Consider the following 144179-nt stretch of genomic DNA (forward strand, 5'->3'; position numbering starts at 1 on the left):
AAATTTCATGTTCCCTTTTCCCTTTGTGTTCTAAGAGGTATTGTAGGTTATTTTCTAAAATGTGTCTTTCTCTTATGTCAAGTTCCTTTCACCACTTAAAAGCAGACTTATTTTACTCAGGCCTGCTTAGCTTTGCCTGTCCTTTGACAGAGTGTTAGCTCTTATTGAGTACCACAAAAGGCTCACAGGTGAAGTATTTTTGTTAGGTGACTTCCTCCCCTATCCTCCACCTGCATTCTTCTGCCCTGAGTGTGGCCTTGCCTCCCTAGACCATCAGTACTCACTCTTGACTGAAATAGAATTAATACCATTCACTGTTTGCCTGTTTGTCTCACACAGTTTCAAGATGTGTCCCTTTGTCCCTTTGTCAGCATGCTGGCTTATACAACAGCAGCTGCTTTCAGCCATCCCTACTGAGAGAAAACAACAGTGTTTCCTGTTGAGATGGCTCTTTTGCTTGGAATCAAAAGAGATATGTTAAGGCCATGGAGTCCTTTTTAATGCTGTCTCTGGGGACTATGGACTTTTTTGATCATACACTTGCTAGGATTAAATCCAGCATGAATCTTAAGGGTGCATTCTGGGAGGGGTTACCAAGTACAAATGACACAGAAAATAGAAATAAGGACTCAGAAAAAGAAGTTGGGTTTCCTTCTGCTTCTGTGGTAATTCCCTTCCCCAGAAGGGAATCCAACCCATGGATCACAGAATAGCTAGCAGTTGAAACTTCTGTGCCTTTCTTTACTTGCAAAAGATCAGGGAATATTCCAGAGAGTCATGCCACTCCCCTTTCTAGCTATTACTCTTCTGTTTGACAGAAGCCCCCTTCATCTCTGCACCTAAACTGTCAGTTCTGTACTGGTTTCCTGTATGTATCTCTGTACTTATAGTTCAGAGATAATGTTATGGGCCCCTTGGACTCAAGTGACTGACCCATAATAAACCCCTCCATATTCCCACATACAATGTTGATTCAGTTATACAAAGCTGATGGTTTTTTTCAGGTTCTGTGCCAGACACTGTGTTAAGTGCTCTGCTTATATAATTCAGTCCTCACAAAGATACCTCAAAGTTGATACCATTTCCCCTCATTTTGTAAATGAGGAAAGTGAAGCCCCTTGTTCAAGGTCGTATAGTTAGGATACCCAGAGCTCAGAGTTGAAGCCAACACTGTATGACTTGGAGTCTTTGATTCAAAATTCTGTGCTGCTGCCTGTCAAACTAATGTAGGTACAAGGAAGCTAGGAGAATTTCTAGAATGTAGTCCACAGACTAGTAACAGCTTCACCTGGGAGCTGATATTCAAAATACAGAATCTCAGAAATTCAAGTATACATTTTAGCAAGATCAATATGATTCATAGGCTTATTAAAGTTTTAGAACCGCTGCTCTAGAATGCCTTCTCATTTTAAAGAAAAATAAATGTATCAAGTAATGAGCCTCCATTGATTGGTACAGACACAAGACAAATCTAGGTTGCCACAGAGATGGGCAGAGGATGCCTTCCATGGAGAAAGAGAGAGACAGAGTACAAGAGAAAGGCAGTGGTGTCTTCAGCTGGGTACATGGGAAAGACCCTCTGGGATAGAGATTAGATTTGAGTACGAGAGGTTTGTTTGGGCTTGAACTCAGATAAAACTAAAGGAGGGGAAAGCAGGATTGAGCAGAAGGAGAATTTTAACTTACAGAGCTGCTATTTATTATTTGGGATACAACATGGGGAGCTAGATGACCCTTTGATGTTGTTCCAAATTGAGGCAAGGGTGCAGACCCTCAGACATTCCACCATTGACTAGTTCATAGATGTCAGTGGCCCATGGCTGAGGGAGACTTCTGGGGAGAGTCAACTGTAAGCCTTCTGCAGCTAACAGGAGGTCAAGTGCCTGGGTCCTGAAGAAAGCAGGTCTGTGTACTGCACCTGGGTGTTGACTACAGGGGAATAGAGGCTGAAAAACTGTTTTGGCCTTTACGTCAAGGACAGCAGAAAGTTGTTCAGAATGACATCATCAAGTTTGTATTTGAGAATTTCTTTGGCCATTGTGTGGCAATGAATCGGAAGATACAAGAGTCAAAGATAGGAAATTCATTAAAGAAGAGTGATTGTTTAGACAAAAATGGGAAAATTCAAGAGATACTTTGGGCTTACAATATATAAGACCTGACCCGGTCGAGTGCTCCTGTGCAACTTAAGCGCCATGCTCTGGCCCAGCACCCATGGTCTCCAGTGCTTTCCCAAGACCAGTGCTCATGATCTATCACCCATGCCCTATAGCACCCACACTGTGACTGACCATCAATCAACACATGGGGTCACCTCTGCCCTTTATCATGGATTATTCCTGACCTGGAGGCCACCATCCCTAGTGGGGCAGCTCCCTTCTTGGGACACTGCATTATCAAGTACCTCTCAGGCATCAGGCTACTGAAGACTAGGAGGCTTGAAGAGTATAGTTTTATTGTAGAATTTTTTATTAGTTGTATTATTACAATTATTCCTATCATACTTACTCTTATTCCCACTTTTCTTTTTTTTCCCCTCTTTACTATTTTTCTCTATTTTCCTCTTTTCTATCTGTTTCCTTGGAGACTCTTCCTCCCTTTTCTCATGCTAACAACCAATTTCTTTTAATTATGCTTTTACTAGTCCTATGACATAGAACCTCTATAGACACACTTCTTATCTCATTAACATTACATCCTATACCGCTTCTCATCCTCTTTGTCCTCCATTAGAAATTGTGGTCATTATTGCAAACCTATTGTTTATGCTGTAGATAATAATTGAACTCATCATCTCTGTTTATTAGATAAAATACTGTTAATATCTTAATAGGGACAATTGGGTTAAGGATGCATATTGTTTCTATTGTGTGCTGCCAATATTTATCTTCCACTTTAAGGTTAGGTTTTGGAAACCTGCAGGTTCACTATAAGTCTATAGGGGGGAAACTGCAATCCCTCAGATTTGCACTGCTAAAGGGAAGGTAACATGAAAAACATGAAAAAACAAGGGAAGAAATTATCCCAAACAATCCTAGATGCTATATCAATAGAATCCAATGAGAGCATGGCAGAAGAAATGTCAGAAAGGGTGTTCAGAATGTACATAATTAAAATGATCTAAGAAGCAAAGGATGAGGTAAGAGAGCAAATGCACGCAATGAATGATCACACCAATCAAGAGGTAAAACAGCAAATGCAGGAAGCAAAATATCATTTCAATAAAGAGACAGAGATTCTGAAACAAAAACTAAACAGAAATCCTTGAAATGAAGGACACAATAAACCAAATTAAAAACTCAATACAAAGCATCACCAACAGAATAGATCACTTGGAAGACAGAACCTCAGACAATGAACACAAAACAAAGTTGACCAAACAGAGAAGCTGGGAAGAAATCACTAACAGAAATTCCAAGAATTATGGGATATCATGAAAAGACCAAATTAAAAAATTATTTGGATTGAGGAAGGTACATAAATACAAACCAGGATAATGAATAGTCTATTCAATGAAATAATATCAGAAAATTTCCCAAATCTGAAGAATGAAATGAAAAATCAAATAAGAGGCTTACAGGACACCAAACGTACAAAATTACAACAGATTCACACCAAGGCACATTATAATGAAAATACCTAACATACAAAATAAAGATAGAATTTTAAAGGCTGCTATAGAAAAGCATCAGATTACATATAGGGGGAAACCAATATGGATATCAGCAGATTTCTTACCCGAGACCCTAAAAGCTAGAAAGGCCTGGAACAACATATTTCAATGTCTGAAAGGAAATGGATGCCAACCAAGAATTTTATACCCAGTGAAACTTACCTTCAGATTTGATGAAGAAATAAAATCCTTCCATGATAAACAAAAGCTGAAAGAATTTACAAATAGACAACCTGCACTACAGAACATTCTCAGCAAAATATTCCACGAGGAAGTCATGAAAAACAACAATGTAAGTCAGCAAAGGGAGGAACTACCCTAAAGGAAAAGCAAATTAAAGGAGAAACCTAGTCAAGTAAAAAAAAAACAAAAATCAGCCAAAATGACCAGGAATACATGTCCTATCCTGATAATAACCTTCAATGTTAATGGCACAAGCACATCAATCAAAAGACATAGACTGGCAGACTAGATTAAAAAGGAATACCCAACAATATGCTGTCTGCAAGACCTCATCTCATAGAAAGAGATACGCACAGACTAAAGGTGAAAGGATGGGAAAACCATATCACACACACAGACTCAGTAAAAAAGCAGGGGTTTCCATCCTTATGTCAGATAAAGTGGACTTTGAGCCAAAGTTAGTCATGAGGGATAAAGAAGGACATGTCATACTGCTCAAGGGAAGCATAAATCAGCAAGACATAAGAATCATAAGGATTTATGCCCCAAACAGTGGCTCATCCATGTATGTCAAACAAATTCTTCTCAATTCCAGGAACCAAATAGAACAGAACACAATAACACTAGGTGACCTTAACACACCTCTCTCACCAATGTACATGTCTTCCAAACAAAAATTGAACAAAGAAAACATAGAAATTGGAGTTTCAAGATGGCGGCCTAGAGGGCGACTGCATTTCACGTTGCTCCAGGACGCAGGATTCAAAAGAGGAGATAGTGAGAGACTTGGGACCAACTCAAAGCTGCCGGGTGAGTCTCTCCCGTTGGGGAGGTGTCCCGGATGGGGCGGTAGCCCTGGAACACAGGGAATTTGTGAAGTGGAGTTGCCCGGCGAGACACCCCTCCCCCCGCTGGAGCGGTAAACACGGACAACTGGGATCATCATAGAGGAGGCGGCTCAGACAGCGCTTGGACTCGGAGCAACCACTGGGGCTCCGGGTGGCTGCCTGAGGAGGAGCTGCATAGCGAGCTGTGTGGACTCAGAGTAATCGCTTCTGAACACTGGGGGGTTGCCCGGAGGAAGAGGAGAAGCGTGGCGGGTCGCTTGGTCTAGGAGTGACTGCATCAGAGCCACAGGCGGTTGCCAGAGGAGGAGGCGAGTGGTGAGTTGATTGCACTCAAAGCAACCGCTCCTGAACACCGGTGGCCTGCCTGGAGGAGGAGCACGGTGGGTCACTTGGTCTTGGAGCCACCGCCCCTGAACACACGGGGGGCTACCCCGAGGAGGAGGAGGAGGAACAGGGCAGGTCACTTGGACTTGGAGTGACTGCCTAGGGCTACAGGAGGTTGGCGGGAGGAGGAGACGCGAAGTGAGTTGCTTGGGCTCCTAGTGACTGTGTAAGAAACCCGGCTGCTGTCCGGAGGAGGAGGTGTGTGGTGGGTCTATGGGTATCGGAGCTATTGTACGGGGCTCCAGGTGGCGGCTCAGAGGAGGGGCCGCATAGCCAGGCGATTAGGTGCAGAGTAGGGTCCCAGGAGCTAGGTGGCTTCTTGCTGGAAGACCACACAGAGACACGCCTAGGGGCGGAGCGAAGTTTCCAGGACTGCAGGCAGATTATCTGGGAGAGGCAACCTAAGGAGACTCGCCTGCGGAGGGTGAGGCTCCCAGGCCCAGGAGGTAGATCCGGGCCCCTGGGAACATTGCAGAGGAAGACAGCCCAGCCCAGGCAGTAGCTGTAGATTGAGGGGAACCTCTAGGAGGGGAATTGACCAGCGAGACGTCCCCACCGAGTGAGTCTTCCTTACCGGGAGAGGTTTTCCCACAGTGACGGTAAAACCAGAGACACAGGCACAAACAGGACTTGCCTCAGCCCGCAGCCTAGTTCCCCATTGGATGACCATTGGTCAACAAGTGGAGACACCTCTGACCAATACAAGGAAATATACGCCACCTGAGGGTCACCACCCTAGAGAGGCAGCTTCTTCGTGGAGCTCTGCATTATCAACTTCCTCCAAGACTTCAGGCTACTGAATGATAAGAGGGGATACACTAGCAATCTTCAGGGACATTATAAGTCGATAGACGAAATCTGCAATATCTTAATGACCCACTGATTCCTGAACAATATGAGAAAACAAGGGAAGAAAATGCCCCAAACAAATCTAGATGTTACATCAATAGAATCCAACGACAGCATGGCAGAAGAAATGACAGAAAGGGAGTTCAGAATGTACATAATTAAAATGATCAGAGAAGCAAACGATGAGATGAAAGAGCAAATGCAGGCATTGAATGATGAGATGAAAGAGCAAATGCAGGCATTGAATGATGAGATGAAAGAGCAAATGCAGGCATTGAATGATTGCACCAATCGACAGTTAACAGAGCAAATTCAGGAAGCAAAAGATCATTTCAATAAAGAGTTAGAGATATTGAAAAAAAACAAACAGAAATCCTTGAAATGAAGGAAACAATAAACCAAATTAAGAACTCCATAGAAAGCATAACAAATAGGATAGAACACCTGGAAGACAGAAATTCAGATATTGAAGACAAAATATTTAACCTCGAAAACAAAGTTGAACAAACAGAGAAGATGGTAAGAAATCATGAACAGAATCTCCAAGAACTGTGGGATATCATGAAAAGGACAAATTTGAGAATTATTGGGATTGAGGAAGACTTAGAGAAACAAACCAAAGGAATGAACAATCTATTCAATGAGATAATATCAGAAAATTTCCCAAATCTGAAGAATGAAATGGAAAATCAAGTTCAAGAGGCTTATAGGACTCCAAATACACAAAATTACAACAGACCCACACCAGGGACATTATAATGAAAATACCTAACATACAAAATAAAGACAGAATTTTAAAGGCTGTGAGAGAAAAGAACCAAATTACATTCAGGGGGAAACCAATACAGATATCAGCAGATTTTTCAATCCAGACCCTAAAAGCTAGAAGGGCCTGGAACAACATTTTTCAAGCTCTGAAAGAGAATGGATGCCAACCAAGAATCTTATACCCAGCAAAACTTACCTTCAAATTTGACGATGAAATAAAATCATTCCATGATAAACAAAAGCTAAAAGAATTTACAAAAAGAAAGCCAGCATTACAGAACATTCTCAGCAAAATATTTCATGAGGAAGAGATAAAAAACAAAGAAGCAAATCAGCAAAGGGAGGAATTATCCTAAAGGAACTGTCAAATAAAGGAGGTACCAAGATGTGTCAAAAATAGATAAATAAATAAATAAATTTTAAATATGAACCAAATGACCGGGAATACAAATCATATCTCAATAATAACCCTGAATGTTAATGGCCTGAATTCATCAATCAAAAGACATAGACTGGCAGGTTGCATTAAAAAGAAAGATCCAACAATATGTTGCTTGCAAGAGACTCACCTCATAGAAAGAGATACCTATAGACTAAAGGTGAAAGGATGGGGAAAAACATACCATGCACATGGACACAGCAAAAAAGCTGGGGTATCCATCCTCATTTCAGATAATGTAGACTTCAAGCCAATGTTAGTCAGAAGGGATAAAGAAGGACATTTCATACTGCTTAAGGGAAGCATAAATCAGCAAGATATAACAATCATAAACATCTATGCCCCAAACAGTGGCTCATCCATGTATGTTAAACAAATCCTTCTCAATTTCAGAAGCCAAATAGACAATAATACTAGGTGATTTTAACACGCCTCTCTCACCACTGGACAGATCTTCCAAACAAAAATTGAAAAAAGAAACCATAGATCTCAATAACACAATCAATAATTTAGACTTAACAGACATTTATAGAATATACCATCCAACCAAGAGTGAATACACTTTCTTCTCAGCAGCACATGGATCCTTCTCTAAAATAGACCATATATTATGCCACAAAGCTAATGTCAGCAAATACAAGAAGATAGAGACACTACCTTGTATTCTATCAGATTATAATGGATTGAAGTTAGAAATAAATGAAAGAGTAAAAACCAGAAACTACTCCAACACCTGGAGATTAAACAATATGCTATTATATGACGAATGGATAACAGAAGATATTAAGAAGGAAATTAAAAAATTCTTAGAGTTAAGCGAGAACAAAGAAACATCATATCAAAATCTCTGGGACACTATGAAAGCAGTACTTAGTGGAAAATTTATTTCATGGAGCGCATTTAATAAAAGAAGTAAAACTCAAAAAATAAATGACCTAACACTACAGCTCAAAGCCCTAGAAAAAGAAGAACAGACCAACACCAAAAGTAGTAGAAGACAGGAAATAGTCAAACTCAGAGCTGAAATCAACGAAATTGAAACAAAAGGAACAATACAAAAAATTGACAAAATAAATAGTTGGTTCTTTGAAAAAATAAACAAAATTGATAAACCTTTAGCCACACTAACAAAGAGAAGACGAGAGAAAACCCAAATCACTAAAATTCGGAATGAACAAGGAAATATCACAACAGACACGACTGAAATACAAAACATAATTAGAAGCTATTTTGAAAATCTATACTCCAACAAAATAGAAAATTTTGAAGACATCAACAGGTTTGTAGAGTCATATGAATTGCCTAAACTGAACGAGGAGGACATACACAATTTAAATAGACCAATTTCAAGTAAAGAAATAGAAGAAGTCATCAAAAGCCTTCCAACAAAGAAAAGTCCAGGAGCAGATGGGTTCTCAGCCGAGTTCAACAAAACATTTAAAGAAGAGCTCATCCCAATACTTCTCAAAGTATTCCATAAAATAGAAGAGGAGGGAACCCTCCCAAACTCATTCTATGAAACCAATATTACCCTGATATCTAAACGAGACAGAGACACATCGAGGAAAGAAAATTTCACACCAATATCCTTAATGAACATCGAGGCAAAAATTCTCAACAAAATTTTAGCAAATCGCATACAAAAACATATTAAAAAGATAGTGCACCATGATCAAGTGGGTTTCATCCCAGGGATGCATGGTTGGTTCAACATCAGGAAATCAATAAATGTAATTCACCATATCAACAGGCTTAAAGTCAAGAATCACATGATTATTTTGATAGATGCAGAAAAAGCATTTGATAAAATACAGCATCCCTTCATGCTCAAAACACTAGAAAAAATAGGGATAGTGGGAACATTCCTTAACATTGTAAAGGCCATCTATGCTAAGCCCATGGCTAATATCATTCTAAATGGTGAAAAACTGAAAGCATTCCCTCTAAAAACTGGAACAAGGCAGGGATGCCCTCTTTCACCACTTCTATTCAATATCGTCCTTGAAACTCTAGCCAGAGCAATTAGACAGACCAAAGAAATTAAAGGGATACGAATAGGAAAAGAAGAACTCAAACTATCCCTATTTGCTGATGATATGATTGTATACTTAGAGGAACCAGGAAATTCCACCAGAAAACTGTTATATCTCATAAGTGAATTCAGTAAAGTAGCGGGATATAAGATCAATGCACATAAATCTAAGGCATTTTTATACATAAGCGATGAATCTTCAGAAAGAGAAATTAGGAAAACTACCCCATTCACAATAGCTTCGAAAAAAATAAAATACTTGGGAATCAATCTCACAAAAGAGGTGAAAGACCTCTACAATGAGAACTACAGAACACTAAAGAAAGAAATTAAAGAAAACCTCAGAAGATGGAAAGATCTCCCATGTTCTTGGATAGGAAGAATTAATATTGTCAAAATGGCCATACTACCAAAAGTGCTATACAGATTCAATGCAATTCCAATTAAAATCCCAATGATGTACCTTACAGAAATAGAGCAAGCAATTATGAAATTCATCTTGAAGAATAAAAAACCGAGAATAGCTAAAGCAATCCTTGGCAGAAAGAGTGAAGCAGGGGGTATCGCAATACCAGATCTTCAACTCTACTACAAAGCAATAATAACAAAAACGGCATGGTATTGGTACCAAAATAGAAAGGTGGATCAATGGTACAGAATAGAGGACACGGACACAAACCCAAATAAATACAATTTTCTCATACTAGACAAAGGGGCCAAAAATATGCAATGGAGAAAAGATAGCCTCTTCAACAAATGGTGCTGGGAGAATTGGAAATCCATATGCAACAGAATGAAACTAAACCCATATCTCTCACCATGCACGAAACTAAACTCAAAATGGATTAAGGATCTCGGAATCAGACCAGAGACCTTGCATCTTATAGAAGAAAAAGTAGGTCCAGAGCTTCAACATGTCGGCTTAGGACCAGACTTCCTCAACAGGACTCCCAAGAAATCAGAGATCAGAAATAAGAGACTGTCCACATCAGCTGATCTACTTGCCCTACCTACTCCAGAATGTTCTACTTTGGGACTCCCTGACAGCCTCCCTTTGCAAATCCACTTATCCCTGTTTTTAAAAAGTGGTGCTTAGATACTGATAGGCTTCATCTGGGGAGGTGAATGGGAGTGATGGAAAACATAGAAATCACATAATTTTACCTCTGTACAAAGGGCAGGAGAAAGTATCAATGTGGGGAATCCCATCACAGCTGGATGAAATGGAGTAGAGAAATAGCATAGAGCAAAGTGCTTTTTCTTTTTAGTTTTGCCATTATTTTTAATTGTGTGCTTAGCATTTGAACTAGTGATTGCAAATAATAATAAAAATCAATTACATTTACAAAAATACAAGATGTTCTCCCTAGTGACAATTTAATCACAGAATTAGGAGTTACACAGCTTTGGTTAATGCAGAAACAGCTTTGGGCATTAAAATTAAGAATATACGGGGAGAAGGGTAGGGGATTAGGCTAAAGATATAGGTTGGATCCTATTTGTAAAGTATCAAGAATTAATTACAAAGCCATAAATGGTAGGTTCTTATGCAGAAACTATGACATGAAATTTTGGATTGGTTGCATTTGAAATACCAACAGATAAATACCAGTTTTACCAGTGAGAAAAAAAGTAGGCATAAATAAATTCACAGTAGTCTTTGTGAGTATGAATTATTGGATTTTGAGGAGGGTTTGGGAGAGGCAGAGGCATCCAGGGTTTTTTTTTTTTCACCTTTTATTAAATGGCTGTTGGCAGTTTGAGTTCCCCTGTTTTATTGTTTGTAGTTTTCCTGTCTCCTTCCACCTATTAATATGCCACTGTTTTCTCTGTGTTGACTACTTGTAATAAGGTGTCCTTTTCTGCTTCTAATTTTTCTCTTTTGCTTTTTTGTAAGGGAAACAAGTTACAATGTTACTATTGCCCTGCTTCTGTATACTATGTAAATAATGTGGGAAAGCTGAAAGACTTATACTTGCACTGGGGTAAGTTGGAGAGCTAAGAAAGATTTAAATATCTCCAATTCGGTCTTTGACATGTTTCTAACTTTTTGTTAAGTTCCATTAAATTCATTTTTTTCCTTTTTGGGTTCAGCTTAGTCTGGATGTTATCTAATGTTATAGCTTTTTTACATACCAAGCAATTTCCACTTCTCTCTTAGTTGCATAAAATTCATAAACCTCTCTGCCAACATTGGCAGTTTCATTTCCATTCATTTTGATAAAATCATACAAACAAAATGCATTAAACCATATGTGATCCAAGCTGCTATGAGTTTTCATGGTTCTTCCTCCTTGTGGTCCATGTTGTCTCTACCCTGAGATTGTTCTGTGTTTCTACCAATGACAGTTTGAAAATCATGCAGTAAAATTGTCAGAAGTGCCCACATGGTGCCAAACAGACCTGAAAGATTCCTGAGCTCTCCAAACTTTTTTTTTCTATTCAAAGATCTGGATATTGGGTCCATTGGGAAGTGCCTAGAAGCATGAATCTGGCATCGAAGGTCAATTTAGGGGTGTCAGAGTAGTTCAAACAAAAGGACCAATCGTCTGAAATTGGAGGCATGCATGTATTTAGGGCCACTGTAGCTGTGACTTCTCAGCAAGGAATAGAGCAAATGTGCTTTAGTCTGTTTCAAAAGCCTTCTTCCCTTCTGAAATCACTCCTGGGTTCTGGTTGAGTGAGGAGGCTAAACAGCTAACTTTCATTTATGTGGAGAGTGTGCATAAATGTAATAAATGTGCCTAGTGGGCACAGTAACATGAAAACAGAAGTGGCTCCCACACAGTGGAGACAGTAGGGGTTTGGGAGTCAGATAAAATGTTACTGATAATTTGTAGAGAATTGAGCTGGACTTTGCAGGACAAGTGGGAATTAGGCATGACAGGGGTATAGAAAGCTTATCCACAGGTCCAGGCAAGGCTGAAGATAAGATGCTCAGACTGGAATGAGTATGATGTTTTGTGGGGCAGAACAACAGACCTATCTACCTATAACAGGTTGTGTGGGTGTTTGGAGTTGGGGGAATGATAGGGAGATGAAGTAGAATGAGCTGGAAACTTTGTATAGACTTGGGGAAGACTTTTCATACCAGCCCAGGGAACTTGCCCTGGCAAACTGAATAGTATGCATTTTTGCACAGAGCTGCTTGGTTTGAGGAAAAGTCCTTGGGCATCAGTGTCTCCATGCAAGTGAGGGAATGATAATTGGCAAGGATCATGACGTTATCTAGGATGAGGCCTACCGCTTTGCTCAGAGTGCTGGTTATCCCCAGCCAAGCCTGAGATCTCTTGTGGGTGGTTCCTAGTCTTACCCTGACATTGCAGGACCACACTTTTTAGCCAACAATGACCCAAAACACCCCTTGCTGAAAAGCTAATGCCAAAAGAACTCCAGTGTTCCAAAACCCAGGCAGTGCCCTTCTGACAATATTATTCAACTCTTCTCATTGTAGAGATGTGATCAATAGATTCTGAAACTGAATAATTTATCAGAAGAGATTTACTCATTGCTGATGTAATGTTACCTGCTGAGACCTTTCTTGAGAGAAAAATCTCATTTTTATACTAATATAGTTTAGAGTATCCATGATAGTATGTGTTGTGCAAGAGAAAACCACAAAGTCCCTGTCTCATGAACATTTTGGGTGATAATTAGGGAAGTAAATCTAAACATTTTTTTCCATATGCTTTTATTTGTGTGTTATAATTGTGCATAATAATAGGATCTGTTTATATATTCATACAAACACACAAAAATCAAAGCATTTTTGATGCTGCTATTGAAAATCATACCAGGATTTGTTTATATTCAATGAAGCCACAACTATCTGGACATCTTGAGGATGTGACATTCTGATAGATAAGTCAGAAGAGTAGTGTAGATTTATTTTAATGTTCTCGAATAGGACTAAATGTGCTCTGTGCATTTCAGTGCTGCTGCTAGATGACAGCCTGTACCCTCACCATTAATGTCATTTCCAATGTCTGATGAACTGTGAAGGGCTTAGGCACTAGTTCTCTTGCTGCATGATAGATCACCTGAAATTTAGTGGCTTCAAATCACAGTAAGCATTGTCTCACATGATTTCTATGGTGTGGGGATTTGGAAGGGTTCATGTGGGCAGTTCTCACTTGGGGTCTCATATGTTGTGGTAAAGATGGTGGCTGGGGCTTCTATGTAAAGCCACAATTAAATTCACCAAAATGACAGAAGTATTACTTGCATTGTAAAGTAAATGGATTAGGCTTGGCAGTGCCCTAAGGATGGGGTTCCCACTTATATTTGTTGATTAAATGAGATCATATAAATATGCTTAGAATGTACCTGGTTTGTCATTTTTCTCTAGGCCTATTCTTGAATATTATTATGCTGGAATGGCAGTGATATGTTAAGGACTTAATTTGAGTTGAGGTAGATTATTTTTTGCTGTGATTTGGTACAGTTTAGGACTTCATTCATGTACAACACCCTACTGCTACTTACTTGACTTGGAATCACACCACCATCTCACCATTCCAATTGGTAAAGAAATCCTGCTATGGATGTCAGTGCTGAGAGATAAGATGGAGTATACAATAGCTCATCTTGTTATGTGGTTGTTTTTGAGTGTGCAATATTTGGGAGGATGTGTATACCCTATTTTCCCTTCTGGATACTTTTGTTTTTATATTAACTTTAACTTCTTAAAACCATATATTTAAAACTAAGATTAAATGAAGATTAAAATCAGAGTTGTTCTGATAATGTTTATCAATTTCTCAATGCTACTGGGAGAGATAGCCTTGCTGTCCAACCAGTTTAGGGAATCATATGTTCAAAATTCAATTTATGGGGCCTGGCTGTGGGTGTGATGTCTCACTTTCCTGGGGCCAGGGACTTGAACAGAAGAAGTGGGAGGATTGAGCTTGTGAAATTTAGGTTATCGGATTCCCATGCATACCAGTCAGTGTGCATTTATAGAGACAACCAAAGAGATAGCTGCCCAGACTCAGACAATTATAGGTGTGTCCCATTTTATACAACAGCTGCTGCCCTAAAACCATCTTGTCAATCAACATGATCAAGGCGGTGGGGGAGGGGGAAACTCTGCCCAAAGAAATCCATGAAAAACAATTTCCTCTATCTCTTGTTAAGCTCAGGTTTCGTTAATCAAATTTCCCCCAAGGAGAGAAGTTTGTAGACAATGTGCTTTTGCTGTTTTTTTTTTTTTCTAGAAAAACAAAAAAGGATCCTTTGAAATTTCTGATTCTTGTTATATAAACAGTGCAGGAAGTGCTCAGAAGGCATCTCATTGGATTGTTACCTTGCTTGACTTTCTGTGCTTGCTTGATGGTTGACATTTGATTCTTTAACTTATGACCATGAGTAGGTGAAAATGCTGCAAGTGCATTTTGCATAGGTTTAAGCTGGTGTTCTTGTGTGTTGGATGGAAACTGAAAGTTGTAAGGGAGAGCATTTCTCACAGAGAGCAGAGCATGGGTGCTCTCCAATTCTGGAAGAGTCACATTCCATTGTCATCGCCTCATTAATAGACTGTGTGGAAGAAGATGCTTGTTTTACCTGTTTTGTTGGTAACTGTCAATATCTGTTTTTGCTGGTATTTAAAGTGCACATTGAGATAGTAATGCTTTTAATTATAAGTGTACTAACATTGTTATTTAGGCAAAGCTGGTGAATTTGTTTTCCAACCGAATAGTTGTGGCAAAAGCAGTCAGTTAGATAAGATAATGTATAATTTTGTTCTAAAACTAATTCTAGATCAGCACAGCTATACAAAACTAACCTGACTTTCAAATTTGTTTTCGTAATTTTATTTTGCAGGATAACAAAGCCATTGACCTTTGCCGATTGTGTTGGGGACGAACTTCCTTTAGGATGGGAAACTGTATATGATAAACAAATTGGAATTTATTATATGGACCACATAAATAGTAAGTAGAGTGCCACATTTGCCATAATTACATGTGAATGAGTGTTCAGGTTGAATCTCAAAAAAAAAAATGCTGAAACAGAGGCTGGAGTTATGGCTCAGTGGTAGAGCATTTGCCTGGCATGTGTGAGGGCCTGGGTTCAATACTCAGAACCACATATAAATAAATAAAATAAAGGATTCATTGACAACTAAAAATATTTTTAAAAAATATTAAAGCATTTTATAAAGCAAAACAATCATTACTGTCTGATGCAACATGGAATGGATTTTATACATGTAATGTAAAGTTTTCATTACCTGAGTGCTCAGTGCATGAAGCAGTTAGCTATGTTACTTATGTCTTGCTAAGGACTGAATGTAATATGTTTAATGCAGGGTTTTAATATTTAGTATAAGCAATAAATTTCCCAAGCAGTCTGGAAACAAAAATACCTCTCATAATGGAAAGGTTTATTGTAAAGTAGAACTTAACAAGTTCCTGGAACAGCAAGTGCCCAAGTGTTTGCCTTAGCACACCAAACCTTTTGATCTTCATGTGTGAAGGGAGAAAATGGTGTAAAGGTGACAGGTCTTTGATCTTGCCAGTGTCTTTTGTAGAACTATTTGGAGCAGTGGCTCTCAAACTGATGATCTTTGTCCCCCAGGGACACTTGGCAATACCTGTAGGCATTCACAATAGCTGTGCCTAAAAGAGGTGCTGCTGACATTCAATGGGTGGAGACCAGGGGTGCTGCAAAACATCCTACAGTGCACAGGACGGTCTCCTAACAAAGAATGGCCTGACCCAAAATGGGAAGATAGGGAAACCTTGATACAGAGGCTCCATGTCATTCCAGATCCATTTTCCACCTCTAGCTCTTGGCTTTCTGTTTCTTCATCAGCCTTTCTGGAATCAATCCCAGCTAGGGTTCCTCACTCCCATTTTCCTTCTAGCTTCCTTTGCTGTTTCTGTCTTTGTCATTTTACTACTAGGGACATGAAATATGGCTTTCCCTTGCCTTGTTTTCTCTTTCAACTTATTAAGTGTGGTTCTGAAGATGCATGATGCCTCCACCTGAGGGATTTTGAAATTATTTCTCTCTCCAGTCCTGTGGTGCTTCATGTTCCCTTAGTATAATTGGCCCCAGGTTGGTGTCTTCAGGGCTGATTCCCGAGTTTTGGGTTGCCCACAATGTTTCAACATTGTGAGTCTTCCTGCCTCAGATATTGAATGGCATTGTCAGGTAGTAGGGTTTCCAATGCTTGTCACTAACCCTTGTACAATTGCAGCCATTATCCAAAGACTAGCCAGTGATAATTGAAAACAGGAGATAAATACTTTCCTGGCCCCACTGGCCTTTCATGCTGCTATCCAAGTGGCAAGAGGGCTTCTAGGTGGATCTGCCACGCACTGGATGCGGAGAGGTACCTGGCAGAAGAGTTGAGAGGCCCCAGCTGAAGACTGCCCTTCTAGTGGCCCTCAGTTGGCTTGCCACCTCATGGCTGTGTGTTTGGGTGAATGTGACTGTCTGGGGTGGCCCTCTCAGTTGATGGAGTAAAAGGTAGTTCCTGATACCCAAGACCCTCTCATTCTATGAAACAGCTATGCAATGGGACTGAGCAGTGTGGCTACACCACCAGGCTTTAGTCTTCCTGGGTTCCTGTGGTATAGGTGCTCACCAAATGGTATAGACATTCGCCTTACACAACCTTTCCAGAAAGCCTACCTGCTGCTCTTGTGGCCTAGGACCTGTTCTGACCCGTCTTTCTTGTAAACTCAGCACTCATCCCTCAGCGCCCCTTGTTTACCATGACATTCCTTGCCGGCTCACTCACTGAATCACAGCAAGTGTTTATAGAGCACCTTTGAACTGCCCACTCTGTTCAAGCCCTAGGCACCCAGGAAAGTAAGACCCATTCTCCACCATCAAAGGTTTGACACTCTAAAAGTCACCATGAAGAAGACTAAAAGAAAATAGTCACCAAGGACTTTCTTCCAGCCACCAGGAACACAAAGGATGACTTAGCATGTGTGTGTGGGGGGCGGGGTGGTGAGCAATTAGGAGAGCAGCTCTGGGGTCACATCACCTCCTTCATCTAAGACCTTCAAGGAACCCAACTCTTGATGGCACAGCTTTGAAACTCTTTAAAGCAAAGATCTGAGGAACCAAATGTTAATATTTGATCTGCGCAGGTGGGGTGAGGTACCAGAGGGGCTCTGGGTTGATAGCCTCAAGATTCCTAAGACCCTCCAGGACCCTAGAACAGTGTTAACAATGCTGTTGGCTGGCTTTAGGGTGTCATGCAGCTGAATAAACATCAGGAACATCCGGGCAATTACGAAAGTACTGATTCTGCCCCACCCCAGTCCCACTGAATCTGAATTCTGGGGCTAGAGCCAGACTCTGATTTTTGTTTTTATTTTTTTGTTTTGTTTTATCTTTACCCATATAAGCTTTCAAGGCCTAGAGAGGCTTTCTAAGAGCCTGGGTTGGCAGTGTAAAGGGCTGATTAGGGGTATAGGCAGGAAAGTGGATGGGAATGGTGTTTCCAAGAGAACCTACTTTGGAACATTTAGCAAGCACACTTGTGTGTGGGGCAGGGAAACAAGCATAGCATAAAATTTACCTTACTAACCACTTTGAGGTGAAATTCACAGTTCACAAAATGAACATTTTAAAGTGAACAGTTCAGTAGCATTTAGTACATTCATAATATTATACAACTATCACTTCTGCTGGTTCCAAAACACTTTCATCAGCCCAAAGGGAAAGCTATCCTCATTAAGCAGTCGTTCCATGTTGTCCTCTCCCTCAGTCTCTGCTAGCTGCTTTTGCTTTCTGTCCCTGTGCATTTGCACATTCTAGACATTTCATATCTGTGGAATCATATACTGTGTGACCTTTTGTGTCTGGTTTCTCTCATTTACCGTGATGCTTTCAAAGTTTCTCCATTTTGTAGCCATGTCAGTGCTTCATTCCTTTTTATGACCTGGTATCCTTTCACTCTATAAATTGAGGGAAGATCCTGAGAATATAAAGTATAAGGCAGCACCTTTGCTGTTCAGGGTTCATAATTCACTTGGGAAACAAAAAATACAGAAATAAGTATGTGCCAACTGGTACAGGTGGTGACCCAGCTATCCCATTCCTCAGTTTATACCCAAAGGACTTAAAATCAGCATACTACAATGATGCAGTCATATCAATGTTCATAGCAGCCCAATTCACAATAGCTAGATTGTGGAACCAACCTAGATTCCCTTCAATTGATGAATGGATAAAGAAACTGTGGTATGTATACACAATGGAACATTACTCAGCCATAAAGAAGAATAAAATTATGGCATTTTCTGGTAAATGGATGAAATTAGAAAATATCATGCTAAGTAAAATAGGCCAAGCCCAAAAAATCAAAGGCCAAATGCTTTCTCTGATAAGTGCATGACAATATATAATGAGGGGGGGATGATGGGGAGAAAAGAAGAACAAAGGAACTTTGGATGGTGTAGAGGAAAACTGAGTGGGAGGGGGTGGTGATGGAAAAACGGTAGAATGAAACAGACAATATTACCATATATATATATATGTATGATTACATGAATGGTGTGAATCTACATTGTGTACAACCATAGAAATGAAAAGTTGTACCCCATTTGTGTACAATGAATCAAAATGTGTCTGTAAAAATAAAAATATTTTAATTAAAAAAATAAAAAATAAAAATAAAAAATTTTTAAAAATTAAAAAAATTAAAAAAGAATGGTGTTGTCAGCAGTGCAGAGGTCAGACAAGGACCAGGAGGGCCAGAGTAGGTTTCAAAACAGAGGGTCTTTGTAATGAAATGTTGGAAGGTGATAGACTGTCCTGGTGGTCAGAGAGGACAGAAGCAGCATAAATAAAGGCACCAATGAGCTAGTCAGGCACATCTGGTGACTTCAGAAAAGTTGTCTATGCAGAGGATGTTTGTGAGGAAAAGGACACAAAATAGAGATGAAATTGGAAATTAGTTTTGGGACTCAAGTTGTGGAGACTGGACTTTGTGCTTTAGAAGAGGTACTTGTGGAAGAGAGTTGCAGCAGAATTAGGAAGATAATGTGGGTAAGCGCCCTGAGGGTGGGTTTGGTGGCATGAGACAAGAAGCTGCATGACTGTGGGGGATGATCATGAGGCCCTGATTGAAGGAAGGAGAGACAGGGAAAAGGGCATGTAGTCAGTTATTATTGTATCCAGCAGCAGGAATCACCACTTCTTGATGACCCTCAGAGTATTCTTGGAGGGAGACGAGCAGGAGGAGTTGAGGATGAGACTCAGATGGGATTCCCAGGCTGACTAAGCAGATGGATCCAGATACTGCCCACTGAGAGAGGGAAGCAGTGTGGTGTTGTGTGTTGTTTAGTTTGGTTTCGCTTCTGATAGTGAAAGGGCAGTTTGTGAGAACAAGTTGTGCTTCAGATGACTGGCTCAGGATTGCTGTGGGTCTGTCCAGACGGAGATGTGTCTAGGAGGCAGTTGGGAATAAAAGATTGGAGCTCAGGACAGGGGTTAGAGCCAGAGGTAGGTGTGGGCCTTCCAAGAGCCTGCATAGTAAAAGTCAGGAACGGGAAATGTGGGGAATTGTGGGTGGGAGGAGAATGAGAAGAGAAAAGGCAAAGAGGAGCAAGCCAGCAGGGACAATAGTATTTTTATCATCCTGTGGTGAAGAAGTCAGTGAGAAGAACATTGTAAATATCCATTACACAAATATTCATTAACAGTTCTAAACTCATTAGGGTTCATCTCCTTTGGCACTTATTTAAAGTATGGTATTTATTGATGAAAGAATTGTATTGTCTTCCCTCCTCCACTGGACTATTTCATACCTGTAGCATTTTCTTTTTGTCTGAACTGTGAATGCATAAGTAGAAGGTGCTTCACACTTCAGAAAGGTTCATGCGCTTCAGAAAAGTTCATGATGTAAAATCTTCTACAATGTGCATCCTGGTAGTCAATTTTCATATTGACTAGTAACATAACTGCATGACTGTTGGTCAACCTACAGATGTTACCCTCAAGACACTCATTTTTCTTATCATCTTCATTTTAGAGCTTACTCAGATTGAGGATCCAAGAGAACAGTGGAGGCGAGAGCAGGAACGGATGTTGAAGGAGTATTTAATTGTAGCCCAGGAGGCTCTCAATGCCAAGAAAGAAATATACCAGATCAAGCAGCAGCGGTTCGAGCTGGCCCAGGAGGAATACCAGCAACTGCACAAACTGTGTGAGGACGACAGCCGCTCGTATGCCAGCTGTGAGTTGACTTGTCCCCGTCACTGAACTCCTGTGACTTTAAAAGCCATTTCCCTGCTAAGTTATCCTGCAAATGCCCAACTTTACTTGGGCAAAATGGGCTTTGTAAAGGTTCCAATTGCATACTATTAGCTAATGGATATTTATCAAGTGCTCACTTTGTGTGCAAATGTTGAAATATGGTGGTGATTAAGAAAGGAAAGGTTAGGGCTGGAGTTGTGGCTTAGTGGTAGAGTGTTTGCCTGGCAAGTGCAAGGCCCTGGGTTTGATACTCAACACCATATATAAATAAAATAAAAAAGCTCCATTGACAGCTAAAAAATATTTTTAAAAAAGAAAGGAAAGGTCCCTCCCCTCATGAAGATACATTCAGGTGGGGAAAAGTGAAAAACAAATGAGCTAACAAAATTCTAGGTCGTGATGTGAGACAACCCCCTGTCTCGTGATTGTCAGTTTTGAAGAAGCCTCACTCAGAGACCACTGCACTTAATACTGTTTGTCTGGAGTGACCTCTTGGGGAATGATTCCCTTATTCCTGGGTGGGAAGATTTTGGAGTCTGCAGACATGCTCAGCTCCTGTCTCTCTGTAGAGGTCTTTCCTGGACTTTAGTCTATTGGACAGTACGTTGAAGAAGGAACCCAGTCTAACCCAAAGAATCAGAGGAATCTGACCCCCAAGTAAATGGCTGTACCCTACTGTTCTTCAAAGGAACCCTTCCTTAGTTTCAGAAGCTACCAGAGATGGGCCCCCATTTTATTAGCACTTAGTGAGTACTCAGGGTTGGAAGGACCCAGGTCTAGTCTCAGAAGTCAAGTCCTTTTTTTTTAAACTGACACAGTTAGTCACTGTTAGAGTCAGTTCCTTCCCAACAGAATTGTCACACCCAATAGTCCACTGTAGGCATGCATGACTACCATGTTTTGGGGGCCAGTGATCTTGGAGAGAATATATGGTGTCAGTACCAGTAGGTTTTATTTTATCAAAACCTAAGTTGCACAGGGGAATCTATGTCTATGACGACATAATTGTCTTGTCATCAGGTATTTGGCTCTGATGACAAGCTTTGAACATAAAAGACGTGATCATAGCTTTATTCTGTGTTGCAAGTCAGAATGGAATTAAGGGCAAGGGGCCATGTGTCTTGTGCTCTTTTCATTGCACTACTGTCAAAGGTGAAAGAAGCATAGAAACTGGACAGTGGTGAGGTTTTGCCTCTGTAATAGGAATGTAAGATATCTTTCTTATCATGTACCTTGAGGGAATGGAGGCAACTCAGGTACAATGATGTTTTGCTTCTAAGTCATCTATCTCCTGGTCTTCAGATTTTGATTCATGCAAGTTTTTTTTTACTGGTTCTTTTTAGTTGCACATGACAGTAGAATCCATTTTGATGCAATTATACAAGCATGGAATATACCTCATTCTAATTAGAACCCCAGTTCATACTAGTTTTTTTTAAAACTTTCCATTGAAAGGTGATAGGTCAGCTCAGTGCTGAATTTTATAGACAGGTTTCTTCTCTCTATAGTTTCCTCGTAATTTTTTCTCTGATTATGATATTGGGGGTAATGCTGGCCTCAGAATAAATCAAGAAATTTTCTCTTCATTTTACTGTAAGAATTTATAAGGGATTAATATTAATGCTTTCTTAACTGTTTGAGAGAATGTATCCTAAAATCCACAAAGACCTGGAGTTTTCTGTGGGAATGTTCTTAACTATAGAGTCCAATACCTTTGATAGATATGGGGCTGTTTTTTTAAAAATTTTCCTCCTTAATCAGGTTTGGTATTTGTATGTTCCAAAGAATTTGTCCTTTTATCTAATCTTAAAGTCAGCAAAGTTTTCTATAGCCAGGAGTAAATATTTTATACTTTGTGGGCTACCAAATCTTAGTTCCAACTACTCAACGCTGTTGTTTTTGTGCAAAAGCAGTCAGAGACAACATGTAAATGAGTGTCTGGCTGTGTTTTTAAAGTGTAAATACAGGTAATAAGCCAGATTTGGCCCACAGGGAGTTTGCCAAACTATGATGTGAGCTGTCAAGTCTGTAATGTTCATAGACTCTCCCTGTTATCCTTTGACTCTCTGTAGGCTATGAGGTATGTCCCCTCTTTCATGCCTGATATTAATTTCTGTCTTCTTTTCCTTTGTTACAAGTGTAGCTATACTTTTGTCAATTTTATTTCTCTTTACAATGAACTGGCTTTTGGTTTTCATTCCTCCTCTACCTACTTCTTGTCTTTTTTCTATTGTATTGATTTTTATTCTTTAGTATTTCCTTCCTTCTACTTAATTTATCTTTAATTGTTCTTCCCTTTCTGACTTCCTAAAGTAGAAACTTAGATCACTGGTTTTAGTCCTTTTTTTCTCATTTAACTTAATGATGCAAATTCTCTAAGCTCTCTTTAATTGCATCCCATATATTACTATATTTTTATTTTCATTCTTTTCAAAATATTTTCTCATTTTCTGTGTGATTCAGTTTTCGACCCATGGGTTCTTTAAAAGTAAGTTGTTGGGAATTTTAAAAGATGACATGTTATTGATTTCTAATCTAATTCCATTGTGGTCAGAGACTAACCTAGGTAAGATTTCAATATTTTGAAATCTATTGAGACGACTTTTATGGCCCACCTTATAGTATCTCTTGGTGATCTTAGGATCAGATGCCAATAGACTTGGTGCCTCAAGGTCACGCCTAGCTGAAACATTGACTTAAAATTGGTTCTGAGATCATGTAGTTCATACACCTTTCAGAAAGCTACTTGGCAAAAGCAAGGTTAAACCAAACAAAATTGCCATTTTTGTAGCCATAGAAGGGCTGAATATTGGCAGTTTCTTATGATTCAACCTACTAGTGTGTTTCTTTCCCATAACCCTTAGGTACTTTATCTGTTATGTGGCTGGGTTTGGTTAGGTCCCAAAAGAGGCCCTCAAATCAATCTTTCAAAGAGTGGAACAGAAGAAGTACATATCAGAAAAACTTGGTAGGAAGTTCCTTGCCTGTGATTGAAAAGAATTGAGTTAAGAGAAGGTGGTGTGTATTATGTATCAGCTACACCCAGTGCAGCCAGAATCTCAGCTGCAAGGAGTGTGGACACTCTGGACTGCACACCCTTGAAGAGGCAGATATAGGGGAACCTTAGAGCAGCTACTCTGAAGGGCACGGTAGGGAAACCCCAATGCAGTGTTGAGTCTGTGGAGAAAGGTTATTCAGTGCTTAGAGTCTTATGGATCTGGGACATTCAGCAAGATTGGTTTCTGTATTTCCATGGACTTTTTATGCCCTTGATGTTTGGGTAAATAAGGAATTATACTTAATTACATTCCTTTCTGTACCACACAGAATTTTATTAATGCTCAGTAAAAATCCTCAAGACTCTGTCTTTAAAGTGGCGTCTGCTTCTTCAGTAGAGGAAGCTGACAATTCTGCAGTGTTGAGGATTGAATATATTGCCCTTCAGTTTCCTTTGCCTGACCTGTGAAGTCTTGGTGTAGACAGAATCCCTTCTTCATGTGAATAGGTTGCCTTGGAGTCCAGAAATTGGGCCTGCCTGTTTTCATGAAAGGGGTAGAGATGCCAGTGGAGCTTCCTGGGGCCTGTTAGCTCACCAGGGAAAAAGTCAACTATGAATGGAATCTAGGAGTTAATCCAAGTGGTTTATCAAATTGCTCTGTCCCTAGGGCTCCTACTAGGCTCTTTTAGTCTGCTGTTTAACCTGAACTACTGATTACAATGAGGAAAACCCTGATAGTCATGACTCAAATGAATTCTTTCTGGCCACAGGATAAAGTTCAGTACAGTGATCCTGTTGGTTTGAATTGCTGATTTAACAGATGGCTTGCGCAGCCATGTCAGAATGTTGGGCCCACATTGGTAGCTGCTTGTGGCTATATCACAGCACATCTGGCTCCAGAATTGAACCTCACAGCACTTAAATCTCTTTCAGTGCCAGCTGATCACCTAAAGCAGGGAGGTGACTCCTTGCTTTGGTGCTGGGAACTATATATCACCTGGATTTACTTCTTGTTACTTCTTTATTAGTAATAACTTGAAGTAGAAGAAAACAGTATTTAATAAGCTAATGTTTCATATGCATTGTTATAATTTCCACATTGTAAGCCTCTGCTATCATCTTGGTAAACTGAATCAATCAACTAAATTACTTCTTCAAGGTTATATATCCAGTAAATGATAGAACTTGGATTTGAACCCAGATCTGTTTGTTCATGGCCTCCAGTTCTCTGTACTATTTCCCAAACACAAGGCCATTCAGAAGCTGATTGTGTTTTTGGAATGCTTAACTTCTCTTTCAAGTTATCTGAAAATAAAGACTGATTATAAATGGACAGGTTGTCTGGCAATTATACAACAATAAAGGGGCAAAAGGAAAACAGAGCACTTTCTACTTCTTGACTTTCTCATGGTCCATGAAGATCACTCAGCAATTCCTTTACTTTTGTACAGGTATTTATTAAGTATCCACTGTTGGTATATACTAAATGCTAAGGACACACTTTCTCCCTAATGACTGATTGTAGGGGAGAATGAGGCAATAATGATGAACAGCCATTTCTAATGTTGGAGCAAAAGGTTGTAGGGAGGACTGGAGGAGAGGAAGTACATCTCACTTATACCCTTCACAGATTTTCCCTGAGGTATGGAAATCACCAGGATAAAACTCCATTCATTGGAGAGGAAAGATTTTGTGTCAATGTTGAGCCATCTGGTATCTAAGAATATCCAAGCCTTGACCTTTTTTGCTCCTGACCAAAACAAATTCAGATGCCTTGCTGGATTAGCTGGAGAACAATCTCCAGGAACCAAGATCCCAACTCCATTTCTTTGGGCCTCTGAGCTCACTGCCTGGTGCTCAGTCCTGTTTTCTGCTTTGTAGAACACTGGGATGAGACTGTTCTACAATGGACTCATTCTCTCAGTGGCACACCTGATAAATTTTTCTACAGCTTTATTTTGTAGATTTCTCTCCTCCGGGTTTCTTTGCAAAATGTTCATCTCTCTGTCTTCCTTTTTAATGTTGAATGCATTCATTATCTCAGAAACCTTTTCTAGTGTTACTTCTTCATTCTTGAGAAACTCTGGCATCTACTGTGCGATGATTTTCAGGGTCTTCTGGAAGAAATTCTTGCATGAGGTAGAATTATAATCTGAGCCACAGGTCTGCAGACTATGTTAGTTCTGCTGGCCGAATCCTGTCCAATGCAGGTGTTGCTAATAAAGTTTTCTTGGAACACTGCCATGCCCATTCACTGACTTGTTGTTTATGGCAGCAACAAAAGCTGAATTGAATATTCAAGACAGACTGTATGGCCCACAGCAAAATGTACTGTCCCTTTGCAGAACCCATGTTCCATACCAGTAGTTCTCAACCTTGCTGCAAGTTCAAATATCTTGGAGGGCTTTAAAAACTACTACTGCCTGGGCCCTATGCTGCCCAGAGATTTATTTAATTGGCCTTGGATGTGGGGAGACAATTTCTTTGCATTTTTCTTTAAAGATCCCCAGGTGGTTCCTGAGTTGAGATCTACTGGTTTAGATTGACCGTGAATGTCTCTTCTAGCAGCAGGAATGTGACTTTGTTATCCTGACCGCTAGGAGCAATACACTGAAAGTATCTTTAGGTGCCTGGGAAAGAGTCAGTCTTATCTCTAGTGAGAAGGTGCTGACTCACCCTGGATTCTTGGGTCAGGTGGTGGTGAGGCTTGACCTTATCAGCCATCAGTCCTGCCAACATTCTTTCCGAGGCTCCAAGCCCATCCCACAAAAACTATCTTCCCTCGCTCCTAGCTAAAGGGTTTCTCATCTGCTGTCTGAGGATAAAGGCTACAGTCTATCTGTTCAGATTTTTGTTTTTCTTCACATGAGCATGTTGGAGCAGGCAGGAGAAAAATGGATCATGCAGCATTTTCCCCACGTATTAGTCTGCAAGCCTCAATCTTGAAGGCAGTGATAGAGTGTGTGTGTTTACTGAGAGATAATCCCCCAGGAGTTCCAGACACAAATTCCTTTATGAATGATGGCATGGTATAGATCAAGTCATTACAAATTCAGTCTTTTAACTTACAAAATAGGGAAACATAATCATCATCTTCCTTTCATGAAGATTTTATGAAAATGGGTGAAATAAATGTGAAAGGGCCTCTAAAATGGCAAGGGATAATAATTTACATTGTTGTGGTCCAGCTAAGCTATAACCTTATTATTATATCATCTGAAGCAATATTATGTGCCTGAGTTGACTCCTTAAGCTATTTAATAGCTCTGCACACTCAACTCTCTAGAGAGAAGAAAGTTCCAAGGTGGAAGTCTGGTCTTTATCATAAACCTTGAGATTGGAGACATGTTTACCAGAGGAGGATCTTTTTATAAATGTTGTAGAGTGCATGCTGTTAAAAAGGAGGTCTGAAGTCCTGAGACTCTAAAAATGGTTCTGTTAGACTTATGGAAACATCTAAGAAACTGAGGCTTTTATTTATAAATTGAACTATACTTTTCAAAGTTATGCCAGTGTTCACGGCTATTCTTAGCATTTGGAGATAAAAGGTATTCATGGTCTTAGGTACTTGAATTGCCTTTTCCCTTGTCCCAGACCTGGAATTTCATAATTTTAGAGACCATAGGTAAAGTTATGTGAATGGTATCAGTATAAGTAAAATCTGTCATTTCGGATGATTTCAGCTCTAAGTAATGGAAGATTAACTTTCATGGGCCTTAACAATAAGGAAATCCATCGCCACATAATAGTCCTTTGGGGACTGGGTGAGGTTTTTCCATTGTTGGATTTAATGGCTCCATGGTGTTCTTGGTCCATCAGACTTGATGTCTAGGATGGAGTATGCACCATGGCCTACCTAGGAGGTGGCTACCTGTCAACATTGGGGTTCTATCAATTAGGAAGGAGAAGTGGGGGAAAGGCTGCTATGTAGATGTCCAGCAGTACTAATGACATTCTCCTGTGTGTATTTCAAGTCTCTGCTAATTTTCCTGTGAAATTGCAGACAGAAAAAGTTTGGTGGTGATGATTTCCAGTCATTGTTACTGATGTTAAACATTGAAGTTAACTTTGTTGAACTCCCATAGTGGGGTTACTTTCTACTCTTAAGGTGAAAAATCCTAGGCAATAACCATTGGCATTGTCTTCCTGACTATTAAGTTGACCAGTTGTACACATGTGTAAACGAGGAGTCAGCCATATGTAGCCTCATTTGTATATTGCTTCCCTCGGGGGTAGAAGGCCTTTAAGTTCAGGTCTGGGAGATTTAAGTCCCAGGAATTTACTGTGAAGGTTTTCTATAAACAATTTTTGCCTCTTGAGGGCACATTGTTTGAAGTATTGCTTTCATTACTGATCTTAAATGAAATCCATAAGTCAGGCAAGTTTTAAGTCATAGAATTTAGAAATAGGCATTCTCATCTAAGAAATAATTATCTTTTTTTTTTTCAGTGCTGGGGTTTGAAGCGAGGGCTTCACACATGCTAGGCAAGTGAGACTACATCCTTGACCCATGAATTTTGTTTTAAAAATATTTATTTCATGTCTTTGAGAGGTCACAATTTTAAGTATAAGAACATTTGAGATAAAAGTGGCAAACATTTCACTCCTCCAGGTATTTATTTCCAGTAGATCCAGATTGAAGTTCTGACCAAATGGGGCTTAAATAGTCAATTTTCCATAAGAACTGTTTTAAAAATGGGAGATCTGAACTGCTCAAATTAACTTTGGATGTAGTTCTAATTGAGGTTTTAAATAATCTTGCTGTGTAAGCTACTTGATGGTTTTGAGCTATCCTTTCCAACATAAAGTCAGGAAAGGATTTTTTTCTCTTGCCACATTTTTAAAATTGGTGCATTATAGTTTTATGTAATCATGGAATTTTTTGTTACATAGTCACACATGTATACATCATGACAATATAATTTGGCCAGTATCGTTCCCCAGCACGTTCCCTCTCTCTCCCCACCTCCTAGTCCCCTTCCTCTACTGATCTCCCTTTGATTTTCATGAGATCCCCCCTTCCACCTTCCCTTTATCTTTTCTTCTCTAGTTTCCACATATGAGAGAAAACATACAACCCCTGACCTTCTGAATTTGGCTTATTTCCCTTAACATAATGGTCTCAAGTTCCATCCATTTTCCTGCAAATGACCTAATTTCATTTTCCTTTATATCTGAATAAAACTCCATTGTGTATATCTACCACATTTTCTTTATCCATTCATTCACTGATGGAACCTAGGCTGGTTCCATGGTTTGACTATTGTGAATTTTGCTGCCGTTAACATGAATATGCTTGTATCACTATAGTATGATCTTTAATTCTTTATGCTAAAATACTGTGGAGTGATAGAGCTGGGTCATATGATGGTTCCATACCTAGTCTTTTGAGGACCCTCCATACTGATTTCTGTAGTGATTGTACTAATTTACAATCCCATTAACAGTGTAAAAGTGTTCCTTTCCCCCCCACAACCTCTCCAGTGTTTATTAGTATTTGTATTCTTGATAACTGCTACTCCCACTGGTGTAAGATGAAATCTCAATGTAGTTTTGATTTGCATTTCCCAATTGCTAATAACATTGAATATTTTTTTCATATATTTCTTGGCCATTTTTATTTCTTCTTTTAAGAAGTATCTGTTTATTTCATTTGCCAATTTATTAATTGAGTGATTTTTTTGGTGTTAAATTTTTTGTTTTTTATATGTTCTAGATATTAATCCTCTGTCAGAAGAGTAGCTAGTGAAGATTTTCTTCCATTCTGTAGGTTCTCTCTTCACATTCCTAATTGTTTTCTTTGCTGTGCAGAAGCTTTTAAATTTGATGCCATCCCATTTATTAACTATTGTCATTAAGGAAAGGATTTTGAATTAAGTTCTGAAATTCTAGGCACCTAGTTTAACTGTGTGCCAACCTTTGATACTCAAATCAAAAGAGTAAAATGAAGGGTTCTGGCCCTGCAGATGGGTTTTCTGAGCAGGTGATATTAAGGACAGTAACCAGGAGGCTGATGATACCAGTGTGGGGGTGACTCACAGATGAAGACAGATGAGCTGGGGAAGAAAATAGAAATCGAGTTGCCATAGTGCAAAAGCCCATAGTTTCAGACACCAAAAGAAAGGAGTCAGAAACATCAAGAAAAAGCTATGCAGAGAGGTGGAAGGGGTGATAGAAATGAGAAACAGCCACTGGCTGCTCTGGCCATTGGAGCACCAGAAAAGAAGTGCAGTTCTCTGTACAGACAGAAATTGGCAAAGAGTACATAGCCTGTAAACAGCTCTGTGGTGCTTATTCACCCTGAGTATTGGCTATTCATACTAATGACACTGTGTCTGTAAAAAGCATTTAAATCATGTGCACCACACTGTTTAAGAAAGCATTGAGTGATGTGATGTATTTAAGCTAAACATCCATCAATGACAAGCAGCTAGAATAAAAAGCATGAGTGCCTCATTTCAGTTTCTGGGAACAAACAACTTGAGGGTGCAACTTTCCTCAGCTTTGCCAGACTAGTGTAGTACTAGTAGTGGCATAGCTAGAAAGCTGCCTTTTTAATTTTACACTCTTAATGTGTCAAAAATTTTTCATCTGGATGTGGAGAGAATAAATACAGAATCAAAATTGAACCACAGAAAATAATCATGGTTAACCTTCTGTTTCTATACTTCACCGACTTCCATATATGTATATCGGAAAAGACAGGAAAAATGGGTTCGTACTGCTTGTAACTGCATATAGGACAACTTTCCATACCATAATCACATCTTGTTTTCTCTTGTGTATGTATGTTTTTTAATCGTAGTAGATTTATAGTAGAAATAAACAGGGTTTTGATTTCCTGCAGCCATATATTTTCTTATATGGGATCATGTAGAAAACCTTGATTAAAAAATAGAGTTAGGGTTAGGGAGGGGGGCAAGAATGGAGGAAGGAAGGACTCTATAGAGGGAAAAGATGGGTGGGAGGGGTTGGGGGAAGGGAAAAATAACAGAATGAATCAAACAACGTTACCCTATGTAGATTTATGATTACACAAATGGTATGCCTTTATGCCATGTACAAACAGAGAAACAACATGTATCCCATTTGTTTACAATAAAAAAAATCAAACTTCAAGATTTGAGGTTGTGCAATGTTAATTATTTAGGAAACAGTGGCCCCTTAAATCAGAGTTTTAGAATTAATTATTTAATATGGTAAACCAGAAGTTCTTTATGTGAATTTATTTATTTTAAGAGATCCATTGTAAAATAAAATATTTTCCTTCTATTTAGCCTTCTCTGGATATTCAACAAATACAAAGTATGACCCACACCAAATTAAAGCAGAAATAGCAAGTCGTCGGGATAGGGTGAGTAAAACCAGTATTTTTACAACTAGGTTCACCACATACATTCTTTTTTAAACTTTTGGTGCATTGCAGTTGTATCTAATAGTGGGATTTATTTGGACATATTCATAAATGCATATACCATAGTTTTCTCCATTTAATCCCTAGTACTATCCCTTTCCCTTCCATCCTCCTTCCATTCATCCCCTTCCTCTACTTTATTGGTCTTCCTTTTATTTATTTAGTTTAATTGGTCCATTATCATATAAAAATTGGAATTTATTGTGATATATTTATGCATGCACATAGCATAATTTGGTCAACTATATATATTCTCCACTTCTTCCCCTTCACCTCCCCTCCTCCCTCACCCCTGATCCCCTGCTTCTCTACTGTTTTCCCTTCTATTTTTATGAGATCCCCTTGTTTTTGCTCCTTTTAAAATCTTATTTCACTTAGCATGATGTTCTCCAGTTCTATCCATTTTCATTCTTCTTCATGGCTGAGTAGAACTCCATTGCGTACATATAACCACGTTTTCTTTATCCATTTATCTGTTGATGAGGCTTTTCCACCATAAGCACTTTTATATAAAATTACTTATCATGGTTCATTTTGTGGTTATAAGTGAGTCTAACATATTTTATTAAGGTTTTAATTTCTTGGATTATGATTGGTTTTTGTTTTACTTTCCACTTTTTCCAATAAGAGGGAAAAAGTTTCATTTTGAAGCCTTAGCTCACCTGACAGAAAGTAGCCTGTATCCCTGTGTATTTCATGGGGCTGCACTCACCAACCTTTGGGAAGATGTAACATCAGGGCCCAGTCCCACAAAGCTACTTCCCTGGACTAGAATGATGCCAACCTTGTCTCTCAGCAGCCTCAGCAGCTATTGTTCTCCCCTGGGTGACTAGTCCTAGAGGAATGGCTTCTGCCACAGTGTTTGACCAGAAGGGTTCAGATGGTCCTTCCCTGGTGATGCCTGGATACTTCAAGTGTCACCTCATTTCATCCCATCAGACCTTTGTCTTGGTTGTCTGGGGAGGAGGACACTTTTGTTGCATTTGTGACAAAGCATAGGCAATATCCTGGCACTGAGGCCTCCCCTTCTCCTGGTCTGTCGTGCTCTGAACCAGGGTGTATCTTTTAGGTAGTGGATGTCAAATTGTAGCATAGCTAAGAAAAATACCTGAGAGCTTTGTGAAAGTGCAAAATTTCAGGCTAACTCCTGGGATTTACTCCTGGGTCCTAGAGCTGGTCCGTAATCTGTTTAGAGAAGCCTAGCAGGCAGTTGAGTTTCAGGTAGTGGAGACCAAGCATTTAGAAACAAAGTTTCCTGGGTCAGACTGTGAATAGTAAGTAGAAGGAAGGATAATGAAGTATTACAAGTTGACTAATTGTAACACATAAATTGTTACCTCAAAAAAGAAAATAGTTACAAGTTCCCCACTTGGATAGGGACCTGTCAGCAACTGGGAATTTTGGAGTCTAAGCAAGGCGTTTCTTCTAGAGTGGTGGTTTTATACATGTGGGAATGGAAGTTCATGGAGGGAATAGATGATCCATGAAATTGCAAGCTAATTAGAAACTTAAATGACAGTGCATATAACAACTATAGAAATAATTTTCACAGTTTGTTTTTGGAAAAAAAATGGATTTTGTCTTTAGCTTTCCAGATTAAAACGAGAGCTGACCCAGATGAAGCAGGAACTACAGTACAAAGAAAAGGGCGTGGAGACCCTGCAAGAGTGAGTTGCCTGCGTATATAGATGAGAGCATTTGCCTGTGATTTTCCGTTGTCATGACCAATTTGGCACCTGGACACGTGTACCAAAAGCTTCATGACCTTTGCGTTTATGCTTTTATTTATGCTTGTTGTTTCCTAATTCTACACATTAGAGTTCCTCTGTCCCTTGAAGATTCTTTATTCCTTTAAATGGAAACCCTTAGAAAAGACCTTTATTTGTATGTATTATTTGTATGTTTATAGCTGTCCTGTCCAAGGCACACATAACCATTTGCATTTAAATTGGGATTTTTGTTAATTTTATTCTCTTAAAATTTTTATTCTAAAATTTAAATTTAAATTTAAATTAATTAAAGTAAAAAATTTAGAATTTAGTTCCTTATTCTCAATAGCCATGTCTGCAGTGCTCAGTAGTCATGTGTGGTTAGTGCACATTTTCTCTACCATCACACTAATGTGACATTTCAGACACGAATGATAACACTTTGTGAGGGTCATTCTATTACTGTAGGATGTTGAGCAGCATCCCTGGCCTATACCTGATGACTGCCAGTAACACCCAACCCCTCATTGTGACAACTGAAAAGGTCTACAAACATTCCCAAGTGCCCCCAGTTGAGAACCTTTGGGTAATTTGCTACTCGTTGGACAGCACAGCAATAGATTTCTATCATCACAGAAAGAACCTTGGGACAGTGGTCTACAGGTCTTTTCCTGTTCGCATCTTTAAAATTATAACTTTATCCCTACCAAGAGTTTGGGGATGAATTCTTTACCATCAGCGAGTTATATTAAACCAGCAAATTTAATGAACAAGAGTTGTTATTTTACAAATGACTATGATGATGGTCTGAAAGAATTAATTTTGTTAAAAGAATATTGTAGGCTTGTTGACTGGGAGTCCTCCCTTGACTCAGAGTCTGGCTTCACTGGCTTAAATTGGACATGTGCTTCACACTTTCTGAGCTCACTTTTCTTATTCATAAATGATGATTAACTTAGTCCATTTAAGCTGCTATATTAAAATACTATTGACTGGGTGACTAGAACAATGGACATTTTTTTCACAGTTCTGGATACTGAAAGTCCAAGACTCCATTCCTAGTATGGGCCTGATTGCTGACTTTCAGGTGGTCACTTTTTGACAGTGTCTTCACTGGCTCAGAGAAAGAGCTCTGGGCCTCTCTTCCTTTTCCTGCAAGGACGCTAGTCTCATCATTGGGATCCTACCCTCATAACCTCATCTAAGCCTAATTACCTCCCAAAGACCCCATTTCCAAATACTGTCACATTGGGGGTAGGGCTTCAAAATAAATCTAGTGTGGAGGATCATAAACACAGAATCCATAATAGTGATCATTGTGCTAAATTGTTCAGAGGGTGTCATCAGGGTCTGGTACCTACTCAGCCTTCATAAAGGCAGGAATCCACATGGTTACTCTTAAGTGATGAAGGGGAGCAATGTGCCATGCTTTGTATTATAGAGACAGGCTCAATAACAGTGTACCAAATATGACTGCAGAATTGTCTTTATAGGGAGGTAATAAATGAGTGTGCATGACATATGTAATTATCTCTACCTTATTTAAAGGGTAAGATTGGACGTATCAAACCCTGTTGTTTAACACTAGGTCAAGATCAACTTTCTTAATTAGTCAGGATTGGGTTGGTTCAGGATTCATTTGTGTGTCTGTTTTCTATTAAGGCCATCTAGGCACCTGGGGAGATACAAAGAAAGGGGAGCTACCTAGAGGGGCTTGGCTTTCTTGTCCCTGACCCCCAGGGTTGTTAAGAGATGATGGTTTGTTCAGAAACACTGCGGTAACCCCTGCAGGTGGGTTTTGATAAGTCTATTAACATGAGTGTGATCTGAATTCTTTTAAAGTCATTGTTCACTTTTTGCTTTCTCTGTTGCTACACGGATGTGGTGTTACTCTTGTGTTTGTTTACTCTCTCCTGTGTTTTACATCTACTATCTGAGGTTCCTCTGATTAGCCCTAGTTAATAGTATACCCCCCCACCCCCAAATGTTTAGTTTTAAGCAAATCAAGGTGCTTTCCAGTACTGGTACAGTCCACTGGTTTTGTTGGCCATTTTGCCCACTTGCTACAGTGTTTCCCAATGCTCTGTGATTTTACCCCTGATGGTCCAGTCAACCTCCCAAAACTCCAGCACCTCCCAGGATGCTTTTCTGTGTTGTGTCTGTATCATCCTATGTTGCTTGTGCTAAAGGGATAAAGAATAAGCACAAGCAAGTAATTTGACTTGATAGGTCATCAAATTTGCCCACACTGTCTAATTGAATTGGAGGGTCATTTCTTTCTTTCACTGTAGGTTTCTCTCATTACCCTACAATGTCTATGGATAACATGTCATTTTAACACTAGTCATTGTGCATGCTGGAGGTTGTCATTTTCATTCTTACTTGCAGAAGCTCTGAGGGAGGTGACTGGGATTCAGGCACAGTCTGAGGCTACACAGCACCCATGAACCTCACAGGAGAGCCAAGTTTTGTGCTTTTCTCTGGTGGTTGTGTCTTCTGTGTGGGACCATCTGGGCTCAGTGCCTGCTCCTTTGCCTAGGCTCCATCACTCTGGACAGGTCCATTTTCTTATTGAAGACAAAGTTTATATGGCAATGTCAGTTTAAAACTGGATACTCTAGAAAATGGAATGTGCCAAAGGGAAGGCAGTTCCCCTTTCTGGGAAGTAAATCCATCTTTTGTAGTTGTAGTCTTCAAGGATAGGAAAAGGCAACTTCTTTTTCTCCAGATGTATGGGTAGGGAAGCAGGATTGGGCACAGGGAGAGATTTAACTTTACATCCACAGCCAACATGGAGTATGAGTTGTGCTCCTGGAACAGAGAAGAGTGATGTTTGTATTTTCTTCCTGCTTTCATTAGCAAGATCCCACACTTGGGAACAGCAATTATAAACTTACCCCTTGCCAAGGGGAGGCTGCTCGTGCCTGTCAGAGCTCATGGGAACGCTCGCCCTCCCCTGGGGAGGCTGAGGAGTGGCAGTAAAGGGTATGGACCTGGCCTTGGTCCTGAGGGGCCCACCCCCAGCCACGCGTTCTGCCAACAGGCCAGGCAGCTTTCCCCAGAGGAGCTGCAGAGCAAGGCCTTGTTTAATCAGCGTGTTACCTCTGCTCATTTGGAGATGCTTTGTCACTGCATATTTACTTTATTCTGTGACACAGCCTCTCAGGAAGAAGAGAAAACATGGACATTTATGCTACTCTTAAAACTTTTGTAAGTGAAAAATAATCTGGTAGCCTTCCTCTGAATTCTGCAGGCTTTGAAGATGAAAATAGCCTCATCATTTTTTCTGATATTGAAGATTTGGCATTTATGTTTGGGTTCAATCATTCAATTTATGTTATTCATTGAGAAAATTTTAAAACTCTTTTTAAGCATTGAAGATATGGTTACCACACCTCAACTGTGAAATCCTGACTACAAGTACAAATAGCACATGAGCTGTTGTACATAAATGTAGAACTTCTCTGATTTTATTACCAGCATTAATTTAAAGCAGTGGCCCTAGATTTTCCTCCAGAAAACTTTCTGCTGTTCTTGCTTCCCAGAATCACCAGTGTATTCTTTTCCAGAGCACCTCACCAGGAGTCTGGCTGCTTATAACGTTTTAAACTTAACTTGTTTATCTTGGTGAATTTCCTGGCTAGCAAGGAAATCCATCATTATGTTTGAGTCCAAGTGAGGAAAAAAGAACCTTTTGTATTTTAAAAAATATCTGTATATGTTGTTAATATGTGTAGCAGGGAGCTGGCCATGGATATGGTCTCTGGATTAAAGATAGAATATATACATGTATGTATGTATTGTTTTTAAAAATATTTTAATGATGGAAAATGTCAAACATAAGCAAAAGTAGAAAGAACAGTATAATTAAACCCTCCTATAACCATAACCCCAGTCTTGGCTCATCTTTTGACACTATCCCATCCCCTAAATCCTTGGTCCCTTATTGAAGAAAACTCTAGAATCACGTTTAGTTGATACTTACCTCTCCTAAAGCTGTGGTCTCCTTTTAAAAACATAACTAATACTCATACCCTACTTGTTAGGCATCCCTTCTCTAGCCACACTGTCCTATTTCTCCACCGTTTGAGTCCAGATTCATCTGAGGCTCATACAGTGTCTTTCCAACTTTCCTCCTCCATTTTGTTTTCCTGACAAGTTATTTGTTGATGAAAGTAATTTGTTTTTCCTGTAAAATTTTCCTGATTTTGGATTTGCAGCTTGAATTCCTGGGGCATTGCTGAACACATTCCTCTGTCCCCTGTTATTTATGTACATGGGTATAATTAGTTTGAGGATCAGGTTCTAATTAAGTGTAGACTTCCTTCCTTTCCTCCCCTCCCCCCTTTCCCTCTCTCCCCCCTTAGTTTCAGTAAGAATGTTCTGTAGGTGGTGGTACTTCCATCAGAAGGCACATACTCTCTGGTTATCTCTTTTTCTGCTGTGAAGATTATCACAGCTTTCTTGGTCTGCTGCATCCATGTGTAATAATTGCCATCTAGTTCTTCACCTGATGATGTGCATGTGTATCTTTCAGGATAAGTCCCTGTTTTCCATAGCTTTGCCAACAGAATGTATCAACACGTTTTTTCATTTTTGCCAGTCTCAGTGATGAAAGTATCTCAGTGTAGTATTAATTTGCATTTCTCTTGAGGTCCTCTGTGAAAGTCTTCAGAAATAGCATCATTTATCATAGATAATGAAGGTCTTCAGAATTATTTAGCGTTTCCAGCAAAAGATGTTCTGTACTCTGTTGCCCTCATTTTCTGAAGCTTAATTTGAAAAATGACCTTAATATGACTTACCACTAGTGTCCAGAGGCAAATGGAAGGATGCAGAACTAAGACGTAGGCAACGATTCCCACATGGGTGATCCATAAGAATGGGCTGAGCATTTCAATAGGTGTGGGGAGATTTTCTATCGGAGGTCTAGAATGCACCTTGAGTTAGATTCTGAGTTGTCTTGATGCCTGGAAGCTCATTTAACATGGCTTCATCCTGAGTTTCCCACACTTACATGTCATTAAAGCCTTTTTCTGCCGTGACATATAATGTCCCTGAGCACTGGTGCAATGGCCAGAATATTGCCCTGACTACCTTATTACCACATCCATTATTCATGCTGTGATATTACCATACCTAGCACCCAATCCTTCACACAACTTCCACTGTGACTGCTTTGAGCTGAGCTGCTATTATGACTCACCATTATCATGTGATAACCACAGGGATTTTTTACATGTCTCCTCTGTTTGTGACCCTCCTGTGGCTTTTTGTCTCCCCTAGGAAACAACCAGACCCTAGAAGAGTTGGTTCCTGACCCAAGTTCATTTCCTGCTAATTTCATCCTCACTTATTTGTGCCACCTACTCTGGCTACCCTTCCAGCTGTCCAGTGTTCCAGGCACAACCTGCTCTTAGCATGGGTACTTATAGCTCCTGTGCCTACAATGTTCTTTCCCCCAAACTCCTCTCTCCCTTCTGTGGTCCTCTAGTCAGTAACATCTTGCCAAGATCTGTGCTTAACTATCCTCTCTGAAAAGATAATCTCTCCTTTACACACTATCCCAAGCTTGACTTCATTTTGTTTGAAACCCTGACTTGATTTGTTTATTATTTTTGTCATATATTTTAATGCTCACCTCCTTGATTGGAATGGCATTACATGAGGACAAGACTTTTGCCTCATTTTCTTCCCCATCCTGAGGACTTAGACAGTTCCTGGCACAGGGGAGGCTCAGAGGAACAAATGGATGGTAGCCCAGGTGCTGTGCAGAGTGGCTGATGTCATTGCTCTTGCCACTGGTAACTATCACATAGTTCACTTCATTCTTGGATGCTGTAGCATTCTGAGCAAGGGCAGATCTATCCTTAGCCAAAAGTTTTGCCTACTGCGAGGATCTTAGGGATCTCTATAAATTGACTGGTCACCTTCTTATTAACTGCCCCTAGCATTTCCTTCTTGTCTACAATTGTATTATACTGTGTTTTGGCCCTGTGGTTAAGAAGTCCTATTACTTATTACTGCTATTGAAATCACAGAAGCAGTGTTTTACAAAGTGTTCTGATAACTAATTTCCATGAGGTACACTCTTAGCTACTAGGTAAGCCTCTCAGCTTCAGGCCTTGTTATTACCTGAGGAGCTTCCCTGATAGGGTGGAATGAATGGAGTTATAACCATTTTTCTCCTTGAATAAGAATGACTACATACTTCTGAGTATTATATGCCACAATGAGGTCTTACTAGATATTAGCTTTTTCTATCTGAAGGGATTTAGTACTTTCAGAAGAAAATGGGATTGTTTAGTTACAACAGGCTTACATTAACAATATCCCACTCACATAGCACATAAGGTACAACCCATGCGAAAACCCTGGCAGTACTCAGATAACAAGAAAACATACAGAAATGGGGATAGAAACAAAAAGAGCATTGTTCCTGGCTGTGGGACAGTCCGGCATTCCACACAGGACCTGCTGTTGATAGAAAACTGCCGGAAGCTTTCTGAGGTTCACTTGAGGCCCTTGCCAGAGCTGCTGATGTAAAAGGTAAAAGTTGTAACAGAACTTTCCATTCTTTTAGGTTGTAATCTATGGTATTAATGTGGAATATCTTTAGAAGCCTGACACCCTTTTCTCCAAGATGTAAGAAGTTGTCTGGTTTTGCTTTTGTTTTTATTTATACAATTCTCTTGTCATCTTCAATTGAACAATAAATATGAAAACCTTAGGGTGATGGGAGGTTGAGGTTGATTGAAAACATCTCAAATGCATTTTTGACTACACCAAGTTCTGCATCTGAAGCTTTATCTGTCTCTTCTTCCTTTCTTTTCCAACCTTCTTTTTCACAAGCAAACCATTAAAGAGCCCCAGTTTACTTTGGGATGACATTTGACTGGCTGTGTGTGTAGCCTTCAGGTATGACACAGTGAGCATTTGAAGGCCTTGACTTTGAGTGTATTGTTATCTGGGTGTTGAAGAGGGTGAGTGCTGGCATGAGGGGCCTCAACTTGGAACCTCACTGTATCTCTCACTGGCTCTGTGACCTTGAGCTAGTCATTTAACACCTAACCTCCCTGAAGCTACATACAAAATGTAGAGAGTGGGAAAGTAAAGACTATGAGTCTGAACTCAGTTTTTTCAAACTGCATGATAACATGTTCTTGTTAATGCTTCCTTTTATTTTTCCTGAGTAGTCATAATTTTCTATCATTTTATCTGCAATGTGCAGCATAAACACTGACTTGAATTCTTAATTAAAATTAAATATAGAATAAGCTGGGTGTGGTGGCACATACCTGTAATCCAAATGACTTGAGAGGCTGAGGCAGGAGGATTGCAAATTTGAGGCCAGCCTGGGCAACTTGGCAAGACCTTATCTCAGAATAAAATAATAAGGTCTGGAAGTTTGCTTAGCATGTGTGAGGCCCTGGGTTCAATCTACAGTACTGCAAAAAACAGAAACAAAAAACAAACCAGAACAAGATAGGGTTATATATATATATTTGTAGATGGATGCAATACCTTTATTTTTTATTTTATTTATTTATTTTTATGTGGTGCTGAGGATCAAACCTAGTGCCTCGCACATGCTAGGCAAGTGCTATACCACTGAGCTACAACCCTAGCCCCAGATAAGGTTTATTTTGACAATTACAGATATGATTTTTTTTCATGAAATGGAAGACATCAATATTTTGGAAAATACCAAATCATTGAGTATGTCAACTGGATTTGAACAGAATTTTATACGGAATTTTTAAAGAGAGAGGGACCTCTGAAATGAGTGAACTTTGTACAAGTGAAAAGAGGGGTTTCCTGCTCTTTGAAGTTTTTGTTGGACAATAATTGATCAAAATTGAAAAACTGAAGCAGTTTGTGTTCTATGAAATATAACTTGCCCCTGTTTATAAGCATCTGAACCCAAATTGGCCACTCTGAATGGGGTGATGGATGTTACACTCAGTATCACTGTACACTTTGATCCTGTGTGAGATTCAGAGTCAGGGTGTGCAGGTTTGAATCCCCACTCTGTCACATAGTAATTTGTAACCTGGACCCCTTAGTTAATTACTCTGATTCTCAATTTCTTCATTACAAAATCCAAGATTATGCTTAACTCATAGGGCAGTTAAGGGGTTAAATGAGATGCTATGCCTAAAGCATGAAGCTAGACCCTGTCACAAATAGGTGATATAGTGAATTATTCTTAAATAATATTATATTATCAAATAATATATTTTAATTTAGTAATACTTCCTATCTATGATAATATTTATTTAGAAGTAATAGTATTTCAGAGATTCCTAGCTTTGAGATCAAGTTAACTACTCACTTTCACTTTTAAGAATAGAATAATTCCCTTTCCTTCCCTGCATACAGCACCTTGTAGGGAACTAGAAAATCTTTAACAGAGCTTCTGTGGATGTTGGGGTGTGTGCTTCTAGCTCAACCTGTACTCCCTGATTCACTGCTGGGCCTTACCACTTCAGGGTGCCTTGGGAACAGGGTCAGAACAGCTGCCCTGGTAAAATATTTATTCTTTTCCAAGATCTCACAGCCACTTGGGTTGAACTAAGATCAGAGTCTAGGCCCTGGTCTCTAGGTTGTGCTTTGGTCATTCTGCAGTATCCACTGCTGGTCTGAATTACAGGTGCTACTAGTCCTCTCTCTTGCGGTATTGGGACCTGTTTCCTTGATGTGACAGCCATTCCCATTATAGAACCTGATGCCTCAAGAGGCTACTGGCTTGATTCTTGGGTTTACTGATGTCCCCACTTAGGTGTTGTGGCTGCTAAAAACCATAAGGCAGCCACAATACTCAAGTATAAAACAGGAACAGAAGTGGTTAGTCTCTCAAATTGCAGCTTCACCAATGATACATGTCTATATACCTATGGAAATTTGATTAGCATCCACTTCTAGGCACCTGAAAATATTGCATTCAGTATAGTAGTTTCACTTCTCTATTTGGTGGTCAGTGTCAGCTGGTGATAACGTGCTGTATTCTTCATTCTGGAAGATCTGGTAGACCTGGTGAGTAGAGGAACCAGTCATTGACTGTTAAAAAGCAATCTGACTTTTCTGGCTTCAAGTTTTTGTCTGGAATTGAGGTAATACTACTCTTCTTCAGACTTCATCAGTCTAGGTGGGTTGTGGTTTATGACATTAAAAAAGATGTATTGAAAACCTTTTATTGGAAGATGAACACAAGACATTGTTATGTAAATAAACCTAGATTTTCTCTGCAAGAACAATTTGGTAACTTCTTTGGCAGGGTTAGTGCTTTTAGATATATGGTCTTTTATTTCTGCTTTGTGTTTCTTGGTTCTACCTAGAGCATCTAAAATGGAAACACACATGGTCTTTTCCCCCAGTTTTATGTTTTCCTATATCATGTGTCTTGGTGTGTCTGCAATCCCTGTAAGATGAACAGCTCTCAAAAGACACTTATTTTTGGTGCTGGGGATTGAACCCAAGGCCTCACACATGCTAAGTATGCTTTCTACCACTGAATTATATCCCCAGCCCAAGATGAACTGACTTTCTACAGGAGACCTCATCCCCAGCCTGAGTTCCTGTACTAGACAAGGAACCAAAGAATTTCATCTCTGTTTTCTGGTATTGCTTTTGCCCTTGAATAATTTTATGTTGGAAATGGATCTCTATCACAGAATTCCTTCTACTGTCAAGTCACTATTTATAAGTGCAGAGACCATAGAGTTCAATTTAATGATAACTGTTATATAATGTGTGTCAGCAAATAATAACTATTCTAAGAGGAGTTTCCTTCAAGATCATGGTTCTGGGAGCTGGCAAGTGGGTCAACAAACTTTCAGTTCTGCCTGTAGAGGTTCATTTACAACAGGGACCCAGGAGTCTGTATTTGTTCCAGTAAGTCCCTGTTCTGTTCCCAGGCTTCTTATTCCATTCTCTTTCCTCATCCCATTTAAAAAGACAGTGCACCCTATGCAAAATTTCAGTGAATGACATTGATTTTTGTTGTGAAGATGTGGCAGGTAAGAAAGTATAAGATGGACTTTTAGTGAATGTCACACATGATTAATAGGGCTGGGTCAGGTATTGGCTGTGTGTAAGAAAGCCAGCCCCATTTTGGTGGTAGTGGGGGTGGTTTTAAGAGACAAACAATAGAGGTTTAAAAATGTACAAAGGACTTATATGCCTACTGCTGCCTTTTTTTTTTTAATACCGACTCCTGCTTTTTAGTGATCATAAAATGGCTAGCTGATACTATGCTGGGAACTTTTTATACTTTATCACTAAATCTCATGAAGACTCTCAAGGTGTGGAGTTAAAACTAACTACTTCATTCATTTGAATGAACTATTGTGAAGGAACTGGAGTAGGGATTTATTGAGAGCAGAGAGCAGATATAAGAGAAAATCCATGATCATAGCCCAAGCTTTAGATCAGTCTCACTTATTTTAACTTTCAGCATGGAACACCATAGTTAAAAATACATGTGCCTTCTTATAAAAATGTAAATAAATAATTTTTGCCTTGTTTTCCATTCACACAAACCTCTGGCATGTATTCTAGCCCTGCCACTCACTAACTGTAGGACCCTGGACAAGTCACCTTTTTCAATGTGTTTCTTGTGTCACAAGTGGAGATAGTAAAAAAATACCTCTCCCATGGGATGGGTGTGAGATTTAAGGAGAAAATGCAATGTAAGGGCTTACTTGGCAGGAAGCCTAGCATATAATGTCTTCCATGATTATTATTATCATCAGGATAATGTGGACTCTACTTACTCATGAGGGAAAAAGATTTGTGTGAGTGGAAAACAAGGCAATTTGGGCAGCCAGTTAATGATCCAGATTTTCAGGATAACATGTGGGAAAAATTTTAGAACCTGAACCTGTGTGATGGTGGGCCTAGAACCTGAAAAGCAACCTACCTGCTTTCCAGGGAAGGAATTCATTCCATTTTGGAGCCAGTTTCCCAAGTTCCTTAGCCCTGAGGGCTTTTAAGGCTCAAGACTTAGGTATGGGAGACGTGACAAAAGACAAGTTCCCCAGACTGCCTGCTCTTTGAAGGCAGAGCCAAGTCTTGTCCTGTTTTTTTGCTCTGCTTCCACCACCCAGGGCCAGGCCTGGTATATGCCGGGGTTAGCTTGAATTTTGGAAGGAAGAAAGGAGGGAGGGAAGAAGGGAAGAAGGAACAAAAAGGTAGTTTGGGTAGGTAGATGTTTGGATTAAAGGAAAGAATTGAGGAGGTGGGCGGGGGAGAAAGAGTAATAACTGAGAACTAGAACAAAATAAAAGAGAGGAGACATAAAAGTTTACAACTTTTGCACAAGGCACCGTTATTGAAAGCTCACTACTTATTGCTGTGACTATATACTCTCCCTGCACACAGATCTCATTCATAAATTTATACAAAAAATATTTTGACCACTAACCTGGATGATGCTGAGGATAAACAAAGAAGGCTTGGTCCTCCTCCTTGAGAGGGGAGTGTACAGTTTCATATATTACTCAAGCCAGTGATCTCAGTGCCAGCTCCTTAGAAGAGGACATGGGCATCCTCACTTGAAAGGCTGCTCCTAGAGTGAAGGCATACATCCACAGCCAAGTCTCAGGTCTTTGTATTTACCACAGGAAGGAAGGTTTCATGAAATCTTTACTTTTCTGTGCCAAAACATTGCTTTTAACTATTTGCTACCGTTCTGTGAAGTTTTGGGAATTTTGTTGTTTAAAGGAATGTCACGATCTCATGTGGAATGACTCTAATTTTTCTCTTTTAACCAGGATTGATCGGAAGATGTCAAATGCTCACACCAACTACAAACTAGATGAGGCGCAAGCTATAATGAGTGAGCTGCGCACCATCAAGAAAGCCATTTGTATGGGTGAGAAGGAGCGGCGGGACCTGATGCAGGTAAGGCCTGGGCCACCCCCTACAGAGCCCATTCACTTGCATGCCTGCCTACCTGTATTTTATTTATTACATGTTATACATTTATTGCATATGTGTTCACATATAATATTATATATGCATATTTTAGGCACACATACACACTGTGTTTAAGTAAGTATATTAATTTCCTGGGGCTATTATAACAAACTACCACAAACCCAGTGGTTTAGAACAACAGAAATTTGCCTTTCTAGTTCTGGAGACCAGAAGTCAAAATCAAGGTGTCAGTTAGGCTGTGCTCCCTCTGAAGATTTGGGATGGGTTCTTCCTTGCCTCTTCTTAGCTTTTGAGGCTCTAGGTATTCTTGGCCCTCCTTGGCTTGTAGACACATCACTCCAATCTGTGCTTCCATTGTTACATAGCCTCCTTCCTGAGTCTCTGTATTCAAATTTCCTCTTCCTGTCAGGACACTAGTCATTGGATTAGGGACCACCTATCTAGTATGACATCATCTTAATGAAATTATATCTCTGAAGACCCTGTTTCCAAATAGGGTCATATTCACCAGTTTCAGGGGTCAGGACTTGAACATCTTTCAGGGGGACACAATTCAACCTACAACAGTGGGTGATATATTCATGTTGTTAATAATCAAAATAATTTAAAAGATGAATGATAAAGAATTCTTGCTATTGCCTCATCTTCACATCTCCCATAACAACTTTCATTCTCATATAACCTTCCTGTATTCATGCAGATGCAAAAATGTGAATACTTGTTCAAAGGTCCTCACACAATGTTGGAACTATTACACTCTTCTGCTGTAGCTTCCTCATGTGATGATAACAATCCTGTACCTTTTCCCTTATCTGTTCCCAACCAGCTTCTTCATTCAATATTGTTTACACGGTATTTTGCCATGTGGATATATTTGAATTCTGTAGCTTGAGTCATTGAAGCTGTATTTGCTTTATGTTTTTTTTTTTTTTTTTTTGCCCCTTGAACTGTAGTTTCCATTAGTTTTATAAAAAGTTGAACTTTTGCAAATGGGTGTATGCTTGTCTTGCTTGATGCTGGAATGCATTCAGTGCTTTTAGTTCCAGTCTTTATTTTTCATTTAATACCTAAAGGACTACCTACTGCCTGGTAGGCATTTGTCTAGATTCTGTAGTATGTAAGACTCAGGGGATATATAAGGCACAGTTCAGACTTTAGGTAAAAATGAGACAGATACACAAATAGCTTCCTTGCTTGGCAATGCTTCCTAAGTGTTCCACAAGACACTTCAAGGACCTGAGTGACTTGTGGAGAGTTCCCATGGTCCTCATTAAAATGCAGTTTACCAGACCCTGCCCCAGACTTCCAGAACTTTTGGAGAAAGTTCTGTATGTTCAGATGACCTCTCCAAGCCATGATAGATAAATAGTCCATTGTTAGATTTTTTTTTTTTTTTGGCATACTGGCAGTACTGAGGACAGCATTCATTTACTGAAGTCTCTGTGCATAGCATTAGACAAGGTACCCTATGTCCACTAACCGTATCATCCTAACCAACACACAAGGGTGAACCAGGTGGTATTTCATGACAGAAACACAGAGGATTTGCCCTATGAGGTCAAGTGGGCTACCTACCCTGGCCTCTCTGGAGCCACAGTGCACAGTGCTGGGAAAAGCCACCCAGTTGCTTCACTTGGGTTCCCTACCATGGCTGCCTTCTTCAGGCAGGAAACAATTTCTGGAAGAACCAGTTCCTTCTTTAAGGTCTTCACAGCTTTTCCAACTCTGAGATGCTCCAGGGAGAGGCATGGGCAAAGTTTTCTTTCATCAAAACCAATTAGGTTGTTTTGTCTTTCTTATATGAACTCAATGTGACTGACTCCTTCCCAAAAAGCCTTTGTCTTTTTTTTTTTTTTTTTTTTTTTTGAGCCAGTTGCATGTGTTCCAGTGCACTTGTGCATTCTGGTTCAAGTCCACAGTGACACCAAAGATAAATAGGTTCAAAAGTCTAAAAGAATGCTAACACATCAGATTTCTCGTAACTTCCACACAAAGGAGTTCCATGTGCCAGAGTAAATACTTGTTCTAATTTTTGGCAAGCATCCATATGAGATTACTTTTGACCATGTATAATTATAATTGAAAATCAAGTTGTAAAAACACATAGACATCGTCTTGGAGCTGTTATTATCTTCTATGGTTTATCTATGAGAGTCTTGAGGTGGCATGAACATTTTGGATAGGAATGCTTGTTTTTGTCCTCTAGGAAACATGAAGGCTTAACAAACAGTAAAAGCAGTACCATAGATTTTCTCTATCTATATTCATGTGCCTCCTGGAAGACTCAATCACTATTTGATTTCAATAACTTAGACTTTTATTAAAGGTGCATGCAGTGAAGAACATTTATTTTAACTCTAATGAGAATAAAGAGTAGGGTGGAATAACTCTCCAGTCAGAAGGCTGAAACCCTTGAACAAGAATAAAAGAATTCCTCCTACAAAGAAGGGAATCATCACTGTCTCTACTCAAAGAGTTTGTCTTGTTCTCTTCCAGAGCCTGGCCAAGCTTACCGATAGCTTCAAGAACAGCTGCTCTATTACTGACTCTGTCCAAGATTTCCCTCACAGTGCAGGCGCACTTGGTGATTCTGGTGTTCCTCAACAGTTCTGTGATGCTGGCTCACAGACTGATACCATGGGGGAGGTATGCTTGCTTGTGTTGTCCTCAGTCATTTGGTTTAATTTTCCGTTTTTCATGTCAGAAATATTTTAGATTTTGTGCCATTAGATTTGAAGAAAAAAAATAGTGCTTCTCACATCCAGCTGCAATGGTTCAGTGAGGTAGGATGCAATTGAATTGCTTGTTGCCTTGTGATTAGAATTCTTAAAGTAGTAGTCTCTAGCTGGGTGCAGTGGCACATGCCTGTAATTCCAGCACCTTGGGAGGCAGAGGCAGGAGAACTCAAGTTAGAGACCAGTCTCAGCAACTTATTGAGACCATGTCTTAAAATAAATTGTTTTTATAAAAGGCTGGTAATGTAGCTCAGTGGTAGAGTGCTCCTGGGTTCAATCACCAGTACCACAAAAACAAAAGAAAACAAAAATATAAATGTCAGACTCCTTGTGAGAATTGAATTTAAATGTTGTGTGTGTGTGTGTGTGTGTGTGTGTGTGTGTGTGTGTGTGTATCCTCTAGACCATGGATCAAACTTTTTCTGTAAGGGACCAGATAATAAATATTTTAGGCTTTGCAGGTCAGGCAGTCTCTGACATGATCACTCAGCTCTGTCATTAGTGAAAAAGCGTCCTTAGATGATATGTGAGATAACTGGGCCTGAACGTGAGACAGTAAAGCTTTATTTACAAAAGGAGGCCGTTAACTGGACTTGGCCAAAGGGCCATAAGTTTGCTGATCCTTAGTTTAGGACCAGCAATTTCCAAAGGCTTTGTGGTTGTGCCACCTTTGGTTACACTTTGTTGCCATTTCTTATTCTTCTAAAAGAATGTCAGGAAATTGAATTAAAAGAAAATTTGTTTGAGACTTGGAAGAATTTCATCAAGTTCCCTTTGATAATTAGGGAAGCCTTAAGTTAGCCACAAAAACAAAGTTGGGAGAATCAGCATTTGAAGCTGGGGAGTGAATATTCCAAAACACCCTATTGTAAATGTCATTGACTGAAGTTTAAAAATGATTTGTCACCAAATAGAAAGCAGTTTGTAGGTCTTCTTTTCATTAGGGCTTATTAAATAAAGATATCAATAGAATATATAGTACCCCCAAGTTAAATAAAAGTAAAGCAAAAAGGGGGACAATTGATGGGAAAACTCTAGTTTTTAAATAATTAGCTAATATTTTGAAAATTTGGCAAATATTGCCTTTCTAAGGTGATCATAATGTAAATTATGACTTTTTCTCTCTGGATGTTCTGGAAATGTCCTATATTCAATGTCAGCCTTATTATTTCAAAAAGTATACATGGACATTTTGAACCAGGCATCTTCTTTAGTTTAAAGAACATGTTCACCATCTGTAACACACAGAGAAGGATCTGAATAAAAAATGTTTGACATTTTTGCCTCAAGATTTAGGAGTAAAGGAAGGAAGCAAGTGCAAGACTCATTGAATTCTGGGAATGATTTCTTGCTGCTTGTCATAAGGTTAGATTTAGAATGTAGAGCTTTTAACTAGTTTGAGAGGAACAACTAAGAATCAAGCTTCTCTAATGATTTTGTCAAGCCATTCTAAACAGGTGAGAAGTGGTGCCTGGTTCTGCTATTTTAGCTGTAAATTGTCATGTTTATGAGCTCCTGCAGTTTACTGAGGCTGGCAGCTTCACAGCTGTTGTCTTGGTTTAACTAGTTTTTTTGTTGATATTTTTTATATAGGATTTTGTTACTTTCACGTATAATTGATATGAAAATGTTTAGGCACAACTACTGATCATACTCTGGGTATTTAAATTGTAACTCTATAGAGTTAGGCTAAGGAGAGCAGTAAGAATGAAGGAAAGAAGGACTGTGTAGAGGGAAAAGAGGGGTGGGAAGGGTGGGAGGGGTGGGGGGGAGGGGAAAAATATAATAAACATCATTACCCTATGTAAACGTAAAAAAAATAAATAAATAAATAAATAAATAAATAAAAAAATAAATTGTAACTCTAAAGTTACACCCCAATCCCAGGCTTTTCAAGACCTTACTTTCTTTCCTTTGGTTCTTTTTCATGCCTTGTGACCTTGAAAAGCATTCTCTAGTCCCTACCTAAGTCAGTTATTCCATCTTCTTCAGATCTTAGAACTTTGTAGTAGAACATCTTTAGAGTTGTCCCTCTGTATTCACCAGGGATTGGTTCCAGGACCCCCTCAATTACCAAAATCTGTGGATGCTTAAATCCCTTATATAAAATGGCATACTCTTTGCATATAATCTATACACTTCCTCCTGTATATTTCAAATGATCTCTAGGTGACTTATCATACCCAATGCAATGTAAATGCTATGCAAATAATTGTTATACTTTATTGTTTAGGAAACAATGACAGGAAAAACACCTATCCATGTTCAGTATAGATGTGACCATCATGGGCCTAACTATATTTTCAATCCTTGATGGTTGAATCTATGGATGTAGAACTCATAGATATGGAGGGCTGAATGTATTTTGTATTTAATGAGGAACTAGACAGTATAATTCCCAAAGTGGGATGAATGTTTTTGCCTTTTTATCACCTTATGCTAAATAATTTCTTATTCTTTTAAAAGTAAATTTGTTGTTTTTTGGGATTATACAATAGATGAATATACTTACCCTATTTAAAAAAAAAGCAAACAAAACCTCAAAACACTAGTTTTGGGCAAGCAAAAGTCTTCCCAGCCTGGTTCCTAACCCTTACCAGCCAGAGGTGGCAGCAGAATATTATTTGAAGTGTTTCATTCTAGTCTTTGAAAAATTGGAATTAAAAGACAAATTAAAAAATTTTTCTTCATTGTTGCTGAAAGGTTAAGTGAATTTTCTGGTTTGAAAATATGTTTTTATTATGTGTTTCTTTTCTTTTTTTTTTCCTTTTTCTCTTGTGTTCCGGAAAGTTTGTCTTTGATGATAAAACAAGACTTGTAGACCGAGTCAGACTTAATTGGCAGTATGAGGAAGCCCGAAAGAGGTAAGAAGCACATTTTTTCAATCTTGTCTTCTGTTCACTTATTTCTCACAGAAAAAGGCTTAGCACAGTTCCACATTTTATCTGATGGAATACAAAAATAAAGAATCTTCATTTTTATGTAGCTTCTTAATACATGTGGCAAACTTTCAAGTACACTTAAAATGTGAAATTCTCAGTACTACAAACAGTTATGAAAATGTGATTCAATAAGAATAGAGTCCTTCCAGTTTTCTGTTTCTCACATCCAGATGTGGTGGTTCAGTGGTGCAGGATGCGATTGAATTGCTTATTGATTTGTGATTAGGATTCTTAAAATGGCAGACTCCTTCTGAAAATTGAGGGGTTTTTTTGTTTGTTTGTTTTATTTTCCGGACACATATATGACTTTCTAGGGCAAGGGTCTAGGTAACATACCAGGTAGTTCAGAACTCCTTTCCTCCCTCCCACAGCATCAGTTCCTCAAACCAGCATAAGCAAAACCAACCTTTGTTTCATTAGGTGCCTTCTGATGCCAAATATTGATGTAAAAAGCCACTTATCACAGTTTAAAAGATGTTTGAGTAAGCACTGGGTCAGCAAATGTTAGCAGTACCTACTTGCTCTCATTTTGGTTGGAGAGAAGTAACATTTATATTGACCTGCATTGTAACTCATTTGCCTTCTGGAAATTGAGATTCATCCAGGTCTATGCATTAAGTTTCTCTTTCCTTGCCTCCCTTCCTCCCAGTCTTTAGCATAGGACGTGGTCAAAGCTGCATGGGCAAATTCAAAATCTTCACCCAGTACAACATTTTTGGTGCAGTATTTTTAGGATAGCATGTTTCTCCTCAGGTGATCGGCATCCCCATTTTCAATATTCTGATCCTGCTCTGGCTTTTGTGTCCTCTTTTTAGAGAATTTCTCTCTGTTGTGCCTTCTGGAAAGAGTCTTAAAGCCAAATTATTTTAAAATATGTGCTTCAGTGAAGGATACATTTTAAAAAGATTTCTTAGTCATAAATGAAATATCATGGTGGGGGAGGAGCAAAATGCCAGGTGGGGTGAGTGAGTCCTTTCTGGAAGCTAAAAAGTTGGGCCTGTTCAATATACTGTATAGTTCATGGAAGTCCAGAAATCCACTTTGTCGGCTTTAAGAAAATGCAAAAATAGCAAAAAAGTAAACCATCTGACTTCATGCCACAGAGCCTGCAACTACCATGAATTCTTCTTGCTAGGAGGTGTTCCACCCAATTCTTCCTGGCTTTTTAAGGAGTATTTGTGGTGGGTTTCAAATGTCCCCAAAGAGTACTGCCAAGTTCATTTGCCAGTATTGGTTACCTCCATGGTCACGTTCTTCATCCCTCTTCTGTAGCTTGTGGGTGCTTATGAGGGGTGATTGTCTCTTCTGACTGTTCCTCTGCTCCTTCCTGCCTGTTTCTCAGTGGAACTGCAAAGTGTGGGTGCTGGAATTTGCTGTGCTATATTAAATACAGAAACTAGATCATTGCTACACTTAGGACCAAATTGTTATGTGTTTTGCTGTGACATTTACCAAATATAGCAAGTGATTTCTTTGTTTTCTAGAACTGGTGTCAAGACATTATAAGTAACCTTTTAAATGTCATGATACATTTGGTGAAAAATTGGGAAGATACTGTACTTCATCATTACTTTAATACAAATAATACAAAAATATTATTTAAAGATTTCCAGAACCGTGTTAGGAAATATATTGCAGTTACAAGGGCGGGTCCTGGCACCAGTGTTTTAACCTTAGTGACCCAGTGGGGATTTTGAGAATTCCTTTTCTGACCTGCATTAGACGATTTAAAAGTCAGCGATGTGGTTTAAACTCAACCTGAATTGACTTGCCCAGGTGCTAACTGTCCTTTTCTCACTAGTGCATTGGTCCTCAACATAAGGAGTGGACTCTTTAGCTCTCAGGAGACTTCTGGCAATGTCTGGAGCCATATTTAGTTGTCTCCTACTGGCATCAGGTTGTCAGAGCCCAGAGATGCTGCTCAACATCCTTCAGTGCACAGGCTAGGTACAACAGCAAGGACTCATCTGGCTCATTGTATCAGAAAGTGAGAAAGTCTAATAAAAGGCCCTATGAGGATGATGTTGGTGAGAGGGGATACAGTAAAAAGTCCAAGAAAGGATGGCTGGAGGCAAGAGGAAAACAGCAGAGGAAGTAAACCTTGGAAAACACTTACCTCCAAGGGTTCAAGAGCAAAGGAAGAGCACCTAGCAAAGGATGCCAGGAAGAGAGTAGTGGAGAAGACAAACCAGTTGGCCAGCAGACCTCTGCCATCCCAAGGTGTCCTGATCCACAACATCCAGGGGAAAAGGAGAGCAGTGACAGATTTTCATAAAACGTTGGCATTCCTAAGCCCCTCCCACCTCCTTTCTTAAATTGTCCCAGCCTTCGGGAGTTGTAACAGAGATGGTGCTCTCTGCTGGAATTAAAGGAGGAGAAAGAGAGAAACTTCTGAAAAGTTTCCAGAGGCCAGCATTATGGATGAAGATCAATTAGATGGCAGATCTTGATGGTTGACAATGATTTGGTACCGCTAGTGGGTTTTAAGCTGCTTGGAACCATACTCAAAATGTTTCTGTCAGTTGAACTTGCCTTAGTCAGTGGATTGCAGTTCATTGATTGCAGCCCCTCCAGGTTCTGCTCACCTTTCCAGTCCCCATCACAGTCTGCATCCAGTCATTCCAAACTGATTCTTGTAGTTAAAGCTTGACTGGTAACTGCCGTGTGCCTAGGTTGTACACTACTCTGCTGTAGATCATGTGATCCTCAGTGGCACTGGCAAGGCACTGAGCTCCATACACCTTGTAGCATTGTCAAGACAGCCTTATATTCTCCCTGCAGTAAACATGTTGATGTCATTGGGACAGTTAATGTCATCAGGTCTCGTGTTACCCTAGATCAGTAATTACTTTAAGCATTTATTTATTTGTTTATTTAGGATCCAAAACCTGATGATTTTGAAGTCTTGTCTATGGACTCTTCACACAGTACCCTTGATCAGATTCTAACACATCCCTGATATCCCCATGAGCTTTATTGGAGAAGGGAGTCCATGTACAGGAAAGCACTATGTACCCCTGCTCACCCACCAAAGCATGATAATGAATGCATTGTTTTTAGTGGCTGTGTTAGCAATGAAAAAATATGTCCTTTCCTGATTATTTCTCCTGAGGCTAGTGAGCATTATGGGCCCTTTTATTTCGCCCATGTGGACTTCCATTATCTTGGTGCCACAATTCAGTGTTAGGTTGTTTTCCTTATGTCACCTCACCCTTGAATATAAGTTTCCAAGCTTTCATTCCTGAAATTATTCAATCCTACAAAATTTAGCTTCCCTACTGATTAGCCAGAGAAACAGAACCAATAGGACAAGAGGGTTGATTATAGGAATTGACTCATGTGATTAGAGACTCTGAGAAGTTCCACCATATGCCAACTGCAAAGTGGAGAACCAGGAAAGCTAGTGGCATAATTCAGTCCAAGTCTGAAGATTGAGAACCTGATTTTGGTAGTGATGGTGTTAGAGGTAGTGCTGGCATAAGTCTTAGAGTCCAAACCAAGGGCCCCGATGTCTGAAGGCAGGAGAAAGTGGATGCCCCAGCTCAAGAAAAGAAAGCAAGTTTGCCTGTATTCTCTCTGCCTAATATTCTATCTGGACCCTCAGTAAATTAGATGATGCCCACCCACATTGGTGAGGGTGGATCTTCTATACTCAGTGTACTGACTCAAATGCTTATATCTTCTAGAAACATCCTCACAGACACACCCACAAAAACTATTTTACCAGTTACTTGGGCATCTCCTAGATCAGTCAAGTTAACACATACAGTTAATAATTACACCTTCCTCTGTAGAACCACCTATGCTTTGCCAATTCTAGAAGGTGGAAACATTTCTGCCTTTATGCATTCTGGAGAAGTCTTTCCTTGTATATCTAGTTTTGAGATTGTTTTTAAGAAGTACAAAATTGTCAGAATGCAGACTTCTGAACAATGTATTCAGATTTAAAGGAAGTTTGTGGAAGTGTAATTTATAATTCCAAGTGATAGTATGATTTCTAGAGAATTCCTTGACCAAACTACTACTGCCATGGTGACCACTTTTGTATTTTCAACTCTGGGCTTGTGAAATGTACCAAAAGAACTGTTTCTTCCATCTCTTCAGGAACATCTCTTTGGATACCCAAGGTAGACCTTATGCTAGGAATATTTTCACATTACTAGTTTAAAAATTTTAGAGTTTTTAAAGTGAAGTTGGAAGAATAAGTCTTCTTGAAGCAATTCTGATGATGCAGATGGCTTCTTATTTTTAAACTAAGAGAACTTGTTCTAGAACTGTGCACAAACTATAGCTGTTTCCATAGAAACACTCAGTTCAGATAGGAACAAAACATTTGGTCCATCCAGTTTCTCTGTGTCTTAATTTTTGTTGCCAGGATCATTTCTGCTGTATGTTGGTTGTCAGGAATCAGTGGCATTAAGATTTCAGTTAAATTTGATCAGTCACTTGTGTTTTCCCTTTCTTTCTCAAGTGATTTTGTATCTGGGTTTTGGGGAATGAGGTGCAGCTTTGAGGAATGAAGAAGAGCATCTCTGCCATTGCAGTCTATCTTTCCCATTTGGGTCAAGATAAAGAAACCGGAAGACTTCCTGGTTTTTTTATTTTAGGAAGTTGCTTTCAGAAGAGCTGTGCTTTCCAAGAGGAGAAGCTGTTAGAGCAGGGAAGATGAGGACAGGGCTAGATTTTGGTGCATTGGTAAAACATTCTTGCACCGTATGTTCTAGATGCAGAATTGTCAAATTTTCCACATAAAGAGTTAAGTGGAAATGGGCACAGTAGCACACGTCTGTAATCCCAGCAGCATGGGAAGCTGAGGCAGGAGGATCGGGAGTTCAAAGCCAGCCTCAGCAAAAGCGAGGCACTAAGCAACTCAGTGAGACCTTGTCTCTAAATAAAATAAAAATAGGACTGGGGATGTAGCTCAGTGGTCAAGTGCTCCTGAGTTCAATCCTTGGTACCCCACTCAAAAAAAAAAAAAAAAAGAGTTAAGTAGAAGGTGGGTACAGTAGTGCATGCCCGTAATCCCAGCAGCTCAGGAGACTGAGGCAGGAGAATTTTGAGTTCAAAGCCAGCCTCAGCAACTTAGTGAGACCCTGTTTCTAAATAAAATATAAAAAGGGCTGAGGATGTGGATCAGTGAGTGAGTAAAGTGCCCTGGGTTCAACCCCCAGTACCAAAAAAAAAAAAAAAAAAGGTAAGTGGAATGGACACTGATTTATTAATACTTAGTTCAGTCAACTAAAGTGATTTCATCTTTCATCTAACTTAGATCTCAGCTAAGATTTTCTTTAACCTTTGCTTTCATTTAATACATATTTACAAAAAGAAAGCTAAGAGGAAGCATAAGAAGTCTCAAATCTGTAGTTGTAATTAAATCTGAAGGCATGATGCTCTAAGTTGACACCATGTCATGGAATGTGGGATTAGAATCCATCATGGCTCATCACCATCAAATGGAACTGTGGGTTGCCTGGCGTTCTGTTTGCTATTCCAGAAAGCAGCAGGATTTTAGGAAGATGAGAAATCATTCAGTAGACTGCAGGTTTTAGGTATTAATTCACATAATTGGGAATTGATTACTCTTGATATACCTCAAAACTTTTTAATATTAAAAAGTGTATTTGTCCTAGAAAACACAAGTCTTAAGATTTTCATGCAAATTGTGAGGGTCTGAGTCATTTCTGCAGCATAAATGCAGGTTTCTATTCATGGTTTATTGTGCTAGGGTTGAAATAGGTAAGGCATTTGGGCAGAAATTGTAAGGGATAAATGATTTGTATTTTACCTCTGTCTATGTTAGAAATGTTTAGGGAATAGAAATTGGAAAACACATAATAAATATGAAACCTGAATGCTTAATTGAAGATTTTACTTTTATTTCTTCACTACCAGGGCATGGAAACATATATTTTAAAGCTTTTAAAAGCATTTGTGAAAGATTATATATGGGCCATAAATTGTATTACCCATCAAAAAATAAGAATCAAAGCAGGTAGTTGACTTCTAGGAAAAAAAGAAAAAAGAAAAATATCCTTGCCAAGGATTTTAAGTGGCTCTCCGTTCTTTTTAAAAATGAACTTGGAAAAGTTTTTTTTCTGAAAACCTTAATCAGGACCTTGCTTTTCTTCCATGTATTTAATTTCACTAAAATGATATTTCAAAGAAAAGCCTTTCTGGAAATCGCTTTTCCTTTAATACCCAGAATAGGAATGATGGCCCTCACAGGAATAGGGTTCCAACCAGTGGCTCAGCTGTTTGGCATGGATAAAGAGAAGGTGCATCGAACCTCAGTACATCTGTGTTTAGCCTTAGGCAGGAAGTCTGTTTCTTCAAGTAAACCTAACATGCTAAAGATACTCCCTGTGGATGACTGGCTGGATTCCAGGCCAGCAGCATGGTAGACGAGGCACACTCTTTTAAAGGCACAGCCATTTTTTTCTACCCCATGGAGAATATGTGAGTGATCAGTTGTTGAAGGAATACTGCTAGTGCTTTTGACTTTCAGAACTCTCTTGACCTGGCTGAAGTGGACCCCAAATGTCCACACCCCGAGTTTGGATGCAAGGAAGGAAATTGTAGTTTTCAACATATACCAATATACTCCTAGATTCATAGCTCAAAAATAATCTTGTAATCATTTGCTTTGTTGTGAAATTTTATTTTAAAAAAGCACAGTTCTCAGGCAAGGAAATGTTTGCCTATGTTCAGCATAGCCCAAATAACTTTTCCAGATGGATTGCAAGAAATCAGCCTCATCCGGATTTTGTTTCTGCTGAAGAGGTTGTCCCTCCCCATATGTCCTTGCATATATTTCCTACAAGCTGTGGAAAGTTACAGTTTGGCTGCTGTACTATTTCTTTATGCCCACAGTGGGCAAGAGGCTTGGAAGTTGCCCTTTGCTTCTCCTCTCTCTTATAATTCATTTTCCTCCTCAGTTTTTTCAGATAGTGCATATTACTTGAGATTTTCCTGGAAAGGTTGTGATTATCTGGGATTTAATCTTCTGCCACCCCAGAAACTTAAATTCTTTTAGATAGCAGTTAACCTGGAGCTGGTAGGCTCAAATGGCATCTTGAGCTCCTTACAAACCTTAGGAAACTTGAACTGGGGGGGGGGTTCAGCTCAGTGGTAGAGCACTTGCTTTCCTAGCATGCATGAGGCCCTGGGTTCCATCCCCAGCACTGCAAAAACAAAACAAAACAAAACAAAAACCATCACAACAAAACACCTCATAAAACTCAAAAGGAGTACTTTTGAAAATGCCTGTGTGTATTATATGTATGATAATTAGATCTGCCAAGCTTTAGCTAGGCTCAAATAGGTTTTCCTATGGATCAGATTAATTGAAATAAAAAAAAATCTATGGGGACACAGTAGATTTTCTCATTGTTCTCCAAATCAGTTATATTTACTTTTTTATCTTTGACTTGTATATCGTTCGAATGTTCCAGAAATTTCATTTGGTATGTCTCATTTAGCACTAACATATTTATGAGTCTGCTTGGAGTGTATTTTCCTTGGGCTTCATTTATATGACCACCATAAATATTAATTACACTAATTAGACATAGGTGGATGCTTCAGCCCAGTTGGATTCCTAACCCTGTTGTGCTGCCTCTGTCATTATTTTTTCAATGATGTGATTTAGTATCATTTTTCAACACATTTTCAGGAATTTAGTTTTAAGTTAGAAAAATTATCTAATGAAGATACTGACACTCAACTAATTTCTTTACCTTCTTGGAGAAATGGGCTTGAATAAAATGTATACATTTGAGTCATAACCTGTATACCCTTTCCTTTCCATGACTATGGGTATTTTGGATTGATTTGGTACCCAGAGAAAGAACATCATGAATGATCCTCCAGCCAGGCAGATGAATCCTTGTGCTCATGTCTAGATCATGCAAATCCTGACCTGGCATAGGACTTGGCAATGAGTTTTAGTGTGTGTGCCAACTTTAGTCAGTTGGTTGTATCTGTGTGGAATGTGGTGTTGAGAAGGACTCTGAGGGCTAGACCCAGCAGGCAAGAAGCCAGATTTGGTTAGTGCTGTGCACCCTGGGCACAGGAGGTGGGCTGTCTTGGCAGTGCTCCTGCCCCATGTCTGCCATTCCCATTTTAGTGAGAATCATCCCATCAGTGCCTAATGCAAAGGCTTAAAACAGAGGCCAGTTGGCAACCTCCAGAATAGGCAGGGCTACAGAGGAGGCAGCTCTTCAGGGAGCAGTGGGTGTCCAACTTGAGCAAGCATCAGAAACACCTGGAGGACTTGACAGATCCCAGATTGGCAGGACCCATCCCCACAGTGTCAGATTCAGCATGTGGGGCTGGGGTCTGAGATTTGCACTGGTAACAAGTTCCCAGGTGATTCTGAAGCTGCTGGCCCTGAGACTCCACTTTGAGAATTGCTGCCTTAGGGCTGTGTGTACCTGCCACTTATCTGTTCTCACTGCACTTTCTCATCACAGAAGTTTTTGGATGTTTTTAGGCATGTGTGCCAAACTTGGTCCACCACATCACTCAGTTCAGGTTGGGTCTGGCAAAACTAGTTTCTGCCTGGAAACAGGTAGCCTTCACCTTTAGGCTTCCTTGAGGAGCTTAAAACATACTACTCCTATTTAATATTTTAAAATATTAAAAGGTGCTTTAAAAATATGAGCCATGTCTGTTTCACTTAATCAGCATTTGACACCACGGCAGGACACAAAGTATGATGCAGTCTGTTTGTCGGGCAAGCACTGAAGGTTCAGGGGCATGGAAAGTGACAAGATTCTCTGTTTTTATACCCTAAGGACTGTTGCTCTGAAACCTTTGGTCAGATTGACTGGTTTGCATCTAGCCAGATGATCACATGCCAACTTCTGCACTTATGGGGCTGCCTCTCATTCTGTCGTGTATTTGTTGGCAGGTCTGCCCACTGTTTAATACTTGAGCTTTTGTTGAGCACCTGCCCTCAGCAGAGTGTTGTGTATTCACATCTGGTTGAGGTCTCAGGTACAGGAAGGAGCACACAGAATCAGCATATGTGGGCATGGGTTTTGGCTCTCTTCTGTTTGCTTTTTGTTTGCTTGCTTTGTTTTGTTTTTTTATCTTTTGACCCAATGACTATTAGTGCTTAGGCGTGGTTGATGAGGAAGAAAGCCCAAAGCATCTCTCAGTATCCAGCGTAGTGTTCAGCTACTGATGATAGTGGGGTGGGGAGAAGTGAGCAGCTTTGTCCCACTCTGGGACATCATCTTGCAGGAAACCAGGACTCAAAAAACAAACAAACAAAAAAACCCAAAAAATCATAGTGTGGTCATGTTGAGGAATGGTGAACTTTTTGTCAATTGTTTGAGGCAAGTATGAATCTTGGACAGGGGAGATTATACCAAGGACTTTTGCACTATTTTTATGACCCATCATTCCCAAACCCTCTTAAGTTTAAGGTAGGTGGCATTATTTCACTATTTATTTAACAAAATGAGTTTATACAATCAGTGATGGTGCAGAGAATGTATAAAGATGATGTTTTGAGTTCATTGACATCTCCCTGTGCCCCAACTCTCTCTCAGGGTCACAAACATTCAGCAGCAGCTGGCCCAACTTGCTAATGAGTCGTGGCCAGGCATGGCTGAGGCTGACAGGGACCGACTGCAGATCATCAAAGAGAAGGAGGCCCTGCTTCAAGAGCTACAGCTCATCATTCAGCAGTGGAGGTCAGCTGAAGATGTGGCCAGGCTGGAGGAGGAGAAGAGGCGCTTGGAGGAAGAGATCCAGCGTGCGCGGGCCACATCTGCACAAGGAGCCACAGAAAGGTGGGCTGGTCTCCAGAAGTTCAGGGGCAGGTGGGGCCAGCTTCCAATGAAGTACCAACTGGAAAGTCTTAATTAGATGGCATATATATATATATATATATATATATATATATATATAAATGACTTCATCATGTTCTTGATTAGTACAGGTTGAATATCCCTTATCCAAAATGCTTGATCACAAAAATGTTTCCCATTTTGGAGTTTTTCAGATTTTAGAATATTTATATAGACTGTACTGGTTAATCATCCCTAATTCAAAAATATAAAATCTGAAATGATCCAATATCTGAAACTGTTTGAGCATCAGGTGGGTGACAAGAGTTTGGGATTTTGGAGAATTTTTGTATTTTCAGATTAGGGATGCTCAACCTATACTGAGAGCAGCTACTGAGGCATTTCCTTGCTAAGTCAAGGGGAGATGGGAGCATGTGCTTGCCATGTCATGAGAGGTACCAGCTGCTTCCAAGGCTGCCTGTGCCCTCAGAAATGAGAGATGATGGAGAAAAGGGAAGGAGTAAGGAATGACAGGTGATGTAGCACCTATGTGCACCCTTCCTGGAGTAGGTTCCCGGTGCTTTTGCCTGTTTGTGGGACAGTGCCCTGTGCTGGAGCACCAGCAGGAAGATGGGGAGGCAGATGGTGGTACAACTTTCGAATGGGTGGCTCTCTTGCCCCAGAGAATGGCCCCTGTAGCACTGTGGAAGTCTACCTACTGCTTTTATCTCTGACTTTGATTTCTGGCCAAGGAAGCCTGTCTTTTTTAGTAGGAAGTCAGTGGCCTATCATGGGTCCGTTTCTAACCATACCTTTCCTAGGTTGGTCTTGAGACTCTTTCAAGTATAGGACACGTGAAGCCAGTGTCTTTTGTATTCTTCAGTGCCAAGTTGTTTGTCCTTTCATCATATGCCACATCTTCTGGTTTCCATTTGCTGCCTGCGATCACAGATTGTGTTGAAGGCTTGATCTGCTTTCCACATTTAACAGCTGTCAGCAGTTTATCTGTGGATATCTGTTGAGTTTTGGAAAGCCCATCCCCCACTTGTTAATATATTAACTCCCTAAAACTCAGTGTATTAACATGACCATAAGCTGTACCTCTTATAAGCATTCTCTACCTAGAGTTTAAGTCACCTAAATTATTTGATCTGTACAGATACACTCACAACTAATATTTTATCCCATCTTATGATTGTCCTTTGTATTCGTTGGGTAATCTTTATGCTTGATTCTCATTATTAATCTTTAGGGCAGATGAGTCTGCATCATGGCATTCAGGGCCCATGGCAGCACGGAAGAGGAGGAATGATGTTTGTAAAGTTCAGCTCCTGGTAGCAGGCAGAGTGACTTTTGATTTGCCTGAGATGATGTCACCCTGTATCATCCCACTCAAACTGAGTTGAGTCTGAATCTTAAAAGGAGCAAGGCAACTGTAGTATTCTTCTGTGTTCTGCACATTTTTAGTTAAACACTGCCTTCCATTTTACCCTTGGTATTCACCTGTGTGTGTTCTGGATAGGAGAGCAGGAGATCTTGTTCACTCTTGACTAAGGAGGGTGGATTTGGTCCCACAAATGCTTCCTTCTTCACAGGAACCCTGCCCATTTACCCTTGACTATGGAAGTTTAGCATGTGTGAGTGCTTTGGTCCCAGGGTACAAATTCCTGGAATTCCATGGAGTCAGTGTTACCCTTATGCTTCAAGGACTGTGACACCCACACTGGGTCAACTTTCACCCAGATGGCAATATCTTGTGGAACCAGACTAAGTGTTAAGTTCTGAGACTCAGAACCCTCAACTAGAACTGAATTGACCCAAAGGCATGACCTGAATTTGCCATGAAATGACCTTGGCCAAGGAGTAGCATAAGCATACACATATGCTGAGCTCTTTCCTCCCATGCATTGTCTGCTCCATCCACTGCATTGTCAGATGAGACCAATGCCCCAAGAGAGCTCTTGTTGCTCTTGACATTTTGTGCCAAGTAGATGCTGGGAGACTTACTCCAGCATAGACTGAGGGCCAGTAGAAGGAGACCCACTATGGATCTGGGCACAAGGGACCAGGGTTTGTGTCTTAGGACTGAGTTGTGGTAGCTGTATGACTGGGTTCTAGTCTTTGTCTTATCTCAGCTACAGTGTCATTGGTATAGTAAGTGAGTTCCAAGTTAAAGCTTGAAAGCCCAGTGAGGGGCATCATTTAAACTTCCCCTTTTTCACTCTTCACTATCTATGTCTTCTGAAAAAAAGAAAATAAACATGTGTTTTTGAGGCTATTTCCTTTGCTAAGCCTTGGGTAGGAATATAAGTATAACATAAAATCTGGAAAATCTTTCATGAGTAAAGGAATCCCCTCTTTCTTGCCATACATATTAATAATAGAATAGAATGATAGGAAGTAGGGGCAGTGCAGAGTCTTAGTAAAGTGCCTTGGCTTGGGTTTGAGCTGATTTGACCAAGCCTTGAACTTGGATAGCACAGGCAAATTATTTTCACTCCTTGAGTATCAGTTTCCTCATCTGTAAAATGGGAATAGGATTAAGTGAGCAGTCAGTGAGATATGACATATAAAATGACCAGCATTATTTTAAGTGCTCAAGGACATTGTGCTTTCTTATGTGCTCATACAACTGGAAGAGTTTATTATGGCTGTTTTCAAACTTTTGGGTTCCAGGACCTCCTTCTAGTGTTAAAATTACTAAGAATCTCAACAAAATTTTGTTATATGAATTTTTCTAAATCAGACAATATTTAATGCTTTAGAATTTAGAGCTGTGAAAAATTTTAAAGATAACAACCATATATAAATAAATTGCATTTTTGATTGATGACTTTTTTGAGACAGATTAAGAAGTATCATATTTATTCTACATCTCTAAAAACCTCTTTAGCATCTGACTTTCTAGAAGGCAGCTGCTCAGGCATTTGATCTGTTATCATATACCACTTGTGGTGAGCATATGAAGATCTGGCTGCTCATGGATATATAGTTAGGAAAGAGGGGACCTCTTAGAATCCCTGGTGGATTCTTGGGGGATATCCTGGGGTCTGTGAACCATACTTCAAAACCATTGGTTTTAATATGTGCTATTTGGTTTTAAAATTGGATTATAGGGGCTCTAGTTATGAAGGTATTTGATTGAATAGGTAACATTGTAGCCCACATCAAGCAGTGGAGCGTGACATTGTTTTTGCTGAGAAGGGGGCCTAGGACGAGGAAATCGAATGTGTTCTAAGGGATTTTGGTAGATTAACCCATGATCTGCATTTGGACCAGTTCTGGTCTAGTCTCCCTTCCTTCCATCTGTTCTTCTACCCACCCGTTCTCCCATCCATCCACTCACCCCATCCACTCATTCATATGACTATCCATGCTCTGACCTGTCTGTCCACCTGTCCACCCACCCACTCGTCTTCTTACCTATCTATGCTCTCCACTCATTCTCCCGTTCATCCACTGCCCTGTCCACATACAGACCAAGTGTCTGCAGTGTACCAGGCACTGCTCAGAGTGTCAGGGATGTATTTTTCCAACAAACCCCAAACATTCTTTGTCGTCTTGGCACTTAAAACTTAGATGCTTTTAGAACTGATTGTCATTCCAATGTAGCTCATTTGTGGAGAATTAACTGAACTTCTTGTTATAAAAATATACTTCCTATTTTTTTCAAATCCTCCAATAGACTGTTTTCTTACCTGCAGAATTCTACTTCAAGAAAAAAGAAATTGTCTACTTATGCAGCTGGAAGAAGCTACCCGCTTAACATCTTATCTCCAGTCCCAGTTAAAAAGGTAGGTTCCTTTAGAAAAGAAAACTATACTTAATTATTGTGTTATAGTGATATGTACATGAACTTCATTAATTCCCTTTAGCTTGTATCTTCTCCTACTGGAGCTTGGAACCTGAAGTGGTGTAAAACAACAGAAATGTGGATAGACATGTTATATTTTTAAGAAAATCTGCTAACATATGACTTAAGGGAAATGAGTAAAAATTTGGCTTCAGAATAAATAACAAGTCTGAAGTCAAGTTTATTGAAGTCTTTTGTAATCAGCTTTAGAAGTGTTCATATATGCACATACACATTTTTATTTTTGGAGTTTAAAAACAAGATATTATTATTATTATTATTATTATTATTATTATTATTATTATTATTATTATTATTATGGATTGAACCCAGGGGCACTTCACTACTGAGCTACATCCCTAGCACTTTTTATTTTGAAACAGGGTCTCTCTGAGTTGTTTAGGGCCTTGCTATGTTCTCATACTGGCCTCAAAATTGCATCCTCCTGCCTCAACCTCTGGAGTTGCTGGGATTACAGGCATGCCCTACTGCACCTGGTGGATATGAATGTTTTTAAGTAAAATTTGGATGCTCAAAATAACTCACCTTTTCAAGCACATACTGTATTGTGAGGCATAATGTTAAGGAATTTATTTGAATTGCTTTCTCAGTTATTCCTCCTAACAGTGTCATGAGATAGGACGTGTGATTACCCCAACCCCAGCCAGCAGTGGGAGGCTCAAAGAGCTTCAGTAACTTAGCATGCAGCCAGCTAGTGGACTGGGAGCCGGGACTCCAACTCAGGCACGAGTCTTTGCTGTTGCCCACTGCCCTCTAGTGTCATTCAGAAGAACAAAGGAGATGTCAATGAAGGTCTGCTCAAATGCTCCCAGGGGTTAGGACTAGGCTGGGCTTTGCTGTTCCCAGATGCAGCAACCTAGCGGTGCTGCTTGGCAGTGGGAGCAGCTACGTGTGTTTCTAAGATAGTCTCTCTCTCCTTTCAGCCTGTCTGCCAGCACCCTGACAGTGTCCTCTGGGAGCAGCCGCGGGTCCCTGGCCTCCAGCCGGGGCTCACTGGCCTCCAGCCGTGGTTCGCTGAGCTCAGTCAGCTTCACCGACATCTACGGCCTCCCTCAGTACGAGAAGGCCGATGCCGAGTGCGGCCAGCTTCTACGCTTCGATCTGATTCCTTTTGACTCCCTGGGACGTGATGTCCCCTTCTCAGACCCTCCCGGCCACCCGGGCTTCCACAAGCAGAGGCGGTCCCTGGACACGCCCCAGTCGCTGGCATCACTGTCCTCCCGCTCCTCCCTGTCCTCTCTGTCGCCCCCCAGCTCACCCTTGGACACGCCTTTCCTCCCGGCCTCGCGGGACTCTCCTCTGGCGCAATTGGCGGATGGTTTTGAAGTGCCGGGCCTGGGTGCCCTAGACAGACTGCGAGCCCAGGCCTCTGCTTTAGGGGACGAAGATTTGCAGGGCACCGCATTGCTTCAACCACATGGATTCTCTGGGGATGGGGAAGGACCTCGTGAGCGTGGACCCCAACTGGCTGGGGCACCCACCAGTGCAAGTAAGTGGTGATGAGACCTCCTGGGAAGTAAGGTCAGAAACTCAAGGGTGATATTATATGCAGTGGCATTGAATCTGGTGGCTTTTCAAGTCCTAGTGAGCTATAAGTTTACAAACATTGATAGGGTTTGGAAGAGAATTAACCTGCTCTAGGGAAAGATAATTAACATTGACAAAGTAGTCTTTGCCAGGTATTCGGCTTGTTTTAAGAATATGCTTAATTGTTGAAAATAAGGGTCAAAACCACACAGTATCACACATTTGGAAGCAAATAGAGAGTACCAAGGCCTCAATGACTTCTGCAGCATGTGTTCCAAGGCAGTGTTTGCCCACCTCAATCAGTGTGAACTGGTGTCTTGTAGCCTAGTGGGAAGCCTACTTCTTTTTTCACTTTGACTTCATCTCTGTATTCTTTGTGCTTATAGTTTTCAAGGGTGTAGTTCTTTCAAACGTGGAAATGAAAATAATTGCATAATTTCAAAGTATCAGTCATTTCTACCAATTCCATTTTCTGGTGGTCTAGCTAGGTAAAGTTTCACCTGCCCAGTTGTGTTAGTTTGACTCCTCCTTGGTGCCAGGGTGCTGGTTGAAGACAATATTTATCCCACATGCTTTTTCAAGTCAACCCCCAGCATCTTTAACTTCCTAAGGTTTAAAATAGGATCAAGAACAAGGTCTCCCATTCCTGAAGTTCAGTGCATTTAATTAACTTTTACTTACACAGCAAAAATGTTTTAGACATCCCATTTAGGCAAACACTAGACAATTTGTATAGCATAGTGGATCTCAACCAGGGGTATTTTTGCCCCCTGCCCTGGGGGATGTTTGGTAGTGTCCCAGTGGGAGAAATTTTTTGGTTGTCACAACTGAAGGGGAGGATCCTACTGCCATCTAGTGGATAGAGGCCAGGGATGCTACTAAAAATCCTACTGTACATAGTGCTGCCCCAACAAAGAATGATCCAGCCCAAAATGTCAGTAGTGCAGAGGCTGAGAAACCCTAGAAATACTATTGAGTATTTATGCAACAGAGGGTAGAAATAAAACTTTAATACAGAATTAATGAGGTGTAGTGGAAACAGCTTCAGACTCGCAACCTAGAGACCAAGATTCTGTCATTTTGTTCCCTGACCTGTTGACTGCTAGCTATGTGACCTTGAGCTGTCTCACCTTCCTTGCCCGGGAAGGAGGTGATCTTTATGCTCTCTTCCATTTGCTACCATTTTGTTACTTATGAGATCGGCTGATTAATAGATGGAAAGGTTGATTGATCTTTAGATCTAGCTATAAAACAGTAGTCTGCTAGCATTTACATAACCAGAATTCAAGCTGCCCCATGGCTTTTTGGCATTTCGGTTATTTTGGTGTCTTCCCCTCTGGGTTTGCAAATGTACTTTTTTATCCCCAAATATATTGTTTTTGTAATTCACATATACAGGTAACCTTCATCCCTTTGTTCTTTACAATCCTACCAATTTCTCTTTAAAGGTTGAGATTCAAGACTATCAGTCTGGTTATACAAAAAAGCCACACAGGTCTAAGGCCCCCTTTGGGTCATGGAAAAGACAGGGTGGGAGGAAGAAGAGTAGACTTAATTTCTGATCCTGATCTCTTTAGCTTTCCTTCCCACTCTGTGGCAGACATTGTAATGGTGTCATCTTAGACTGAGAATGCTTTTCTACATTTACATACTGCCACCTGGTGATGGATTCGTGCATGACACCGTCAGTTGACTAGTGTCCTTAGAAAACTGAAATAATTGTGTGCTCTCAGATGTCTGGGTTGAGTAATTAGTTTCAGGTATGCACCCCCTGGCGGGGGGGAGGTGGGCTCCTTGCCCCTTGATGCTTTGGGAACTCCTGAGTGCATGGTTGTCATAGCTTCATAATCTTGGAGCTTGGTGTTTTATCAGTTCCCGTGTTTATCAATTCCAACAGTCACGCAATTCTCTCCACCCTTTTAGTCTTGATAGAAACAGTAGAATCTATATTTGGCCCCAAGAAAGGTTTTAGTAAGATAAAATTTTTAGTAAGATAAAAATCAAAATCCACCCAGCAATGATTTCTTCTTGCGTTTTAAATCAAGCAGGGAACAGAAGGCAAGACAGAGGAGTGGGGCAATAGACTGTAATCTTGAACATTTTTTGCATTTTTCCTACAGTCCTGTCTTCCCTGGATTTTGAAAGCCAAATGTGTCATACTTTTGAAATACTTTGCTTTTTTCATCCACCCATTAGTATTTGCTAATCAAAAGGCATAAAAATCTTGACTTTGCTCATCTATTTATTGATGTTTTTATTATATTCATACTCTGTTTAGAATTATTAGTTTAAATTTCACTTTTTCACTGTGTGCTCTTTCTATCTCTTTTCTCATGCGGCTCCACAGAAACGTTCACTGTAAGTGATCTTGGATTCTCCTCCTTCCCCTGTGTTGCTCAGGCTGTGGGCACATCTTTGTGCACTGAATCCATGTTTAGGATGACTGAGGTGTATTTTATCAACTGTCATTATTGTTATTTTAATATTAATTTTCATGATGGCTACTAAAGTCATGTAAGAACTTTTCTAAAACTTTCACTGTATATTCCACATGTGTGTTTTTTCTCCAGAATATAACAGCATTCTTTATTTCAATATGTCAGCTGGCAGCTTCGTCCACAATGTATTTCCTGCCTTTTTATCAAGCAGTGTTCGTTTCCTTGGGTTTTAGTGTTTGTCTGGCTGTATGACTGTCTGTCTTTAATGATGAAAAGGACAGAGTTTTTTTTTTAACAAATGTGTAAAAGACTTTTTATTCCTTGTTTCACTGGCATTGCTGCCCATGATCAACCTCATTGCCTTGAAACCCAAGAGTGGAAGTCTCAGGTGTGTAGTGTGGGGTGCTTCTGTGTTTTTTCTCATGCAGGGCAATTCCTGCTTCTAGTTGCTGTGTGAATTCATTGCCTCAGCCTGAGCTCTGTGAGAATTAGTTCCTTAACATCCCTTCTCTTTTCCTGTACTCCTGTAGTAATGATAAGACAGAATCATTGTTAGGGTCTCACTCATCGGATAGTATCTGGAAGTTCATAGGATTATTACTGGGGCTATTTTCTTAACGGAATTTGAAGTTACATCTAGGAACTATTCCCAGTGTCAGGGCTGGGAATGGAAACACTGATCAGTTAATTTGTTGGAGATTGATACAATACATTGGAAGGTTCCATTTGCAGTTCAGGGCTGGGGGGTTGGTGTCCTTTCACATGGTAGAGATGAAGAAAAGAGCTGGACTTAAGAATCCTGGCATACAATTTGAGAGTCGGTACCTCTGGCCACCCCAGAATGGAGCCAGCTTGTGTTCCTGGCTGACTGGGGCAGGAACTGATAACTCACCCCCACCCCACCACTTGACATTGCAGATCTTTGGAAGGCTAGCTTTTGTGTCCAGTTGACATCAAGAGAACAAAGGCAACAACCTTATATGTTCTTTTTTATTAATTTTTTATTTGCTCTAATTAGTTGTTTATGATAGTAGAATGCGTTTATACTTTTTGATAGATCATACATAAATGTTGTGTGCTGTTTAATGTGTTTGTATTTAATTGATGTGAATAATAATTTAGTTGAAAAGAGAGATGATCATCTTTGGACTCACTATGTCCCTCAATTTAGGAATTTGAAGATGTCAAGATTTTTCATTTGTAGAGCTTAGAGAGCCAAAGAAAAGTATATACTAAGAGAGCAGAGGGACCTGCTTTATTAACAAGAAGCATTATGATTCTGGAGGTACATATTTTGGGTGGGGGCAGGTGTTGGGAATTGAATTAAGGGGCACTTGGCCACTGAGCCACATCCCCATCCCTATTTTGTATTTTATTTAGAGACAGGGTCTCACTGAGTTGCTTAGCACCTTGCTTTTGCAGAAGCTAGCTTTGAACTCATAATCCTCCTGCCTTAGCCTCCTGAGCCACTGGGATTACAGGCAAGCACCACCAGGCCTGGCTTTGGAGCTTCATATTTTATTCTGTATTCTAACCAAGTATGCCCCTCTATAAAACATTGAGACTCCTGGGTACATAATCACATTTAACACAGAAAAATTATATGCATATTCTATAGGTCTTGTTTCAAGGAGCTTATTGCTGTGAGGGAAGGAGTAAAAACAGTTAATGAAATGTTAGAAGGAAAAATCTCAATTATTACATTTAGCTCTTGATTAAAATAAGTATGAAACATAAAAATAAACTGCCAGGGAGTGGTAGTGTTTAAACCCAGGAAAGAAATTCTGGAAGCCTGTCTGGCTCCAGGGTAGCTGAGGAGAATACTATAGTTACAGAGATGGATGGGCACGAGCCCCAGCATCCTCCTGGCAGGCTACAGATTTTTGAGGAGGTGTTTTCAAAGGATTGATCTGGGTTCTACTGTGTCATCTGATTTGAAGGTCACTAAATTTTGTTAAGGTTTGTTTGGATAATTAACATTGTATCCAACTATAAAAGTAATAAGTAATGTGTGAGTGTGTGTGTGTGTGTGTGTGTGTGTGTGGTATTTGTTGTATAAAACACCAAACAGCATGAAGACAGGAATGAGAAATGCCATCTTTGGAGAGCACAGTGCTATTCCTTTCTTTTGGTTCTGAGAGTTTTTAAAACATGCAGATCGAAGGGGCTTCTCAACATCATCTTAAGTTCTCTGTGCTCATTAAAGGGGTGAAAAGAAATTTATGAATCCAAGTATCTTTGTAGACAGTTTAAACTTTAAAAGAAGTAGCCAGAAGTCTGTTTCTTCAGGTTTATGCATGTGCATATCATGATGTGTCTCTGGACCAATTAGTAACTTAGTAGTTCTCTACCATAGAGCCCTGGCCTCCTGTGCTGTCATCTCCTGACCCAGGTGTGTCTCTTATTCGCAGCAGTGACTCTTCGGGAAGACAGTGCCAAGAGATTGGAGAGGAGAGCACGACGCGTCTCTGCATGCCTGTCGGATTACTCGCTAGCCAGTGACAGCGGAGTATTTGAACCTCTAACCAAAAGGTTAGGAACTGTCTTATTTACTTCTTCCCAAAATGACTTACAAGAGTTATTGTTACACATGAAAAGGATCCATACTGAAACTTTCATATATCAAAGCTTTGTTTATATAGGAGTAAAATATTTTTTCTAACTTTTTTTCAACTTCAGGAGGTTGGGCCTTAGAAACCTGTAAAAGTAACTCCTCTGGTTTATGTGGGGCATTTTGAGGTTGACTCTCTTTCTGGTGTTCTAAGATGACTTCTTTCTCCCCCGTCCCAGTGAACTTAAGGCTTGAACCCCATAGAGCTGTAAAAGGAGAATCAATGTACACATTAGAGAGACTTGCTTTTCTGGAAAGGATATTCCCTAGAAGTGAATCCTTTTCTGCTTTCCTTAGCTGTAAGAATCCCCTTGCAGTTATTGCAAACTTTTAAATTTTTGAATGCTACCTTGAATATTATATGGGATTTTGAAAGGTATGCAAAGTTATTTTTCAAAACAAAACAAAGTAAACACAACATAAATAAGTAACAGCAGTTGGTAGGCAGGTACCCATGAGAAACTCCATGGATCTTCGGGATCCATGCCCTTTCATACACTTAATGAGTTTCTTTATTTATGTCACAATTTGATAAAGTTCTTCTCAATAAGAGGCACCCTCAGCATGAGAGAGTTTCTACACATCCTGCAGTGATCAATTCCCTTCGAAATAAACTTGGGTGAATTTCCCCTTTGTTCAGGAATGAAGATACCGAAGAGTCTGCTTTTGGAGACACATGTGGTAATGACGACCCCCAGATCCATGTGGGATTTCTGTGAGTACAGAAGCTGCCTTCCTTGTTACTCTTAAGAATGCCTTATAGATTGGGGGCCACCTTGGTGCTGCTTCCCCATCCTTGATATCCTCAGTTCCACTTCAGCCAGTCTTAAGTAAGGTGACAGAGGTGGCAGGAAGGAGTGACAGGGAAAAGGGGCTCCATTGCTGTCTTTCAGCACTGATATTCATAGCTGAGGACTGTCACCTCATGGAGCTAAGGGCTTGGGAGCCATAATGGGGTACTGAAAGCCCCTGATGAAGTCTACCTCTTGGGGATATTTTTGCACATTACTGCCAGGAGTTGAATATGTTCACTGTGGCACAGATAATGGTGTCCTTTCCTCTTTCCCAGAGAAGTCACCAGGTGGATTGCAACACAACACTTTTTAGTTTCCAATTAGTTTCAATTAAGGTAGTAACTGTAGTGTTCACACTAGTAGGGCAAGAAGTTCAGATCCCTGCTGTTTCCTTTTGGTTGCCCTTGTGTTTTGGTCCAGGTTTCTTGGAGTCAACACTGTTGATATTTGGAAGCAGACCATTCTTTATGCTGGGGGGTTATCTTGTGCACTGCAGGGTGTTCAGCACTATGCGTGGCCTCCACCCACTGGATGCCATGGTACTCCCTTCTCCTCAAGTTGTGACAATAAAAATGTCACCAAAGATTGCAGATGTCCCCTGGGGGTAAGGTGGGGCAAAATCCCCTTCAGTTGATGGCTACTGCTACAGTCCAGTCAGAGGGACTTTTTCACTGTGGGGAATTTGTGGTCTACAAACTATGGCTTTGTTTTCTAGGCATGACAGTGCCAGCGAATGTCTTCTTGTGCACGTGCTCCAGCTGAGGAACTTTGCTGGGCTGGTAATGAAGGAAGACTATAAAATGTAAGCTCCCAGCTTAGAGATCTAGGGGCCACGTACAGCTAGTGACGGCCTCCCATGGGCCTTCCCCCGCAGAGCATGGTGCACAACCTGGTCTACTTGGCAGTTTGGGGAAGGAATTTGCAGCAAAACACTAGGGAATGTCTATCTGAACTATAAAGAAGTATAAGTTTTAAAAAGAACCTAGTTAATTATTTGAGGCAGATAAAATTATGTGTAGTGTAGACACCAAGGAAGTTCCTGTCATATGTGTTAAAAGGCCTCTGGCTAGGATTAGGGAGATCTTGGCTGAGGGGAAGAACAGGAAAAGTGAGTTGGGACCACTTGGGAGTCACCTAGTAACCTTGGCCTTGATAGTGGACTTTCTGCCTCTCTGTACTCCATGGCCCTAGGCAGGTGCTCAGTGGAGTGGTCACTTGCCATTCAAGTCCAAGAGTGGAACCCCCTTCCTTGAGTCTTCTTTGTAAACTAGTCTTCTAAATGCCTTGGAAGCACCCCGGTGTAAGTGGATAAGGCTCCACCCTGTGATTCAGCTTACCCTGATGATACAGTGGTGACAAATGTTTGAGAATCTCCCATGTGCCAAGTTCTGGGCTGGAGATAGAAAGGGCAGGAAAAACAGCAGTGCCCTCATGTGTGATGGGCTGACAAGTTGGCAGTCAGAGCTGTGAGGAGACAGCCAAGGAACTCTTGCCAAAGCATGATGACCATCAGTACTGTGGAAGACCCTGGGGTATTTAAGACTGACCTCAAAGTCTTTCTCTTGGCAAGTAATCCCCTGCCCTCCCCAATCTCCAAGGGCACATCCAGTTCTTTGGGCTTCCTTTAGTTGACAAAGGAATTTTTTCCAGAGGACTCTGAAGTTTTCCCTGTGGTTACCAAAAGAGGGCCACTCATGAGGGTGCACACTTGCATCATGTTAAGAAGCGCTGCCTGCCAACGCTTTCCTCCTGTCTGCTTCCAGCCATGTCCGCGTCTACTTGCCCCCGCTCGACTCTGGCACCCCCAACACTTACTGCTCGAAGGCTCTGGAATTCCAAGCCCCGCTGGTGTTTAATGAAGTGTTCAGAATCCCTGTGCATTCCAGCATGTTGACGTTGAAGTCACTTCAATTATATGTGTGTTCAGTGAATCCACAGCTGCAGGAAGAACTGCTGGTATGGCACCGTGGCTCGTGCTGGCTCACTGCTCCATCCTTCCCTCTCTCTTTTCCCTCATTTGTATTTAAGTCTTTCTTTCCTTCCTTCCATTTTTCTTTTATTCTTTTGTCATTTTTTCCTTAGTTTTTATCTTTCCGTCTTCCTCTCTTTCTTTTCTTTTGTTTATTTCCCTTTGCCTCCCTTCCCCTCTCCTCTTCTTTCCTTCTCTCCCTCCTTCCTTCGCTTCCATTCTCCTTCCCTACCCACCTCTGTGGATAGCTTAGAAATGATCCTAATGTCAAGTAGTTTTTATAGCTGATAGTACAGAAAGGGATGAGCAAACTAATGATCTTGTCCAGTGTTATGTACTTTAAATGTATTATCTCAGTTAACACTTGCAAAACTCCCATAAGATAGCTTCCATATTATCCCATTGTCAGTCAAGAAACAAAATAGGGTTGACTGATACAACAAATAAAAATATACAATGATCTGTTAAATTTGAGGAATTTCAAATAAATTGTGGATGCATTTTTAGTATATTTTAGTGTAAGTATATATTATTAGTGTAAGTATATACTCATGCAATATTTGATACTTTCTTGTAGTTAAAAAAAACTGTTTACTTGAAATTCAAATATACCTGAATGCCCTACATTTTACCTGCAACCCTAGGCCTAGACCTCAAGAGAGGCAGCAAATAGTCCTGAGCACCCCAGTGTCCAGACCAGAGCTAGGAAGCCAGGATGGTTTCTTTCCAGTGTTAGAATCTTTTCCCTGGGTCTTGTGTCCTGAGAAGTAGAATTAGGTAGTGTAGAGTTTAACAGTCCTTTCTTATTTCAAAAATTCCAAGGGAATCAGTGGCTCATCAAGTAGCAGAGCCCTGGATCTGGTCCAGTCCTCCATATTGCTACTCTGCCACTGTTCTAGCACTTTCTGATTGTGCTGAACATGCAACAGGGGAGTCACAGTTATTAGGATTCTCTGAGACAACTTTCATTGTACTTCCATGCCTCTAATGGAATGAAATATTTTATCTTAAAATTGAAGGGTGATATTTTGAAGGACTTGAGTTGCTAAGGTAAAATTATTCAGTTCTTGTTCTGGCTTTTCTTTTTAACACCTGTGCAGGGCATTGCTCAGATTAACTTAGCCGACTATGACAGTTCAGGCGACATGCAGCTGCGCTGGTACCCTGTGCAGGTCTTCGCCAGCTCGGAGCCACCGAGATGGAGGGAGAATGGGCGTGCTGGGGAGAGTGTCTCACGGGACCCCGGGCATGCCAACTTGGGGAAGACGGTATGTGACCCTGGTCTAGGTAACCGGCCTTTCATGGTTGCTTTGGTGACCTTGAGACTATCTTTTCTTGGGGAGGTCATTTCTAAAAAGGTTCTATATGGATTTAAAGTCAGAATATGGTGACAATGAAGCAGAATTTCAGGGAAGGCATAAAAATGGAATATATCATACCTATAGCCTTTTCACAGTCATGCTTTTGGAATGCACATGTGTTCATGATCACAGAGGCTTGTTGGTTATCTTTAAATCTGACTGTTTGAAAAGGCCAAGTGTCTTGCTGTGAACAGCAAGTGGGTTCTCCCATTGCAGGACCATCAAGGCCCATAGTCCAAAGGTGGATGGACTGCTTGTGGTGACCCGTGGCGCCTGCTGTCTGCTTTGCTTCCATAAATTGGTGGCCAGGCTGGTTCTCAAAAGTGCCTTTTCTCCTGCAGGATGCAGTGACAGTGCTGCTGGCTCGAACCACAGCACAGCTGCAAGCTGTGGAGAGAGAGCTGGCGGAGGAGCGGGTGAAGCTGGAGTACACTGAGGAGGAGATCCTGGAGATGGAGAGGAAGGAAGAGCAGGCCGAGGCCGTGTCTGAGAGGTGAGTGCCCAGCTCCTGTTGGTGTTCATGAAGTCCTCCAAACTCCACCCCAGCAAGCGGATGAGAGCGCTTTACACAACTTCAGGAAGATGAGGCACATTTTCTTGGAGCAAAGTCGCTGAATGTTATCCAGCTGTGACTCTCTTGGTGGGAGCTATCTTGGAGTGCAAATTGCTTTTCTCATTGGTGCTGGGTGATTGCTGGCAATTTTTTTTTTTTTATGGTGCTGGGAATTGAACCCAGGGCCTTGTACATGCGAGGTAAGCACTTTACCAACTGAGCTATATCCCCAGCCCCAGGACCTGGGAATCTGATGGGACATTTGACACTGATCTGGAGGTTAGTTCCCTGAGCTCTCTGCCTCAATCCTCTGTGTAGGATATAAGCCTTTCCCTTCCCCTCTGGAATCTTGCTTCAAGAGTGGACTTGTTGACTCCCCTCTACCAGGTCTGCATATGACAAGGTCCCTTTAAAGTTCCTTTGTTGCTGTTTTTGCTTTTCAACCTCCTCATTGGAATCCAATCTATTTGCCATACAATTCACCCATTTAAAGTGTATGATTCGGTGGTTTTCAGCACAGTCACAGTATGCCACTATTACCATAGTCAGTTGTAGAACATTTTTATCTCACAAAAAAAGTCCCACACCCCTTCCTCCTTCTCTCTAGCCCCAGGAAAGCACAAATTTACTCACTGTCTCCATGCATTTGCCTGTTCTGGATATTTCCTATAAATGGAATCTTACAGTGTCCCTTTACATGTTACCAAAGGCAGCACATTAGTGAGTTCTTGACTCCATAAAGGCCTGCATGTAATGGACAAATAATTCCAATGATCAAGCACCACCAGTGAAGTGGTTTGCCTGATTCTCTCTGGAGGCACTTTCATATTACATTACTTCCATGTTTTTCCATGACAAGTGTCATCTTTCCAAAGTTCCCTGTTTCTTTCCATGGCTTCCCTAAATTTAGTTCAAGGGGAATTTATTTTTGGAAGGATAGTGCATAGCAGAGGAGGAATACATTATGTTCAGGGATGAACAGGAAGACAGGAGGGGCTCTGGGGTAGGGGTTTCTGGCATCTCTGGTGGCTGCAGTGTTTGATAAGAAAGACCCATGCTGTTCAAAAGCTTTGAAGTATTTTTTTCCCTAGAAAGTAAAAATGCCCCTTTACTGTATGAGAATAGCAATTGTCTTCAGTCAGTGGGAAGAAACAGATTTCATTGGGTTCCTCTGCTACTACGCTCCAAAAGCAGCAATGAAAGTAATCACTTCTGATGAATATTTGTGGATTTTTGTCTTGTCCACCTTTAGGAGTTGGCAGGCTGACTCGGTTGACAGTGGCTGTAGCAACTGTACCCAGACCAGCCCCCCATACCCAGATCCGTGTTGTGTCAGTGTTGACTCCATCCATGGACATACGTTTACTGCCCAGGCAGATCCTTATAACCCTGAGAAGCTTCAACCCCCACCTCTTAAGGTAAGCAGAAAATGTCAAGGGATTTTATAGAGTCCCTCAACATTTTAATGTATAGTATCAGGTGCTGCCCAGAAAGAGAGGCTGTGTGCCCCTAGATCTATCCAGGGAAGTGTGAGGGGATGGGCAGAGGAGAGGTACTAAAGGAAACCAGAGCTGACAGGCACATGCAGGTGTAGAAGGACATGTTTACTGATAAGCACCCAGCCACATGGGCACCGTGGAGTGTGGGGAAGCCATGGTATACAATGGACAGTGCTGTTAGGTTTGGGGGTCACAGCTAAGCTAACACTGTATTTTACTGAGAGCTGAAGGAAAAAGTGCATGGCCCTAAGATCTGTAAAGGGCTTAAGGTGGTGCAGCAGGTACTGAAGAAATGTTTGTCAATTTTATATTTCAAGGAAAAGACAGCTACAACTAAAAACATAGGTTTTTACTCCTTTGTGTGCTATTTTGTGGTGATCAATTCCTGTCTTCAGGGACAAAGGTGTCAGGCAGTTTTCTGGGTCCCAAAGGTTTTGAGCACTTCTTACTACTCTTTGAGACATGAAGAACAGCAAAGCATCCTTTTGCCCCATCTGGTCAACCATGTTTGGTTAATGTTGTATCAGTGCCCTGCTAAAATTTTATAACCCAAACTGTTCAGCACAAAAAGCATAAACAAAAACCATTTATCTCCATGGCCCCTGCCCTTGTCCTGAATCACAAGGTAAAATCTACTCCTTGGGCAGCTGCCCAAGCTGCAGCCTGTACAGCAGGTTTGAATTAATTTTAGACTAGGCTGCCAGTAATTGCTGTTGATCTACTTTTTGCAATCTTTAAAAGCAGTAGTCTAAATCAGGGTAAGTGAGTGGGAGGCTAGTGTGGTATTTCCCCCTTCCCCAACTCTTAATTTCAAAAATCTTCAAATCTACAGAAATTTGCTGGATTAATCCAATAGATATCCATATACCCATTACATAGATTCCCCAACTGTTAGTCCATTCCCACATTTGCATTCTCTCTCTCTGTGTGGACATATGTAGTTGCTAGGCATCATAGATACAACATGGAAGGGGGAGAAAACAAGAAACTGCCACCACCAAGAGGGAGGCAGAAAGTAGAAAGGATAAATCAGTGAAATACAATTGTGTTTTAGGTAGTCTAAATGTCCACTAGAGAATCAAATGGTAGGGAAGAGGGGTTTATATTTCTAGAAACGTGTAATTTTAGAAAGCTTTACATTTTAAAATGCAAATTTTCATTTATATTTTAGAAAGGTCAGAATTGTAAAATAGTGTGGCCTCTATGGAAAACAACATGACAGTTTCTGAAAATGTTAAAAATAGGACTACTGTATGGTCCAACAGTCTCACTTCTGGGTATGTATCCAAAAGAAATGAAAGCAGGATCCCAGAGAGAAATTTGCATGCCCATATTCATAGAGGCATTATTCACAAATCCGAGGGGAGGAAACAACTCAAGTATCTACTGAAGGATGAGTGGAGAAACAAAATGTGGTCTACTCAAAGTGCATTCTGCTGTCATGTGTAACTAATTAGAACGAATAAAAGAAAAATATTTTAAATGTGGTCCAGTCATATAGTGAAATATTATTTAGCTTTTAAAAGAAAGGAAATTCTGGCAAATGTTATAATGAGGATGAACCATGAGGACATTATGCTAAGGGAAAAAAGCCAGACTCAGAGACAACTAAGGTTCTCTCTGTCTCTCTGTATCTTCAGGGGTTACAGGACTCCTGCTGATACCTAAATCCTTAAATGCTCAAGTGCCTTTTATAAAATGGTGTAGTACTTGCGGAGAGCCTGTATATATTCTCCCCTATATTTTAAATCATCTCTAGATTACTTAGGATATCTAATACAATGTAAGTGCTATGTAAACAGTTGTTATACTATATTGTTTGGGGAATAATGACAAGAAAAAATGTCCATATTCAGTACACATGCAACCTTCATAGGCCTAGCCACATAGTATACAAATGAGATGTGAAATCAACGATGAGGACTGAAGAGACTGAGGATCTGAAACGGCAGGAGGCTCTGGCAGGGTGTGCCCACACATCACTTCATTTATATGGATTCAGCATGATGTTCAGTGCCTCAGATTCAAGTTTTTCTCTTTAAAACTTTCTGGATTTTTTTGTTCAAATATTTTTGATCTGCACTTGCTTGACTCTGTAGATGCAGAAACCACACATATGGAAAGTTGAATGTACTATATGATGCCACGTCCATGAAGTACCTGGAATAGTCAAATTCACAAACGGACAGTAGAATGGTAGTTGCCAGGGGGTGGAGAATTGGGGATCATCATTTAATGGGGACAGTTTCAATTTTGCAAGATAAGTAGTTCTGGGGATCTGTTGCATACCAATGTGAATATACTCAACACTACTGAACTAAATCTTTAAAAGTGGTTAATATTTTTAAATGGTAAATTTTATGTTACATGGGTTTTACAGCACTTTATGAAAAAAGAAAACTCATAGAATGCTTCACCAAGGGCTGAGGAGGAAACAGGAGCCATGTGTCTGAGGGGATAAGTGTGTGGGATCCTCTGAACTGAGAGCAGAAGGAGGGAAAGGGTCAGAAGATGTGAAGCCCCCTCAGGAGGTGTGGGAAACTAGTGAATGCTTTTGAGCCCATTGGTGACATCATGTGGCTTTGGATAGTTATTTTGGGTTTTTAAAAATAGTTTTTCAAGGCAAAATTCATATAAAATAACTGAACCATTTTAAAGTGAACAATCCAGTGGTATCTAACATAGTCACAGTGTTGTACAATTACCACAACATTTTCCTCTCCCCAGTGAAAAATGCATATCTATGAAGCTGTCACTCCTCATATCCCCTTTCCTCTGGCCCCAGAGAACCACCCCAATCAGCTTTCTAGCTCTGTGGATTTGCCCTTTCTGCATATTCATGTAAATGGAATAGTATAATATGTGACGTTTTGTGTCTAGCTTCTTTTGCCCAGCATAATGTTTTTGCAATTAATCTGCATTGTATCGTGTGTCAGAACTTTGTTCCTTTTATGGCTGAATAGTATTCCCTTATGTGGATAGAATCTGGGTACTAGGTGATGCTGACTCAGATGAAGGGTTGGTGACAAGTGGTCAAAATCTACTTATCTTGGACACAAAACCAACAGGATTTTCTCTTGGACAATACATGGGATATGTGAAAGAGAACAGGACCCAGGATGGCACTAAGATGTTTTTCCCATGAACAAATAGAAAGGAGAGCTCTTTGTACAAAGCTCCCCCTAGTGTGTAGGGAATCCCAGCCATTCCACTTTGGACACATGAGGTATGAAATGCCAGTTAGATGTGTAGATGAGGTTAGAGAGATGGTCGTTTGCGCTGTTTATTGCTTGTGTTATGGAAGATGTCATGGTAATAAATCAACTACTGCCTAGGTCGACAAGGAAACCAACACAGAAGACCTCTTCCCAGAAGAAGCAGTGAGTGTCCTGAAGGAGCGGCCCAGCCGCCGCACCTGTGGGGCACCTTTTGTTCGGAGCAGCACGATTGTCCGCTCTCAGACCTTCTCACCTGGAGCGCGAAGCCAGTATGTTTGCAGGGTGAGTCATAATTCCTTTGCCGCCTCTCTGGAATGCTCCCTTATTTGTTCTCTTTGTCATGTTTTCATTTTACTATTTATGCTAAAAGACCTATGTATCTTCCCAAATTATGCCAATGAATCATTGCACACCCTAGGTGTTGGGAGATGAAATCCGAGTTCTGCTGTCACCTCCCCACCCTTGCCCAGTGCCTGTCTAACTCTGGATCTCTTCAGGATTGGAATTCATTCTCCCCTGGTTTTTCAGTGTTATATATATGCCAACAAGTGGCCGGGGGACAATGTGAATAGCAAGCGGAAACAGGAATTGTCTCTATTTGTGACCTGGAAGACCAGGTCCCTCTGCATGGTTACAAGTCCTGAAGAGTAACTGTACCACTGGTGTATACTGGTGTCCAGGTCTCACCCCTAGAGATTTGTCATTGGTCATAGGTAGGCCTTGGCATCAGAACTTTTGGAAACTCCCAGATGGTTATAATGGGCATGTAAGACTTTGAACTCTCAGGTTGGTGGAGAGGATACCCAATCCTGGGTGGTCATTGAAGACAGGACAGTGAAATGGAGGTTGGCAGTGATGATGTGACAAATGAAAGCACAGACCTGGACAGAAAAAGGGATTTTATAGATAAATGGTCATGATGCTTACTCATACAATTGGCTGTACTTGATTGAAGGCTGTTCTCATGTCCCTTCCTTATTTTGGACTCTTGCTGAATGACCTAGGGGTGGACTCAGGGCTGCTTCTCAAGGAGGATATAGTAGTAATGCAGCAAAGTTTTGTTCACCTGGAGGAAGACTGGCAACCCTGTGCTGTTCTCTACATCCTATGCAAAAGCTGGTGTTTACTGATGATGCTGTCAGAGACCTCGTTTTTATGTATGTTGGTATCTTGGTGGAGCAGGTCCACTGCTGTGCTACTGCATTTCCTGAGTATTTCAGGTTAACTGGCATAGAAAACAAGCTGTGAAGGCAAGGACTTAGTCTTTCACTTAGACACACATTGATCCTGTGCTAAGACCCTGACACCACATGAAATTCACAATGTTGTGGTATGCCCCATAGAAGAAGACATCCTTTATTTCCCTCTTTAAAAACAGACTTTTCCCTTGATTGGCACAGTGGGAGTTGGTGGTGATGGTTTTTTCTACTACAGGAATGAGTCTCTTGTTTCAGCAGCCATTCTCCCATCTTTCTCGGCCCAAACCAGACATGTAGCAAAGGACAATGATTGATAAACAGTGAAAGGTGCTCAGGACAGTGCTGGCTTTCATGAGCTTCATTCCTAATATCAAGTTGTAGTTGGTATCAATAGGGAAGAAATGTTGACTCAATTAGTGTGGAAACATCACATGGTTCAGTTGATAGACCTAAAAGGGAGCCAAGGTGGAGGCTTTGTTTGCTTTGGTTTTGTCTTTCATTTTCCCTTGAAACTATTCTGTGGGTTTTGTTTTAACTGAAATTCAAAGACCTGGTAAGAGCACCAAAAGCCCAAAGGTTCGTGTGCCTCTAAATAGAAATGAAATAATACCATTCGGAATATGCACAGAATGAATAGTTAATTTCTGATGAAGTTTCTGAACATCATTCTTTTTGATGCAGCTTTATCGTAGTGACAGTGACAGTTCAACACTGCCCAGGAAGTCCCCCTTTGTGCGAAATACTTTGGAAAGACGAACCCTTCGCTATAAACAGGTGTGTGCTGTGTAAACTAAAATGGAATCTGTGCTTGCCCTGGGAGTTATTTTTATAGCCCTTAAAAGGTGATATCTCAGGTAATATTTAAGACCATGTTTTTTCCTTGTTTCTTGACATAATTTTTTTTTTTTTTTTTTTTTTTTTTTTGCGGTGCTGGGGATGAACCCAGGGCCTTGTGCTTGCAAGGCAAACACTCTACCAACTGAGCTATCTCCCCAGCCCGACATAAAATTTTTGAAAACATATAAGGTTTCTGTTTCCAATTGAGTGGGAAGTACTGCCCTCAACTCCATGAACAAAAGATTTTTTTTCCCTTAGGGGTTTGTTTGAACATAGCATATTTGCTTACTTGAGGCTTGTATGGGGAGAAAAGTTTTTGACAGCTGGTGTGTGTGTGCATACACATGCCTGCAAGCATGCCCACACATGCACATGGACATGTATGTGTATGAGTTTTTTTTAAACATAAAGCACTGATGTGGTTTGTAACATACTTCTTTCTTCCCTTATACCATGGACCTTAAGGTTTTTTCCATATCAATATATGTTTTCAGTTTTTACAGTGGCTGCACTTTATTCTGACCTCGTAATTTATTTAATCATTTTCTTGCCATTGTATATTTAGGTTTTCTCCCCCCCAACACACATCATAAACCTTAGTGAGATCTCTTTCGAATGTGGGCAGTTGTACCTTTTAGATGCAAGACAAAAATGAAATCTCAGAACCAAAGAAAATGCACATCAAATGACTTCTGAAAAATGGTGCTCATTTTTAATCCTGCCAGCCCCATGTATGAGTGTCTATTGCTCCATACTTTTGCAAATACACAGGTCATCATTATAGAAAACAGTTTTCTATTATTAAACTTGTTATCATACTAGAGACAATCTTTCCCAAGTCTCTGTTATTTTTTTTTTTTTTGTTACCAGGGATTGAACCCAAGGGTGCTTAATCACTGAGCCACATCCCCAGCCCTTTTTATTTTTTATTTATATTTTTTTGAGACACAGTCTCAGTAGGTTGCTAACAGCCTCACTAAGTTGCTGAGGCTGGCTTCAAACCTGCAATCTTCCTACTTCAGCCTCCTGAGCTGCTTGGATTACAGTCATGCACCACCACACCTGGCCCAAGTCTGCGTTTTTAAAACTTGGGCCATGCTTAAAGAGATACCTGTGTCGTACCTGTTTCCTATTAATTGTGGAAGAACCTTGCAGAAGGTCAAACATGTGGGCTGGTTGGCCTGGTGTGCACACTCATAGCTATGGTCTCCTGCAGTCCTGCAGGTCTTCCCTGGCAGAGCTCATGGCCCGCACCTCCCTGGACCTGGAGCTGGATCTCCAGGCATCTAGAACTCGGCAGAGGCAGCTGAACGAGGAGATCTGTGCTCTCCGGGAGCTGAGGCAGAGGTTGGAAGATGCCCAGCTCCGAGGCCAGACCGACCTTCCTCACTGGGTGCTCCGAGATGAGCGGTTCCGCAGCCTGCTGAAGGAAGCAGAGAGGCAGGTGAGAGGTCATTGACTCACCTTGGCAGGCTCCCCACTTCCTGCCTGCCCACGATCACAGTCCTTTCAAACATGTGTACTTGAGTACAGAAGTGAACATCTGGATAATGATGTAACTGAAATGATCTAGGCATTTATTTATGGAGCCAGTTCTCCACTTCTGTGGGCCAGGAGGGTGGCATTTGTCATGGTACCAGCATACTCTTGGAGGCCCTGGGAGCTGGAAAGAGAGCTGGGAGACCCTCTCCAACCTATGGGAGGAACGTTCTGAATCCCAGGTCCCCTGGGTCTGACTCCAGCCACCCCTAGTGACACCTTTGAAAATTTTTTCTGAGGGACGTGGACAAGGTGGGCCTTTCTTGCTTCTGGATCTTCATGACTGTGCTCCAGGGCTGGGCATGGACTCATTCATTCTTCCTTTTAAAAAATGGCAATAATACCATCTTGCTCATTAAATGTTTCTTTTTCAGACACGACAGACCAAACTTGACTACCATCAAGAACAAGCAGCTGAGAAGATGCTGAAGAAGGCCTCCAAAGAGATCTATCAGTTGCGTGGGCAAAACCACAAAGAGCCCATCCAAGTGCAGACCTTCAGGTATGGGAGAAACAACACTGTGTCCAACTACACTTGATACTTTCTTTTTACTATTATATCTTTGTTACTATGAAAAACAAAGCATGTATTGAAAAGAAGATTAGAAATCCACTCTAAGCAGCATTCCCCTCTCTAGAAGCTAGGCAAGTACTGTACCACTAAGCTACACCCACAGTTCTAGTGTTAATTTTTTTATATCCTTGATATTCATATCTCCAGCATAAATTAGCATGAAATTCTGTAACTTGATTCTTTCAATTATGATTTATAACTCATTGATTCATTCATTCATTTATTAATAAAACAGATATTCCTATACCTACTCTACACCAGGCACTGTTAGGCACTGAGGGTAAACTCCTGATCTCATGGGCCTTCATAATTGATTTGAATTTGGAGACTGTATACATATGGAGCTGTTGCTGGGGATTTAAATTCAGTCACCTTTCAGTGTCTGCAGAACAACTTCTAAACCGTAATTCTTTCTGATCTCAGGGAGAAGATAGCATTTTTTACAAGACCAAGGATTAACATACCTCCTCTCCCAGCCGACGACGTTTGATGTAGTGCGTTGTGCACATGAAGTATTTATCTGCCTGTTTTATTTTCATGAAGTTCTTAGATTAGCTAAATTTGTCCTTAAAATATTTGTGCAAAGCTATTAATATACACATTTTGTAAAAAAACATATATCTATACATATATATTTTATAATAGTGACGGCAACAGGGCTTGGTTTTTCCTTGTTGTGAATTTGACATCTCTGAAGACAGGTTATTTTATAAAAGATCAACTATCATGTTAAGAGTGTACAGTTTTTACACTGTTTTATTTGACTTAAAGGCTGGAAGACAGAAACGAAGTGAGTTCAGGCAAATTCACTGTATTGTAATTTATTTATAGTACTTTTTTCCTTGAAGGAAAATACTGACTTTAAGATGTATTTTAAGACTGAAATTTTGTTCTTCAGTATTTGTCATACAGTAGAATGGAACTTGGGGCCGGTTTTGTTTCTGACACCCGAAACGCAAACACTATGTGCTAAATTTGTCACTTGTATCAGTTTCTGATAGGTGCATTTACCATGTATATTGTACACTTTCACTCTTTTTGTGTTATGTTAAAATATCAACTGCAGTGGTTCAGTTGTAATTCACAAGCCATGTATGCGTCGCAGGGCTCAGTGTCCATTGTGTGCTGTGCACTGATCGCTTCTCATTGCTGTGTTGTCGTCTAATGCATCTTTCTGTGCTTACCACAAGTCTGAAGCCGGCAACAGAGCCTCCGGCATCCCAGGTTTCAGCCTGCCTGTCCACAGTGGCCGTCCACACTGCCTACACTCATCAGACCATGTATAGCCCTGCCTTTCCCACCCTTAGTGTGATTCTAAAGCAGGAGGGTGGGGTGGCTCCTGCCCTGCTGCTGTTTTGCGAAGGAAAGTGAAGGGTACCTTGGAATGCATGTTTTTAGTGAAGCTGAGGTGGATGCAGCAGTTATGGCATAGGCATAACCTAGAAGGTGCTTCTTTGTGGAGAGAAGAACGTGTGAGTAACTAGAATTACCCAGTGAGTCTTTTACAGGAGAGTATTTGAGTTAAATCAGAATGCCCCCCTTATTGGAATCTACCCAATATTCCCCACAAGATCTTAGAACTAGCTCATGAGGAAAAAAAATTAATAAGAATATAAAAATAAGCCATTAGTCTTTTAAATGCTAAATGATATAAGTAGTTTGCCTAGTACATATTTATTATATGTGAAATGCACTCTCCTTCCTGAGGCCTCAGATAAGTACACAAGTTCGGTCGCAGGAAATGTCAAAGAAAGCAGAACTTTCTTTTCCTAGATTTTTCTTCCCCTCCCTTGAAAATATCCCTTTTAATCAGGTCTCTCTTCTCATCAGTCTATAACTTACCCCCTTATGTAACCCATTTTCCTTTACATTTATTAAAAATTAATTTTGTAAAAGCATTTCATTCACACGCGACCAATCACAGACAATGGAGTTTGTCAGTGGTGGTAAGACTGAAAACTTTATGCTTTTCACTGTTGTCATCTCTTGCTATGTATTCCTGCTTCTAGTCTTGCTTTTTTGGTTTTTGCTTTTTTTTTTTTTTTTTTTTTGCCAATTCCTTTTTGTACGAATCCACAACAGAGGTAGAGATTGCAAGCTTTGGTCCTTATGAGAATTGCCATTCGGCAGACAGCATTGCTGGGCAGGCCCTCTTTCTGTGCCCCTAAGCTGTTGAAACTTTAAACTCCAATCAGGAGCCACCTGCTCCTGGATACTGGGGTCTGCACAGGGCAGATCACTCAAGTCTCACCTGCATAGTTCCCTCCACATGGAGACAGTGCCCTGGACACAGGTACTACATGCCACTTCTTAGCAACTGCCCCAGGAAGCTCTTTCTAAACTGGTCAGTGGATTGAGACAATTTTTCTGCCAACCCCTATTAAGTAATAGTACCAATGTGGGGAAAACCCATAGGGCCAATATAGAAAGCCCCCAGCCAAGTGTTTTCAACTAAGTGTCATTGCCCAGTTGATACAGATTTCCATGTGAGTGCTTCCCTCCTACTCTCAAGGTTTTTTTTTTTTTTTTAAAGAATTTGCCCCACAAGAAACAAATGCAGCCCCTGCTTTGATGTCAGTCCAAGGAGCACTTGTGTCTGACATCCTTCTGTCTCACCTCTCTCTGCCTCCCTATCTGTTGTGTCTTCTTTTGCATCTGGAGGGAACTGTACCAAGGAAAGAAAATCGGAACTAATGAAGGCGAGATGAGCAGTTGTGTGAGAGACTGGTCCTATCAGTCAGGAGGACAAGGAACGTCCTCATTGTTTCTCATTCATGATGTGGCTTGCTAGCATCCAGTTAGTTACAACTGCCAGGCCCAGAAAATGTAGCAAGTCAGACATGTGAAGTGTTATCAGCTTAGGGGTATTTTCATCTGCTGTTTAAATTGGTGCATATACAGGGCCTTCTCAGAAAGAAAACTCTGCCATGTTTTATGAGCAGTTCTGGTCTAGAAATGATCAGAATTCTGCCATTAGGGTTTGTAGAAATAGCACTGCGTGTAAAAGGGAATTTGGTTTTTCAATATCTAATCACTGCATTGTCAGGCTTTGGTTGATAATTGCTGAAATAAGTAACCTTCTGTTGTGGGAATAAATTATAATCAGTATTCATCTCTTTGTTTTTGTCACCATTCTCTCTGATTGTGTCATTTGTATTGTTTGAAAGTATTTCTTCTATAAAATTAAACTAACCTGCCTTAAGAACAAAGTGGAAATGTGTGTGTTTTTTTAATTATGGAAACTTAAATATATAAAAACAGGAGCTAGGGATGAAGCTTGGTTGTAGAGTATGTGCTTAGCATACATGAGACTCTAGGTTTCATCCCAGTGCCACAAAACAGAACAAAACATGCATATTTTAAAATACGAAAATAGAGTCATAAAATCAGAGAATAGTGAAATGAATGCACATGCAACCCTCACCTGGCTTCTACACAGGTCAATCATAGCCAATCTTGTTTCTTTAATACCTCCACTCACTTCTTCTTGTGATTTGAAGCAAATTCCATACACCTTATCATTTCATTGGTCAATATTTGAGTATATATTGCCAATAGAGATAAAACATGTACAATGCCCTTATGTCTTAGCATTCACTAGTTCCTTAATGCTATTAAATATCCAGGGTTCACATTCCCATTTGTCTTGTGTCATTCTTTTTACTCTTTGAACAGAATCCAAATATAATCTACTCATTGGGATATTTTTGATCTGTTTTTGGTTTTTATTTTTGTAATAGCTTTCTTGAGATCTAATTCACATACTGTTCAATTTACCCATTTAAAGCATGTAGTTCAGTTTTTAATATATTGAGAGTTGTGCAAATTGAGAGTTGTGAATTTTGGAACATTTTTGTCATCTCAAAAAAATGAACACTCATATCTATTAGCTGTCACTCCCCATTCCTCCCTCCCCTAGTCCAACCACCAGTCTACTTGTCTTCTCTCTGGATTTGCCTGTGCAGGGCATTTCATACCCAGGAAATCATACAATATCTGGCCTTTTGTGTCATACTTCTTTCACTCAGCATAATGCTTTAGAGGTGCATCCACACTGTAGCATGAATCAGTATATATATTTTTTTTTTTTTTTGGGCTACAATTGATTTTTAATGTGAAATTAACCTTGCTATCTCAGAATAAACCCAACTGCATAATGATATATGGAGATAGAAATAGATACAGATACAAAGAGATGTTTAAAAATACAAAATTTTAAAAATATTTTAAAATCTAGTTGGATTCCATTTGTGACTTATGAATTTTTTTTTTTTAGTATATATTTTTTATGTATGAGTAATCCTCCATTGAAGGGATAGACCAAATTTTATTCATCCATTCATCAGTTGATGGACAATTTAGGTTGCTCCCACTTTTTGGCCAATGTAAAGAATGCTATGATCTTCTAATGTTCAAGCTTTTGTGTGGTTTGGTTTCATTTCCCTTAGGTCTATACCTATGAGTGGAATTGCAGGTCATATGGTAACTTCATATTTAAACTTTTGAGAAACTGCCAGACTGTTTTCCAAAGTCACTGCACCAGTTTACATTCTCACTAGCAGTGTACTAGGGTTCTAGTTTCTCCACATGCTGGCTAACACTTGTGTCACTTTGATTAGAGCAATCCTATAGGTACAAAGTGGTACCTTTTAATTAGTTCTGTGTCTCAGTGTCCAGGAATGAACACACACAGAGACATATTTTGTTAACCAGAGGTCATATTCCAATGAGCCTTTCACTTTCTGGACCTAGCTGATGGTATCCCTGTGGTATTGTGGAACATGTTCCTCAGAATTTCATTACCTATAAATTGGTAGTTGGATCTAAAAGCTTGATCACATTGCGGTTTATTTTTCTTCCTTTTTTGGGAGAGGTGAGTGGCAAGACTTCTACATGATCACCTGTCAGGTGACTTATAATGTCCTGGAGTTTCTTTGTATTGTCAACAACTGTTGACAATACCTAGATCCCTTTGGTCCCAAGGATTTTAAAATGGTGATTTTCTAATCCTACCATTTTTTTCTACTTATTAGTTGAAATACCTTTACGAAGAGAAGCCTACTCATCTATTTAGTTACCTAGTGGTACTATTTTAGGAAAGAAAGATAAATTCTTGATCCTATCAGTTTTCAAAATAATGATTTGGTTTGCTACCAATGTACAGAGGTGGCCAATTTATTTTTCGTTTTGAGATTTTTTCATATCATTATTAGCACATTGATTTAAACATGTTTGTGGTACTTTAATTCACTGTGGTTGTCCTTATTGATGATCAAATTCTCCTGTCTTTGGCTGGGGGAACCTCTCCTTGCTGATTCCTGGGTTCTTTTGTTATGACCCCAAAGGGTCTGTGATGGATTCCTTACCATCCTGTATAACCAAATGTTTCTGACCTGGAACTGGTCATTTTCTCAGGGTGACTCAGTTTCTTGTTGCTAGAGGTCCTTGTTACTGCTGGGGTGGCCATTGTTTGGGTTCCTTTTAATGGATAGGGTTAGACAATATTTTCTAAGGATAAAAAAGGATGGTAGAAATCACATCATAACCTACTTGCTTTCTCCCATTTCACATACATAGACAACAGTTTCAGAATAAAATTACCCAGTGCTACCAATGATAGAATTACTGGAAACTGAAATTTTCTTGCAAATCTTTTAGTACTTAAGGTATATCTTACTAGGAATGTATAGTCAAATTACTATGATGGGGATTAGGTATATAGCTCCGTGGTAGAACCCTAGGTTCAATCCCCAGTACAAAAAATAATAATAATAATATGATATAAAACGACTTGGAATATTTCCTGTTTGACTTTTTGGGGGGGATTTTTATGGATTGGTCTTTTAAATTTTAGTTTATAACTATATAAAATATTGACAAGTTTCCAAGGACAAATACACAAAAGTATATTCAAGTGACTCTAGTGCTTATTCTTGCCACTCTACCCTGTTCCTTTCTTTGCCTTGACAGATAACCATTTAAGAAATGTTGTTTTCCCTGGCATTGTTTTTTAATATAAACAGAACATATAAACATACATATGCATGTGTACAGATATGTATACATATATACATGTGAGTGTACATACATATATACACACATATATTTGTCTTTCCTTTATTGGATAAATGGTAGTATAATAAATGCACTTTTCACCACCTGGCTTTTTCATTTAAAAATATATCTTGGGCTGGCGTGGTGCAGTTCAGTGTCAAGTACTTGTCTAGCTTTAGACACACATACAATATTTATATATATGTATGTATACATATATCCATTCATTCTAAGGGCCACCAAAATGTGTACTGGCTGCTATAATAATTTCCCTCCAATATCTACCCCCATCTTCACATCATCCACTCCTCTGTGTTCCTCTCCATCTTCTCCTCTTCTCTCATAAGACCTGTCTTTGGATTTAGCTCCCATCTGGTTAATCCAGGATAAACTCATTTTAAGATTTTAGTTTAATTACCTCTGCAAATACTTTTCAAATAAGGTCACACCCCAAATTCCATGTTGTCATATCTTTTGGGTTACCAAAAAGGCCACCATGCAACCCATTATGGACTGCCTTGTCATATCCATCCTACATGCAGAATACATTCTTCGCATTCCCACATCCCCCAAAGTGGTACACGAAGGTGTTCTCCATTACTTTTTACCCTTGCACACTGCATTAGTGAATGTACAAGAGTTTTTTCAGTCATCTTCTGATTGGTTCTAGTTTATGTTATTAAAAATAATGTGTTTCCTTACAAAACTTGGAATGGAATCCCCATTTGACCCAGCTATCCCACTCCTTGGCCTATACCCAAAGGATTAAAATCAGCATACTACAGAGATACAGCCACATCAATGTTCATAGCTGCTCAACTCACAATAGCTAGATTGTGGAACCAACCTAGATGCCCTTCAGTTGATGAATGAATAAAGAAACTGTGGTATATATACACAAAGGAATATTACTCAGCCATAAAGAAAAATAAATTATGGCATTTGCAGGTAAATGGATGCAGTTGGAGAATATCATGCTAAGTGAGATAAACCAATCCCAAAAAACCAAAGACCAAATGATCTCTCTGATAAATGGATTATGATACATAATGGGGGGTGGGAGGGAGGCAAGAATGGAGGAAGGATGGATTGTATAGAGGAAAAAGAGGCCTGAGGGGATGGGGGAAGAAAAAAATAACAGAATGGGGCAAACATCATTACTCTATGTACATGTTTGATTACACAAATGGTGTGACTCTACTTCATGTACAACCAGAGAAACAACAGTTGTACCCCATTTGTGTATAATGAATCAAAATAAATAAATTAAAAATAAAAAATAACGTGTTTATCTTCTGCAGACATATTTTCACATTTTTGCTAGTATTTCTGTGGAGCAGATCCCTACAAGTGGGATCTCTGGACCAATGGGTAAATGCATATGGAATTTTGCTAGGTCTGACTGACTCTGCCTTCTACAGGATATGCCACTTGTATTCTCACCAGTATTGTATAAAATAGTGTTCCCACAGCCTTACCAATAGAATGTCACATTTGTGAGTCCTCACCTTGCAGAAGTGAGAAAACAGAATAGTCTAAATCTGTGCTCATATGAGAGATGCTGCTTTCATTACCCACTCACACACTCATGAAGGAAGCATCTATCGATTTGTATTTTCTTGAGTGTTTTTAACATGAATGGTACTGACTTCCAAAAGTCATCTTCTATATCTACTGAGAGATGTGTACAATTGATTTGTAGTTGGTTTGGCTATTTATGATTTCTGTGTTGATATACTATAATACATTTTTAATGAAATCTTTGCCAGATAGAGAATCAATTTCATACTCCATAAAACAATGTGGAAGTTTTTCTTTTTTTCTCTTGGCTCAGTGGATAAATTTGAGAGAATTCTGCTATGAAGTCATCTGGGCCTGCTCTACTTCTTTTGTGGACAATGGTCTTTTAAAACTTGTCTCAAGGTCAAAATTTGTTAAGTCGTAATTTTTTAAAGAAGTTATTTTACCTGTGTTTTCCAATTTATTTGTACAGAGCCGTACAGAGCAACCTTTTTTTAAAATTTAATTTTGTTTAATTTTTGGTGCTGGGGATTGAAATCAGGGTACTCTATCACTGAGTCATATCTGAGACCTTTTAATTTTTTATTCTGAGACAGGGTCTTGATAAGTTACTGAGGCTGGCCTTTAATTTGTGATCCTCTTGCCTCAGCCTCCTAATTCACTGGAGTTACAGGCATGTGCCACTGCATCCAGCCTTTTTTCTAATTTCCTTCTTCTTGTTGTTTCTTTTCCCCCTCCTCATTTCCCACTTTCTGTACTGTATTTTCTTCCTGTTTTTACTTGATTAGGTCAGTTATTGAATTTAAAAAATCTTTTATTCCTGTTTTTAGAAGAGAACCAGTTTTTGTTTCTGTTTGTTGTACAGTTTCTCTGTTTTACAACTCATGAAATAATGCTTTTATTTTTGTTAATCCTTTCTGCTTTCTTGTGTCTTTTATAGTTGCCTTTTTTTTTTTTTTGGTAGTCGTTTGAGTGGAATGTGTTTTTTACTTTAAAATTTATATCACTAGGGCTAGGGAGGTAGCTCAGTTTTAGAGTACTTGCCTACCATACATGAAACTCTGAGTTCAATCCCCAGTATGACGAAAAAGAAAATTTACATCACGAAACCAATTTAGTGTGGTAAATTTTCCTCTGTCAATTGATATGTTGAGTTTTCATTATCATGATTCCTAAGAAATTCTATTTAACTTCAGATTTCTTCTTCAAGCCAAAAGATGATTTTTGCCACGTCTTTAAAACTTTTTTCCAGATGTAAAGATCTGTACAAATTTTTTATTAATTTCTAGTTTTACTTCCATTTAGGCAGACAATCCTGTCTGTGTTACTTTTATTCTTTGGAATCTATTGAAGTTTTCTTTGTGGACTATGATATAGTCAGTTTTGGTGACTATTCTGTGAAAAGTAGGTGTTGCTGTATAGTCAGGGCTCAGATATTGATTGGTTGATACGTAGATATGTATGTACATACATACAGGATTATTTTCTAGGCCTGCCATGGCAAATTATCACAATACTGGTGACTTAAAACAACAGAAATATATTCTCTCACAGTTCTGGAGACCACAAGACTGAAATCAAGGTGTAGGCACAGCCATTTCCCCCAAAAAGGCTCTAAGGGAGGATCCCTCCTGCCTCTTGCAGCTCCTGGTGGCTCCAGGAATTCCTTGACCAGTGGCTGCAACACTCCCATCTTTGCTTCTGTGATCACATGGCTTCTACTCTATGTCTCTCTCTCCCAAAATCTTCCTCTCCTTTCTCTTATGAAGATACCAGTCATTGGATTTACAGCCCACCCCAAGTTTCATCTTAAAGATAATTAATTACATCTTCAAAGATGTTATTTCCAAATAAGGTCATATTTTGAGGGTTTGAGTGGACATGAATTTGGGGAGCAGAGCACACAAGCATTTCAGCCCACTCTGCATATCCACCTGTATATCTCCAAGCTCTACTTCTCTGATTAGTGGTCATGTTCGTTAGGTGTTCTACATCTCCCTTAGGTCTTGCCTACTTGAGCCATCCTGGGTGCATTGACTGATGTGTGTTAGTGTATGTATTTTTCCTCATATCTCCAATAAAGTTCTTACTTTTGAAAGCTGATGGGTACTTAGATGCACAAGCATTAATGATTCTTCAGTCTTTGTTACACATTGTAGCCTAGAGCACTATGAAGCATCCCTCTTCATCTCTCTCAATGCTTTTTGGTCCCAATCCCATCTTATCAGATATCAAGAGTGTGATAATAACTTTTTTTCTTTGTAAATTTTTGTAAATCATCTCTCTTTGGTCTTTTTGTTTTAGTTACACCTGTTTCTCAACAGATTAATATTATATTGTGCTTTGTTATATATTCTCAAGATGTTTTCTTTTAGCAGGTGGTTTAGCTATTTACATTTATTGTTGTTTTGTAAAAAATACTCTTATGTCTGAACTGGGGCACATTTTACAACTTTTGCCTGGCCTTGCTGCTGGCAGTTGTGAGAATTAGTCCCAGGACCTGGTTCATTCTTTCTGGCTCACCTCTGTAATCTCGATAAAACCTTTTATTTCAGAGATCCCCTGGTCTCAAGGGCTTTGGTTTAACACTGTTGTGATGAATGATCACAAACTTAGTGACTTAAAACATACAATTATCCTTTTATATTTGTTTCTAGAGCTCAGAAGTTTAAAACGGGTCATACTGGGTGGACATCTAAGTGTGGACAGGGTTGTGCTCCTTCTGCAGGCTCTCAAGGAGATCTGTTCCCTTGCTCTTCTAGCTTCTAGAGGATGCTTATGTTTGTTCATTTATGACCCCATCCTGCATCTCCAAGGTCAGCAATGTAGCATTTTCAAGTCTCTCTCTCTCTGATAACTTTTTCCATTGTCACATCTCCTTCTCTGACTGACCCTCCTGCCTCCTTCTTATGAGGACCCCTCTGATGACATTGAATGTACTCAGATAATCCAGCGTAATTTCATAATCTCAGAATTTAAAATTTAATCACATCTGCAAACACCTTTTGTCATAAAAAGTAACATATTCTCAGGTCTGGGGATGAGGGGTGGACCTCTTTGGGGTTCACTGTTCAGCCTACTGCAGAAGTATCTACCTCTGAAGTATTTGGGTTTCTTTTGTATTCTAGTATGTATGTTCTCTTGAATGCATCTCAATTTTTGCTTTGGAACAAATGATCATATATAGTCCCCTTCCCTCCTGAAACAAGATTTGTAGGCTCCCGGTGAAGTCCAAAGGCAGAGGCTGCTCATTTTGTGGCATTTAGGAGCATCTCACCTGAGACCTTTGGCTGTAGGCACTGTCTTGTGGAATCCATGCCATTTCATCATTCCCACCAATAGCCACTCTGGCCAGACTGCTTTTTCTATCCTGCAATTATAGGTAGAATCCCAAAGGTAATAAACACAAATTGTTTTACTGCAATGGAATTAGTTTAACAGAGATGATTTTGCAGCACTGCCTAACAGAATTATCTGGGATGATGGAATTATTCTTTATTTGCACCAAAGTATTATGACCACTAGCCACATGTGGCTCTTAACACTTGACATGTGGCTAGTATGACTGAGGAACTGAATTTGAACTTTAAATTAATTTCAACATAAGTAGCAACTGTGGTTGGTGGCTATCCTATTGGAGGGGTGCACTTTTAGAAAAAGCGTATTTCCAATCCAAAGCCTTGGAACAAATTAACAGCTTTTTCTTGAAGACCAGACCTAGGGTGATAAACGCAGTTCCTCATCTAGCTTCCATAAAACAAATTACTTCTATGACCCATGTACAGTGGAGAGGCTATACAATGAGCATCATCATGCATCACTTTTCAACTCCCCATTCAGTGGTGTGAAGCCAGCTATGGTGGGAGAAATTACACCACGGGAACCCAGCAAATGTTATAAATCAAGTCTCTGCCTACTCTACCCTTGGAGAACTGGATTGCTTGACACTGACATGCACACCACTGTGCACATGCCAATTTGAGGAGACAGTCCTACCAAATTGTCCTAGTACAATTTGAGTTTCTGGCACCCAAAGAAAAAAGGGAGATGCTGTGAGCCACATGGTTCTTGTTGTCAGGAAAAAAATCCCATTGTTTCTTAGGGGAAGGAAGATTTCCCTCAGCCCTGAGAGTTACACAGGATCTTTTCTCAGCTTTCCTAGATGGGCAATGTCCTTGCCAACAACCCCACTGCAAAACACAGAGGGGTTTTAAAAGCGTTGTTTATCACATTGATCAAGGCCCTTCCTTTAGACAGATGTCAATGTAGTATAGCTCAAGTTTGCAGCTTTTAGATGTCTGTTGTGGTCTATTAATGCAGCTCGGAATGCCTGGGAAAGGCTGGATTGCATATGCTTGTATTCCATGTCATTTACCTCTCCCCAAAATCTTTTATGATGTTGGCCGTGTGCATAGCACCAAGCTAGATGTGGGAAGAATGAATTCATTCATTCATTTATTCATTCATTTCTTTGACACAATGTATTCAAGTGTAAGAAGCTCAGGACACAAAGACAGATGAAACAGGATCTTTACCTCTAGGTTTTATAGACTCACCATTTACAGAATAATTTACCAGATACTCAGAGCTGAAATTTGAAAGAGTCAAGCCGAAATTTGTCTTGGGTGCAAAATTTAAGAGGGCATCAAAAAAAAAATCAGTAATCAAGATAGTATATTATTTATTAAAACCAAAATTGATACAAAAATTCACAAGGTGCAAAATACCAAATTTAAAAATAAAGGCAGGTTGTTGTTTGAGAACCGTGCATTATTGTGCAAACATAACAGTCATTCCCAACCAGCCTGGGCTTATATGGCCCACATGTCCCCTAAGGGTGGGTTTATATGAGTCAACAATGGCATGCAAATAAATTGGGCAACATGGAGCTTTATATATAGTTTGTGTGTTTTGGTTGTACAGTCTTTTTTTTAATGTCACGGTTTTTTTAACCTTTAATTAATTAATTAATTAATTAATTTTGTGGTGCTGGGGATTAAACCCAGGGCCTTGTGCTTGCAAGGCAAACACTCTACCAACTGAACTATATCCGCAGCCCCTATTTATTTATATCCGCAGCCCCTATTTATTTATTTTTATGTGGTGCTGAGTTTGGACCCCAGTGCCTCACACATACTAGGCAAGTGCTCTACCACTGAGCTTTAACCCCAGTCCTGGTTGTACAGTCTTTATTAACTTTTTCCACTTGGTTCAAAATATGGGAGATTATTTCAATAATTGCTTATAGGGGTGCACATTTTTCCTAGTATCCTAGGTTCCAAAAAGGCACAGCTTCCTCTTTCCAGATAGCTCACTTAAGTCTCATTTTGCCCCCAAATGGTAGATACTATTATTCTTCCTCTTCACCCCTGTTTTGCAGAAAGTAAAAATTAAGGTTTACAGAAACCTGGCAAAATAGCAGACAGTAATATTGTATGACAGTCATGTCATAAGTCAAGGTAGTGCATAATTAAAGATGCTAATTTTTGATTGAGTACATTTGGGGACAATTTTGGTCCTGGTGTAACAAACATTGAATCCCCAAGGCAGTGCTAAATGGTGAACTTTCAAAGACAGGTAGATTGAGTTCCTTCCAACAGCTTGAGGATTGATAAGAGCAAGTAATTTGGGTATAAAATGGTGAGTGCTATTGAGGGGTTGAGAGGACAGTCAGCGATGAGCCTTTTTCCTGAGGAGAAGCCCAGGCACCCAGCACAGGACTCAATCACAGCACGCTTGTTCCAGGGAGCAAGAGACTGATTTCAGGGCTGTTTCTGAGGCTGTCTGCAAAATGGAGACAGAGGATCAACCCTGCAGTATTGCTGTTAACACACTCTTGTGAGAATCAAATAATTCTGAGATGAATGTGCTTTGTAGACTATATATTTGCTGTGTGAATACAAGGGGGTTTGAAAAATGTCTATTTTTTATTAAAATCTTTTTTATTTTTGAAAAATGTCTGTTTTAAAATATGTGTTACATTATAAATCTAGGAACGTTTCCCACCCACCTCTGAGGCCCAGACACTGGGTTCTCCTTCCCAGAGAGAACCATCCTTACAGTTTCTTATGTCTCTTTTCAGAGCTAGTGTATGTACAAGACAGGCAATTAACCTTCCTAAGTGCCAGTAATACTACATTAAAGGGATTTATGATGAAGCAGAGCTTCCGGCACATTATACAATGAGAAACTCTTCAAAATGGCTAGGAAATGAAATATCTGGGGCATCAAATTATACTCCATAACCAATTTTAAACCAGGCCTTCTCAGCCTCAGCCTATTGATATTTTGGGCTGGATCATTCACCATCATGGGGTGTAAGTTCTGTGCATGTTTAGTAGTGTGTTTGACAATGTCCCTGGTCTCCACTCACTGGATGCCAGGAGCCAGGCACTGTGGCCCTCCAGTTCCTGAGGGTGGCCGCTGAAAATGTTCCCTGAAGGAAAGGGAGCAACATCACTCTCCATTAAGAGATGCTTTCTAGGGTCTGGGGATGCAGCTCAGTAGAGAGTGTGTTTTGCTTGCATAAGGCCTGGGGTTCCATCCCCAGCATCACAAAGGTAAAACAAAACAAACCAACAAGCAAACACTGTACTAATCTTGTGTGATATTTCTAGAAGAGCAACAGATAATTAAGAGGAAAAATGTACAAGATTCAAAAGGATAAAATTAGAAATCTGTGAAGAAAACAAAAGGAGCTAGGATAGAGAAATTAAAGCTCAACGGTTATTCTGTAATTATTGAAGAATCTTTTCATAAAGGATGGTAATGACAAACTTTCTACAGGGCCTAATAAGAAGTGGGTTTAAAGGAGGAGAAAATGAGACAATTAAACCTTTACACACTGAGAGCATCTTCTTTCTGAAAGTTATTATGAGTGAAATAATCTAGGGTGGTAGGAATTGCGCTCTTGGGGCTTTGTGGTTAAGACTTGAGTCTGTTCAAGTAATGAAATTTGCATTAAAAATTAGCCAAGAATGTTTACTCCATGACCTTGTCTGCTATGGTGTTTTTAATAAAAGCTTTTTCTTGTTACAAAACTAATACATGTTTATTGTAGAAAAGTTAGATTACACATTAAAATTAAAATGAATAAAAATATTTTAAAACACCCTTTATGGGGGGGTACCAGGGATTGAACTCAGGGGCACTCGCCACTGAACCACACCCACAGCCCTATTTTGTATTTTATTTAGAGACAGGGTCTCACTTAGTTGCTTAGTGCCTTGCTTTTGCTGAGGCTGCCTTTGAATTTGTAATCCTCCTGCCTCAGCCTCCCTAGCTGCTGGGATTATTTTAAAACACCCTTAATCCCATTAACCAGTGAAATACCACACTTGGTATTTTGGTAAATTTGCTTTCTAAGTATTTTCTATTTATACACACACACACCCCTATGTATAAAAGATGGATCAATCCACATATAATGCTTTGAAGTTTGATTTTTTTCACTTTATTCACTGCAAATGTCTCTTTTCATCTGTATTTACTATGATATGTTTTAAATTCTAGCATTGTACAGTATCTTAGAATTTAATATATCCTCTGTTTCTGAAGATTTAACTTGCTCCCAGTGCTTTGAGATCATAAATAATTGCAGCAGCCTTTCCCTAGTTGATTCTTTCCCACCTGTCTCATCCCCACTCCCAAACAAGGCGAATTCTTGGCCATAAATTTCTGGAGCAAATAATATCAAAAGCTATCTGAGACCCAGAGTAATTGGTCAAATTATGCATATTTGTACCACTTTTAGAAGGAATTGTTAATCTAGCCTACCAGAAAGATCGTTCAATTTACCTCTTCAAGGGTGGTATTGAGTTTGTTTTTGTTCCTGTTTGTTGTTTAATACTTTGCTGATTTGATAGACGTTGGTGGGGTGTTAGAAGAGTTACTTCATTCTGTTCAAAAATACTTGACCTTTTCTAAGCTGTTAGCTTGTAACTTTTTTTTTTTTTTTTAACAATTGAGCAATCACCTGGAAAAAGAGAAGGTGAAACTAACCTGTTGGGGAAAGCAAAAACAAAAACCAAAAAACCCCAACCGGTCCCCGGATGAGGACGGTGCCTGTATTTAGTCATTTCAGCCAAGTGGAACACAAAGCAAGGCTGTTCCTACAGTCAGCGGTCCTCTTCTGGCCTCAGGGGGTGCATATTATATACCTCTACTTCCCAGGGATTCTGAGAATTCGCGTCCCAGTCGTTCGTGCAGCCCAGCCTCTGTGGCGCGGTGTGTGTGTGTGTGTGGGGGGGGGGGGCGTCCTGTGTCGGGGACACTGGATTCTTTATTGATACAAATGCAGCAAGTGTAGGGGGTGAACGACACCGGCACCACGGACCTCGGGAGTCAAGAAGTGACCAAGGCCGGCTGGGCTGGGCTGGGTTGGGCTGAGCGGTTGGGCGGAGCACGTGACGCTCCCAGGCTGCCTCCGGGGCCCTCTGGGCGCCTGAGGCTGAAATCGACATTTGCTTCTGGCAGGAAAATGAGCTTGTCAGTTTCCGCAGGCATCAGACCGTCCACCCGAAGGAGCAACGGATCGGGGTAGCATTTTAACTTTGTATCTCAGGGATCTGACAGCGAAAGGTAAGTTGTTTGTCACTCAGAAAAAACAAACACGAGAAGAGTGAGCTAGAAAGCCACACTGCCACTTTGACGATTTAAAAAACCTGGTCTTGAAAATAATAGATCGCTGTGAGAGGCAAGGGCTGTATTTATCCCCAAATTAGAGATTGAACGTCTGAAGAGAAAGTTGGTTAATCTGGAGCGAATAGTGGGAAAAGGGCCGAGGTTAAATATAGAAGGACATGAAAGCTGCTGGAATAAATAGCAAGTTACCTTAACTCTTTAACTCTAGCCTGCTTGTAAAACAATTTATTTCACATTTCTCTCAGGGTTGTGGGTGAAGGGAATGTTAAAATTATGATTCAAACTCAAGTGAAAGTGAATTAATCTATATGAAACTGGAATATAAATAGCAGTTTCTGCTTTTGTCCTTTTACGTTTCAAAAATGTTTATGTGGTTTAGAGAAAGAAAAGTTTTGTATGTGTACTGCTTAGTTTGAAATATGCTATTTTAACTTTATGAATTGATCCCAGTTGGAAATTTTTAAGGCTTTCTAGGCAAAGCTATTTCAATTGTGAATGGGAAATGTTGACATTGTACATATTTTCTGTAATAGTAAAATGACTCACTTCAGAATGTGATAAAAATTAGAAAGTGTGAAATAATCCGTTATTGTGAATTAAGTTTTTCATGCCTGAGAGATTAAATGCCTTACCAGAAGATTTAAGAAAATAAAGACACGAATATAATTCTGCTCACACAATGTTGCATTATTTTAAACAATTGATTATTCTAGTAAATAGTATTAAATGTGGTGTAACTATTTTCTTTCTGCAAATACAAATTAATATTGGAATATAGCTATTGAGAGTAATTAAAGCATTATCATCAATGCATTTACTATAATATTCCATAAGGAATTGCTTTGAATTAGTGTCTGATGGAATACTGGATATAGGATTTGAGTCATTGAACCTCTATGCAAAGTATGTCCATGCACATTATAGCTTAAGTGTCATTTTGATTTGCACTAAAGTATTTCCCTACTGAATGTGCTAAATGCTAGTTTTAAAATGAAACACTAAACTGCATTTCCTTTCACTATAATCTCCGATTGCTAGTTATTTTGAAATCCTTTTCCAGGCTTGAAGCCTGTGATAATTTGGGTTTCTCCTTCTGTGTGGTTTGTTTTCCATAATTCCTCGTGAAAGGGAAGCAGTGTACTTTAAGCAAAACGCCCTGAAGGGTGGTCAGAGCGAGGGTTTCCAGCCACGGCCCTCCTTATTTCCCCAGACGTTCAAGGTCTTTCCCTCCGCTGATCTCCCCGCCTAGCTCCCAAGTAGTCACGTGGCAGCGTGGAGCCCTCCTCCCGGTGACGTCACGGCGCTCGCGGCCGTCGCACTGAAGAAAGGATGCTCTAGGATGCTGTCCAGGTGGGCGGCCGCGCTGCGCGATGTGGCACTGCAGGTAAGGGGCGCTCGGCGCTCGGACGCCCTACCCGGGGCTCCCGGTGGTGCGGACTCTGCAGGAGGAGCCCCGGCGGGTTGGCCTGCAGCCCAGCAGCGCCCCCAGAAACAGAAAGTGGGGCCTCTGGCCGCTGTGGCGCCTGCTGCCCACAGCTACAAGCTGCTGCTGCTGCTGCTGCTGCTGCTGCATGCACCAGGCAGGGAGTGGCCTGGTGCAAGTCCACGCGTGACTTGGGTCTTGGCGTGCCCATACTGAGAAAAAAGGGCAGGGACCAGACAGAAAGACAGGAACCTCTTGTTCAGAAGGGGAAAAAATATGGAATGACCACAATACATGCATTCTAAGGAAGAGAGGGGCTTTTGAAAGATAACCATCAACTATTTTTTTTACTGTCATTGTGCTTAAATAATGACAAATTTCTTAATTCTCTTCACAGGGGATTGTTCTCAGGAATTAGCCTCATGTCTTTTAAAACAAAAGCTTGCTGGGGAATGGCAGCTTCTTGGTTAACATTTTAAGGGCCAGATGTGCTATCTAAATTATTTTGCATTTTGCAGTATTTCAGCATTTAAATGCATCTTTTCTTCCAGATGTTTTCAGTAGATTTAAAAAATAACAATATCCAGTAAAACAGAATAAAATAAAATGCAGTCTCCAAAGGTAGCATGCCAGTGCCTATAAGAGATGGCTACATCTCTAAGAACAAAGTGGTCTTTAGCAGGGGGCGGGGGTGGAGATGACACCAAACCCTAAGAATTTCCAGCCTTCTTTTTAATTCCCTTGCTGAATAATCAGCTTGCAGAAGGCAGGGGCCTGATGACTCAGCGACAAATGGAGTGGGTCAGGTGACTTCAGTTCCAGCATGACAGTTGTGGGGGGATTTTAATGAACTTTTCCTCACCCTGTTTACATTCCTTTCTCCTGGTCTGTAGCCAGGATGTGCGAGGGCTCCCTTAGGAGGGGAATGTGCCATTCTTTCCTGAAAACCAGACCCCTCTGGAAGCTGAGGCATCAGTCAACAGTATTGGAACTCACACCATGAATAATTTGCCCCATCAGCAACTTTGGGGTACTGCTGAAGCAGTGCTGTTTTCCTTGATAATTGAAGAAGGCATTTCTTTTAGAATTTGAGATACCCTGATGTGTTACTGCAGTAATTCAGTAATTTATTTATTGCAGTTTTCTTTCTTTGGTTCAGTTGGCTACAAGGATTAAGATCAGCAGAGGGCGTAGCTCTGTGCGTTTAGTATGCGTTTAGTCTGTGCAAGGCCCTGGATTCAATCCACAGCATAAAAAAAAGGAAAAAGAAAAAAACAGCCCCCTGTCTCTACTCTCCAGCCCAACCCTAGCAGAACAAAGCAGGTGATGCGAGTGGACTTAATAGAGACCTGGCTTTTTGACTGTGTGACCTTGGACAAGTCACTTGGTGTATTCAGGCCTGTTTTCTCAGCCTCAGAGTAACAAAGGAATTCAGATTAGGGTTTCTCAGTCTTGGCACAGTTGGCATTTGGGGCTGATAACTCTTTGTCATGGGGACTGTCCTGTGCATTATAGGATATTTAACAGCATCTGTGTCCCCACCTACTAGATGCCAGTACCAGTTCCCTCCTGTCAGTTGGAACAACCCAAAATGTCACCGGACATTGCTACATGCCACCTGAAGACTCTTGCCCCCAGGTTGAGAACCTCTATTTAGATGATCTTTATGTTTGTTTTGTGATGCTGGAGATTGAACTCAGGGCCTCTCGTGTGCCAGGCAAGTTCTTTACCACTGAGCCACACCACCAGCCCCTAGGTAATCTTTAATTGTTCTTAATTGTTTTAATTGGCTCCAACATTCTAGAATTTATTTTTCTATGATTTGTTCAATGTGGAATCCTTGTCAAAAATCTGATTCCCTTTCATAATGTCATATATATATGAAATGCAGTGTCTAGTGAAAGTTTTTTATACTGAGAGTTTCCAGAAACAGTTTCTGTCAAAAGTGGAGGAGGCTATTTGTATGCCATTTGTAGTTGGAGGTCCAGCCTGACAGAAAAGGTGAGTGTTGGAGGAAAAAACAGAGCTCTAGATGAACGTGTGCTGAGACTGTGGACTGGAGTGCGTCCCCATGCATGTTAAATCTCAAGCTGGGGTAGACCTGGCAGCAGAGAGGTCACGTCTTTGCAAGATTGGCAATAACAGTCAGCACTCAGAGGTGTCCTGAGGATGAAATGAAAGGAGATGATATATTGTACTGGTGTCAAATGTGGCGAGGACATGGTGGTGATGTCCACACAGATAGGAGGAGGCAAACACAAACTGCCCACAGAACCAGCCACCTGAAGAGTCCCTCAGTGTGGTGATGGTCACGTGCTTTAGGCTTTAGTACAGCACCTGTGTCTAAAGGTCTGGCTTTGCCACTTATGAGGATGATTGGGTCTGTATCATTTCACCTTTCAGAGCAGTTGCCAAATCCATAAAATGGGACCACTGCCCTTGCTGATCCTGCTTTCTTGGTGTTTGGGGAGGATTAAAAGGTTGTAAGAGGGTCTGCAAGTTGGGAAACTCCCTAGAGACAAGCCACAGAGATGACAGAGGTGTCACAGAGGTGACAGAGGTGTGGGATGTGTTTACTATAGGGTGAGGCTTAAAAGGACCAGATCATATTTCCTTATCCCCCGGGCCTGGGACCACAGTGTACCCCTCTCCTGCATCCCCTTGCTGCAAGATCTCTCCTTGTCTAGCTCTTCCTTCCTGGCCCCATAAAAACTGGTCTCCTATGAGGATCAGGAAAGCCCTCCTGGGGGAATGTTGACCTTTAGTGAGAAAGGGCTGCTGCCCCTAAGGCTGGGACCGTAGCAGCTGGTCCTGTCCACTCTCCAGGCCATTTTCTTCACAGGCCATTTTCTTCTGTCCTCAGCATCCAGGCTACTCCTTCCACATCCAAAGCAGGCCTTCCAAACTCTTGTGGCCCTCGGAATACTTGATGCTCTGCATCCCTGCCCCCACAGCCATCTGGCCTTGTCTTTTCAACAGTCAGTATCACAAAAGAAAATTAGAACAAAGAGGAGGGCTATTCTTTATCAAATGACACTTCAGAGACTGAATAGTCAAATGTAACTTGTAGCCCTTGATTGAAACCTGGCCTGAACAAACATGTGTAATAGGCATTTGGGGGGCACTTGGGAACCGTTTTATGTGACTGGCTCTTCGATGATATTAGACTAGTGTTGATCTTATGAGATGTGGTGATTTGGGGTGTGGTAGGCAGCCTCTGAGATGAACCTGCGACCTCCACCCCTGACAGCCACAACTTTGCATAATTCTCTCCCTTTGAGTTTGGGCTGTGCCTGGCACATGAGTCACATGAATATGATATAGCTGGTGTGAAGGGATGGCACTTCTGAGATTAGGGTATAAAGAGTCCATCGCTCCCACCTTGGGTATGTTTTCCTCTCTTGAACCAGAGGAAGGAGCTGTCATGTCATGAGCAGCCCTATGGTGTGGGAACCCGAGGTCCTCTAACAGTCCCCATACCCATCCCCAAACTGAGACCTGCCAGTGGCATGAGTGTCCTTGACAGGAGATCCCTCAGCCTCTGCTGAGTCTTGAGATGACTGCTAGCCTCTCCTGGATTCCTGACACAGAAGCAGTGAGATAAGCCTCTTTACTTCCTGTTGCTAGGTTTGGGGGCAATTCATTATACAGTAATAGCTAATACATGCAGAAAAGTCTTATTTTTTGAAGATGTGTGTTGAAATATTTAGAGATGAAATTTCATGATAGTAATTATTGGCTTTTGTCTCAATTTTTCTTACATTTTTTGAGATCTTTATAATATATGGCTGAAGACAAATGAATTACTCTCACACCTCATTTTACATTCATTCTGTTGAAGTATCACATATCATGTAGCCTCTGGAAAATTCCATCACACTCTCATGAAAGAATGGGCTTGAAAAAAGATAAATTATTATAATAATATTTTGACATCATGGACCCCTTAAGGTGTCTTGGGGATTCCAAGGAGTCCCCAGATCCTACTTTGAGAGCCACTGCTTTAGATCAGTAATTTACTTTTTTTAAAAAGGATTTTAAATCTCCAGTTCTTCAGTTACTCAGTCAACTGTCAGAGACAATAAGAGCAAGCCTTGACTTAGAGACTTAAGCCACACGGAGTTCAGAACACAAGCACTGATACTCACAGTGCTATAGACACACAATAAGCTTGCAGTGAATGCAAGAATAAAGTATAAAAAGTTATGTGAGGAGTAGTCTTTTTCCTGGTCTGACATTTTCGAGTTGACCTTTCTTTGTCTTTTTTTTTTTTTTAGCTCCTAAAACAAAGCATGTGTAAGCTTTTTGAGGGACGGGCAGGGTACTAGGGATTGAACCCAGTGGTACTTTACCACTGGGCAACATCCGCAGCCCTTTTTATTTTTTATTTTGAGACAGTGTCTCACTAAGTTGCTAAGTACCTCGCTAATTTGCTGATGCTGGTCTTGAACTTGTGATCCTCCTGTCTCAGCCTTCCAAGTTGCTGGCATTACAGGGATGTGCAACTGTAAGAAACATGTATAAGCTTTACAAAAAGTTGTGCAAAGAAATACACATACACACATGGATGGATGTACGTACACATAATCTGAAAGAATAAGAAAATACATTAATAAATTATTTTACAAATGCTCAATGGGATAAGTGAATTCAAAACGCCTTCCCTAAGTAAAATTCAGTATTAATTGGAAAAAAATTGTATTCATTCTTCTGTTGGTTTGGTATAAAATATAGTTAAAGCTTTTATATGTCCATGACAAAACTATTTATGCATAATTTATGTAAAAAGTATGGAATGCTAGGCAATTTTAAAGAACTTCAAGTCATAAAACAGGTTTAGTCATTCCTCAACTATTTTTTTTTCTTTCTTTTTCTATTTTGGCACTGGGGATTGAACCAAGGGATACTGTACCACTGAGCTACATCCCCAGCCCTATTTATCTTTCTTTTGAGACAGGATGTTGCTAAATTGGTGAGACTGGCCTCAAACTTGCGATCCTCCTCTTCAACTTCCCAAGTTGCTGGAATTACAGGCGTGCACCATAATTTTTCAAACTTTGGAAGTTGTGATTATGAAACAGACAATTCTTCAAAAGTTTTTGTTTACTAGTATGTGATTTCAATTAATTTGTTCTTTAGTTCTCAAATTCATGTAAATTTAGTCATGAAACAAGGGCCTTTGCTAGTTTGTCTGATAAAAGAATCCTAAGTAGAGGCAACAAATTAAAAGTAGATGCCAAGGGATGTTTAAATGAAGTAGTTTTAAGCATAGGTTAAATTCCTTCAGACTTGCTTGTTTGAAAGGGCAGAAAGGAAAAGTTTTCCAAGGATAAGGGCCGAGTGCAGAGTTCTGTCAATACTATTTCTCCTTCTAGTCTTACCCCTGGATTTAAACAGAACAGCACAACACGGGGCATTCAGTGCTGAGAAGCAATGGGTCTCCAAGGCCTCTGCTGTGATGGGCAGATGAGAGGCAGAGTAGGAACCCAGACACCGATGCAAATAAACTTGTTCAGATGGTAATTTACTTTTAGTGGTTCAGTGAAATGAAGAGAGAGAAAGAGATAAGGCACATATAGTTATATATGAACAACACTGAATCTGATCAGTGTTATTTATTGGATTCTTCTGCATAATGCTCTGTGTATTTGAAAATGTTTATAATAAAATGTTCAAAAAGAAATTAGACTTTTAGATGTGAGTGGGGGGGCGGATATTCTGATTGAGTAGGTCTGGCGGTGAGGCCCAGAGGAGCATTTGAAAAAAATGTTATTAGTGCATTATAGTTATACATAATATTGAGATTCATTTTGACATAATTATACAACCATGGAATATAATTTGGTCCAATTCGGTCCCCAGGGGAGCATTTTTAGGTGGTGTTCCAGGTGCCCCTGATCACATGGGTCCAAGACCCCCCCATTTCTGCTTCCCCAGAGGTCCTCGCTGTATCTGCCTTTTCTCCACCCCTCAACCTTGCCATACCAGACTGAGGGCATTTAGTGGTGATGGTTTCTCTCTTCTCCCACAACTGGTGGGGGCAGGTGTGTGGGGTGCCCTCTCTCACCTGTCTGCTCCCTCCCTCCCTCCCTCTTCAGCAAACTCTTGTGTGTTGGTGGTGGAGAAAGTCTCTTTATCAGTCTTTGGATTAACCACATTTTCAGCGGGTGACCAGAGAGAATCTTTCCCTTTTATGTGCAGGAATGGGTTTCTTTAATAGATTATGATAAGTATTTTTAAATGACTTGTTTTTCCTTGGAATTGTAATACATGTGTGCGGTGAGCATTTCCAGGTTGTATCAAGAACATTTAGCTTCCTTCCTATTCCCAGTCTTCTGGTCCCACCCCTGAAGCAATGATCAATAACCTTCTTTACATTGTTTCAGAAAATGTCTCTGCAAATGTACTCATTATATAATGCATAGATCACTTTCCTCTCTTTTCTTCTTTCTTGGGATATAATTGCAGAGTGAAATATATGGGTCTTACTGCAGTTGATTATGACACATCAAGACAGAGCCTTACTGGTACCCCAGGGGGTCCTCCTGGTCCCTCTGTAGTCAAACCTTCTGGCAAGTGGCAGTCATCATTCTGGTTTCTGTCAGCACAGGTTTTGTCTGTTCTTCACCCTCACATAGATGCAGTCATACAACATGTACTTTCATATCTGGCTTCTTTCACTCAACATGGTTTTGAGATTTATCCATGTTGTTTTGGGTAGTGGTAATTCATTCATTTTCTTGTAAATAGCACTTTTAGAGATAAAATGGGACCATTTGATACATCCTGCTTCTCTTACTACTATTGTTTGGAGACCATTGTGTGTCAGCATGCCCATAGTATGTTTGTTCCACTGTGTGACAGTACAGTAATTTATTCAACCAGTTCTTGATTGATGGACATGTGGATTAAGTCATTCTTTTGTGATCAATGATAATGGTATTATATGAATGTAAAAATTCTCAAGAGGAAAAGATTCACTAAGATTAATTAAATGAATAGAATTCAGATGTTGGAAGTGAGCTTTAAAATCAAAGTCATCCTTATATTTTACATATGAGGAAGAGGTGTCCAGAGATATCAAGTGACTGGACCAAGGTCACATGACTGATCTGACGGAGCCATGAACAACCCAGGTGTCTCATATCCTGCATAGAATGATCTTTTTTCCACTCTATGCTCTGTGAGGGCAAGGTCATGCTTATCTTATTTAGTTCTATAAACACAGTATGTAGCACATAGCAGGAGCTCATTAAATTTTTGTTGAATGAAAAAATAAGTGATCTATTAATGTTCTGAGAAAAGACCATCCATATCATGAGAACTGCAAAAGCTTTTCCACAGGACATGATCCTCAATATTCATCCATTCATTTGCTCATTCACTACCTTAATTTCTTTTCCATTCAGTAAATATTCCTTGGGTCCTTGCTGTGTGTCCAGGTCAGTGTTTCTCAAGCTCGATCTATGGACATTTGAGGCTGAATGGTTCTTTGTAGTGGGGGCTATCCCGTGCACCGTAGGGCATTTAGCAGCATGCCTGGGCTCCATGCACATAACAGCAGCCCTACTGTTGTGACAACCAAAAATTCCAGTCATTGCCAGGTGTCCTCTGGCAGGCAAAATTGTGCCCCACTTGAGACAATGATAAGTCTAGGAGGTGGGATACCTGTAGAACCAAATGGGCAAAGCTCATGCCCTTGAGGAACTGTCGCTGGAGTTCATGAGAGAGGAAATCCCTGTTTCGTAGGTTATGCTATCGAGTGGAAGAGTAGGAGGCCAAGAATGGATGCAGTTCTTGAGAGCAGGGTGACCTGCTGTTGGCTGAATTGAATCTTAAGTTCGAGAGCAGAACCTTCCCCAGTGGAGGTGACTTTTAAGTCCTCCTGCAGCTACTCCCAGAAAAGGGGAGTCCTGGAGGGCTCAGGTCAGGCCCTTAGACCCAGGCCGGGGCCAATCTGGCAGTGAGAGCAAGTGTGGTGAGCAACAAGTTGCATGGTGGGCGCCTCTATCTGAGGCCAGCGTCTACATCTGACCTCAGCAACAACTTCAATGCCTGGGTCAACTTGGGGATTGGCTGATGCAAGGGCAGTACAGTGAGGCCTGTTATGCTTATTCCTTAGGGCCTGCTCCTTGCCTGGCCACCAAGACTTGCTGACTCATCTCTTGGTGGCCACTGCTGCCTGAGCTTGTGCCTGCCCAGCAGTTTTACAAGGGCTTTGTGACCTGACAGTGTTTGTGTGCTTCTTGGTTCCTAGCTTCCTTTCTGGTTGCTTTGGCTAAATGTGAAACTTGTTTTCCTCCTCCAGTGTCACCCTTGGAGGCGCTGGTTGGACTGAGGCTTTGTGGTTAGGATAGAGGAGGTCCAACCACAATGAGTTATTTTTCCTCTTAGCTCAGTCATACCTTTCATCAGCGACCCTTTCTCCTCAAACCTGCAAAATGACTAAAATTTCAGGTTCCATCTTGGCTCCAGTGGCTTTGTCCTCTTCTCTGTGGTCAGCCTGAGGACAGGAAGGACACATCTCAGCTGTCTTTAATGCTTACTGGTATAACTTTTACAAAGTGGCTAGCCATGCATGTCTACTTACATTTTTTTAATCTCTCGGGGGTTGTGCACAGGTAAGAAGAAAATAGATTGTAGTGGAGGAAAACTTGTCAGAAAATAGTCAACAGTCTGAGGAGGTCCCAGGAGAGGAAGGAACATGAGTGATATTTCCCTCCAGCACTGTCTTTGGAAGCTGTTATGGGTTGAATTGGGTCCCCTTCCAAATTCATATGTTGAAGTCCTAACTCTCAGTATTTCAGAAAGTGACCTAATTTGGAGACAGAGTATTTACAGACGTAATCAAGTTGAAATAGGTCACTGGGGTGCGCCTCTAATTTACTATGACAGGTGTCCTTATAAGAAGAGGAAATTAGAGCACAGACACACACACAGAGGGATGGAAGGACACGAAGAGACGACACCATTGCTAAGCCAAGGAGAGAGGCTTAGACCAGATTCTTCCCTTAGAGCCCTCAGAAAGAAATAATCATGCTGATATCCCCATCTCTTACCTCTAGCCTCCAGAACTGTGAGACAATCATTTCTGTCATCTGAGGTACCAATATGTGGTACTTTGTTGTGGCAGCCCTTGAAAACTAATACAGCAGTGTTGTTTGTGGCTTGATCCAGTTCCCCCCTTACCATCTGTGACACTTAACCTCCCTTCTGCCTCTTCTGCCTTAGTTTACTTATCTGTAATGTGGGCCTGCAGGTGACAGTATTTGATGCACAGGGTGTGAGGAGCCCTACTGACATAATACATGTGAAGTGCTTAGAACAACATCTGGCACACTGTTGTCGGTGTTGTTATTGAAAGGGGTGTCTGGGGAAATTCTACATTGTTGGCTCTTGGCACTGGAAACACAGAGACCTCATGCCCCCATCCCCCCTGGGGTGAGGGTGTGAGAACACTGAGTTGATTGTGTCACCCAAGGCCACATGAGGTTGGCCTCATCTCCTTTCCAACATGCAGGCTGGGTTTCAAAATGGGACAAATAGCTTCATGGGCCTGAGGCTGTGGGAAGCCTGCCATGGGCCACAACAGCTCACCCAGTCCTACGTGAGGAAGACTCTAGTAGTGAAGGGGTACAGAGAATGCTAGAGAGGGACAGGGAGGTGGGCCAGGGAGGAAGGAGGAAGAGGGAAAAGGAAGTGACTGTCCCTCTACTCTGAGGCTACAGGCAAAATTATGAAACAGGCCAAGTTTAATTCTCCCAAGCCTTTCTGTACACTGTTTTGCTCCCAGTCTCCCTTTCCTGAGACTGTCTTTGGTCCTATGACCCTTGGCCCCTTGCTGGGTGGCCACCATGGGACTCCTGTCACTGTCAATGCCTCACAGTCTTCTATCTGGGGAAACCCAGCCTGGTGTTTGGAGGGTTGGCCTTAAAGGGCCAATAATCCTCCTCACCATCCTAGAGGTATCTACACTTTTTAAAGTGAGACTCCATGATCTCAGATGAATTTGTCATTGCTGGGGTTTCAGGCAAGGCAGAAACATGAGGTGAGAAGCTTCTGCTGGTGTGGTTACTGGCCTCCCAGATAGGCCCTGATGGCCCCGCCTCCTGCCTCACGGCCATATGTCGTCCCTTCCTCATGCAAGAGCTTGGATCTGACCTGTGCAGACAGGGATTCATCCTTTTTTGTAGTTGTGTGTAGTCCATAGTTTTCTCTGCATATAATGTCTTTTTTTTCTTACTGCTTTAAGAGACCCTCTTTTTCACTCATTTTAACAATTTGATTACAATATGCCTGGGGGTAGGTGTGTGCATGTGTGTGAGAGCATGCACATGCATATGGACTTGGAGTTCACAGAGCTGCTTTTTTATTTTTTAATTTAATTTTTTAGCAGTAGATAGACACAATACCTTTATCTATTTATTTTTCTGTGGTGCTGAGGATCCAACCCAGTGCCTCACATGTGCTAGGCAAGTGCTCTACCACTGAGCTACAGCCCCAGCCCCAACAGAGTTTCTTGTATCTGGGAGATTATAGTTTAGTAGTTTAAATCTTTCTGTAGAACAACATTTTCTATAGTGAATGTTCTGATTAGCTTTTCAAAATTTATTTCAGAGAAACTTCTTGGGAGAGTTTAAAGGGATTTTGTGGGGGCTGGCGATGGAACCCAGGGCTTTCACATACTAAGCTGCATTCTACCACCTAACTATACCCCTGGCCCCTTGAAAGGATTTAAAAACCAACTTCCCTCTTGATCCCCTCCCTCCACTTGCATGCGAATGACAAAGAAGGGTTTGTCTGGAGGGCTGCTTGAGTAACTGGCAGGTTGTGGCGCTTTTAGCCTCTGTTCCGGGTTCAGAGTCCATTCCCATGGCCCCAGCAACTTTGTGTCAAATGCCTGTGGTGGGATATCAGCCAGGATGCTTGGTTGCTGCACTTGGCAGGATGTTTGTCTGTATTTGTCAGCTTTTTTCATGGGTGAAAAATAATGAGAAAACTCAAGATGAATTCAAAAATTTAAAAGCAAAATGAAATAAAACCAGTGGAGGAGAGCAAGTTCTGCCCTTCAGATTTGCCTTGTTCAGATTATAAAACTCGCAGTGGTGCTGTTTCAGTCACTTGCATTTTACATGTCCCCTGACCCCCATTGAGTTTCCATAGTCATTTAGCCCTCTCTATGTGCACAGATAAAACATTGTTCTTGTATCCATTCTTGAGCATGCCCATGCAGAGATGTCCAAAGCATCTGACTGACTGCTTGATAAGAGTTGCATATATATAGGCAGATATAGTATTAATTATACTCTTTGTAGAATAGAGATGTATATGTGGCTGGCTAAACTTTTTAGGGTTAGTGGATATTATTACTCATGGCAGGGTTCAGCAAATGCTTCTTTAAAGGTCTGGATAGTAAATAGAGATGAGTAAAACAGGCCTCAGCTCTCAAGGAGCTCACAGTCAAACAGGGGAGCAAGCCAGTTGGAAAATTATTATTCCAACAAAATGCAGTTTATGAATAAGATCAATATGAAAAATATTAGTAATTAAACACAATGGACAGGATGCAGGCATGAAGTAGAACGGGAGGTGGGGAGGGAATAAAAGTTCATACTAGACTACTGGTTTCTGTGTGGGCCCTGGAGCAGCAACATCAGTTTCCCTGGGAGTTGATGAAATGCAGAATCTCAGGCCCAGCATAGCCCTGCTAAAGCCAGGAGCTGAGCCTGTGGTGGGGCAGGGCCTGGAGGTCTGTATGTGCCCCACCCTCCTGGTAGTGCTGGCAGAGGCTTAGGTTTGAGAACCACTGACCTGGGCAGTGATCTGCTACCAGTGTTCTGCTGGGAGGCTTGTGACAGGCCATTCTGTTGCTTAGGTTGTGTCCCTCAGGTGCCGAGGCCTTGGCACAGCTCGAACCTTTTTCTTGGGGGACTGATCATCCATTCCTATCTGTAAAGCATATCAGGAAGATTCTCAGATTTCTTACATGGAGGGAAAGTTTTATTTTGTCCATTAATACAGCATAACCATTCTTCTTTTAGGTTTTGTGCTTCGGTGTCATTTGTGAAAACTCTTTGTCTAGCTCTTGGTTATAAAGCTTTGCCCATTTGTATGAGGTCTTAAAAAAAACACTCAGGTGGGTTTTACAAAGGCCAAGGTGTAACTAGCTGAAGAAATGTATGGTACCATGTGATGCTGCCTGTTAGGGTTGTCTCCCAAGTGGAACTTGAGGCCAAGTTTTCTTGGGGGAGGTGCAGGGACTCCAGGGAAGTGAGACCAGGAAAGGAAGGCAGCCATCAACTATCAGTGCTGTTCCTGCAGCTGTGACCAGAGCTTAACTCAGCACTTAGGAAACTCTAGGAAATGATGCTTGCTGTTTCAAGGCCCCCAAGATCACCTCTGGCCCAAGAACTCAGCGTGTATTATATTCATGGATATGATTTATTATAGTGAAAGGACACAGAGCCAAATCAGCAAAGGGAAAAGTGCACAAGGCAAATCTAGAGGAAACTAGGCGTGTGTTTCTGAGAATTCCCTCCAGTTGGAGGTACGCAGGGCTTGCTTCATTCTTCCCATGAGTCGACAACCCTTGCAGAACATTGTCGACCAGGAAAGCTAGTTAGAGACTCAGTATCCAGGGTTTTTATTGGTGACTGGTTACCTAGGCACACTCTGCCTAAAATGTATAAAAATTCCAGGCTCTTAGAAGGAAAGCAGACACTCAGCATAAATCATGTTAGGACATTTTAGGCACAGTGGTTGTGAGGATGGCAGGAACCCTCCCCAAACCCAAGTTCCCAGATGCCAACCAAGAGCAAGCAGGCTTCTTAAGGAGAGCAGCCTTGGGCCTGCTACATTGTCTTTTCTGCACAGGCACAAAACACAGGCCTGGAAATGACCCCATTCAAGGGGCAGGAGAGTGGGGGTATTTTGACATCAGTGCTGGTAGTCATCAATGAATACCTGCTCCCAATGATGCATTTCAGGCATGTGACGTGAGCAAAACCACTTTCTGTGGGTATCAAACAATGCTGTCAGGCACAGGATACCACTGGAAATCAGCTGGAGCTTACCAGAAGTTTTGGACTGATCTGGATAGGGTACTGGCAGCATCAGATACAGCAGTAGTCATTCTAGAAATTGGGTGAGGAAGACAAAGCCATGTGTACAGGGTGATTTGCATGCACATGGTCAGGTGGCAGTATTACAACTGTGGGTGAAGTGATCAAGGTCAAGGCTTCCCACCGAACATCCTTGGGATGTGGCAGGAGTCCCTGGTATAGGATATTGCTGAGCCATGAGGTGCAGAAAGAGCCACAGGCATATTCCTTCTCCTGTTGTCTGCCTATTGGCAGGGATGGGAAAGTGTGTGTGTGTGTTTGTGTGTGTAAGGGTGTGTGGAAGTACACTGTGTGAGCATTTGTTTTTATTTATTTATTTATTTTAGCTAAAACATGTTTATTCATTTCCTTAAAATGTAGGAAGAAAAAAAAGATACAGATAACATGGAGATTATATGAGTTTGCTCTGTCTGCCATAATAAAATCTCATATATCAGGTGACTTAAACAATAGACATTCATTTTCTCCCAATTCAGGAACCTGGGAGTCTGAGATCAAGAAGTTGGCAGAGTTGGTTTCTTCTGAGGACTCTGTTATTTGCTTGTAGATCATTGTCTTCTTCCCATGTCTTCACACTGTCTTGCCTCTGTGTGTGTCTGTGTCCTATTTTCTCCTTTATTCAATGTTTTTCCAAGCAATATCCTTTGACCATTCTTTTTAAAAATAATTATTTTATTTTTATTTATTTTTCCATTTATTTTATTTATTCATTCAGTTTCATGTGGCGCTAAGGATCAAACCCAGTGCCTCACACATGCTAGCCAAGCGCTCTGCCACTGAGCCACAGCCCCAGTCCCCCTTGGACCACTTTTTAGTTGACTATTTGGTTTCAACGGTTTAGTCCGTTGTGGGCTGACTCCATAGCTCTGGTCCCAGGTGAGGCAGAACATCACGGCAGAAGGGTGTGGCAGAGGAAGGTGGCTCAGTTTATGACAGCCAGGGAGCAGAGCTCTTTTATTTTTAAACTTCCACTTTTAATGTTTCAATTCTGAGCAGCATGAATAGGCAAAGAAGTGTTTGCTACAGTCTCAAACATTTGTGACAATTTTTTTTTGCCTACATCCACACAAGCAGATTAAGAGAACATGGCTCAGTTGTATAATTTGAAGACAGTGATTAATTTGTCCTAGACTGTAGTGCTTAAGCATGGCATGTTGTGTGCATCGAGACCAAGGGTCTGAATACAGGTAACCCAGGGTATCCTCATTTTGTGCAAGCTCTGGTTTACTCCCTGTTTCGGAGAACTGAGTGGAGAATGAGGAGCTGCGGACCAGCTGGCCTGGCTGTTGGCAGCTCAGCAGGGCAGATGACGCACCCATGTCTGACTGTGGAGCCAGGTGCTCTAACTCACCCCCACCCCCATGGCCCACTTTCAGCCATTTGTATCACCCCTTCAAACTCTTCCTGAACCTTTGTGTATACTGCTGAATATGCTAAATAATTATAAAATAAACACCTGTGTCACCACTTTACCTCCCAGGTCAGGACCAAATGTTTACATTGCTGGCATCTTCTGTCCCCATCCATCACTCCCCCCTCCTCCTGAAAACCTCTCTCCTGACTTCTACTATGCTTATATCTCTGATTTTCTTTGTAGATTTACCACTGAATTATGCATTCCTGAGAATCATACTTTACTTCTGTTTTTGAACATTACATAAATGGAAACACATAGTGTGTACTTTAATGTGTTTGGATTCTTTTGCTCAGTGTTCTGTTTTAAAGTCATTAGTTGCAGGCATCTTTGGTGATGTATACTTGAGTCAGAGAGTGAGTAGAAGAGAAACCACTGATGGTGACAAAGAAACTGCCAAAGGTTGGAGAGGGAATTATCATTTCTTTGGGTAGAGCTGGAGCCTTGGGCTATGTGGCAACCAGAGGTAGGAGTTACAGGGCAAGCCCAGGGGCAGGAGTACAGATGAGAGGGTCGGGTAGGGAGGAGGAGCTAAATAAAGGTTGGAGCCCAGATGCAGAATGGTGGAGGCAATCCTCCTATGGGTGGTTGCTGAACCTGTGGATTCTGGTGGAGCTCCCTCTCGTGGCCATATGCTATAATGACATTGCCTCTGAGCCCAGGGGCATCTAGCCTGGTGGCCTTTACAGGACCTGCCAGCCAGCAGACATGGGTCTTCAGCTCAGCACCTTGAGTAGTCCACATAGGTCGCAAGAAAAGGAACTTTGAAAGACTGCTTGTGAGGAGTTTTGGGGGCTTCTGCAAAATATGTAAGAAATGAAGCTTTTGGGGTGTTAATTTTTGGATGCTATCTGACCAAACCCTGGCTCTGAGCTTAATGTTCTCAGGTCCTCTCTGACAGCTGTGTGGTTCTAGAATCCCTGGTGTGTCCTATTCTGCTCATGGTGTTTGTCAACACTACAGGAAAGCTGTAGCTGCAATGACCTTGAATATTCTGTTACAGCCATGGTGTGATTATTTTTTAATTAATGAGCGAAGGCACCTGGAATCTGGAAGCATTTGGATAGCTGATTAGTTGGAGAAATCTTTCAGATTGTAGGATCTCAGAAACCTCAGGCTGTATGTGTGTGCATATGTATTAGGAATTGCTTTTTATTTTTCCAAAACTTCAAGGTTGAAATGTTGCTAGCAAAGTCCATTAGTTGCATTTCTTGGATGCCATCCTTCCCTTAAACAATCCTATTGAGGAACGACTGTGGCTACTTATCTTTTAATTTGTCCCAGTGGATCAGGATGATTTGCTGGGTCCTATTGGTAGGTGAGAGTTGTAAGTGCACTGGTAGCTCTGGTGCCTCCAACAGGGGCCCAGCAGGTGGCTTGTGGTGTAAATAAAGGGCCAGCAACTGAGTCTGCACACAAAACCCAGTCCCTTACTTGTTTTTGTAAATAAAGTTTTATTAGCACATAGCCGTACCCCTGCATTTACATGTTGACTGTGGCTGTTTTGTTCTATAATGGCAGTGCAGAAATTGCAACAGAGACTGTAGGGCCCACAGAACCAAAAATATTTCCCATCTGGCCCCTTATGGGAAACATTTGCTAACCCCTAACTATCAGTTCGGCCTCTTTGAGAGGACAAGAAGGAGAAAGATGGCCAGAAAGGCTCATGAGATTCAGACAAGATTTTAGTAGCAGTTTCTCCCAGGTTCACTCTGACAGAGAACTCTGCTGATGGCCAGCTTTTCTTACAGATTGGAGACTTTGCATCTTTGAATCTGAATTGCAACTTTCTGTTCAATCTGTCCAAGCCTTCTTGGGGTTAGCTAAATCAGCAAATAATATAACATGGTCTGATTTGGGAGAGGAATGCTGGCATAAAAATTGTCAGGTTCCTATGTCACCTGGCCACTGCTGGGCAGAGAGAGAGAGGGACAGGTAGAAGGTCACAATATGTTATGAATGGGTGTAAAATATGCTGGCAGCATGCTGTGTAATGCCTCCAAATGGAAAACCATCCAAATGTCCATCCACAGCAAATGGAGAAGTACGTTGGGGTTTACTACCATAGTCAAATAAAAGAATAGCTCAATCCAGGTTACCATCTGCTTTTGTACACTCATGAGTTAAGAATGCTTGTTACACTTTTATATGTTGAAAAAAGAATAATATGTTGTGACATGTGAAGATTATAGAAAATTTTAATTTTAGTCGCCACAAATAGTTTTATTCAAACATAGCTTCAGTCATTAATTTGTGTAGTGTCTCTGGCTGCTTTTTAATGACAACTCAGAGTTCAGTATACCTGAAAGAGACCACTTCGCTCACAAAACTTCAAATATTTCCTACCTGGCCCTTGGCCAACCCAGTATAAGGCAAAGAGAATGAACAAACAGTAATTATGCTCAACAGCATGGGTAGACTTTACCATATAATGTAGAACACAAGAAGCTGAAAACAAAAGATTTCATTTATATAAAGTTCTGAAACAAGGAGCAGGAGTGTATGATATGAGAGTCAGAATAGTGTTTACCATTAACAGTGGGACAAGAATTGAAGGGCCATGAGGAGGCTTCTGGGGTCATGTTCTCTTCCTTGGCCTGAATGCTGGTTAAGTGGGTAAGTTTCCTTTGTGAAAATTTGTGGAGAGTACACTTATAATTTTTGTATTTTTATGGATAGATATTTAGTTCAATAAAAATGTTACTTGAAAAAGTGATTTTCAGGGCTGGATGTAGTTCAGTGGTAGAACACATGCTTTGCTTGCATAAGGCCCTAACACAAACCAGCCACACCAAAACAAACAGATCAGAAAAGTCATTTCCATCTGGCATCTTCTCCAAAGGTTAATTACCAGAGTTTCCTTTGGACCCAGAAATTTCACTCCTAATCGTATACCCAAGAGAAATGAGAACATGTCCAAAGACTTCACATGAATGTTCATAATAGCATTGTTCACAAGTAACCCAAATAGCTATCAGCTGATGAATGGATAAACAAATGTGATAGAGTTACACAATGGAATAGTATTCTGCAATAAAAAGGAATGAAGTACAGACACAGACTACAACATGGGTGAACCTTGAAAATATTACGCTAAGTGAAGGAAGCAAGACACAAAAGGCCACATATTACATGATTCTGTTATGGGAAATGTCCAGAAGAGGCAAATCCATAGAGAGAAAATAGATCAGTGGTTGCCTGGGGATTGATTAGAGAAGGAAATGGTACAGGATTACTTTTAGGGAGATAAGAACATTCTAGAATTGTATAGTGGTGATGTACAAATTTATGATTATACTCAAAAACCCCACTAAATCATAAACATTAAAAGTGAATGTTAGTGGACTGGGGATATAACTCAGTTGGTAGAGTGTTTGCCTTGCAAGCACAAGGCCCTGGGTTCAATCCCCAGCACTGCAAAAAAAAAAAGAAAAGAAAAAAAAAGTGAAAGTTAGGGGTTGGGGGTGTGGTTCAGTGGTAGAGCACTTTCCTGGCATTTGTGAGGCCCTGGGTTTGATCCTCAGCACTGCATGTAAATAAATAAATAAATAAAATAAAAGATTCATTGACAACTAAAAAAATTGTGAATGTTATAGTATATGAAATAAATCTAAAAGAATGCTTAAAGTAGATTGTGACTATACCCACTCTGTGCATCTGTACAAGTCAGAAGGAAAAGATCCTAAGGCCACAGTCACCTTGTCCATGCTTTCTGCTGCTACTTCAAGTGCAGATAACTTGAGGGAAGACCTGATGCTTCTAACCAGGTAATTCAGACCCATCCAGTGGATCTAGGCCACTTGAGTAGCACAAAGCAGTTTCTAGAATTCAGTGAAAAAGGACATGTTAGATTTGCTACTTTTGTTTACTAACACTGTAGTTCTCAGAAAAAAAACAGGATGAACTGAAAGATCAGTGATAACTCACTTCCCAGACTTGCCCTGTGATTATATCCAACCCCACTCCCATTCCCCTGATATGTTTTCCTTTGGTCTAAGGAGAGAGAGAGGAGAATCTTTGCAGCAGCCACTCCTGTGTGTTCCCATTGCCCAGCAAGGACTGTTGAGGGTTACCACAAGGCTCCACTGCTCACCTCTAGGTGTCTTTTTATACATATTTATCAATCTCTTTTGGGTTACACTTTGTGATTCTTGCTTGCTTTTGAGGGTATGAGATGATCACCCAGATTATCTCAGAGTTTTAATTTCACGGACACTGAAGAGTACAATCTTAGGGTTTTTTGTTCTGTAATGACTGATAAAAACAGCTGGCAATGAAGATGACTCTGAAATTTCTGGAAAGTCCCACAGGCCTAAATGTTATCTGTGGCAGAGACAGATAGCTTTGATGAATGAAAAAAAGGTTTGCTTGTCCCAAAGAGGGTGAAAGGAGCAGGTACCAACTTTTAATCTCCCTGTCCCTGTGCTAGGGAGGAGGTGGGGAGCACCTGCAGAAACAGCCCATTCCAGGGCTCTGACTTTGGAGAGGATATGTGGTGAGAGCCAGGGAGTGTCATTGGAGGTCACACAGCCAGACTGGGGATTTGTGTAAATCCCTCCTTAAGTGATCTTGCTACTTTGAATAGAGGTATATTAGATTTGAAAGGAAATGGCCTCTGATTAATGAAAATACTTGGAGGAGTTTTTAGGAAAAGATTTTTAAAGTATAGGCATAGATTCATGATTTAATGGGCTCCAGTGATTCTTAGTAAACAGATGCCCACATAGGGTCCCCTGAAAGCTCAAGCGGATTACCTTAACTGCCCAGAGAAGAATTGGAGTCTGTCAGGTGCCCCCTGTCAGCTGCAGACTCCAGAGGGATGATTAGATCAACTTTGGAAATGAGGTGACATGCAGGGCAGTAAGGAAAATGTGTTTTCATGAAACACCTATGATTTTAATTTGAACAATTAAAAAGAGCATTAACCACACTGGGTTACAGATGTCAGCTCATTCCGTCTTTGTAACAACACCCAAGGCTGGTGCTGTTCCTATCCCCATTTCATAGATGAGGAGACTGAGGCATGGAAAAGTTTAGCAACTTGCCCAAGATCACACAGCTAGGAAGTGCACAGCTGGAAGTGGAGCCAGGCAGTGCTGTTTCAGAGTCTGTTTCTAACCTCTATGCGGTGCTGCCTCTCGGGAAATGCTCAAAGTATAGAGGGAAAAGCACATTAAAGAACTAGCTCTATCATACTGTCCATTTATTTTAAGATACATCTATGAAAAATATAGCAATATGTTATAGTGATTCACTCTCTAGGCTATGTTCATAGAGAATCATTGTTTTCTTCTGGATGCTTTTTTGTGAAGATTTTTTATAAGTTGGATAGTCAGTTTAATTTTTCAAAAATAGCCACAACAGAATGTCTGGTTTCTGGCTGCTCCTCCAGAGCCCTGCCATGCCCCACTCCAGAGGTGGTATTTACTCTCTCTCCACTTGGACCTGGGAGGGCTTTTGTGATTGCCTCAGTGGGTCTCATGTGGCAGAAGGGCAACTGCTGACTTCTGTGCCAAGCCAGGTGGTATGATACAGCTTCTTCCTGATCTCTATGTGGACACAATTACTTTGGAGACCAGAGCCTGCAAGTGAGAATCCACTCCACCCAGTGCCACCATGCTGGGGCAGACACTTGGAGGTGCCACATGGAGAGATAGATGTCCAGGAAACCCCAACTGCTCTAGTTCCCAACTGTTGAATCTTGCAGCCCAGACACTGAAGTGTAGTGAACAGACCTTCAGATGACTCCAGCCTTGTTTGGTCGCAGCCTCAAGAGAGACCCCAGGTGAGAACCATCTAGCAGAGCCCAATCAAACTCAGGCAATATAAAGAGATGATTGTTTCTAAGCTGCTGTGTTTGGGGATCTCCACTAGATTACTGATATGGCTTTTTTTCCCTTTTATGGCTATACTAACAGTGAGATGCTCCATGGTATTGCAGGGAAAAAAGGACAGAGAGATTGTTCTTAGTCCTGCTGATTCAGACTGAGAGAAATGAAGCCACCCAGCAGACTCCCAGGTTACCATGCAGGGTGCAGCTTCCTCCCTGTGCCCCCTGCCCTGCTCTTTATATAGTAGCAGCAGGTCAAGGTCCCAGTCCTGATAATTTTTCATATTTTTATTAGTGCATCATAATTTTATATGATAATGGGATTTGTTGTTACACATTCATACATGCACATGATATAACAACATAATTTGGTCAATATTGTTCGCCAGTGTTTCCCCTTTCCCTCTCCTCCTCCCTCCCCCTGGTCCCTTTACTCTATTGGGCTTCCTTCAATTTTCATGAGACCTCCACCACCACCTTTCTTTTCCTTATCTTCCACATAGGAGAGAAAACATATTCCTCTTGATTTTCTGAGTTTGGCTTATTTCACTTAACATAATACTCTTGTGTTCTATCCATTTACCTATAAATGACATAATTTCATTCTCTATGACTAAGTGAACTTCATTATGTATATATACCACATTTTCGTTATCCATTCATCCACTGATGGACACCTGTCTCTTCTGCTCACATATGTTTCTTTTCTCTCTTTCCTGAGTCTTTTATCCTATTTGTGATGAAATTAAATCTTAAAAATTTTTGGTGGGTGCATAAATGGAATCTACAAAACTTCTGTAATGGGGGCCTTGCCTCTGTCACCCCAGTGGTTCAGAAATAAACGTGCATTTAAATGAACTCAAAATATGTTATTGAACATGAACTCCGTGCTGGGCCTAGCAATGGAGATGCAGCAGGTATGCCGTTGTTCATGACTACAGAGGGTCATCAGAATGGGAAGTTATTTGTTGCCATGATGTAATTAGGATTTCTGTTAAAGAATCTTTGAGGAGGCCAAGGAAGACACCCTGTGCTCTTTCTGGGGAAATTAATGCAAGTTCCATAGATGGGGACAAATAGAACAGGGTTCTGGAAGGTGAATGGGAACTTCCCAAGCAAAAGAGAAAAGCTGTTCAAATTGGAGGGAACAGCACATTCAAAGGAATGGGTTTCTGCCTAACATTTTGATGACCCACATGCTGAGAATTTTGAGTAGCCTGAGGTGGTGGGTTCTATATTTAGTCAAGCCTAGATTATACTTAGAATCTGTCCTTCTTAATGCTGATCTGGGTGATTTCCCGCTTTCTTTCATCTTCTAGAACCCATTACATTATCACCAACAGTCAGCTATGCAAAGTCCAGGTTTCCTTGAAATGATACAGATCCCTGTTCTGCGGTTGAGCCAGTTCATTCTCTGTTGCTTTCAACATCAAAGTCATAAATATATCACTGATGTTATCACAGTTAACACATACCTGTTTTTGTTGGGCCCTGGTGGAGTGAGTTTTACTGGTCAGATTCTGTTGTTATCACTTGCTATTGAAGACTTTGATCCTGCCATCTTGAAGTCTTCATGTTGAGAGACCAAACTGGCTGATACGTTTTTGCTTTGAGGGATGGGATAAAAGACTAGGTGTTCTGCAGGCCTTCCAAAGTCCCTTTGTAGGTAAATAATGGTTGTGTGGGAGAAATGTTATCTTGTTAGGCAGGATAACGCTAGCATGGATTAGGGCAAATTCTGTTTTATCCTGTCTCTGTTGGTGGCTTTGTCATCTGTTGCTGCTGCAGCCCTTCTCCCCTGGAATTGGTCTGCATAGCCACAGATAACTTGACTTGTCTTCATTTTCCTCTCCCTCAGAGCCCAAGAAAATTCTCTCTTATCAGTTGTTATGATGCACCTAACTCCTCCTCACCTCCTTTCTCTTTGCCCTCCCTGCCCACAGAGACTCTGTAGATTAGATCATGTTTATTTTCCTCTACCAATTATGTGCCTATCATCATGCCCATGACAAGCTCCATCAAAGTTTAAAGACACATTTGTTCTTCAGAGTAACTTTCCATTTCAAGCATTATTGTCTGGAGTTGTTGCTTGTCTGGAGTTTTGTTTTAGTTTCAGGTAGTATCAACTCCCTTTTAACAGAAGGTCCAAAGCTCTTCAGTTCTTTTCTCTGCTCTGGGCTTTTCTGACCAGGGCTCTGCGTTGTGGGTCAATAGCTCATTGTCTTATTTTCCCATCAGAGATTTTCTTTACCACAAGTAATAGGAGATTATGACCATCTTGTTTTTGTAGAAATGAGAATGAAATCTCTGCTTTCTAATTTTATTTCTTCCCTTATCATATTGGTTCTGTTATTGGTTGCTACTGACTTATGCAATATGATTCTTCCCTGGGCCCTCATCAATGGGTGTAGTTTTCAACTTGACACAGCTCAGACCTCAAACTTTGAGCGTTTTAAAGCAGCTGAGTTGCACATATGGTCAATAAATCAATCACTGTGGCCACTTTATTGCTTGTAAGTTGATTACCCTACTTTGCCCATAGTGACTTTTCAATTTGATTAAAACTCAGTTTTATCAGGTGGTGGTTGAGTCCTCCAGATACATAAATACATAAAGCAATGGGAGAAGTGTGCAGTCAACTATTTTTATGACCACCTTCAAGTTTTTAACCAGCCATTCCAGCACTTTTGTGGTCCTCGTCCTACAATTCAAATTTCCATACTCTATGCCAAAGTCATTTTTTATTTAGTGCATATTCCAAGCTCTTGTGTCTGTAACAGTATAGTATTTCTTCTGCTAACTGGGGTGAGTGTCAGTTCTGCTGCAAAGCATTTTCTACATCTCAGATGAGCTCCTATGTGATCTGTAAATAAGGCTCTGATGGTGGTGGAACAGGGAAGATGCGTTGGCTCATTCCTGATGGTTTTCTGGGCAATAGGAACCCAAATGTGGAAATGGAATTGTTATCTTAGAAAAGTAAGAGGCATTCAACTTTCCTTCTGGCCTAGCAGCAGGAGCCATTTTAACTGTATCTTAAGAAAAATAGAAAATGAGCTTCTGCACTGGAGCTCCTTGCTCAAGACAGTGTGCCCCAGCTCTGCATGGCTCATGGCAGGTTGTCCTGCTTCCCTTGTCCATCTCCATGGTGACCCCCCTTAGCGCAGAGGGTTGCTGCTATTTGCAGATTGACTTGGCTCCTACCAGTGAATTAAACTCTCACCAGTATTTTTACCCTGCTTTTATTGTCCATTTGGAAAGTCAATGATGAAAGTATGTGGGCTACTGCCTCAGTGGCCTCCTTTATCTCTCAGGGGAACCAGTTACCTGTTTGGTTACACCTTTGGCCTCTCTATCCCTCACCTTTTGATACCTTCCTTTTGCAGAGCCTGAGGTTTTCCAGAAATATGTGTAGTTGATCCTCATTTGTAGACTCTTAATTTGCAACTTTTCCTATTTACTAAAATTTATTTGTAGCCCCTATATTAGTCAGTTTTCTGCCACTATAACAAAAAAAAAACTTGAGATGATCCAGTTCAAAAGAGAAAAGATATATTTTGGTTCACAGTTCTGGAGATTCCGGTTCATAATCAATTGGTTCCTTTGCTTTGGGCCTGTGACGAGGCAGCATATCATGAAGGGAGCATGTGGTGGAGCAAAGCCACTCACTTCATGCTCATTTCATGGCCGGGATGGGGGTTGGGAGGAGAAAGAGGTCATACCCCCAAGATGTAAGTGACCATACCCCCACCTCTTAAGGCTTCTACCAAATCCCTAAAACACCATCTTGGGTGCCAAGCCTTCACCACATGAGCTTCTAGAGGACATTTAAGATCCAAACTGTAGCACCCCAAAGTTAACACTTGCATTGCTTTCAAGGTCATTCATAGACAGGCATGTGCAGAGTGGCAAAAGGTTTAGTTGCCAGAAGCACATGCTATCATTTGAGGTGGGAGAAAACGACCCTTGCCTTTCTGATTCCACCCTCATACTATGAACCAGTGTCCTTTTAGTGTTCTGTTTATTACCACATTTTCTGCTTTTTTGTTGGTAATTTTGCTGTTTAAAATGGTTCTGAAGTATAGTACTGGAGTGCCATCTAGCATTTCTAATCATGAGAAGTTTGTGATGTGCCTTGTGGGGAAAACACATGCTAGAGAAACCTTGTTCAGGCATGAGTGATAGTGCTGTTGGTTGTGAGTTCAGTGTTAATCAACAATACATATAGATAGGGTGTCATTAAATGGAAATCCATGTAAAACAAGGTTATGTATTGATCTGGGGAAGGCTGCTTTGGGGAAGGATGAGGAATGATGTGGAAAGTGCTCAGGGGGGGAGGAGATGTGTAGGAAGTGAGGCTTAGGCAAGAAGAGACTCGTAGGAACCTAACCCAGAATTCTCCTAGGAGTAGTGCTTCAGTATTTCTTAATTCAGGGTTGGAGGTGACTATAGACCTTAACTATGATTAACAATGAGAACCAGCTGTGTTCATATTCCATGACAGCAGCAATGCTTATCCTGAAATAATATTTTCTTATATAAGAAAATAGAGCCCATGGATTCTTCTGCTACTGTGTCCAAGTAGAAGTCCTGCTTATGTTTTGAATGGCCAGTTTTCTCTCACAGGTGTAACTTAGCATGGTCCATGCGGGAGCAATGAGTGGCTCCGGAAACCTGATGGATTTCCTTGACGAGCCGTTCCCTGATGTGGGGACTTACGAGGACTTCCACACCATCGATTGGCTGAGGGAGAAGTCACGGGACACTGACAGACACAGAAAGGTAGGTGGCATTTGTAAAGGCCACGCTGAAGGGGATCTCTGCAATGGCTATGCTGTGTTTCATCTGCAAGTTACGGAACTGGGGCTTAGGTTACATGGAATGTACTGGGTTAGGTTTGAAAGAGAGGAGAATGGCTAGGGAAAGCCATAGGTTTCAAGAGGGAATTACAATATCAGGTGCTTTGGGTTAGAGGCTGTGTCAGACGGAGGGAATGCAGTGTGGAGGCAAGGAGGGGACCCTGGAACCACATAAATTTGGGACCCACCTTTCCCTTACCACCTCTAGGCTAAGTGACTTTGGGTGTGCCATTTCTTGGCCCAATTTTCTCATTCATGAGGATGGAGGTGATTATACCTAAGGATTAAATGAGATTGTATGTGAAAACGCATTATCGTGGTGCCTGACATCCAGTTGGCTATCAGTATATATTGGAATGGCCACAATACAGTTGTGTATCACATGCCAAGCGATCATTTGGGAAGGAAGGGTTTTTCAGAGGGAGTGACATATCAGTTGGATCCTGAAGGATGACTAAGAGTTTGCTAGTCAGAGAGAGGGGAGAGGATTCTAAACATCAAGAGTGATCCTTTTATTTTTTACTAAGTCCCAGAGGCATGAAACAACATGGACCCTTTGGGCAATTGAGGGAGCTTCTAGGGTATGGTGAAGGATTTATTGAAGGAAGGAATAAGGATGAGTCTGGAAGTGTGGGCAATGGGGCCCTGTTGTTAGTGACCAAGTGGGCCATGGAGAGGAGTTTGTATTTCGTGTTGAAGGCCACAGAATACAATAAAGATGCATTACGATAAGAGAAGCAGGAAATCCTGAAGTTAGCTCAGCAGAAAGAAGGAGTTCTGAAAGAATGAAGTGCAGATGGAATAAAGGGGATTAGGGACAAGAGACATTCTGAGGAGCTATGGACAGATTTTAGTTGAGATATTGGGGTCAGGAGTGGAGTAGAGTCAAGGAACACCAGGTAGTGCCTTAGATGAAGAGAGGGAGGGAAGGGGAAATGTGAATAACGAGGGAGGCCAGGAGTTCTGCTTTTCAGGCTTTGAATTCAAGCTGCCTGGCTGGCCTGCATGAGGTTGGAAGGTAGAGAGAATTCTGCAGTTCCAGGATGAGGTTAAGGCTGTGGGAAGAGAATGAGGGGCCCTTGGCATGCAAGTTGATGCTGAAGCTTTAGAGATGGCCAGGGTGGCCAAGGTAGCCAAGGTACATAGAGTAAGGAGGTAGTCAGGACCCTGGGAAAGTCAAGATGTAATAGATGCCAGGGAGGTAGGTGGGGAACCAGAGACAGATGCTTAGAAGAAGCAGGTAGAGGAGAAGGAGAGGAACCAGCCAAGAGTGGTCTCAAGCGAGAGGAGGAGGCTGCTCATAAGGTCCCCTGCACAGAGATGTAAATTAGGTGTGTTTCAACAATGTAGGGGCTGTCAGTGACCTCAGGGCGAGCAGCTTCAGAGGGGGATGAGGAACAAATGATGAGAGTGCTCAGAGGAGGAAGAGAGATGTGTAGGGAGTATGTAACATATTCTTGTTTAGGCACAAAGATAATGCAGCCTCTGGGTTCCAACATGGAGGAACAAGGCAGACGGGGCAGCCTTCACTCTAGAGCAGGGATTAGCAAACTATGGCTCTCATGCCAAAGCCAGCTGGCACCTTGTTTTATAAATAAAGATTTATTGGAACTCAGCCATGCCTATTCATTTATATATTATCTGTGGCCACTTTTGTGCTACAGTGGCAGAGTTGGGTATATGCAACAGACACCCTTTAACCTGCAGAGCCCAAAATATTTACTCTTTGACCCTTTACAGAAAATTTTTGCTGACCACTGATCTAAAGGATTATGAGGAGGATGATGATCTCAAAGCAATATAGGATTTTCTTAATACAGGAGGGAAGGGGGTATTCTTACCGCATGCAGAGATTTATCCATCCACTGTGGCAACTGTGATTCACCCTACCTGATTCAAAGGTCTACTGTTAAAATTTAACCCTGAAAACAAAAGTAGGAAATGAAGTCTATTTCAATAGATTTTTAATGAACAGACCTTAAAACATAAGTTAGAGTTGTAACTTGTATTCAAACTGGTGACTCTGAATCAATGTCTCCCTTCAGAATGGATTTTAAATAATCAAAGAGCAAATCATATTTAGTATGTTTTTTTAATTAAGTGAATTTTTTTGGTCCTCCAATTCTTTGGAGACTATTATGGCATCTTTATAGCTCTGTGAACTAGAAAGCCCATTTTATCATTGTGGTACATTACTGAAAGAATAATGTAACTGGGAATTTAGTTGCTTAATTACATTCATTTTCTCAATCACTCTGTTTCCCAAGGAAACCATTTCAGGGAACGAATCATGAATTAGAAAATGTGTTCCAATCAACTGCTGTGTCTGCTTTGTTTCTAGATAACAAGCAAAAGCAAGGAGTCCATATGGGAGTTCATCAAGAGTTTGCTGGACGCCTGGTCAGGATGGGTGGTGATGCTGCTCATTGGTCTGCTGGCAGGTATGTGGAATGGTGTGCAGGACTCCTGTGGAAAGCTGGGGATGCTGAAACCCCCAAACTCTCCCTTTGGGAAGATTTCTGGAGTATGGAGTGTTTCTCTTTTACCTCCATGCGAGGGATTTATTACTTGAACTATCTAAGAGCTAAGTACATGACCATATATTTAGCCTAAAATCTATCATCATATCCAAGACATAACTTCTGGAGAGCTGTGATTATAGCACTGATGGGCCTTTACCACACGGAGCAGTGGGTGATTACCACACTGTAGTTTGCTGAAAGCACACATTTCACATGTGTTATGCTTGGTTTTGTAGAAGGCAGCAAAATATGGAGACATTTTGATCTCTAGTTACCAAACACCATAGGAGATTGGCTTTTACTACTACTGGCAAGCCCTGAAATGAACTGTAAATGTCTTACCACATTCAAAATGGTGCTAGATACCCACAGGATCTGAGGTGGGCCCAGGGCAGTATGCCTCCATTCCCTCCATTGTTCTGACCTTCAGAGACGCTGCATCCTTCAGTTTTGTAATCCCAGTGCCATGTTTGTGAGCAGTAGAAGTTTCAAAGTAAATGGATGCGTATTTGGAGAGAAAACTTTTCCTTTTCAAACCAAATGTACCAGCTCTTCTTGGAAACTATTTCCTGAAACTTATTTCCCTTTAGGAGGCTGTGAAGGTTCATGTCTAAGAATTTTTTTAAAAATAAGCCAACATGTAGAAAGCCCCTTAATAAAAATCCCCTACATTTAGCAACCTAATAGTTCTGGTTCAAGAATTGACAATAATACAGGGAGAATATAGTAAGTTCTCTAAGAAAAAAACACTGATGGGGCACAGATATAATTTTGTGATTACAGAGGATTTTGATTGCTGGGCAATCTTTAACGTATGCCAAAGATAATTGTAGGCGGGGAACTGGTTGCCAGGCAAGGGGTCTGTCTGCTTAGCCTGCCTCTGTGTTCCACAAAAAGCCTAGAGAAATGCCTGGGGTGGGGAGGGTAGTTTCCTTTTCTACTAGTCACAGTGGCCATCTGTCTACCTCTCCAGTTCCATCCTTCTTCCCCCAGTGGTGTTTCCCAGTGTATAATTGCAACCACCATGGAAGGGAATCAGACTTTGGGACCTGGTGTTTTGCCACCAATTTTGCCTGACAGCTTCTATGAAGACCTTTGAAAGTGGACAGAGTGGGAGTTTGCTGTGAATTTTGGTGCCTTTATGTAGAAGAAATTTATAAAACCTTACAGTGTATCATTATTCTTGGCTCCTAGGTAGGAGAAATTAATAGGGGAAATGAAGAGACTCCATATTCTAGCGTCTTGCTGGAGTAAACAGCACAGCTTAGATTTATTGACTAATCTAGGGGCCCTGTTGGGCTATCTTTAACCTAGCTGATTTTGACCAGCTGGTTTCACTTGTGGTCTAATTTCCATCAGTTCTTTTAGGAAGAATTTTCTGGGGAATTAAAAAGATATACTGCTGCCCGGGCTTCAATTAAACAGCCTCTCTGGAGAGGACTTCCTGGCATTGAATACAGACTCCCTCCTTTCCTCTCCATGATTCTAATATGCAACCTGGGGTGAGAGCCACAGAGGAAACAGATCCCATGGGCACACCAGCAGATGAACATAAGAGGGTAGGAATGGGAGGATATGGAGGATAAAGGAGGCTTAAGTATTTTTTTTATATGAATGCACATCGAAGGAAACATAGTGAGCTGTGCCTTTTCCCTACTGCTATCGGTGGAGAGGACTCAGGCATCCTAGTGCCTGGCCAGTCCTCCCCTCAGAGGCACCCTGACCATTTTATTTGAACTCTCTTGATGGAGAACCCCAGCTGTTATCTCCTCTGCAGAGCATTTATCAGGAGATACCACTGGGTGTCGCTGTTGTACCATGGATCAAAGCTGAAGACCGACCAGCGCACAGTCAGAACCAGGAATGGCAAGGAAGATTGGGTGTGGAATAATGTGATTATAAATAATGAAAAGTGATGTAATTTGGGCTGATCATTGAATCTTGATTTTGCACCTCTGCGGTATCCTTCCCTCATCTTCAGGTCTTTGTTCAAATATTATTTTCCATTTGAAACTGTTTCTGATCTCTTTAAAATAACATCCTTCCCTCTCTAAGCCTGCCTCCTCACTTGCTGTATATTCGTATGGAACTGCTCTATTGAAATACAAGTCACATAGCATACTATTTAAATGTAAATTCTGTTTTTCAGTGTATTCACAGAGTTGTGTAACCATCACTATGAGTAATTTTAGAATGATTTTATTGCCCCTAAAAGACCCTCTGTAGCCTTTAACTATCAAGTGTCAGCCTCCCCTCCCAGCCCTGGGTCACCTCTAATCTTCTTTCTGTCTCATGTTTGCTTATCCTGGACATTTTGTATAAATGGAATCACACCATGTGGACTTTTGTGATTAATTTCTTTCACACAGCATAATTTTTAAAGGTGCATTCATGTCATAACATGCACCAGTACTTCATTCATTTTTATTTCCAAATGTTTATTACATTGTGTGGATAGACCACATTTTGTTTACCTTTCATCCATTAATGAACAATTGCATTATTTCTACTTTTTGTCTATTTTGAACACTATTGCTATGAATATCTGTGTACCAGTCTTTGTGTAGATGAATGTTTTCATTTCTCTTGAGTGTCCACCTGGAGTGCACACAGGGTCTGGATGCCTGACCTGACTTCCCCTGTGACACAAAAAAAGGAAAACCTTTTCCCCCACCACTTATAAACTAGTGGAAGTACAAACACGTGTGTGCACATACACTAACATGCAAATATCTAGCTAATCTTGATATCAGGATGTGGGAAGTATGGTGATAGGGGAAGGACAAACAGCCACAGCAGTGCCTGGGAAGTACACCTAACCCAGACTTAGGAAATCAGGGAAGGTTCTGGAAGGAAGTGATATTAACACTGGCATCTGGAAAATAAGCAGGAGATTGCTTGATCAGGGGGATCACAGTGCTTGCTGAGGTGGTGCAGAGAGGACAGCCTGGCATGTTTCAGGAACATTAAGTGGGCATGTCATGGGGGGTTAGTGCTAGAAAAAGATGAAACTGGAGAGAGATAAGGCCCAGCTGGCAGGGTCTGAGATTGAAGATTTAGGTGTTCTCCCGAGAGTGATGGGAAACTATGGTGGGTTTTTGTGTGTGGGGAGTGGTGGTGGCATGGATCAGATTGGAATTTTTGAAAGTCTGTCTGACCACAATGTGGCAAACCCATTGGATTGGGGCAAGACTAGAGTAGAGAGACCAGAGAGGAAGCCCTTATACAGATAAGCCAGAAGTGACTCCTGAATAGTGGTCTGAATGACTGCAGAAGTGGCAGAGAAGGAGGGAAATGGAGCAATTGAAGAGAGATTCAGAGGAGGAATTGTGAGGATGTGATGATTGCCTGGAAAGGGGAAGTTTATCCAGGTTTCTAGTTGGCACAAATCTCTGGATGGAGGGATCTCCTCCCAGCTGGGAACAAAACTGAGACTGGGGAAAAAATTCATGGTTTCAGCATTAGATGCAGTGAGTTGGAGCAGAGGTAGCCAATAGACCCAAAAGGCAATTATACTCTTGTCCTTTGATGATTCCTATTCATTGGTTTGGATTGCCTGGGGCTCTATTAAAAAAGTCTGTGAGGATGAGTTCATAGAGTGGGTCATGATTAATTAGTGGTGTCTGCCATAGGCATGTCAAAAGGGTTGTGAAGGTGAATCCAATGAAGTGTGTCACAATTGATTGGTGATGTCTGCTGTGTGCACTGGAGACTGGCCGCTGGACTGTGTAGTTATTTTAGCTCAGTAGCAAATGGAAGACTGTGAATAAGGTTGCCAAGGTTGAGAGCACAGTGTTAAAAGAGAAATGTTTAGGGTCAAGCTCTGAGGAAATGAACCTTTTAGAAGTTGGCTAGAGGAGTAGGAAAGATCAGGGGAGGTAGAGAAAACCAGATAACTAGGAGGAAACCAGCAGAGTTCAATATTGTGGAAGCCAAGGAAAGAGGAATTTCTAGAAGAATGGGGTGGTCAGCATGTCAAATGATGGTGAGAGGTCTGAAACTGGGGTCAGCACACTTCTTCTATAAAAGGCCAGTGAGTAAATATTTTCAGCTATATGGGCCGCCTCAGCAATTCAATTCTGCCACTGAAGCCTGAAAGGAGCCACAGTCAGTAGGTAATTGGATGATATGGCTGTGTTCCAATAAAATTTTATTTACAAAAACAGGCGGTGGACCAGATTCAGCCTGTGGGTTGTAGTTTGTAGATTCTTTTCTAGAAGATAAAGACTGAGCACAGGCCACTGTGCTGTATAGGATTCTTCTGGGAGATGGAGGGAATGAACTGGACTGAGGGGAAGTGAGACTGAGAATAGAAGGAACGAGATAGGATGGTGGCTGGATAGGGAAGTGGGACCAGGAAGGGCTTGTTTTGTTTCCTAAAGGTTAAATGCTGATGAGAAGGAGCCATCAGAAAGGGAGAGGTGAAATACAGGAAAGAGGGGAGTCATTAAGAATGAGACTCTAAGGAGGAAGGAGATCCAGGGCCTACATGGGGAAGGGTCCTAGAACTGAGTCAGGCAGCTTCCAGCGTTGGAGGAGGGGGAGTGCTGGTGTGGATGCCTTTGGTAGTGATGTGGAACCAATACTGTAATAAGGATCCAGTAGAAGTTTCAAGTAGTAAGAAACCTGAAAACATGCACTGCCTTTATAACAGACTAGAATGGGTGATTCTGAAAAGAGACCCAAGGCAGCCTTTTGTGAGCCACTCAACTGCATATTCTTTTATCCCACTTCCAACCTTTAAAATAAGTTTTGACTTATATAGACCCACAATCCCTTACCCATAATTTAAAAAGTCCAGAAAGTTCTAATAAATACGGTTTTCTCCAGTGCTGTTTCTATTTGGTGGCGAAGCCTTACTCATTTTAGGGTGTGAGGCTGGTGTTGTTGCTATGCCTCAAGTTTGTCTGAATTAGCACACTTCAGTGAAAAATATTACTGTGTGTGATCACAGGGTCCTGCCCCAGAAGCCACCAAGGGGTTGTATCTTTTATGGAGTATATTCCCTATTTTAAAACTTTGGAAAGGGGTGAATCCCAAAAGCCTCTTGGCCCTGGTAGCTTGAGATAAGAGCATAACCATATGTATGTCTCTCCTACCTGATGTGAGCCACTAAGTCCTCTATATCTCCCATTGGGTGGGAAACTACCTTGTCCACTTGCTGATGAATGAAAGAAGTTTCCTATGATAATGTCATTGGCAGCCCTGCAAAATGCTCATGTCCTGTCTGGTGCCTGGGCCTTTGTGGCTGCCGTGGTTCTGGTTGCTACTTTTTGCGTGGTCTCCTTGCCCTGTGGGGCAATTCCTTTCAATGGCTGTGCTGCTTCTTCCAGGCACTTTGGCTGGGGTCATCGATCTTGCAGTCGACTGGATGACGGACCTAAAGGAGGGAGTCTGCCTGTCTGCCTTTTGGTACAGCCATGAGCAATGCTGCTGGACGTCCAATGAGACCACATTTGAGGACAGGGACAAGTGCCCCCTGTGGCAGAAGTGGTCAGAGTTGCTGGTGAATCAGTCAGAGGTGGGTGTCTGTGTAGGGTCCTGCCTGGGAATCCCCACCAGTCTGTGATATGTGGGTGCCTGTGCTTTCTCCCCTTTCCCCTCTTTTTTCTACAGTGCTGGGGATGGAACCCAGAGCCCAGTGCATGCCAAGCAAGCACTCTGCTATTGAGCTATACCCCAGCACTTTTTATTGTATTTTGAGATAGTGTCTTACTAAGCTACCCAGGCTGGCCTTGAACTTGGTATCCTCCTGTCTCAGCTTGCCAAGTTTCTGGGATTACAGGCATGGCCACTGTGCCTGCTTGCTTTTAGTTTTTGAGATTAATTCTAGGGTGACTTCTTTTCTTCTGGCTCTGATGCTACCTCTGAAACTTCACTTGGAAGAAATACTTCCCTATGGTTTCATGTACATAATGTGTGTGTGTGTGTGTGTGTGTGTGTGTGTGTGAGAGAGAGAGAGAGAGAGAGAGAGAGAGAGAGAGAGAGAGAGAGAGACATCTATGTATGTATATAAAAGCTTTTTGTCTGCCTTTTTCTTACCAGGGGTGGTTAGTTGATCATGCTAAAGACCTAGGATTGATTTTTATGCCTTGAAATTGAGGAGAAAAGATGTTACCTTTAAAAAAATAACAACTTTAGTGAGATACTTTACAGTTCATATGGTTCTTCTATTTAAAATGTACAATCCAAAGGTCTTTAGTATATTCACAGAATTGTGTAACATCACCACAATCTTATTTTAGAACATTTTCATTACCTCTCCCTGCAAAACCCTGTACCCATTAGCATTCACTTCCATGTTCCCACAACCTGCCAGTTCGAGGCAACTGCTAATCTACTAGCTGTCTATAGATTTGCCTGTTCTACACATTTCGCATAAATGGAATCACACATAATGTGCCCTTTGTGTCCCTTCATGTTGAAGCATGAACCAGTACTTCCTTTTCATGGCTGGATAATATTTCATTTTATGGATAGACCATGTTTTATTTGTCTAGTCATCAGTTGATGAACAAGAGTTGCTTCCACTTTTTGGCTACTTTTTGGCTACTCTGTTATGAATATCTGTGTGCAAATTTTTGCATGGACATACATTTAATTTCTCTTGGGTATGAGTGGAACTACTTCTGGGTCAGATGGGAACTCTATGTGGAATCTTTTGAGGAACTTCCAGATTGTTTTCCAAAGTGGCTGCACCATTTACATTGCCACCAGCAGTGTATGAGGGTTCCGATTTGTCTACCTTCTTGCCAAACTTGCTAGTATTTCTTTTTTGATTATTGCTAGCCTAGTGAGTGTGACATGGTATCTCATTGTGGTTTCAGTTATCATTCCCCATTGTATTTTATGACTGCATTACAGAGGATATTTCTGGGCCTTCTTTGAGGAGAATGTCTAGGCATAGAGAATGTTGTGGTTATGCACAGATCCAGTGCTTATCTTCATGGCAGTTATGGCCTCAGATGTTTATAAAAATCTTAGCTCAGGAAAGGGTTAATTTCTAATCAAATTCAATGGTTACAACAATGAATAGGAATCATTGATGAATAAGAAAGACAGGTGAGGGCACTTGGTGGCCAAGCTTCACTTTATTGGTATTGCGAGGACTGTTCAAGCTAGCAGTGTGCTTGGAAGATATATGTATTGTATTTGTACATCTCCTTCCTTCCCCACTTTTCGGTTCTTGCCTGACTCACTTACCACAGTTGAAGACATTTGGAATGCACTTTGCCATTTTGCTAAACCTTTTCTCAGTGGAATTGAAAATTTATTCTTTCACATCTCATAAGTAGACAGGGATCTTGAAATCTCACACATTCTCAGTGCTCTCCATTACTTCCAAAAAGAAATTCTCTACCTGGTTTGATGGGAGTGGGCATATGGGATTGGCTGACTTCCATATTTTATTTCTCCTCTGTAGTTAGAATATGCATTTCAGGGGAAATATGGCTGTCCATCTTTTCAACTGATTTTCAGATTTATACTTTTATTCAAAGAATTACTGTTTGCGGGAGTGAAAAGTTATTTTTAGCCTCCCAAAAAAGTACATATTTAAGTGGGTGAAAGGTATTCCTTAGTCTGATTGCTCACCACATCGGGTGTGAATATATGTGCTTGCAGTGCAGCCTCCAGAAACGTGTTTTTGCTTTTAATAGGCACACATGTGGCTGTGGCCATGGCCTGACTTGTAGGTGATCTCTCTTTCCTTCCCCCTTCACTTGAGTAATCCAGATGGTGATAAGAAGCTGAGGCCTAGAAAAATGAGGTCTCCACTCAGCAGATCAGGTCCTTGACCGCAGACCATGTGTTTGGTTGAGAAACCATTCTCCACACACCAGATAATTTGGAGTAAATTATTCAGTGAATTATTCTGAAGGAGATGATCAAGCATTTCCCCTTGAATAGTGCCTCCCAAATGTTCATGTGCTTCAGAATTGCCTGGAGGGCTTGTTAAACCACATGGAGCTGAGCTCCAGCCCAAAGCATCTTATTCAGCAGCTCTGGGGTGGGTCTGACAATCCTCTCTAATAAGCTCCCAGGTGATGCTGATGCTGCTGGTCCACGAACCACACTTAGAGGAGCCGTCTTCCAAAACACAGTTCTGACACTTACTCATTGGCAGTGTAGTGACTTGCTGTGGTATGGGTGTGACTGTAATTGAAAGCTAGGAGAGACCAACTCACTGCAGACAAGACAAAACAAATCTTCCCAAGTCTTGGAGGCAGAGTTTTCTGCGTCACACCTTTTATTAACTCTAGTGCAAGTGGTGATTACAACCCGGCAGCATTCGTGGTTTCCATTACTGCAAACATTTCACCCAGTGGAAGGAAGGTTGGTGTAAACAGCTCCTGGAGGAACACCGGGTGCTGTTTGTGTGTAGTGACTGTAGCAATAGCAACAGCTGACAAAACCCACACTGACCCCTTTGTTTATGCAGGAAGAGGCAAACCTGCCCAGTCCTATCTCAAGATGGATGGTGTGGGGTTGAGTAGTTGCTCAGGTCTGCTGTGGCTCATATTTTCTTTCTTGTTTTGTGTCTGTTGTTTAGGGTGCCAGCGCTTACATTTTGAATTACTTAATGTACATCCTGTGGGCGTTGCTGTTTGCATTTTTGGCAGTCTCCCTGGTGCGTGTATTTGCACCATACGCCTGTGGCTCTGGTATACCAGAGGTAAGTTGTGGTTGAATTACTTTTGTACCAATAATAAGAATAGCAAGTACTTTTGTAGCACTGTTGTGCCAAGCACAGTTCCAAGCATCTAGCATCTATTAACTCATTTACTTTTCACAATAAGCCTATGAGGTAAGTACTATTAGTCTTCATTTAACAGTCAATGAAACTAAAGGATAGGCAGGTTATGTATACATGCCCAAGGTCACTGAGCTGGTGAGCTGTGAGTTGAACCCAGCAATCTGATTTCAGGATTAAAACTCTATCTTCAGGATTTTTGCTCTGTTGTGCCTTAGATGATTAAATGCCTATCTTTGTAAAGCAGGCATGAACTGTTGTAGCATGTGAAATCAGAGTTCATTAACCATCTACATAAATGTGGCACTGTAATAACTCTTAAGTGCATTTGTGATGTAATGTGAAAAAAGACAATACTGGAGGATCATTGCTGAAAACACTTACTGAGGATCAAACTCCTTTGCCACATTTTGCTCTTCTGGTGACAAGGTAATAGCAATCTTGAAAAAATGAATTCTTTTTTCAGTGCATGCACTAGGAATGTACCCCTGTGAACTTAGAGTTCTTGTAAATAGTTTTCAGCACTTTTATGTAGGAGGGAAGTGATCTCATCAATCAAGGAGAATACCTGAGTCTGAACTTGAAACCTAGGAGGATTGACTGGGCAGAATAATGATTAAGTTAGCTGATTCCCAGAAAAGTCCAGACAATGAAAGTTTTAGCCAGAAATAATGTTAGAAGTTCTTATATTTTCATTCAATCAATGCAATTCAGTTCTCCTTTGGGTTGGTGCTTCAGCAATGCTCACAGGCGGCGAAGATAGTGAGTTTAGAGTTGTGGGCCAGTTGTAGCAATGGATTCATACCCCTTTGGGTGCACCTTCCCATACTGACCGTGGTTCAGCTAGTTACAGAAAGAGATGGAGTGATTAAAAGATGGTCACAGGAAAAACTCAACATGGTCTTATTTCGGAAAAAAATAGAAAAAACAGTCAATATGCCATGCTGAATTGGTGGTTTATTTTAACATATTGCTTCAGGAACCAACCAACCAACAAACAAACAAAACAAGCTGCATTACCATCCTGTTTCCTCCGTGCAGTCAGTTCTGCTATAATGGGACATATGTGCTCTGAAAAATCACTGTGCTGTATAAATGCAAAATGGCACAATAGAAAACATGGGTTTTATGGGGGAAATGGGTTAGAAGGATGAAATACTCAAAAACTTACCCAGTGACACACATTAAAAAATTAGGAACCAAATAAAAATAGTAGTAGTACAGTAGTACACATGTTAAATGGCTAAAAAGTATGTAAATTTTACCATACGTATATCACTTCTTGAAAAAAAATTGATGTTTGCTTATGGAAGTGGGTATCAGAAGGGCTGCAGCTTCTGAGTTCCTATGAAGGGGTGGAAGGAGGATGTGGTAGTCAGCTTTTCATCACTGTGACCCAATACTTGAGAAAAACAACTTAAAGGAGTAGATATTTATTTTGGTTCATAGTTGCAGAAGTTTCAGTGCATGGTAAGCTGACTCTGTTACTTTGGGCTTGTGGTGAGATAGTGCGTTATGGCAGAGGGACATGGTGGAGAAGCTGCTAAGTTCATGGCAGTTGGGAATCAAAGAAAGAGAAAGAAGCTCGGGGCAAGAAATAGTCCTGAAGGGTAGGCTCTCATGGATCCATTCCCTTCAAGTAGGTCCCACCTTCTACAGTTTCCATCACCTCCCAGTAATCCATTCAGCTATGAATCTGTCAATGGATTAATCCATTGATAAGGTTAGAGGCCTTAGGATCCAAACACTTCCCAAAGACCCCCACCTCTGAACATTGCTGAATTGGGAACCAAACCTTGAACAATTGAATCTTTGGAGGACATTCTAGGTCCAAACCATAACTGAGGGTGATCTGAACTCAGAGGGGAAGTTGTGAAGGTAAGGTACCATGGTCAAGCCCCTGCCTTTCTAAGGACCAGAGATGTGTGGCTCTGCTGGAGATCTCATGGACAGAGAAAGATCTCAAATGTGAGCTCTGTCTTTGAGGGTCTTGTAAATTTTTCTTCTCTAAAGTGTGTATCTTTATTGGAGACAACTGAACTCAAAAGGAGTCAAATACTGATTAAGTATTGAAGTTTCTTATGTGACAAAAGTACAGGAAACATTGACAAAAATATGATGTCTTATGAAGAAAGTATTTTGCAGAAGAATATGTAAAGTACGATTCTGTTTATATAAAGTCCACAAACAGTCAAATTGAAACAATATAAGCACTAACATGGTCAAGAAAGGAAGAGAAGGCATTCCTCTTGGGACCCCTCCCTCTTTGGGAGCTCTGCTTTCTTTCTATTACTCTAATAAATCCTGTTACTCTATTACTTTGCTCTCAAAAAAGAAAAAAAAAAACAGAAAAGAAAGGCAGAGAAAAGATTGGAATTGGTGAGGCAAAGGAGGAAGATTCCAGTTGGGAGGCAAACAGGGCATCCATTCTTCTATCTCTTCCTCTTGATAGTGGGTATATGGTCGCTTCTTTTATCAACATTCTTTTAAGCACATGTAAGTATGTAATAGATTCATTTTCACTTTATTGAAGTGTTCACAACACTCTTTTAAAGTATCAGGAACCAGTGGAGGTTTTATAATTAAGCATGGTTATGATTCAGCAGTAGCAAAGTTTTCACTGTTATCATTACAAAGCTGGAAATTCTTCACTTAAGGCTGCAGTGCTCTAACACTAAGCTACGCCCTAGCCCAAGGTGCATTTCTAAAAGTGCTCATCCTCCCTCTCAGAACTTAGTCTGAGTTGATTTTTCTGTTCCTTACAAAACATAAACACTCATGCAAATATTTATCAACCAGAGAGCGTTCTGGTTTTAAGGGTAATACCAACCAGTCATAAATCCACCGCAATATATAGCGTTAAAGCCCTGCTTGCTTCAGTCTCCACAAATTCAAATGAGAGCAAGTGTTTGGATTTTGGCATCTACTGGGGATGAATTTGTAATTCCTAATTTGATCATGACAATTTTATAAAATCATTTTAGAGAATTATAAAATACTTATTACATTGTTCAATTCACCACATGTCATGGCTGGCAGAGGCTCAGGTAATTTAGATGCTTGTAATTTTCTAAATGGTATTATGCTTTTAAACTGTACCCTGGGGTCCAAATCCACATTAACTAACTGACAAAAAATTACAGATAATTTTATTCGAGGCAACACAAAAGGGCAGGATTGTGGCAGGCATAATAAAACATCCCTTAAATAAAGGGATCCCACATTCCCCAGAGCACAAGCTCAATCAGGCCAACTACCACTAGTTAGAGACTAGTTGGTCTGCTATTAGTTCAAGGGTAGTTCAAGAAATACTATCTGATTATGGCTCAGGGATCTCACATAAGTTCTAGAGGAAGAGCTGTCAGAGGTTTTTCGGAATACGCAAGCACGTGCATGTGTGCGCATGCGTGCTCTTTCCCTCACTCTCTCCCTCTTCTTCTTGAATAAGAAACATATCTCTGTCAATAATTCCTGAGCTGAAAATGGCCCTGTCCACAGACCTTTAAAATTTGAGGATTCACTCAATAACTTTTCCAAAATCACCAAAATTAACCTGTTCAGTGGAAAAAGTCAGTGAAAAAACAGTTTTCAGGCTGTCCCTGAAATATTAAGAAATTAGGAATAGCTGTACTACCCTTTTCAGGAGTGAAGCACTTTAGAATTACCTGGGGATGCTGTAAAACTCCCTATACCTTGAATGCACCCCAGATGGATTACAGAAGATCTCTGTGGTGAGAGCCAGTCCTCAGTATTTCCTAACTCTCCAGGTGATTCTGATGAGCACCAAGGTTGAGAAGGATTTTAATAGCTATCTGGGAAATTGCTTACATGGCAGAACACTGCTCACAAGGAGGCATTTTGAAGTTATGTAAATGACGCTGATAAGAGATAGCATTGTCCCATCATGTATTACACAATGGAGAAATAAAATTGACCAGGAATTTCTTATCTAATTAATCAATGATTAGAGGTTTGCAAATTGCTCCCTTAGCAGTGAATGTTCATTCCATTTTAGCCAACTAAAATGAGAGAGGTTGGAGGTAGAAGTTATTTTCCTATTGGTGATGCTTCTATCTATGCAAAGGCATACCATTTAGGGAAATGGACTTCAATATACAAAGTTAATCACCAAGACTGGCATCCAGTTGAATTCTAAATGCATTAAGCAAAGTCTCATATGTGCCCATAGGAAGAAAGTCATTGGTAAAGTGGAGCAAGTGCGAAAACGGAGCAGGACAGTTTTCCTTGTATTCAGTCTTTTCCAATATAAGAGGGTAGGATTTGATGGAAGAGAAGGGGTCATGAGGGATTCAAGCATCTTTACATCACCTAAAGGTGTGTTATGAGAATATTGAGCATCTTCTTTATTTTCCAACATTGCATTGAGAGTATTTTTAAACACACAAAAGAGCTGAAAAATTTAGAGAGCAGATTGCACACTATCCCAAGTAGTGTTATTAAAACTCCCACCCTCCTCCTCCATTCTGTCTGGAACATAAATTATCCGTAAATACCATAAACAGCATAAATAGCATTATCTATGCTGTATACACTACCCTCACATTAGTCAGTAGCCATCTTAGTTATCAGATTGATTGCAGTGCTTCTGTTCAAGTAACCCTTATTTTACTTAATAATGGCCCCAAAGCATAAGAGTAGTGGTACAGGCAATTTGCATATTCCAAAGAGAAGTTGTAAAGCCCTTCCTTTTAGTGAAAAGGTGAAAGTTCTTGACTTATGGAAAAAAAAAGTATTGTGTGCTGAGATTGCTAAGATCAATGGTAAGAATGAATCGTCTCTCCATGAAATTATGAAGAAAAAACACCTCATGCTAATTTTGCTGTTACTCCTAGAATTGCAAAAGTTATGGTCATAGGTTGTGGATAAATGCTTAGTTAAAATGGAAAAGCCATTACATTTTTGAGTGGAAGACATGAACAGAAAATGTGTTCCAACTGGCATAATTGTTCTATTTTATTATTAGTTATTGTTAAATTCTTCCTGTGCCTAATTTATAAGTTAAACTTTATCATAAGTATGTATGCCTAGGAAAAACCATAGTATATATGGGATTTGGTGTTACTATCTGAGGTTTCAGGCATTCGCTGGAGGTCTTGGAATATATCCCCATGAGTAAGTGAGGGACTACCATTATTCAAACTTCTGTTAATATAATATCAAATTGTAAACATCAAAAACTAAGACAGCCTCCCTTCATGTGCTTCAGAGGCATTACAGCTCTTTTCCTAGCCATGGCTGGAAGCTGTTCATTCCTCCTTGCTCTCTGTTCTTTGTTTCAGATAAAGACCATTTTGAGTGGCTTTATCATCAGGGGCTACTTAGGGAAGTGGACCCTGCTAATCAAGACAGTCACCTTGGTGCTGGTTGTGTCATCTGGCCTGAGCCTTGGGAAGGAAGGGCCACTGGTACATGTGGCTTGTTGCTGTGGCAACTTCTTCAGCAGCCTGTTCTCCAAGTACAGCAAGAACGAGGGCAAGAGGCGTGAGGTGAGCCCGCTCATCTTCTCTATGCAGGGAAGGCTTCTTTTCAGGGCCCTGGATTCCCTGACCCCTGCCTTTGGCTCACCTGCACAAAGCCTGCTTGTAATGATTTGCTTTGCAGGTGCTTTCAGCTGCTGCTGCTGCTGGAGTGTCGGTGGCCTTTGGTGCTCCCATTGGAGGTGTGCTGTTCAGTCTAGAGGAGGTGAGAGTGGGCAGCAAGGGCATTCGTGGTTTTGAGTGGCAAGGAATATGTGGGTGGTTGGCTGAGCAGAAAGCCTTTATCTACCCTTGGGAGATTAGACTCACAGAAACGCTGCATAAGCTTCCTGCAGTTGACTGAGGAGCCCCAATTTCTGCTGTTAGATATGTTTTCAAGTATTGTTGTAAAAATTGCTGATATAAATTCAAAAGTCAAATGTTTTCTTTCACATGTGGAAGCTAGAGTAAAATAAAGGAAAGGGGGAGGGAAGGATAAAATTACATAAAGAACCAATCAAATACAAATTAATAGCTGAGTGAAATGAAGGCTAGTAGAGTAAAGGAAGGAGAAGGGAGAGGGGAGGAAGGTTCGGGGGAAGGGAAGGATCATGAACTGAAACTGATTTTCATGCATGT

General features: G+C 40.8%; 2 protein-coding genes across 4 annotated transcripts in view; both read left to right on the forward strand.

Moving 5' to 3' along the window:
* The first annotated feature begins 15004 nt into the window (after positions 1-15004).
* On the forward strand, positions 15005-87130 carry Wwc3 (WWC family member 3). The gene is made up of 22 exons (XM_047536916.1): positions 15005-15109; positions 20176-20379; positions 30675-30751; positions 32399-32478; positions 44295-44424; positions 46957-47106; positions 49986-50059; positions 59695-59937; positions 63639-63728; positions 64732-65297; positions 70185-70305; positions 71025-71099; positions 71894-71980; positions 72942-73134; positions 74248-74415; positions 74850-75001; positions 76314-76479; positions 79896-80060; positions 81659-81751; positions 83031-83258; positions 83728-83855; positions 84351-87130. The coding sequence occupies exons 1-22, from the start codon at positions 15094-15096 to the stop codon at positions 84415-84417; spliced, it is 3273 nt and encodes a 1090-aa protein (XP_047392872.1). The 5' UTR covers positions 15005-15093; the 3' UTR covers positions 84418-87130.
* Positions 87131-99941: 12811 nt separating this feature from the next.
* The window catches only part of Clcn4 (chloride voltage-gated channel 4), a 70317-nt gene continuing 26079 nt past the window's right edge, over positions 99942-144179 (forward strand). The window contains exons 1-8 of one of the 3 annotated variants that reach the window (XM_047536266.1): positions 99942-100082; positions 101356-101529; positions 126557-126712; positions 129131-129230; positions 134645-134832; positions 137863-137985; positions 143364-143570; positions 143686-143766. In XM_047536266.1, coding sequence (XP_047392222.1) covers positions 126569-126712; positions 129131-129230; positions 134645-134832; positions 137863-137985; positions 143364-143570; positions 143686-143766 — 843 coding nt within the window. In that variant the 5' untranslated portion in view covers positions 99942-100082; positions 101356-101529; positions 126557-126568. The remainder of the gene's footprint in view (positions 100083-101355; positions 101530-126556; positions 126713-129130; positions 129231-134644; positions 134833-137862; positions 137986-143363; positions 143571-143685; positions 143767-144179) is intronic. The other 2 variants (XM_047536267.1, XM_047536268.1) reach the window with 2 other exon arrangements.

Source organism: Sciurus carolinensis, chromosome X (assembly GCF_902686445.1).
Source record: "Sciurus carolinensis chromosome X, mSciCar1.2, whole genome shotgun sequence".
In the NCBI taxonomy this organism is placed as follows: domain Eukaryota; kingdom Metazoa; phylum Chordata; class Mammalia; order Rodentia; family Sciuridae; genus Sciurus; species Sciurus carolinensis.

Bases quoted from the DNA above. Each gene is read 5' to 3' on its own strand.
- Wwc3 (XM_047536916.1), top strand. The intron at 71,100-71,893 runs GTGAGTACAGAA...TTTGTTTTCTAG, and splicing joins CAGATCCATGTGGGATTTCT to GCATGACAGTGCCAGCGAAT. The intron at 71,981-72,941 runs GTAAGCTCCCAG...GTCTGCTTCCAG, and splicing joins ATGAAGGAAGACTATAAAAT to CCATGTCCGCGTCTACTTGC.